This window comes from Motacilla alba, chromosome Z (assembly GCF_015832195.1).
Source record: "Motacilla alba alba isolate MOTALB_02 chromosome Z, Motacilla_alba_V1.0_pri, whole genome shotgun sequence".
In the NCBI taxonomy this organism is placed as follows: domain Eukaryota; kingdom Metazoa; phylum Chordata; class Aves; order Passeriformes; family Motacillidae; genus Motacilla; species Motacilla alba.
Window position 1 is genome coordinate 41,079,988 of NC_052046.1, and position 144,179 is coordinate 41,224,166.

Consider the following 144,179-nt stretch of genomic DNA (forward strand, 5'->3'; position numbering starts at 1 on the left):
AAGAACAATCCTTCCACTTCAATGGTGCAAACAGTTTTTTCTTTCTCATGTTCTGTACAGCAACTATAAGCTGACCATAGATTATCTACTTTGGAAGAAATTGTCCAAAAGCATTATGTAGTCTGGTGCTGAAGGTGAAGTGCTGGCAGTGAAGAGTTTTACTTATCTCAGACAATTTATTCTTTAATTTTGGGTACATGGTCCCATCCTCAAGTCCCTTTTCTTCAGTTCCTGTGGCACAGTCGAACAAATGCTTTTATTCTGCAAGAAAACAGTAGTATTCCTTGACAATACACTTGTGTGAGTTTCTACGTGGGACTAAGAGGAGGATCTGAAGTCCCAAGTCCATGCCCTCTCACAGGAGTGACAACAAGCCTCCGCTAAGCCCCATTTAACCAGTAGATGGCAGAACTTTAATCTTTGTTTTGCTGCTGAAAACGAAGTTCAGTAAACTAACTGCAATTTTCTGAAGACTTATTTAAAGAAAGACAGTTAAGTAAACCAGTGCTAAGATCAGAAGCAAATTATAACATATTTATTAAAATATGCCAACCACAGAATTTCCTTTGGAGGATGCACAATCATCTAATTAAAGAGCAAGATGCAGTAGGCCCTCACTTACTTCAATAACCAGAATCTACTATAATATTTCTGAGAGGTCTTCTGGGAGCTGTCAAAATCTCTATTTTCAGACTTGTACTCCTGTTGCACACTGACAATTTGAACAGCTTAAAACAGTCATGATTAACAATGAAATCTCACCATGAACTCCTGCATGAGCCACCAACCATATTTTCCTGCACTCAGGACAAGCTGTAGGCCATAAACTGCAAGCTACTATCTTACTATCTCTTCAGTTCATTCACAGATGGCTTCCCAGAGTCAGGAACACTTTTACTGAGTGTTGAACTTATTTGAATATATAAATTTATATGTTTTGTAGAACATAGTATGTTAAATGATATACCCTTAGGTTCTTTTTATGGGGACACAGCACTCCAGAGCAAACCTCATCAAGCTTTTTCATTATACTACATCGAGCCAGGAAAAGCAGGACACATGCAGACACTTCTTTTTGCTGACAGCTCCAAAGCTCTGGGTCCTCTAGGCTGCCAGCTCAAGTTTATTGCCTCCCTGTCCGACCTATCCTAGCCCAGTTTGAGACTGATTGCAGCAATCCTGTGATTGCAGCAGTCCTGTGGTTGCTGCAACCTCAGTGATCAGCTGAGCGTGCATGGAAGATTGCTACAACACTGAAGCCTACTGCTGTATGTTAAAGCTATATTGACTGTAACAAGCTGAAAACAATCTCTTGGCAATTCAAAGCATTTTTAATTTCTTGATAGGATCAGAAAGAGTGAAATATGTTGAGAGACACAATAGTCAGTAATTGAACAGATATGATGTGCTCCCTGGACTTCCAGGATGTTAGTGAATAACCTCAAAGAACACTCCAGAAGGAATCTGCTATTAGACCAAGCTTCTTGGAAATGGATTTCAGTAAGACAGAAAGGACAAAGGACTGACACATAGTTCTTCATCTGTTGTGAAATAATTTAATGAAAAACTCTAAAAGCATTCTAGGATGCACATGACTGCAACATGAAAGGCATTGTTATTCCTATTTGCATCAATTTTCACTGCAAGAACAGAAAATAATTTTCTTTAATCCTGATTTAGCACAATGCATGATTGTCCAAGAGAATTATTGGACATCCTTGCAACCTGACCCTAAACCCAAGAACCCATTTCAGTAAACATCTTCCTAAAAACAATAGATCTTATATAGTTCTCACCTCCTAGCAGTCTTGGGAGAAAGACAAACCCACACATTTTTAGTCATGTGCTACATAAGACACATTATTGTAAACTGAGCCTCAGTGAGAAGAATACTCAAATGCTGGAACACCAGCAATAACATTCAGACAGCATTGCCATAAACCCTTGGATGACCACCTGTCTTCCAATCCCATGATAGCCTCTGTGTCCTTACAAAAAAACAGTACAGGCCTAAGCAAATCTGCCTCTCTTTCTGGGACACAGAATCTTTTCTTCTACTGTCAACCTCAGGGGCCTTCCCTCCCCACAGAACAGAAAGTACAAACCCTGCAGATATTCACTGGGAAAAGTTAGAGCTGATGTATGGATTTCCCATTTCTGTTGCTGACCTGCTATTTTCACTAGTCTTTGCTTTTTGTCCAAGAGATTTTAGGTCTATCAGATTTTGCAGCAAGTGCTTTGGTATCTAGGTATGGAGGATTTTATTCATGATTCAAAACTTAGTGATATACATGGGCCTTGGAAGTCTCTTCTGTTAGAAACAGCAACAACCAAATTAAAATTTTAAAATTTTGTTTTTAAAGGAAGTGACCCAGAGAAGCATTACAGGACTTAATCCCAAAAAGAAGAACATAATTGAAATGGCTTTATTACTATTAATTAAACATATACAAAAATAAAAACTTCTATCAAATAATGAAACATCTAAAGCTCTAAGAGGTTTTATAAATTCTCTGGCTTTTTAGACCACCACAGTAATCTACTATTTTGTGGTGTCATGTAGAAACATGGGCTTCCACCTTCAAGAGCCAAAAGCCAAACTACAAACATAATTGTGTTCTGCCAAACTCAGTCTTAGGAACCTCTTTGGCCAAAGGTTTGAAAACAATATTATGAATTAATGTCCAGTTCCATGTTAACCATCTGGTAAAGCAAATTGTATGTTCTAAAAACCAATACAATTATAAAAGAAGAACTTAGTGCAAGTGAATTATTCCATGTGGTATTTATGCTGAACAGAAAGCAGGCCAACATGGAAGCCATTTTGAACAATAACTGAAAAGTAGTGTATGTTGTGTAGTACAGGCTATTTAGAGGCTTCAGCTCAGAGAATAGCAGGTTTAACTACAGACAGTCCCTAGAAGTCTCAAGTGTTCCAGTGAAATCAGTAGCAGGTATGTCAAAGCCAGGATTTCCCTATTAAGTTAAAAAAAATCCTGCTCAGTGTATCTTGTTTGCTAGATCTTGGGGTCCTTCCTAATGATTTCTTCTGGCCTGACAGATCCAGCTGGACATGGTATGTAGGCAGGAGGATCTGGTATGTAGGCAGGAGGATCTGTCAGCACAGGTCAGGGTGCAGGAATCCAGCCCACAAACATCTAGGTGAGACATCATGGGCATTTTCTATGTTTTGTCCTTCTTTACAAGTTGAGCTAAGCACTTCCATTTTCACGTACCTGAGACTTGCTCCTCTGCAGCAAAGCCAGCAAGTAACTCAGTTTGCTCTTAGCCTAAGCTTTCTTCAGGTAAAAGCAAAACATTACGGACCTTGTTTCACTCCAACTGTCAATGGTTAGCATGTCTCCTAGCCAGTGACCTCCAAGACCTTACCAAGACTTGCAGAATATTTACATTCCTTACATGTAACTCTTCTTTACTATGTATATGTATACAATTATTTTCCTGGAATTAGATACTTTTTAGTTTACTTAATTGTTAAGCAAAGTTTCCTGTCTGACCATCCAGGAATCACTCTGGCAGGCACAGTCACACCACGTGAGCTGAAACAGAGGTCACTTCACAATGGGTGGCTCCAGAGAGCTGAGAGGTGCCCTGTTTGACTCCCTACACACCCCACTCTCACCCAGTCAGACCAGGTTTCCTTACTGGCTGGACCCCAGGCTTCCCATGACTGAGTCTCAGACTCCTGGATTCTTACAATGGTTTAATCATGGTTCAGTGACAAAATAACAGCTCAAGCTAGTGTCTCTGAGGAGGGACCCTGAGCAAAGCAAACCCTGGGCTTTTATACCCTCACAGCGTGAGTGTGTGAAAGTCTGGGGTCTTCCAGCTGAACCACTGGCTCCTGCTGTGTCTCTCAGTGTCTGCTCACCTAGCTGGGCCACACCCTTTGTTGGGTCAATGCCAGTTCCTAGCCTCTTACTTCTGGCTCCGGCTATCCAGAGATCAACATGCAGGTCCCACTGCAGTTGTACCGTGACTAGTTGCACTGAATGTATTCCTCAACCCTATTCAGGCCCAAACCGTATACTGTTCTACTGGGAACACACTGCACACTGATAAAGTCTCCATGGCACTCAGCTATGGGGATGATGTAAATTATGTCCTCTAGGATGTTCTCTACTCTGATATTGTTCTTTAATATTGACGTCATGATATTGATTTTGACCAGTAAGTAACAGCCTGTTTCTGCCAACAGCCAGGCCAATCAGCTCTCCTCCTGCCAAGAGAAACAACAGGACGTCTCACTCCTATTGCACTACCACGAGCATGAGGATGCAGTCCTGTGTGTCAGGTCGTGTCCCGAGTGACACCTGTTGGCTTCCGGCCCCAGGTTTCACTGACAGCATCTCTGGACTTCTCCAAAGCCTGAGCAAGCGCTCGGGCTGTGAGCACATGGTGCACTTGCGGCCGGCTCAGGGCACATCACACATCACTTGCGGCCGGCACAAGGCACACACACCCTGCTGTCCATATCACAGTGCCCGTCTTTTCGATAACTCCCACCGCAGCAGATCTGGCCTTGACCTCGGTACCACCCTCCTACCGACCCTTCCACACTCACAGCGCTCCCTCTCCTTCTACATCCAGGGAAAGGGGCTGGCCGAGGAAAACAGCGACTCTCTCCGGGGCCAGGGCTGCGGCCGGCGGGGGTGAACCCGCCAGCCTCTACGCCCGGCTGGCCATCGGCTGGCCATCGGCTGGCCATCCGCTCGCTCGTCCTCCCGCTCGTCCGCCCTCCCCCCCTGCCGCTCGGGCGGCTGGCGGCCATCCCACCGCCGCTCCGGCCTTGAGGCGCGGGGCGGAGCCCGCCGCCACCGCCCCTTCCCTCTGCCTGCGCCCGGCGGCCCCTGACGGCGAGCGGCAGCGGCGGCGGTTTGTGCTCCTCGCTCCCTGGTGAGTGCGGGCCCCCGCCATCCCGCTTCTCTCCCGCCCGGCGCCGCGGCTCGGGTGTCTGGGAGCCGCTTCCCCGGCCACGGCGTGCCCGTTCCCGGCGGCCGCGGGGAAAGGTTGTGGGGCGGAGGGGCGCCCCTCGGGCAGAGCCGGGACGGGTGCGGGCCCGGGCGGAGGGCGGGGAGCGGCGGCTAGCAGGGCCCGTTGGCAGGACGGGGGATCCTGCCGTCTCCCGGCCCCGGCTCCCGCGGTGGGGGCTGGAAAGAGTCGTCGGATGCTGCGGAGGGAAGGCGGCTCCGGCGGAGCAGCCTCTGCGAGGCACCATCTCGTCGCAGCGGCGGGCTGTGCGGCCCCCGCCGCGGCTGCGGGCCCCGGCTGGCGAAATCTCCAACACCCGGCTCGGGGCCGGCTCACAGGGAGTACAGGGAGCGGCTTTTGCAGAGCAGAGAAAGAGGAATAGATTTAACTCGAGAAGAGCTGGAGTGGAAGAGAAGTTGTGCTGCCTTGTCCTCATGTAGGTGAAGCTTTAGCATTGATTTTCCTCATGGAACTGCTCGAGCCTTGTCTATTGGTATTTCAGTAATATGTAAATAGTGGAGGATAGTGTGAAGTATACGCATTAAGCACACAGCAACTCCTCTGTGTTGAAAAAAAACCTCAGTAGATCTGCAACATAAGTGGGACAGGGAAAGGATGAAAGAAAATAATTGGAAGGTGATTCCTATAAAGTGTTTTTAATAATTTTGGGTGACAAAATAATCTGTTTCGTGTTTATGGCACAGACAGCAGGTGCAGGTGTTCTGTAACAGTCCTAGAGGTCATAGCACAGATGCAGGTATTTGCCTTCTGATTTAATTTGTCTTAGGACTGTGGCGGTGGAGATGGCCAGTTTCAGTAACTGGATCAGGTATATGTTTGGATTAGTCCCTGTTTATGTTCAGTATGTTTCCACATTTCATAATATCACCACAGTTCCCATTTATTTTTTAACTGGAGGTTGTACTTTGATACTTAGTTTCCACCTCTAAAGCTAGTAAAGGTGGGGGGAGGGGGATAAAGGGGAGGACGGAGAGATCTGGACTTTAGTATTTTTTAGTATCAGCAGGAAACTTGGTCTAAAACAGCGGATTCTCTCTCCAAACAATTGGAATTGAATTAATATCTCTGAGCACTCAGTGCTGTTGCTATTGTTCAGACTGGCTTTATCAATCCACAAAACCGAAGTAAAGGAAGACCACCCTAGTGAAATATTAACACTGGAATGTTTATTTAGTAATGCTTTGGTTAAAAGCAATTGTGCTTCATCAGAATGTCCTAATAAACTTCTGGGGATTGTTACTTACTGCTTCAAAGAAAGTAAGAGGAGTGTAATGGGCATAGAGTAGGAAGTGCAGCTGAGTCTTGTGCCTTCCAGGATCTGTGGTGTGTGTGAGGATTTATTAGGAAAATTATCAATACTTTACTCTTCTCAGACTTTATAAGATAGAGGAGATTCCTGGAGAAGCTTTCCATATAAAAAGAAAAGTGCTTTACAGAGAACATCATGCAGACTGTTGCTGAATTGAAAAGACTACAGGGCTTTCAAATTGCAGGTTTTTGTTATATCAAATTTGTAATTTAGCACCTTTCTTTCTCTCTGGTTGTCTTTGGCCAGAGGATGATACACTCCAACTTTAATACTATTTGTTTTTATAGTAATAGTGGAAGAGCCAAAACAATAAATGCAGAAAATTAGAGAAGAAATAACATTTGAATAGTAAGAAATGGAACAAATCTCTTTCACCAGCATAGACTCTCACTGCAGCATTGTGAGAGTAAGAGCTGGAAATTTGCTCTCTCCTTGGTGTAACAGTCCACTTAAGCAAAATGGAAAGATGTTAATTGAAGAGTGGTCCCTTTGTGTCTTGAAATATAGAGAAGGTAGAGAGGAGTCTTAATTTTGTGCAAATGGGATAAATTTTTTTCAGGGTTTTTGCCTTCACTGCTGCCTTAGAGATTGATTAATTCAGAAGATTTCCTCTAGGTATTTGGCACTTCCTTGAAAGAATTGGGACAGCTGTAGGGTCAGGATTTCAGATACTTGTGAAAGAGGGTGTTAATTTTGGTTGTTTGGGGTTTTTTTTTGCCTACCCTTTCTGTGTGAAAACTGTTATGAAAAAGGTGATTTAAAAATGTTTAGTGGAACCTTATTTGCCTTCCCAAGCACCTTGGCTAGTAAACTCTGCTAACAGCTAGTTTGAGTTCATGAAATTGTATTAGACACACACTTATTCTCCTTACAGACTGAAGATGTGGGTATTTGAAAGCTGGATTCACCTACACACATAGTTGAATAGCTGCTGAGATTGCTGGTAGAAGTTTTTGGTGTGAGAAAATTATCTTTTTTTCCAGACAACAAATTCAGGATTTGTCTTCAAATGGTGTGGAAAGTTAGGACCCCACAGTGTTAGATCATTTCACAACAGAAGTAATCCTCTCATCAGTTCTTCATCCTGAAAGGATCCTTCCACCTACATATCTTCAGTAGGTCTGAAACAGTTCAGATTTCAAGTTGTGGAGGAGGAGTTTTCAAGGTGCAGAGAGAGCAGTTTATAGAGCTGGTATAATGGTAATGGCATGAATACAGAGCTGATTCACAATACTCTCATTTTGTTTGCCTTTCCCATGCACCTCTCCTGCATTTCTTCACCCTTCACAGGAGTCTTTTGAAACTTACAGACCAATACTGAGATGTCTTTTAATCCTGCCTTTTGACATTGAACCAAAATTTCAGATGAAATCTTTGTACCCACACTCTGTATTCCACACTTCTTGCAGCACTTCCATGTTGGTTTTATGTTTTTTCTAACTAACACTGAAAGCTAGTTCTTTGATAAAACTGGTCCAAACTGCATATTTGTTAATGAACAGTCTAAGAGTACGGTAAAAAAGCAGCAAGTTTGTATAGAGGTAGGAAGTAGGTTAAAGTTCAGAGCTGCTCTCTCAGGAGGTGGGAAAAAGATTTCAACACTTTATTTTTCAGTGTTTGGTAGTCTCCAAATAAGCTTCCTTTTATTCTCAGGTGTAATGCTGCTAATTCCCCTGTAGCAAAAAAGGAAAATTAGTCCCTACTTTTATCTGAGACACTCAGTTGTGAGCGGACTGAGAAAGCATTCTCTTAACACTTACACCTGCTTAATTATGATCTAGATTTTGTTAAGACTAGATTGCATTTCAGAGGCTGTCTGAGAACACATGAGAGTACACTACATATGTGTGCTTGCCTGGATTACCAAAGGCTGGTGAGACCTATACGAGAGAAGTGTTTTGACTGTCCCTCTAAGCTGTGTTGAGGTGAGAGAGGAGGTAGCATTTGGCTTTCTGGAGGGATGATGTGAAGGAGTTTAATATCTATGTTTTAGAACTGGGCACCTGAACTTCCAGCTCACTTGGAGTTGGAGTTTCTTTAAGACGTCAATGTTTGATTTCACAAACTTAATCTCTGACTTAAACTTTCAGTTCTAATATGTGGGATACAACATTGCTAACAAAGTGCCATGGTCAGAATACTCCTGACGGCCTATGGAATACACAGATTATGGGAATATGCAATTAGCAACCTGTTTAGTGTGTTGGAAGTTCAGCACTTTATGGATCTGAATATGTAAGTATTTTAGCATTGCTGTCAAAAGTTTCGGGGAGCAGGAGAAAGCAGGAGCATCTGCAATCCAAAGCTCTGTTTGTCCTAGTACAGTGTTTTTCTTGAGCATTAAAGTTGAAAGGGGTTCCCTGAAACTTTGCCTAGAGATTGTTTAAGAAACCTTCCTTTTTCTATTACTGCATTTTTTCCAGTGTGGAATACTGGTGTAGTTTATAGCTGCGGAATAGTTGCTTGGTCATGAAATTATTAGTGGACTTCTCTTTAAGCATCTATGTGTAATGATGGACCTTTCTGTGTAATGAAGAAACACAAAGAGTCTTTCTGGAGTCTCTTTTACCTCTGAAATTTCCTCAGTCTGTTAGCAGCAATGGAACAGTGTTTATTTGTTACATAGGGGCCTTATCTGCCACAGGTAGAGTGTTAAATAATAAGAGCTTCTCTAAATCAAAAGAAGAAACCTGTGTTTATTGCAACAGTAACTGCACTCATCTGTTCTTTGTACATCCAAGAGTAATTATAACATTTTATATTTTTATAAAACAAGACTCTGCTTGTTCTACTTCTGGTGTTGAAGTCTATCCAAATGGTGGGGGCATGTGTAGGGTTGAGGTATTTTTTGCTTATGGTTTGTTTGGTTGGGGTTTTGCCGTTTTTAGGTGGGTAGGTAGGGTTTTTTGTTGTTGTGTTGTCATGTGTCTGGTCATCTCTATCTGTCTGTCAATTTACCCAGTATAAGAAAAACATTTTTCTTAGTCAATTTGAATATTTAAACTAAAAAAAGTTCCTGCCACATGGATGTATTTATTAGGATTTTTTTCCTAAACTGTCTTGAATTATGGATGGATTTACTTAGTGAAGTTTTACTGCTTTAAACACCTGACTGATTCTGAAGAGGGGTTGCCTTTCCATATCAAAAATAGAGACTTTTGTCAACATGCTTAACATGGGTATTTTCCCTCCTTGGTTTTTGGGTAAGGTAGCACAGAACATGGTGCAGTTCCAATGATGGAAGTTCCTACATGCTTGACCTCCTTAGAGATCTTTATTCACGGCTATGCCATCTATAACTTAGGTAAACTGGAATTAGTCATCAGCTTTTTTCATGGGGGCTCTCTGTTGAGTAGAATGTGAAACCATGAGAAGAGCTGTGAGAAGTTTTAGCGGCTCAGGGGCACTGAGCAATAGCCCTTAATTAAATAAGTGCTGTTCAGCTATATGTAGCTACTAGTAATGTCACAAAGTGCATGCTCAATGTTGTGATGAAGAATTTATAACTCAGTAGCCTGCTGCTCTGCTGCAGCTCCACTTAGATTTTTTTAAGTTGCTTGCTTTTGCTCTTGGGAGGTGCTTGTTGCAAACTAAGTACAGATACATACAGTGGCACTCAATTTGAGTAGACAAAACCAAGAGAAATAACTTGTGGGCATAGGAGTGAAAATTGCAACAGAAGGTGGCAAGATCAGATTCAGCATGGATGAAAAAAGTTGCATTTTTCAAGCAAGTATGTCCTGCCTTATCACCAGGCAAGGACTTTTACCACGGTGGTCCTGCCAGCTTACCTCTTTTTTTCCCCATTTTCGGTTGGAAGTTTCATCAGAGAAACATCATATTTTGTCATGTTTCTTCAGATATTTCCTTCAAGTACCAGCAAGTCTGAGCCTTCCCCTTTTTCTTGATGACTGATAAAAATTGCATCTTTGCTTTGCCTGAATGTAATCTTTTTTAGCATTTCTAGAGTCTGGTAAAATGTTCAAATTAAACTGCTTCTTTGCTGAGTGTGTGCTTCCCAGAGATGGCCAGGAATTCATCCACATTTCAGGAAAAAGAGCATTTAATACTTGAAATCTGTTTTGGTTAAGATACCCGGTGTTTAGTTTTATGACGAGATGTCTAAAATTAACCTCATATCATTAATAACATTGGCACCCTTTCATAATTGGAAAGACAGCAACTAAGAAACTAAAGATGGAATAGATAAAGCAATTGTGGAAATTTGTGTTTCTCCAAGTGAGATCAAATATATGTCTGTATTAAAATGCTGAATAACCTTGGCTGTTCTGTTCCTACTTTATGGCCTGAAGCTTAGACAGAAATTTTCTCATCCAGAGCCTTTTTTCCCTTCTTCAGGTCAAACAATCTGTGTCTTTGGTTTATCGTCAAATACTTCTGTAATAAATGTGGTTATTACTAATCGTAAGTCTTCTGTAAACATTTGTGTTGTGTACTACAGAAAGAGCATGGTTTACTGTCAGCATGTATGTAGGAAACCACTCTGTGTGCTGCAGTTTTCTCTTTTTCTGCGTGGTGAGAGATGAGTGGGATGCTCTGATATCTCTAAAAAACCCCAAAAAAACACGTATTGTTGGTAGTGTGGATTTGTTTACAGTCAACGAGTGTAAGCGCAGCTGTGCTTTTTAAAAAGAATCTCTATTTTTTTTGTGATGTGAGATTGCTGCTTTTGATCTGACTAGCTGTACTCAGTTTCACCTTCAACTCTAAAGAGAGTAGAAAAGTGTTATAATAGTGATGTCTAGAACAGTTTTCAGACTTTTTCTCAGGTATAGCATTTCTCAGGTATAGCTAGAGACTAAATATTTTTTTTTTCCTTCTCTATGATCTTTGTGAGATATTTTATGCAAGTGCAAAATTACGGATATATTATAATATTTTTTCAATTTCAATTATTACAGTAAAATTTATTTGTTGTCATTGTTCCAAGTTATAAAACTGCTTTTAAAAGGGATCTGAAGTAGAGTCAAGGAGTCACTGTCGATCAAGAATGTGGTTTAAACTGAACCAAGTCCTTTTCCAGTTAATGTTGTTGTGATGTGACCAGTATTGTGTTTATGTTAGATATTCAGAAAGGTGCAACAGCTGAAGATTTGAAAGCAGCAGCACATCTTGAAATCTGCTGTGAATGTTTAAAAAAAAAATAAAAATTTTAAGTTACTTACTAAATCCTTTTTTATGGAAATCCCCAGGCGACTTTAATATACTTTGAATGTATCTGATGTAGTTGATTAACGGAATAAGAGAAGACAAGGGAAGAGGGTGGACAGACACCTTTTTCCTGCTGTCCCCTTGGACTTGTGCATGTTTCTTATGTCATGATCATCAAAGGGTGTGTCCTTCAGGACACCACAGAGATAACCACAGACAGTACAGCCAGCAGGCATCTTTGCAATGATCTTTTGGTGGTAGTGAATGTCTGAGGTCTTGTGGTAAAAGCTGAGTTTGCTGGCACACTCAATACGCATGAAGTGAGGAGTGTTGTACTAAGATTTTGTTTATTCAAAAAGCCTTTTTAGAGTATCACAGTGTAAAAGTTGTGTTTCCAGAGAAATTTGAACTGTGTCATACATAGGTATGCAAACAGCAAGAGACAGCTTTTGAGGCCAAGGGTTCATTCTCTACCCTAAAGGGCAAGATGTTTCATTTGCAAAACACAGCTTCCTTTTTTTATATTTGGAAAGTTATGGCCTTATCCAAATAAATTTGCCCCCCCTGGTATTCATGGTTACAATCATTCTGTACTTCTGCTTCTCTGAGGGAGAGGGAAAAAACAGAAATTAGACTTTCTGTGGTGAGCTGATGTGCAATCTGTGTGAATTGAGGTGCATTCTAACAAGAGATTGAGTGTGATGGCACAGTAATAAGCTACTGCATTGATGTAACAAGGTGAGTGGAAAACAATATCGATAGGGAGTTCAGATTAATAGATGATCAGCATTAGTGTGGACCAGATAGTGGGTGTTCTTAGATTTTTAATAGTGGGCAGTAAGGAAGGGCTAAAATCAGGCTCTTTTTTTGTCTGGTACACTTCATACAAGTCATGCAACCCTTTAAGAAGGTTCCAGTATCTTGAGATTACCTCCAGTGGTCAGAGTATGGTGCTAATACTGCCAGGGTTGTGGATTAGAACATCATATGGGCCATTCACTTGGACTTGATGATCCTTGTGTGCCTTCCAACTCATAATATTCTGTGAGTCTGTATCAGTAATGACATGCTCCTTTTTTTATTCCTATTCTGCATTTTCATGTTTGAAGAATCCATGTGGGGTTTTTTTATGTGATCTCCATGTGAACAGTTTTAAGGTTGCTGGGCAGAAGATCAAGTGCTTGTTTTGGTATTTCTGAGCAGGTATTGATGTGGTCACGCGTTGGCCATGGTCAGTGTGTGCGACCCTGCGTGCTGCACCAGTTCCAGGCAGACAGATGTCTGCTTACCCATGTTTGCATATTTACATTTCAGCTCCTGCAAAATATGAATAAATATTCCTTGCTGTAATCACAAGTTAACATGTATCAAGTTAATAAAAAAGTTAACCTGTATCTATCTCAAGGATGACTTCAAAAGTTTTGCTATACTCAGTGTGCAGAGTATTGCTGCAAAATTTATTTTTGGTAAATCCCTAGTTTAGAGTTCTGTGCTGTGGCCACTTGGTTTATGATTTCCTATGTGGAAATAGTGCCTTCTGACTGAGCTTCCCTGTCTCTGTGAAATTTACTACAGTAATGCTGCTAGTTGGTATTTCTTCTAGAGATTTCACCTCTTTTCAGGTATTTCTGAATGGCTTCCAGGTTTGTAACAGTGTTGTTCATATCGGTGTGACCAGGCAGATGAAAAGAATTTGTTATTAGGGCTTGGTCAGCCCACAGTTTGGCTTGTTTGTGTAACTCACTGATGGGAGGAGATTTGTACTGAAGTATCTCATATTGTGAACTAAAAAAACTGTTCATGGAAGAGGGTGATGTCTGATAAAGTAATGTTAGCATGTAGATAATGTGTCATAACATCTTGAATTTCTGCTCTGATTTGCCAAGACATGGACTTGGATGGAAAATGTTCAAGCTGCAATTTATACTTGGATGAGAATATGTGGACTGAGTACAGTCAACTCATGGTCATATCAAATTAATGATCTGCTTATCTGTCAGGGGATATCCGAATATTTTCTATCTACAGCTACTCTTAGACTTTCCCATGAGAAATTGATATGAATAAAATAAAGTTCTCAAAGTGGAATGCAAAAAATTAAATCTTAACGGGAGGGTGGCTGGCAAGAAGAGGAAGGAAGAAATTCATTTTGATCATGCTCAGTTGTAGAAGCACAGAGTTTGCTTAGAGGAATGGCTAGTAGTTCATGCTGATTAAAGATCTTGACACCTAAAACTTTAGGGGCTTGTGTGCAGGGTGAGTATCTGCAAAGCTGGGTAAAGGAATTTCAGAAATAACTTGTCAATGGAAATGTGAGAGGTGATACATTTGAGGTTGTGTGTGTTTGCAGTCTGTTCATTTGCTGACCTTCCAGCTTCCTTGTGCATTCAGCTTTTTATCTAGAAACATCCATTGTTTTCTTTGAAAGAATTCTGGAAATATTTCTTTCTCTACATTATCTTGCTGCTTTACACCCTGGACCTTCTTTTGTTACCATTTCTCCTATTGGTTCTCTTTGGTTGTCTTCTAAATACAAGAATTTTGATTTGGAAAATACTGAAATACTTAAAAAATCCCCCATAAATGTGTTCCACATAGTAGTATTTCCTGAACATTGCATGAAACTAGCAGGTGAGATAAATAAATTAATTATTTGGCATTGCTGTGTCTGTTTTTAACAAATACTGGACTTTGTGTATCCTTTTGCACCATTCTCCAAGGCCTGTCATGTGTATCTCCTGCCTTGTTGTGAGTTTTCTCATTTGAAAAACTGGGGCAAGAGAAGATAATGGTACTTGAATGAAGACAGGAACAGTACTCTGGGAAAACAAGGGACCTGAAAATCAGGCCTGTGGTTATCTCTCTACTAAAAAAATTTTAATCGTGACTGGGAATGTTGCCAGGCACTGCAAGAGAATTGTTCTCAGTGTTAAATTGTTAGCTTGATCCTTGGCATGTGTTGGCCTAAGCCAACGCTTCCAGAAGAGACTTGGGCAGAGTTCAGGTCTTCAATGTGTCCTAGGAAGTGTTCCATTAAGTAGTTTGCATACGGTTAACCTTTTCTGGACATTAAGAGATATTTCTGTAATGAATTTAGGCCCCTTGCTTCTAGTTGGCCTTGCAATGGGGAGTATCTTAGGGTCTTGTAATTTCTGTATGTGAACCTAAAAGTCCTAGGTCCCAGAGGAATGCTTTATTCAGAAGATCATTAAGCCACAAAAACCAGTAAATCAGTAATCAACAACAACAAAAAGAAAATATCTCAAACTAAAATGACATTTACAATAGAGCCTATGTAAATTTTCTTTTTGTGGTGACCCTAACAAATCTTTCTGAAATTAAGAGAGTTCTTTTTTGTCTCTGGTAGCATTTGTAATCTTAATCCGTAACACTTTCTGTCTCAAAATAGTAGTGTTTTCTGGTTTTGTTAAATTGTTTTTAATTTTGAATGTAAATGTCTGTCAGTTTAGCTTTAGATCAATGCTGCTTCTGTTGGTTTTGGCTGGGATACAGGTAATTTTGTCCTAATAGCTAGTATGGGGCCGTGTTCTGAATTTGTACTGGAAACACGTTGGATAACACAGGGATGTTTTAGTTCCTGCTGAGCAGGGCTTACACAGAGCCAAGGCCTTTGCAGCTCCTCACCCACCCCTCCAGCGAGGAGGCTGGGGGTGTGCAGGGAGCTGGAAGGGGGCACAGCTGGGACAGCTGATCTCAACTGACCCTAGGGGTATCACACAGCATGTGGCATCATGCTCAGCATATAGAGCTGTGAGAAGGAAGAGGAAGATATTCAGGGTTATGGTGTTTGTCTTCCTAAATCACCACGAGATGGGGTGAGGCCCTGCTGTCCTGGAAATGGCTGAACTGCTGTGGAAGAGGTGGATGTATTCCTTGTTTTGCTTTGCTTGCAGGTCTAGATTTTGCTTTAGCCATCAAACTGTCTCTATCTCAACCCACAATTTTTTTCATTTTGCTGCTCTGATTCTCTTCCTTTTCTCACCAGAACGGAGTGAAGGAGTGGCTGTGGGTGCTCAGTTGTGCCTGGGGTTAAACCACAACACACTTAAGAAATGGGACAGTGTTCTCATGGTGGTTTGTAAATCACAGAGGCACAAATGGCTGTCTAGAAACAGCATAAAGAAGGGAATAATTAAGACATTGAATTTCCTTTGTGAAATTGTGTCCAGAGGAGGGAAACAAAGATGGAGAAGGGGCCAGAGCACAGGTTGTGTGAGGAGTGGCTGAGGGAGTTGAGATTGTTTAGCCTGGAGAAAAGGAGGCTCAGGGGAGACCTTACCACTCTTTACAGTTCTCTGAAAGGAGGGTGTAGCCAGGTGGGGTCAGTTTGTTCTCCCAGGCAGCCAGTGATAGGATGAAACATATTCTTAAGCTGCACCAGGGGAGGTTAATATTTGATATTAGAAAAATTTATTCCTGACATTGGAATAGGCTGCCCAGGGAAGTGATGGATTCATCATCAAAAGGTGTGTGCGTGTGGCACTTGAGGACATGGTTTAGTGGTGGATGTGGTGGTGCTCAGTTAACAGTTGGACTCGATGGTCTTAGAGGTTGTTTCCAGCTTTTAAGTTTCCATTATTCTAAACCATGTGCTGTATCTGTATTTTTCACAATACTGCTATCTTCTTCAGACCTTTTATCTCTGAGGATATGTTACAAGTGGATTTGTGGTGGAAGGGGAATGACTGAAAGTACCTTTTTCTCTGGCCTTTGTGTGTGGGATAGATACATTGTAGACTGTGGGACATGTACTTCGTATGAAGGACAAATGTCATGAAAATGCCCTTGATTTCCTTTTGTTTTAGGGACACTAACTAGGGTCTTCAACAGCCATGAGCAATCCTTTCATACAGATTGTGGAGCCACTGGACCCAAAACAGCCTCTGAAGAAATTCTTTAATCTGAGCAAATTGGAAGATGTGAGATATGGTACGTTGACAACATAAGAGAAGCATTTTGTTAATACTGATGAGTAGAACCTGAACAGACTTGGCCACATTGGATGATACTTGGTGTCTGGTGAGAACTATGAATTCAAAAGGCCAATCTTGAAAACAAAATTTTAGCAAAATTTAATTCTTGAAATTAGAAGACAGAAATATGGGCAAGATCGCAGTAGTATTTTCTCAGCATACTGTGCACACAGCAGTCTTGTTTTTGCTGAGTGGGTCAGGAGAGCTAGGCAAAACTAAGAACACAAGTTTTCTTATACTGCTAAAGGCTGGAAAGGATCTAACGCTGACATGTATGACTGAACCAATCAGAAAGAATTTTCCGCTTTGAAAACAGTAGTGGGTAGGGAATCCTTTCTGAGGAGGTTTTTTCCTTAGTTCCTCTGACATTTCCCAAATTTTTCAGTGGTACTGCTAAAATTCTTAGTGTCTGTGCCATTGACTGTGACTTAGAAACTTGAGTATCTCTACCCTAGAGTGGTCTGTGGTGGGTGTTTCAAAAGGAAACAGGTGATTAAGGAGAATTCAGGGAACAAGAGGAGGAACATTTTCTCGAATGTCAGCAGCACAGATCCATTACAGGCTCCAATATGTGACCAGTCAATTAATGTCAGTCTTGGTGGGTGAAAAGCAGAGAAGAGTCTTAAAGAATAGACAAATACTCATACGCAAAGAATAGACAAATATGGTGTTACCAGTTGATCCATTCCAGGATTACGAGAGTGATAACCTCCAGATTCTTTAAAGGACAAAGGATGCAATTCTCAATATCCACCATAAAAAGGGAATAGCTCAGCAGGGAAGGGCAGGAGAAGATTCTAAAAAACCCCCAAACAGCAACAGTAACAATAATGCCCAAAACTCCCAAGTAAACAAAATTTCACAAAACAAAACCCCCAACAGCAACCAACCCAAATTGTTCTGAATTACTGTGTCCTGAATAATATCTGTTTGGTTTTTTTACAAAAGCACTAATGAGGTCTCACTGAGATTGTGACTTTTGTGTCTTGAGGCCAGCCCTGTGTAGAAAGTTGGAACAAACTTCTCAAAAGATTTTTAAATGTGACTATTTTGGGAGGCAATCAAACAACTGTTATTAAAGTGGACTAGAGGAGGAAGGACTGAGACATGTTTGGGTTTTTCTTCACACCCATTCCTTGTAGTAGAGCTGTCAGGACTGCTCCAATAGTATTTTGTGTCTTCATCTTTAAATATTTATGATTTGAAGTAAAAGAAGATTGATAGATGCACAGTCTTGAGTTTCATTCAGTCTCATCTACCCTCTCTTGAGATGAAGGGACTGCATGAACCACTAAAGCTGTGCTTTCCAACATGGCAGGTAGAAAACTGCTTTTCCTAGTACATTTATATGTCTGTATTCAGTGACAACAGTGAGAGAAAACTGCAGAAAAACAATTTGAGCACAGCATGTTTTCAGGGTTGCTGTGCTATGGAGGATGGAAAAGTCCCTCAGCAAAGATGTCTACTGTGTCACAGGAGCTGAGATAATAAACCTGCTGAAAGCATCAAATGGAACAGGTCAGTTAGTACTGACCTCCTGGCAAAGCTGGAGGTGGGAAAAGGGATTTGGATAATCGGAATAAAGCCTTGTGAGAATATGGGGACCTGTCTGCCCCTGGCATGGAACTTTGCACTTGCTGACAAACGCCCTAAGGTAAAAACTGAGTTTGTTTCTTACCTCTTACCCATGCAGCTCGCTTGCCATTTTCCATTCGGATCCTCCTGGAAGCAGCAGTCCGTAACTGTGATGAGTTCTTAGTGAAGAAAGGAGATGTTGAGAATATTCTCAACTGGAAAGTGATGCAACACAAGAATGTTGAAGTGCCATTTAAGCCTGCAAGGGTTATTCTGCAAGACTTCACGTGAGTCTGATGCAAGGAAGCCAGGAAGAGGGTCTTTTGAGAGCGCAGCAATGCTCAACCTGGGGTGGAGGGATGAGCTGAGGGGAACAGTAGCAGTGAGATATTTGGAAAACCCTTTTTCAGCTTTCCTGGATGTCATGCTACAGACAACACTCAGAGAGGCAAACACTCAAGAATAAGAGCATTGAAAAAAACCTTTCTGAGACAGAGAAGTAAATATCTCCACAAAACTTCAAAACAGGGGAAGAAAATGGGATTCATAAATTGCATCCAGTTGAGGATATTTGGTGTTTGGAAGTTATTCTTTGAAGGAATGGTATTGTCTATTCTTTCTCTCTCTCTCTTTCTCACATTTTTTGTTTGTTTTTTTTTTAAATTTTTGTTCCCCTGGGGTTTTTGCTTTCAATTTTCTACCTATTTCAGTTTTCATTTATAACCCACATAATTTCTTCCTCTTTTAAATCTGTGTTATTATAAATATATTTTTAAAGACTTCTCTGCTGTTGAAAAAATGAGCGTATTATTTTTTCCAGAAATGCAAATTGAGATTCCTACCTAATGGACTCTAAAAAATGGGCCTTGTTATTGCAGTGAGTCCTCCCTCAGGTGTCAGTAATAATCATATAATAGTCCCTGTTCAATGTGGAAAGTCAATTTTCAGGTGAAACAGTAGCATCTAATTGTTCTAATACAGCATTTGACTTGCAAGTCTACTCACTGTTCTTTGTATCTTTGTCCTCTGTCTTTATAAAATATTTTAGTACATCCATAGTAAGCCCAGTGCAGCTATGCTGCCAGTTGATTTTCTTCCTCAATGGTAGAGTGTCTTAGCTGTCATGACCACTGTTATGCATTTTCACAGATGTTTTCAAAGTGCCAGAGACCCAGTACAGCTCAACTTAAAGACATTAGAAAAAATCGGCATGAAAGAGTCAAATGAAAGAAGTGCTGATTTCCTAGCTATTTTTCATCCACTAGCTGTTGTGAATGTTCTGAAAAACTGGAGCAGAGAGGAAGCTGAACTTTCAAGCAAACATTGTTCCTTCTCTTACTGCTCTTCTTTCTTGCCCCCTACTCCTGCTGAGTTTTAAAAATGTGCCTATAAGTCTGCAAAGCAACTGCATTCCTGGAAAATGAGCTCTTGGACAGGCCTCTGAGGACGTTTTTGAAAAAGGCAGCTTTGGCAACTTCCCAAAAGCCATGCAACAATTACATTCAGGTTGTCCTGGTTTAGAATTATCTAACTTCCTAGTTAGGATTATTCTGTATTTATCTTGAGTTGTTCTAAGACCGTAGAAGGATGTTGTGTCTGTTCCATATTAATTGTATAACATTCATAAGTTGGCAAAATAATTCTTCTGCTGTTTTCCTCCTACCCCCCCTCCCTCAAATTCCCACAGGTAGAATAACACAGAATTTCCTATTTTTCTTACAAAAAGCCTGTCCTGGAATGTCAAACTGCTGAACTATATCAATTAATTGTGTCCAGTTTAGATAATGTGGATCCTTTTTCCTGTTTATTTTTTGGTAATTATTCAGGATTTTCAAGGTAGAATTCAGTAGGAACTAAAAAGTCTTTTACTGCTGTTGTTGCATGGTTTCTGGTATTTTAAAAAATTGTAATAGCTTCCTTATGGTCAGAGTTAAAAACATAAACCCTTACTGCTTTGGGATGCTCTTACAGAAATGTAGTTTTTTCAGTGGGTTGCTCATTGTTGCCAGATCCTTATGAGCACGTCAGACAACTTTTTTTCTTTTAGCAGCCAGCAAAATCAGATAGGTAAGTATATAAGAGGGTTTTCCAAGTTGGTTGAAGATATTATGGTAGAATATACCTCAGTAGAAAACTGAGAATGTGTGTGCAGAGAAGCATCAGAAGCTGTGTTAAAAGAAATATTGAAAAGTGTATGTCTTGTCTTACACAAGTCAAGTGTTGAAATGCCAGAAGTTCTGGTTGCTACACATTATTTGCTTGCATTGAAAATGGAGAAATGCAGTTTGCTTTGTATGTGACAGTAGCTGTCCATTCTGTACCTGAGGATTGATTTTTTTGGTTTTTTTTTCCTCTTTCCCAAATTGTTTCACCATGCCTGTTTTGTTTCTGTTGTAGAGGGGTGCCTGCTGTGGTTGACTTTGCTGCAATGCGTGATGCTGTGAAGAAACTTGGTGGGGACCCTGAAAAAATAAATCCTATCTGTCCTGCTGATCTTGTGATAGACCACTCCATCCAGGTTGATTTTAACAGGCAGTAAGAAAAAAATCACTCTTTACTTCTTAATGGTAGTAAGTCAACTGACTCCAGTTACTGGTCATCAAGGTAGTTCTACTGGTGATACTGTTAGCATTTGTACTACAATATTCCAGACATTCAGAAATTTTAAAGTTAGACTGTTGTATCAGCTGTGGTGAGTTGGGGGGAGAATTTTCTCTGTCTGTGGTGTATCTCTAAGCAGCAGAAGCCTGTACTAAACTCTTGATAGAAACAGACTCACTTCAGGCCTGTGTTTATTGTACTTCTCTTTAATAATGCTGCATTATTATTAATCACTTAGAAATTGCATTTTTTCCCACATGCACTTTTTTGACCCCATAAGGGTTTTTAGAAAGGATGAATGAGAGTATTTCCTTTCTTCCTCACTTCTCTAAGAATACAGGTGATCTGCACTAGGCTCAGTTGTGAGGAACTGCTTTCTGCTTCAGTGCCTCCAAGCAGAAGAGCATGAGACACTGCTTGCTATGCCCCCTATGAGTTCTGGAAAGAAACATAAGGCTATTAAATCCTCACCATGCTGAGGGCAGAGATACAAAGACTCAATAGGAAGGATTCACTAGACCTATAGTGAAATAAAAGACCTCTGTGTATATATATGTAGGTCCTTCTGCCCTCCAAGGTACATAAATATAGGCTGACTGAGCTAATCTTCCAAACAGATCCTGCAATCACATGTTTTCTGGTGGTTTCCTTCCATCTTGAAGTTTTTTGGTATGCAGTTACTAATTATTTTTTGTCACAGCCTTATTTTATTTCTAGTAGGCTTGTTAACATATGCAAGAAAATAGAGGGTTTTCTCTCATATAGAGAACATTGGCCAGATTTATGCTTCAGTTCTTTCAAACTCTGCAGACCTAAGTTAGGCAGCTGATTGAAGTGAAGAGTTTGTTAACACTGTTTTGAAACACAGAGTCTTCAGACAGCATTCTATCATAGTGGCAAGAAATGAAGTTGCAGGACAGTTGCGTTCCAATTTTCTTTACTGCCTTGCTGATTCCTTCTGATTTAGGTGTTAGCAAAGTCACTTTTCGCTAACATGCAATGTTGCTTTTCTCAGGCTACAACATTTAGGCCTGTCAAATGCAGATTAGTATTCACATTTGAAGCAGAGTTCAGGTATTATCTCTTAAGATTTCTTAAATCCTTTTCATTGGTTACCTGTAGTAATATTGAAATGGTGCAATGGATCAGCTTTCACATTAGCTAATAAATCTTCTTTTCTTTCAACCTTTGACTAGATATAAAATTCATGTGGTAATTTTGGTTCTGACAGCTGATTATTTTCATTTGCAGGCCAGACAGCTTGCAAAAAAATCAGGAGCTGGAATTTGAAAGGAACAAAGAAAGATTTGAATTCTTAAAGGTACCGATAAAAATAATCTAATTTGCATGGAGAAAGGTTCAGTGAATGAAAGTTATTCCAGTGCTCATGTTGAAAATATTTTACTCTAATTCCTTTTGTTTCAGTGGGGCTCTCAAGCTTTTAAAAACTTGAGGATTATTCCACCGGGCTCTGGCATCATCCACCAAGTGAACCTGGAGTACTTGGCAAGAGTGGTGATGGATCAGGATGGCTACTACTATCCAGACAGCGTGGTTGGCACTGACTCGCACACCACCATGATAGATGGCTTGGGAGTGCTTGGCTGGGGTATGTACAGCAGTGTATAGTGAGCAGTCTCTTGGCTCAGGGAGCTGTGTTTTGGGCTCTGGTGAGTTGATCCTGGTTGGCAGATCACCCCCACCCAGTCACTTCCTCCCTCCTCCTGCTAGCACAATGGGGGAAGAGAACTATTAGTCCAAATGCAGATTAAAGTAATAGGTAGAGACAAAGACAGTTTAAGTGAAGAGGGGGGAGTGCAGGGAAAGGAAATGAAAGTGATGCAAAGACAGTCAGTCGCCAACTCCAGTCAGCACATCAAAGCCCAGCCAGTCCCTGGGCAGTGGCTGTTTTGGAAAGCCCACCTCCCCGATTGGTGATGAGCCTGATGTTTTATGGCATGGAATGTCTCCTTGTTCAGCTCTCATCAGCTGTCCTGGCTGTATCTCTCACAGTGTTTTTCCCGCCCCAGCTTACTTGCTGAGGGGCAGGGTGAGAAACTAAAAGCATTGATGCTGTGTAAAGACTGCTTAGCAGTAGCTAAAATTCTGGTGTGCTATCAACACCAGTTTGGTCACAAATCTAAAACCTGGCACTGTGTGGGCTGCTGTGAAGAAAAGTGATCTCTCTGCCAGCTAAACACACTTACATAGCCTAACCCCAAATGCAAGTAACCTGATAATGTCTCTTACAGTTATATAAGACTTTGTAACTAAGCTCCCCTTTCTGATAACTTCTTCAAATGATTTCTGCTACACATGTTGTTGGCTTTGTTTGGTTTTTTTATATATTCTTTTCTATTCTGCGTTTAAATGACAAGGAAGTAGATAAGGAAAATTAAAAAAAAAAAGAGAATTGAAGTATCATTGACCATCCAATTTTTCTTGTGTCTCTTGGCTACTTTAAAAGTGTTGGATTATCTAAAAAGTACTGCAAATACAAACCTATTAGGTGGAAGGTGCTGAAAATTAAATCTGAGTGACTTAAATATGGTTAGAGAGGACATTATGCAAAACAGAACTATGATGTTCTAATACCAGTTCTCTGGACAACATTTGTTACAGAATAGATATAAATAATTTATTTTTCCTTGTAGTGGTGAACTGAAATGCTTGAGTTATTGAATAAATAGGTAACTATGGAGTGGAAGTATTTGTAGTCATCCCATACAGTAGCAAAGACTTCAGCTGAGCCTTTATTTTCCTGTGATATGGTGATAGGAGCACTTTTGAAACAGCTGTTGTAAAATATGGAACACACTGTGTTTTTAAAGAATATTTGTTAGCTGTTCATTAATGTGCTTGTAAAGTTCTGAGCACCACATATGGTAGGACTTCCTGATTTTGATAACCCGTCTATAGTACTGCTGCAGTATTGGTTGAGTGAGACTTTCTGAATCAAGGGTGAAAGAGTTCCTGGCTTAGAGTACGAAGGTAAACAAGTTCAGTATATCTAAAGCATGACATCTTTGGGATTAGACACATCTCTCATTCTATATTTGACTGCAGCATATGCATGGAGCCATCATTTAGATGAAGTTGTAGCACTAAAAGCTGCTTGGGAAAGTGTGACTCTTAGCTTCAGTCTTTCTACAGAATATGAAAAATATGGCTGGACACAGTCTATAGTGTATGGCCTCAAAATGCATATACTTGGATCTAATGTTTTTTCCAGAGGCTGGTGATGTTGAACTTGGTTCGTGACTGTCAGTGGTAGTCAGTCAGTTATTTCAACTTACTTGAATGTTTAAAAATTATTCAACACCCAGTGAAAGGAGCCACATGATTGGATCTGTCACAGCATTACCTTTTAAATTAACAGAGATATATAATTTTGAATGAAAGAAATTAGAAATTATTTTTCAGAACCATTCTTAGATTGAGTGGGGAAAAAGGATTGGAGTAGTGATTTGGCATTCATAAGTAGCTATTACAGGCAGTTTTTTCTACCTTAGTATTCATTAAGCTAAACAAAAGATAGAAGGAGATTTCAGAGAAGAAGATAAATATACGAGGGACTTTCTACAGGCAAAAAGTCCTAAAACTGCTTGATGAATTGGCTGCTTAATGCTAAGTTGCTAGATAATAAACATCATGGCTTTGTTAGATTGCATATAACTCTGACATCTTGATATGTAACCTTAATAAATTAGCAATATTAAGTAGTAGCTGGAATTCTGATAGTGAAGGTGTGCTTATGCAACGATTTCCACCTACACATTCCCAAACCGTGTTGAAACATAGTGGACATAAGGGAAGATATTTCTGTCTTAACAAGTACCTTTTATGATAGCATTCTTTAGTAACATTTCTTTCTTTCAAATTTCAAAATAATTTCTGATTTTTTGTTTGGTGGCCAGCAATCATGGTCTGCATATGTTTCACTCACAGCACGTATTCAGTGCCATGTCAGTGGTTCTTAGTTTGTTGCGCTACATGTTTAAGATATTAAATAAAAATTTTACATCTGTTATTGTAAAAGCCAAGCATCCCTAGAGTAAGTTACTGAGATTCACCTAATATCCCATCTAATGGCTTAGGTGCGAGGATGAAAATATGAAACTATATGAAATTAAAAAGCTCAACCTGGCAGGAACAGCAGTGAGATGAGGAATGCCTCTTAGCAGAAGACTCAGACTGCATGCTTTCTCTCCCCTTTCACACCTTAAATAGAGTACTCATCAGTCAATTGACTTCACGAGTTTATCTCTGACATGTTAATATCTTTCTAAATAGTCGCATTTTGTCTTCCTGTTGTGTGCAGGTGTGGGTGGCATTGAAGCAGAAGCAGTGATGTTGGGACAGCCGATCAGCATGGTGCTTCCTGAGGTGGTTGGCTACAAGCTGGTAGGAAACCCTCAGCCCCTGGTAACATCCACTGACATTGTGCTCACCATTACCAAGGTAAATTACCAAGATTTGATATTTTAATATTACTGCTGAGAGATAAACACATTCTGTAGGAGAGAGCCACTGTACAGAATGTGTAAGAACCCTATGTGTGCTTCCAGGTAGTAATTTTGAATTTTTAAAAAGCTTTATCATTGTCTATGGATTGAATTCAGCTCATTAAGGACAATTTTCTAGGCAAATCTGTTTCCCAGAAGCCACACAAAATAGCTGTTGGGATATTTTGGAGTTCAGTAATGTTTTGGAGCAACAGTGCTTTTTCCTCTGCTGCAAAAAAACCCTGATGACTTGTTTTTTGAGGTCACCACTTAAAATAGGGCAATATAAAATCTGGAAACCAGACAGTAAGCATTGCAGTTTTATTTCTTCCATGTGCAGGCATTTGACTCTTGTAATATATTTATAGTATGTTTACTCATTCTATGCATTGTCAGTGAATTAAGAGTATTACTGGGTCAGCATTAGTGTTGTTGGAAGTCAGAAATATGGTACAGAAGTTCATCATGGAATGCTCTCTACAGAGATAGCCTTTTGAAGGTCTACAGACCTTCAAAAGCAGAAAGCCAACATTTTTTCATCATTTAATTCAAATGTTGTGTGTGTTCAGTTTGACTCATTTACATTTGGTTCTCCCTCTTTTTCCATCTTCCTGGGTTTGCTGTGTGAAGACTCCCCACAGTTTTTTTCCTCTTAGAACATCATGTTGGGAGAAATACAATTGTAAGACAGTCTAGTTTAAATGAAAGGAAGAGCAAGTTTTAGAAGAAATATAGTCCTATGTTGTACCTTATTAATGAAACTTTACATCTCTGTGTCCTCATCTTCATGATTTAGTTTAACAAAAGCTTCTTGGTTTCAAATGGCTGTAGAAATCTTCACAAGAGATTTCTCTGAGTCAAAAGCTGGATTTCATAACAGACATACTCATGTCTTTCAACATATAACAATGACGCAGGCACTGTATTTCTATAACAGCATCTTCGCCAAGTTGGAGTCGTGGGTAAATTTGTGGAGTTTTTTGGTCCTGGTGTTGCCCAGCTGTCCATTGCTGACCGAGCCACCATAGCCAATATGTGTCCAGAGTATGGAGCAACAGCTGCCTATTTTCCAGTGGATGATATTAGCATTGGGTACCTAATACAAACTGGTGAGTATAAGAAGAGACCACAAGTTAAGGGGTAATTGAAAGGATGCCAGGTCTGTATGACATTAGCAGTGGGATTGAATCAGGTGAAGCCTTCTGAGCCTCAGTTCATTTTATTGGTATTTACTTATTGAAACTAGTTTTTGCACTTAGGATGCATGTTTAGGAAGAGCTGAGTGTTGGATTTATGGCAGCCTGCCAGAAATCTGAACCTAGATGACAGAAATAGGAAGCTAAGATTTTGTTCTGCAAAAGCCTAAGCACTAAGTCTGTTCAATTGGTTTGTTTTTACTGGATCTCTAATATTTGTCTTGAAAGGGTCTATTGACAGGCATGCCTGTTATGCACTTTTTTTTGTTCTGTTCTGTCAGATGGTGTCTCCTCTGTTTCACTTGCATTTTGGTTTTGCTGTATCTGGCTTTCATTTTAGGCCGTGACAAAGAGAAGGTTATGTGCACAAAAAGGTATCTTGAGGCTGTGGGAATGCTAAGAGATTTCAAGAACTCTTCTCAAGATCCGGACTTCACACAGGTTAGGAACTACTCTGTTTTCTGGCTCCTTGTTTTATGCCCTGTCCTATTTTATTGTGACAATTGTCTGTTTTTCACAGAAAACTAAGAGTAGTCAAGGGATTCCTTGTCCTTTGCTTTGGTCTGCACAGCTGTCTTGTTTTAAGACCCAGTGGAATGAGACAGCTGGCTCTTCAGGTGTGAAAACTTAGACGTAGGTGTAGATTGGCTCTCGGTTGACCTCCAGCTGGTGCAGATTCTTCAGTTTGTTAGATGGAGCTTTGAAAAGTCCTTTCAGATTGAAGGATACTCTGAATTTTAGCTATGGAGATAATGTGGATGTTGTATGTGTAAGCCTTGTTTGCAGGTTTTTTCTGTTCAGTCAGTTATTTTACTGTGTGAATCAGGACCCTTAGAAGCCTTCTGTGGTAACCACAGAGCACACAGATAATTTTTTGTGCAAGAAAATTAAGATCTTACTCTGTGTCCAGGAAAGTCAAGAATATTCCTGATTTTCTCTACTGTAAAATTTTATCTTGTAACTTGTGTTTGGGTCTGCATGATTATTCAAAAACCTTAGTAGATTTGGAAGGATGTTGCACATTATGGAACCAAAGTTGGAAAATGAGTGAGGGGTAGATGAATAGTCTGCTTTGTTTTGTATCAGTTTCAGTATTTCTTCACATCATTTTTTAACCGGCTTCTACCACTTGAAAAGACGAATTTAAAAATAATTTATAATGCTTAGATGCTTTAGTTTCATTGGGTCTTTCAGTAATTTTAGTACTTTTGATAGCCATACGTGTGAGCTGGCAGTGTCTAAAATTAGAAGTGTTCCTTTTCTTCTGCTCTTCCCATTCTTACATTTCTTCAATAATTTCTGAAAATAATGATGTGGAGACTTAGCATTGATTCAACAGCAGAGGTAAGCATACCTGTGGCTTACCTGGCTTCAACTATCCGGCAGTGCCCAACCACTCTCTGTCTTACTTGAACAGGTTGTTGAGTTGGATCTCCATACTGTTGTGCCTTGCTGCAGTGGACCAAAAAGACCTCAGGACAAAGTTGCTGTGTCAGATATGAAGAAGGACTTTGAGACTTGTCTGGGAGCCAAGGTAGGGACTGGGAACATTTGGGCAAACAAACTAATTCATGCTTCTGAAAGCTGTCTGGTGTTCAGGAACTGTGTTTTGGGGTTGCGTGTTGTTTGTTTGCCTACTGAAAAATAAATGAGGATATTTGACTTCAGTTTTGAAGGTGACAGAAGCAACAGGTAGTTTATGATGTTGCTTCTCTTGCATTAGAGTGTTCATGCCCAATTGGAGTAGTATTTCTTTCTGATCTTAGGCCTAACACAATTTTGACATAGACTAGAAATTTCTGAACTCTGCCACAATGGGGGGTTGTTAATAGAGGGGACAAAATGCCTACTGCACTGAGTTCTAAGATAACTACCCAGCTCTTCACCTCTCCAAGTATTCCAAGCAGATTATGCCCCGAATCCACAATGTAATTTTACACTAAGTATTGAATCTGTTCAGCAGAGCAGAACTGCATGTGTCTCTGTGGCTCTTGGATGTTGGTGGTAAAAACAGAAAGCAATGACCACATTCTGCATCATCCAGACAAAAATAGTCACTGAAAAAGGACCTGTATTTATATTTGAATGAACATTCCTGGATACTTAAGTTTTCTAAATCAATTTGAATCTTTACCTAATACAGTAACCACCCTTGTTAAAGCCATTACAGAACTCCAGTGATGTAAAAGAAACGTAAACTACAGCAATTCCCAATAATTCTTGGTTTGTTACATTTTCCAAACTTCATTAGGTGATCTTAAACTTTCAGATCTCTAAATGTAATTTTTTATGGCATGAACAGTGCCTACTTGCTCTTTGGTTTTTTTCCAGCTATCAGACCTTTGCCTCTCAAATCAGCTGCTGGTGTACATTCAAGCTGTTTGATAATCCTGGCTTAAAAATTTTACATGTTATGCTAAAATCTCAGGACTAGATTGTGTGCTAAGACTATATGTGATCAGGAATCTGTAACATCCAGGAGTAAGAAGCATCTGAGAAATCCAAAGAAGGATATATTCATGCAGGAAGAAAATACAAATATGTTTTGCTGCAAAGACTGCCTGTTTTACCTGTAAACAGAGAAGAGGAGAAACTCCAGAAAAAATAATTTTTGTCCATCATTTTGGTTGACCAGAAATGCAACCATCTTCACCATCAGACCTAAAAGCACAGTCATGGATGTGACATGATGCTTTTCATTGGTGAAAAAACAGCCCATACTAATGTTCAGTCAAAATGTTTATGTTGATTTTGGTTCACTCATTTTGATTCTTGCTTTCTTCTCCTACAGCAAGGATTCAAGGGATTCCAAATTGCACCAGACCGACACAACAGCGTAGTGAAATTTAATTTTGAGGGCCATGACTTTGAGCTTGCTCATGGTTCAGTAGTGATTGCTGCCATTACAAGCTGTACAAACACCAGTAATCCCTCAGTTATGTTGGGTGCAGGTAAGCTGATTTGCCTAATGTGCAGTAGCTTCTCTATGGCTCTGATTGTGTGTCCAAAAGACAACAACAACAACACTGATGTAATTCAAGGTGTACAGTGCTGGTTTTCTCATTTGGAGTGTTAAAACTGAGCTTAGTTTCTAAAGGTAGCAAAGGACCTGTGGAAGTGGTAGCTAGAAATGTTAAGTTGACAAAAATTTATTCTTCCTGCACTGTCTTTTCTACAAGCAAGCTGGAACTTAATTAAGCAATACTTTTGACACTTTTCCAAATGCACAGAAGCTGATATATAGAGATAAGAAGAGGCTGTTGAAAGTCAGAGCCAGAACATGGACAGTGGAGAATGGTCTTTTGGGGCAAGTCTGAAGGTGCTCTGATCTGTCAGCAGAGTGAAAAACATACATTTAGCTAGAGGTTGTCCTCTAAAATGTTCACAAGAATCTGGGGGCATGGTAGGTGTGAGCAGAGGAAGCAAATTATATTCTCAGGGATTGCCAGCTTTCAGAGCCTTTTTGTTTACATCTTAACTGCATCCATGAGGAGGCCGGAGGTGAGCTTGGTATGCACCACTACAGAACAGTTAGTCTGACTTGGTTGTATAAAATTTCAGATCAGGAGATTGTTCATTTTTAACACGAGTAGTCCAGGCAGAAAATTTGTCATTCCTAATGTGTGCTTCTGGCAACAAGGGTTCAGTCTGTGCTGGACAAGTTTGGCCCAGTTTCCCAGGTGCTTGGCTACATGTTTACATATTTCTTTCTCTCCTCTGCAAACATACACATGGATGGTATCTGTCACTATATGATAATTGCTGCATAGAGGCTTACTAGTCTGTCAGACTGCTCATGTGATGCAGACTTTATTCCTACAAAGGTCAGAAGGGATGTGCACTGGGCAGTACAAAGGCCCTTCACCAGAGAGGATTACTTCCTGGTTAAAGTAATATAATTTCTGTTTGTTCCTGTGTAGTGCTGGGAAGCTTTCGGTCTGTCAACAGTCACTTTGTGTTTGGCTTTTTGATGTGATATTTATCACTTCTTTTTAGACTAGCATCTATCTTTGCATACTTTACATACCAGCAGTTCACCCCCTCCCAGGACAAAGGTCTTTTAAACTCTAGCAGCTGGTTCGAAGTCCGTCATAAACACATAAAAGATGTGGGGCAAAGGAGAAGCAGAGGAGAGACTTGCTCATTTTTTTACCACTTCTAGAGGAATTGAATTGCGTTCAGAATTGAACAAGGTGTCCCAATCCACTTACCTTTAACAGGACAGCCAGAGCAGCATACCTCTTTCCTCAGGTCCATTCTGCATTATCACAGAAATATATCTGTATTTCTTTCTTCCAAGGATCAAGAAGTAGGTTTTCTCCAGGCAGACTCTGTTTGCCTTGTCTATTCCCTTAATTCTAGGTGGATGTATCCCTCAGTTGTGCCTTTTGAGGATAGCTTCTTGTAGTGTTTGGCTCCCAGGCTAATGACTTGCATTTCTAACCTTCTCTGAAGCAGTAGGGATGCTAAATGCACTTTGAGTGCATTCACTACTAGTATGTAATGCACTGCACCCTCAAGAATGTAGTCTGAAGGACTTTGGTGTATGTGCTCAAATTTAGTGACTATGCTCACCTTTGCTGCCTTCCTGTACAGCAGCATTTATGTTTTGACCTTGACAAGGAAGGAAAAAGTAATTTCTGTCAGTCTCTGATAACTCTTGGTAAACAGCAGTGTTGGGAATACCCACAAGAGATACCCAAAAGAAACACAATAGTTTGACTTTTAGGATGAGGTTTCAAATGAAAGTAAATAAACATACAGTGTTCCCAGTTAAGTGACCAAGCTAAAAAAAATCCAGTATATAAGCATTTTTTTCAAACTACTGCTGTATATCCTGTGCATTATGCAGGGGCTGTGGGGATAGTGGGTATGTGCTGTAGGAACTTTGATAGCGCAATCTGACCTTAAAAAGGTATTGGATTAAGGTTACTCAAAGGAACTGAAGTTCTGGCATTTCCTTTCCAACTTTGAGAGTTTGACTATGCTATCTTTTCAGAACTGGTATAAGCAGCAAGACAGAGGCCAACCCTTTCAAACAGGTTGTCAAACTATCAGTTCCTGGGATGACTATTTGTTCATTGTCTTATTTGCAGAAGTATCCAAGAACTCGAGTTTTGGCAGATTCCTCCAGTAGCTAAGGAACCTCAGCAACTTCAGGAATAGGACAGCTTCTTTAAATTCACATGTGTAAGCCATCTCACACAACACTTAAAAGTGTCATGGTCCAGGTCATGTCTAACAGAGGTGCCAGACAGCTGGCAAAGACAAACCAATTTGATGACATCTTCCTGTTGGAGATCATGTTGGATCAAAGCACAGCTTATGCCTATTTTCTTATCTAAATGAATGTCATATGTGAGGGGGAAAATGCAGCATGGGAATGTGAAGTTTTGCATAGTTTGTCTATCTGCTGCTGCTTTTATGTTCGTCCTGGAAAAGAGCTGGAGAGGACTTGTTCTCTGAACATGCATCTCGGTATGGACAATATATTTCAAAGGAAAGAATTCAGGATAAATGTGTGTCTAGTAAGACCTTCCACTGAAATATCTCTGTGCATAGTAGAAATCCAGGAGTGCTAAAACAGCAATTGTGCAACAAGCTGTGGATTGTGAGATGGCTTGTTTTTGGCCAGCATTGGTGCTCTCATAGCCTTCTGCTTCTGAGGGCAGCAAGTCCTCTGCTGGCAATTGTTTCTTCTCTGAGTTATTACACCATGGTAAGTGGGAACTTAACAGGTCTTCATTGCATTTTTTGTGAGACATTTGTCTTACAAATAGTGCTCTGAATTTTTAATGTCTTCTTGTTGCACCAGTGAGTGCATCTTATTGAATGCAACTTCCATCAGTTTTCTAGTGGAAGAGAAGTTGGAGGCTGGATGTACAGTTCAACAGAGCATTTGTCCTCTAGCTGGTTGTCACGGAATTAGTGCTGTTGACTTGCTGTACCATTTCATTGCTGGTGCCTTTTCTGTTTCCAGTTATTTAATGGTATCTCTCCTAACATGCTTATCCACCAAACTGTCTCACTTCCAGGAAAATCTGCAACTATCCTCTGTATTTTTCAGGATTGCTTGCTAAGAAAGCTGTTGAAGCTGGTTTGACAGTGAAGCCGTACATTAAAACTAGCCTGTCCCCAGGAAGTGGGGTCGTCACTTACTATCTGAGGGAGAGTGGAGTTATGCGTTACCTTTCTCAACTAGGGTAGGAGTGATTTTCTTACCGTTGTCCTATGGCTGCTTAACTAAAAGCATTGTCAACAAGTGTTACTCTTGAGCTAAGAACGACACAAGAACAGACGAGAGACTCAATTGTAAGAGAAAAGAAGCTTTATTACAAAGACTTCTCAAGTTTATATAAACTGATACATTTTACTTGATTAATTAGTTAATACAAAACATCTTTCTCACACACTGTCTTTGAGAAGAACAAGAAAACAAAGTGAAAAAACACCACTTGCAGATCGTTTATACTAACAATCCTACACCTTCCTAAATTTCCTACAGCTCCCTAAAATTCTCACAAACCACTGTGAGAAATGATTGCTGTTTCTCTCTCCCTGATCAAGTTAACATCCACAAACAAGCGATGCAATAGAATAACTATTTCTCTGTACAGCTTAAAAGATACTGGCGGTACCTTAAGGTGTGATTCTGCATGAGTAAACACATTGCTGTTGTGCTGCCTGGCTTTGTACCAGTGATGAAGGCCTGCTGTAACTCCTTGAAGACTTATGTTCTTAAGCAGGAGAATGGGTTATTTTCAAGACTAATTGTTTTGAAACAGTGTAAATGACACTATATTATTGTTCCTCTTGCTAGGTAATTCTGTGTGCATGGACAGTCACTGCAGTGGTAAAAATAGAGCATTTAAAAATCCTGTTCTCAGCAGCATTTAATTTCTTAAAATGGTGTTTCTCTTGAAATTAACAATTGCCATCTGCTGAGTGGTTAAATGTCTTGCTCCAAGGTAGCTTTTTGTTCACCATTATTTTTATACTTTGTATAGGTTTGATGTGGTGGGTTATGGCTGTATGACATGTATTGGCAATAGTGGACCCCTACCAGAGTCTGTTGTTGAGGCCATTACTCAGGTATGCAGTTTTTCCTGTGCAGCTCATTTATGTTATCTGTTCTCTGCTGTGTGCTGTTCTGAGCTGTACTATACTATGTGTTGACTCTTTTCAGCTCTGTACAAAGTGAATTCAGTCTATATTCTTTTCTGTGGGAAGAGAATTCTTTTCTGTGTTTTGGGATTGGTCAGGAGACAGTTCTGTGACTGGTCATTGTTGCAGTGCAGTGAGGCTCTGCAGACTTGCTGTTGTGTGTGGATTCTGCAAGCACCTGATCTATCTTTGTCTCAAACTCCATCTTACAGGGAGACCTTGTGGCCGTGGGCGTGTTGTCTGGCAATAGGAATTTTGAAGGGCGTGTCCATCCCAACACCCGTGCTAACTACCTGGCATCCCCGCCGCTGGTGATAGCCTATGCAATTGCAGGGACCATCCGGATTGACTTTGAGAAAGAGCCTTTAGGTAAGACAGTGTTGGGATGCTTCTTTTCACAGCTTATGAGCGAAACTGTTGGGAATTAAGCGCTTTGGAAACATTTGTCCTAGGGAAGTGCTTTGAAGTAGTAAGTACCTCTGGGAGACAAATTATGCAATTGTTAAGAGTCAGAGCAACAGGCAGTCAGAGATGATAGAGAAAGAATAATGCTCTGGCTTGTCTTCCCTCTAATTTCACTGGGTCATATTTTTGGTTATATCTGGGTGATACTCTTTCAAGAGCCAACCTGAGGTAGTAGATTTTCAAAGACCTTCAAGGATCTTCAAAGATCCTTTCTAGCATAAATGATTCTATAAATTATTCTGGAAGGCCATTGGAAGTCACAAAAGAAGGGTTATGTACAAGTGTTATCAAGTTTGTGACTCAGTGTTCTGTCAGACCTTTGAAGTGAAATAAACGGTGTCTTATGAGTGTTACAAGGAACATATAACTAGAGAACACAGTGGTAAACTTCTCTTTCTTCTTAATGAAAAATATATGCAATGAAATTGACAATACCATGTTACACAGGAATAAATGCTTCGGGGAAGAAGATTTTCCTGAAAGATATCTGGCCAACAAGAAATGAGATTCAGGCTGTTGAGCGTCAGTTTGTTATTCCTGGGATGTTCAAGGAGGTCTACGAAAAAATAGAGGTGAATTAATCCTCTTGGCAGTAGTTTGATTGATGTACTATGCTATTCTGAAGATATTGAGTGATAATGCAATTAACCTTTTTCAAATCTAGGTTTTGCTCTTGTTCTGACAGATATTCAGATGAGGTTGGGTTGTTGTTTTTTTTTTTTTAATCTTCTGGATAATTAATTCATTCTTTCAGACAGTCATGTTTTGAAAATTGCTCCTTATGATATTTTAAATGTAACATGTAGATGATGTGTTTTCAACAGCCACCCCCAGCTGATACCAGAAGATGGAATATTCCAGCTTCACAGATGTTTGATTTTTTTTCAGCTGACATAAAATTCATTTGCATTAACTAGTAGGATTGATATTAGAAAAAAGACTTGATAATGTCTTCCTGCAAATCTTTCTCAAGTTTTGAAACAAAATATTCTTACAGTTTTTATGTTAGGGAAGCTTCTTAAGATTACTTAAAATACAATAGACAATTATCGAGTGTATACCTGTGTACGTAATACAGGTTATTCTCAAAAAACAGGATGAATGTGTCTTTTTTTGCAATGAAATTAGGATTTTCTGAATCTTTTAATAGATAGAATCATCAAAAAACACGCCCAAAAGTAATGCAGATAGTTATGTGCATTTTCCAAAGTGCTCTAAGAAATACATAAGGCTTTTACTAAGTCTAATTTGTAATTTTACCTGGATTCTGATGTAATTATGTTGCTTCTGAAAACTTAGAAATCAATGAGAGGATTTTGTATGTTTTTCAGACAGTAAACAAAGCTTGGAATGCCTTAGATGCTCCTTCAGATAAACTGTATACTTGGAACCCCAAGTCTACTTATATCAAATCTCCTCCTTTCTTTGATGGTCTGGTATGTACGTGCTTTCCCTTTGAAATCAAGCCAAAGTGTGCAGTGATCTTGACTCATATTGAAGGAGAAGGAAAGCCACTTCAAGGGGCCTGAGAGGATTCATAAAAGCCTATTGAGGCCTTGGTTCTTAAATGTTAGAATTGTGCTATTGTGTTCATTTTAATACAAAGACATGAGTGAATCTCGAAATTGTAAGGATTCCCTTTCACTTCAGTGCTCTTGAAAAGTCCCGTTTTCCTTTTAAGTTGAAATACTACTAAATAGTCACAAAGTAAGTGAAGAAAAACAACAGGAAATTAAATGCACTGTTTTGCCTGCTTGCATGTTGCACCAAACAGTTCAGTGTTTGAATTGGTAATTCAGTGCCATTTAAAAGTAAATGGAAACTTTAATGCATGCACATGTCTAGGAATTCTCAATTTTCATTCATGTATCACAGGAAGCCTTGGCTGGTTTTTTTTTTTTGTCTGCTATATTTTCTTCATATTTTCTTCATGCATGAACTTGCTGGCAGACAGCCAGGGCATCATATTTGTTCAAGAACATAATGATTTTTAAAAGTGTTGGGTTTTTTCTTTCTCCTAACCTGTATAAAAAGGGAGACTTTATTTTGCAATTTGCACTTTTTTGAGAAAGGTAAAGGAATTATTTTTAATACATTAATTAGTTTGTTTGTATTTACGATGGCTTAGACTTTGGCTCTTCAGACCCCGAAAACAATAGAAGATGCTTATGTCCTGTTGAGTTTTGGGGATTCTGTGACAACTGACCACATATCTCCGGCTGGGAACATAGCAAGAAATAGTCCTGCAGCCCGTTATTTGACCAGCAGAGGGTAAGCACTGCTTTTTGTTCTTGTCATACATTGGGAAGAGAAAACAAACCACTACTGTTATGCCATGTTACAGGCACACACACCTTCTGTCTGTTCACATACACTTGTACACCTTGACAGCTGCCTGGACAACATATAAATTAAGAAAGAAAAGCATTTTTCTTTCTGCTACTTCAGCAGCTCTCACTAAGTGTAAGAAGTAGAATAGAGTGTGTACATCTGTTATCCCTGTAGAGTTAAATAACTTTTCATGGAAATGGGGGAAGAAAACAAGCCTGCACATTTATTCATAAATAAGGGAATCAAGATTTGTCTTACTATCAAATCAAAATGACTGTTTTCATTAGTGCCAAAAATGGGTTTTATATCAATTTCTTCTAGCATGTACAACTATTTCACATATCTAGGCTCTTAGGCACTACAGGACATCCGGAAGTTTAGGTTTCAGTGCAGCTGCAATAACTGGCAAATCTGTTGTGATTGGAGTCCTGTTAAATGTTCATCTTTTTCTATGGCCAGTCTGTCAGTTTAGTACTTGGGGTTCAACTTAAGGCAAGACTAGGACTTACCAAGTTGACCTATTCAGACTTTACAGGTAACATAATGCTTTTATTCTCTGATTTTAGCACTTCTTACAACTTCATTGGTGTTTTGAGCAACAGCACTGACATAAAAAGTCCTAACTCACTAGACCTAATAATTTTGAAAAGAGAATAGATTAAACCAGTGTGATATGCTGAAAACTAACTGCTCTGGACTCTCTGAACTCCCTGCTATCAGTTACTTGGAAAGCTGAATAGTCTCTTACATGCGTTACAAAACAGATGCTGTATGTCATAGCTGTGGTTTGGATGTAGCCCAGTGCAAACAGTCTAATTTTCTGTCATATTCTAGTGCATTTTTTGTTTGCTGGTTAGGCTGGAGTGTCCACTCATTCTTGCATTTCTGTTTGCAAGTGAAATTTTTCTTCTGTAGTTCTAACTTGCAGCAGAGATTCTTGCTGCCTTTTAGATATTTAGCACAGTGCTCTGCCATTGTTATAGATGCTATAGTAGTATAAACAATGAGGATCTTCGGGCATCAGCTGTTAAGAAAAAAACTGTGTTGCATCTGCTGACTTAATGTGAATTATATCCTTGCATCACTGTTGGATACTATTTCTAGGGCAAGAGTTGAGAATATTATGGAAGCTGCTTTTTCTGACCAAACTGTAGCTATGTGTAAATTACTTTTCTTTTCCTTCAAAACATCTCAAAGGAGAAGTATTAGCTGACTGTGTGCTATTGCCAGCATGGGAACATACATACCTGCCTCAGAAACACCAGTTGATTACTTTCTTTTTTTAGAGAAGAGTACTTTTAGTCTAAAACTAACAGTTTCCTTTCTTCTTTTCCCTTAATAGCTTGACTCCTCGAGAGTTCAATTCTTATGGCTCCCGCAGAGGGAATGATGCTGTCATGGCCAGAGGGACATTTGCAAACATTCGCTTGGTCAACAAGTTTATTGATAAACAAGGACCTCAGACGATCCATTTCCCTTCTGGGGAAATTGTAAGTACACATGTTGCTCTAAACTGTGGCTCATTGACAACAGAGTGGATTAGTGCTGGCTTTCCTTCTTACTGGCTTAGGTAATTTACTTCAGTACCTTTTAAGTAAAGCTGATTGAGGGGGGAGGAGCTGACTCAGGGAAGCAGTCACATGTACCTATGCAATGTGATCCTTTCAGGCATATCAGTGGAGAATGTAACCACTGTAAAAGCACCAATGGAAGGTGCAGGTTTGTGCTGGGAGGGAGATTAGACTAGAAGCCACAAAGTGCTGTATTGTCAATGCCCTTAAAGTGCTGCTTTGTGGAAGTTGTGGGCTTCAATTGTTTATATGGGGACACTTTTTTTTCTTCCTTGGCCTGGAACTTCCTTTCCCTTTTGTGATTCCACTCACAAAAAGTTTATGAAGCATTTGACATTTTTATTCCAGCTGGATGTGTTTGATGCTGCAGAAAGATACAAGCAGGCTGGCCATCCTCTGATTGTGCTGGCTGGGAAGGAGTATGGTGCAGGAAGTTCCAGAGACTGGGCTGCTAAAGGACCATTCCTCTTGGTGAGTGGCTACAGTAAACTAGGAGGACAGTATTAACAGTGCATTTATTTGTCAGTAAGACTACTTTATGACTAAATCCTGGGTAGCTCATTCTCACTTTTGGTAGCAAGAGATATTTTGAAATCTCAGCTGCCTCCAAGAGACACAGTAGAGTTGCAAAAGCTATTTAATATTAATAGATCTTGTTCCAACTGGAAGACTTGACTGATCTTCATCTAGAAGTCCACAAGGCTACACTAGAAGGGCAAATTTCTTTACTTCCACTTTCAGTAGCCCCATAAGCATAGGTCTGCTTTCAGCAGCATCCTTAAGCTCACTTAGCAAGGAAACTAGAAAGCGTAAGAGAAGAGTATCAGTGAAAATTAAATTTAGCATGGCTTCACCATGGGAGCCAAATACAGATCCATATACAGTGAAATACCTGTTTCTTTCTTTGTCTATCCAGTCTTACACTGTTTACAGCAAGAACTCTGATTCAAGCTTTGTTGCATTATTAGAAAAATACACAAGAGACTTTGTATTTAAGTTCATCTAGGTTTTTGGAGTTTTTTCCTGGCAATGAGTTTTTGTGTTAAATATATTAACATGTAAAATTTTCAAAATTAATTAAACTGCACGCTGGTGCTTATAGGAGAGCAATACTGAATTTGGAAGAGTAATGGAAATGACTAGTGGTGCTCTGTATAAGACATGTTAATGTGGATGCAGGATTCCTGAGAAAAAGCCTGACTTTTTTGACCCAGGCTTCTTTCAGAGAGGTGTGAAAGTTAATGTACAATCAAGTCATCCTGGACAGTTTGCTGTTAGACAGAGCTGCTGACTCTACCAGTCGCTGGTAAATGAAATGGAGGGGACCACAATCAAGCCAATTTTCTTCTTGTGAGTATAGAAAGACTCTTCTGAACTATGAAATAACTCAACCTGTCTTTCCCAGGGAGTCAAGGCTGTGCTTGCTGAAAGCTATGAGAGAATTCATCGAAGCAACCTAGTAGGAATGGGAGTGATTCCTCTGCAGTATTTACCTGGAGAGGATGCAGGAACTTTAGGACTCACTGGACGGGAGCATTACACAATTATCATTCCTGAAAAACTAAAACCACAGATGAATGTCCAGATTAAGGTATGAGACACCTAAGAGCTGAATTTTCTGAATCACTGTAATTTTACTCAAAATTTTTCTCTTCAAAACATATGCTGTGTCATATAGCAGTCAAATTTGCTTAAAATAGGGAGAAGTATTGAGATGGTGAAGGAAATTAAAACAGTTATTCTAATAAGGGTTAAACTGAAGGAGGGTAGAATTAGGTTAGATACAAGGAATAATTTGAGATGAGGCACTGGAACTACTGCCCAGAGAAGCTGTGGATTCCTTCTTCCTGGAAGGGTTCAAGGTCAGGTTGGATAAGTCTTTGAGCAACCTTCTCTAGTGGAATGTTCCCTGACAATGGCAGTGGGGGTTCAAACTAGGCGATCCTTCATGTCCCTTCCAGCCCTAACCATTCTGTGATTTACTATGACAGGATATATAATCAGGATGCTCAAACTGTTTTAATTAGCAAAAAGCCATCCTGTATTTTGGACCAGTCACTCAAAGTCCCCTATAAATTTCTCATTTATAAATGAAGCAGCAAATGTAAAGAGACTCCATACTGTGTTTTTTATGGTTTGTTTTAAACCACTTTCCTCTCAAGCAGCTTCCTGTAGTCTTTTGTGGATAGAAGTATTGGTGCCTGTTCACTTTAGCTTTCTATCACAATTTTTTAAGATAACAAAACCATGCTAGTAGCCTTTTTATTTACTGTGATGTCAAGTAACATGTGTAAGGTTCTGCTGCTTGAATGACTTGCTTTGACCCTAACAGCTGGACACCGGAAAAAGCTTTAATGCCATCATGAGATTTGACACTGATGTGGAGCTCACTTACTTCCACAACGGCGGCATTCTGAACTACATGATCCGGAAAATGGCATCCTAATCAAAAACAATTAAGCAAAAAGGTCCAGGTACAAACCTGCTTCTCCTGAGCACAATGAAACTATAGTAATCCTGCATTTCAAAGTGTGAACCATAAAATGAACAATTTTTTTCTGTGGATTGTATTAGAAGGCTTGTTTACAGTGCTGAATTTTTTGGTGTATCAGGAAACTGGACACACCCATATCAAGTAAACAGCATTTATTAACTGTTTTGTATGGCAGTTGGCTTGACTTACCTTAGAATACACTGCAAAAGTCACTAAAATACTGCTGGCATCTGTAGAACCATTGAAGATCACATGCTGATTTCATGTATTTGATCCACTTTGTTTGACTCTGAAGTTCAAAGTTCTATGCTCATATCAGTGATCTAGAAATTAACTGACAGTATAAAAACATTCTTATTCCTTCCTGATTACCTGACACTGACTTGCTTTCTTATTCAGTTAAACAAAATCTGAATCTAATATTAAAATTATTTAGCTGTTTATTCATTTTAAAAAATGTGAACTCTGTTTAAAATCTAAGCCTTTGTGGAAAGGTGGACTTATTGGGGATATTTCTAATAGATAAAATTAAATTTATTTTTAAAAAGTTTGGTGGTTCTGTCATTTTATCCTTAGTGTTGTGATGCAGAGCAAAACTCTGACTTTCACTCTTCTCATTGTCCCTGTAGGAACAGAATCATATGAGTCTTGACTTTCCATTTCTTTTAATTCTAGTTTCTTTGACAAGATTGCATGAGCTAGAATGAATACAAATACTGTCAGATACTGGCAGTCTTCTGTAACCTAACAGAATACTGGTATGATACAATTCCATCTGTTTTGTGCCATCAAGAGGACAATCTCCACACTTTCAAGATCCTCGTCAGCAATTTCTGTCTCGGTTAGCAACCAGTAATTACATTCATGCACTCAATGCAGTCAGTGACTGCCCAGTCAACATTGTCATGTGAATATATTTACAGGGATAACTAACTACTCTTACTCAGAGATAAACAATTCTCATTCTTAACTGTATTTACAGCAGCCACCACAACAATTAACATAGTGGAAAAATTACTTCAAAGTAATTTCCTAACGTGTTTTTAGTGCAGTCAGGTCTAGCTGTTTCTGGATAAAAAACAACTATTAAAAGAACTATGAAAGAAGAGATTTCAGGAGGGCACAAAGACTGCACTGTACCTGAAAAAGGCTATTGCTTGATTGTGGCTCCTCTAGTAAATCCATCAGAGGCCCACCACAATGTTGCAGCGTCTGAAGTGTCTCTCATGAGGAGAAGCTGAGAGCCAGGTCTGTTTAGTTCAGTGATGGGAAGGCTCAGGGATGTCTCTGCTGTTTGTGTACAAATATCTGAATGGAGGGCACAAAAGAATATGCAGCCAGGCTCTTTTCAGTGATGCTTAATGACAGAGCAAGAAGCAGTGGGCTCAAACAGTGTGAAACACAGGATGTTCCCTGTGAACAACAGGAAACACTTCTTCACTCTGAGGGACCAAGCGCCAGAGGGAGGAGATTGCCAAGAGAGGTTGTGGTGTCTCCATCCTTGGAGATGTTCAGATGCTGTTCGGACATTTGGACATTGTCCTGGGTCACAAGATGACCTTTAGGGATCCCTCCCAACCATAGCTGTTCTATGATTCTGGGAACATAGTTAATATGGTAGTAATCTTAGTAAGAAATATGCAACTTCAGCTTCAGGTTTTTTTTTAAAAATAAGATATTCTCAAAGGCCAAAGAGTGCTGGTGTTCTTCCCCACCCTCCCACCTTCACTGAAGCAGTGTGCTGAAGGAAAGGCTTCTTGTATCAAGCTGAATTCTTATTAATATGTTATCCCATCAACCTTTTAGTACTCATTTAGGCTGAATTGCAAAGTTTTAGTCTGAAATCCTTGTGTTTAAAGAATAGGCAAATATCAAAATGTTTCAAGTTCAACTGCCCAGTAGTTACTACTATGAACTAGAATTTTGGACTGATAATGTTTTTTATGCCAAGAGTCCCAAAGCAGATGGTCCTTTCAGAGAGCAACTTGACACTTAAGAACTGTGATTTTTCCATGTACTTTTAATCTGACAGTGCTAAATCAGCCTTTTTCAAAAGTATTTTGTTCCTAGTATTTTTGGAGGGGAGGCATTATCTAAACATAAATCATCTTAATTCATTGTTCTGTGTTTCCTTTTAGGTAAAAACTAAGTACAGAGGAAGTTACTGTAGGACTGAGATTCAGCCTTCCTGTACAGTGCATACAGCTTTCACAGTAAAAGCCTTGGATTGAGGTGGAACATGAAGCAGTGCTTACAAAGTTCTTTTGCTTTTAATGCCACACAACACTTTACAAGAACACCACAAGCCTCACTGAGTAGGATTTAGGCAGTTTAAATTAATTTTTTAACTCATAAATTTAGGTTCATTTTTTTTAACTCTTAAATTATGTTTGGGGTGGGGGGGTTCTGTTTTGGTTTTGGGATTTTTTAATCAGTTCTGGTGTTTTGTAACACAATTCTTGCACATACATATCTTACGACATTGTCAAATACACAAAGTGAACTTAAAATACATTTGTTTTCGGTACCAGAAATACTGAATACCAAGCTCATTCAAGATATGTGGAATCAGCAGGTGCTTTTAAGTGTTCAAGTACAACATTTCGTAACTCTCTAGGAGTTTGTTTTTCCCAGAGAAGTCTGGGATCTGGGTAAAGAGGACAGATTTGAACACACTAATGCCTAGACTTTGTAAGAATGCTAGATCAGCTCTGACAGGAAGCTTACAGTATTTCCAGTGTCTTTAGGTGACAATCCATGAAACAGGGCATCCAGGTAAGTGCTAATCCCCATCAAAACTGAACCTCCTCCCATGATCCAGGGCACTTCGTCCCTATTATGACTTGTTCAGTTGAGCAGCACAGGAGGGTGCCCATTCTGCAACTTGAGCAACAGCAACTTGATCAAGGTGGAGTGATATAAAAAAGTGCTACCATTTTAATCATAAGGATGAATCCCCAAGAGGGCTCTGCCCTACTGCATTTTTTACTGTTGCAGAAGCATTTCCTATTAAAGTTACATTTAAGAGATGCAGTATCTTCCTTACAGAAAATTTACTGGACAATTTTCATTCAATTTTATATATCAACCTCTAGAACATTAAAAGTAAGTTTTTAAAAAGTTTCAAAAGTAGCTACAGTACTGCCTGAAGTGCTAGTAAGCCATGTTGTTCGCAAGGATGTGCAATCCAACAACACATTAGTAGTAACAAAGAAGATGCTGACTCACACCTTAATTCTTGAAGATGTAGCCTGTTACCTGAAGTTGGATGTTTAGTTAGTCATTCAACTTTATCTTATTCTTTTTCAGACCGGGTTGCTCATAGGCATAATTATTTGTATCTAGACACCTAGGCATATATTTGTCCTTCTAGTGAAACTTCTAGTGAAATATTTCATTATATAGCAGATATTGGTTTTAGTGGCTTTACCAGCCTTTTATAATCTAGCCAGATGTGGGTGAGGGGCCTAGCATAAAGAACGAAAGTTTTTATAGAAAATTGATCATTGATCATTCCTGCTATTTCAGCATAGTTCCTAGAACAATATATCCATTAAAATGTTGAGTTCAGCTGGATGTTTCCTCATCAAACTTCTTCAAAGACAAATTAATACTTTTCCATTTCTGAAAATCCATTTGTGTCCCAGTTCCAACATCCTCTAGTACAAAGCTTCTGATTTTGATCACTGGTAGGTTATCAAATATCTTGTACTTCACTATGATCCCCCAGTCATGCTGGCACTCAGTATTTCGGCAATGCATCTTGCTTTTTTTCTCAAAACCATCAAACTGACGAGGTTTCCTGTGGGGCTTTGTTGTATAACGCTCCTTGAATGCGTCACCTAAGACAGTGTGATGAGATTCCTGAAACGCATGCCAGAAACACTTAATATTAGAAACAACATTCCTCATTTTTTCTTGTCATTCCCCTTCCCTTCTCAAATACATATACTCCCTGTTAAGGCACTTGCTGTCATCCAGGAGGCTCACCTTCCATCTTCTTTGGCTCATTGCTCTTTTTTTTTTTCCCCCATTCATGGAATAGCAGGTACTAGAAGGACCCAGGCCTGGGCTTATCAAACCCAAAAAAATTTACTGTGTATCCCCAGTCACCAGCTTACACATATTTGAACTTAGTAAGCTTTTTAAAAACTCTGTTTGCAATATTTGAGCCATGTCCATGAAACCAAGAGAGTAATTCAGACAATGGACAAGTTTGAGAGACTCCAGGTACCCATGAGGGGTCATGCAATCACTTTTCAGGTAGAAAAAATAACCCTAACAAGATGAAGGAGCTACAGTTATTGTTTATAATATACACAATAAAATACTAAAGAAATTAACAGCCTTATTTGAAAATATATTTACAATCTGAGCTTGGGTGTGAAAATGATAGATCCTCCGGAAATATAGTTTGTAGGGATTATTTTAAAAACTGAGGTGTTACTTGCAGAGTACCAAGCAAAACCACTTAACTGAAGAGTTTCTGAACTCTTGGCTCTATTTGCACAGGTATAGGTGATAAGCCAGGAGCACAAAATAGAGTAAAAGTCAAAGGTGGTTTAGATAGCCCTTGGTTTTTTGTCAAAGAAATGCAACCAAGTGTTCGCAAAGCTGAGCTATTCCCAACTCCTTGCAGAGTTGGGAATAGCTCAGCTATAGTGAGCACCATCTACATTCCAAACAGCTGATAAAAACAAACAAAAATTTGGCAAGGGTCTGAAGGCAGACACTGTAATGCTCAGCTGTGGCCTGAGGCCCCTTATCACATTGCAACTGCACTTTTCAGAGCAGCACAAATAGAAGCAGCTTCAAAAGAACAAAAAAGCAGAACTATAAAGGCTCAAAGTGCTCAGAAAAGCCTCTCTTCCATGATCACCACTTTCTGTGTATAAAGATTATTGCCTTCTTTTGTCTACATAGAAATTATTCATGTTCAGAAAGAGTACAATCATAATGCCCCTAGGATATACTTAGAAGCAATGTGAACTACACCTACAGAACTGAAAACGAAATAATACTGAAGAACTGTAGGGCTCTTCTTGTGAAACCATGATTTACCTTGCTTTTCAAAACTCAAACTGACCCATAGGACAAGGAGTTTGTAAGCTGATCCCAGTATTTTGTGTAGATAATTTTCAGTCAACAGAAATTGTGGGAGAAATATCTCAACAACAGAGAGACTTCCATCTGATGTTAATCTGGAAAGTGAATATCCAGCAGTAATTCTAGAAGGTTATGTAGTTGAAGATCAGGGGTTTTTCAACAAAATTCCTCAGAAGGGCTTCAGGAAAACTGAAGTGATTCCTACCGCATCCCATATTTGCACACCTTGGAAAATGTCATATTACATCATATATCATATCATATCATATATCCTATCATACTACTAGAAGTAGTCTCAGCTGTTCCTGTGGTTTACTGATTTACTCAGAATGTCTATTCTCCTCCAGTTTGCACAAAATAGCCCACACTGATAAACTTCCACACTGATAAACAATGCAGTTAGTTCAATAATGCTGACTTCCCTGGTGATCATGGATATAGGTTCCTGTAAAGAAACATACCTTTATAATTCTGATGTCATCTGTACTGCACACATATGCTTTGCATTTTCCACACAAGAGATTTTTTTTCCCTTCCACTATTTCATGTTTTGTTTCATTCTTCCTGGAATCTCGTAGCATCTTTTCCTTCATTTGCAGGCCATATATCTGAAATAAATAAATAAAAATCAAGATTGTTATGAAATGAAGTCCCAATGTCAACCTAAATGTGTCTTCGGGCATGTAACATCTAGGAACCTATTACTTAAAGCACACAAAACAAAACACACTTTGTTCTGTTCAACTCACACCAAGACAGAACAAGGTGTATTTATCAATTTAGAATGCAGGGCTAGAATGAAACTATGTGATGAACATCATTTATGCTGTTTGCTCCTTCTTCCCCTCTAGCCCAAAATAGCCCCTCTGGTCTTAAGGCTGGTATGTCAATGTGAACCCTTAAGTCATGTGAGACCGTGCAGCACAATGCTGCTGCTTTGGGAATCTCACTGTTTGGAAAGAAAGCTACACAGAAACGGCAGGCAGAGAAAGAAGCAACAAGGCACAGCCTGTAGCTGAGAACCAAATGCAGAAATGGAATCCTCCAAGAAGTAGGAGAAACTGCACCAAGCCTTGGAGGTAGGAGAAGAAATATCGTAAGGACCAGGGGGCCTTAGGCACCCTTTACTGCACAGCTCATTCTCTGAAAGCTTGTCTGGAAACACAGGGTGATCTGTGAGTCGAAGGGGGTATGGGAGAACTGTGTACAAAGCTTTTTTGTTAATAGTGCCTGCCACTGGCTTATTCCAGGCTCCCCTGAGCCCTGGGGAACACCACTGACACCAGCCACCAGCTGTATTTAACTCAGTCACTCCCACTCTCTGGGCCCAGCCATTTTTTTACCCAGCAAAGAGTGCTCCTCCAAGCCATGAACAGCCAGTTTCTTCAGGAGAATGCTGTGGGGAATGGTGTCAAGGTCCTTACTGAAGTTCAGACAGACACCAAACACAGCCTTCCCCACATCCACCAAGCATGTCACACTGTCCCAGAAGAAAATCAAGCTGCTCAGGAAGGACCTGCCTTTCATGAACCCATCCCAGATGGGCCTGATCCCTGGTTGTCCTGTACGTGATGGGCAATGGCACTCAAGATGATCTGCTCTCTAACGTTCCCTGGCACCGAGGTCAGGTTGAGGGGCTGTAGTTCCCTGGATCCTCCTGGTCCTTCTTGTAGATGAATGGTCACACTGACCAACCTTCAGTCACCTGGGATCTCCCTGATTATCCAGGACTGGAAAGTGAATCGATGAGCTCTTCCACCAGCTCTCTGACTATCCTTATGTGGACCCCGTCTGCCCCCATAAACTTGTGTGTGTCACAGTGATGTAGCAAGTCACTAACCAGTTCCTTTTGGATTATGGGGCCTTCATCCTGCTCCCCATCTCTGTCTTCCAGCTCAGGGGGCTGGATATCCTGAGAACAACCAGTCTTACAGAGGCAAACAAGGCATTAAGAGCCTCAGTCTTTTCATCTTTGTCACTATGTTTCCCCTCATATCCAATAAAGAATGGAGATTTCTCCTTAGCCCTTGGTGGTGCTGCATATGAATATCTAGTTGGGCTTTGGCCCTCCTGATTCTCAGCTGCAAAACATCACAGTATCTTTGTACACTGTGCCCAAGATGGCCTCAAACTGTTACATCATCCATGAGTCCTTCTCTTTTCATAAGAAACAGGTCATAAATTCTACCTCACACTCTTAAGATTTTTGCAGTTACTGTACAGTTGATATTCACAAACTGGCAGTACACTGTATCCCTTCTCTGCTGACCTAGCCTTTGTCAGAAATCAAGTACAATGAATATTTCCCTCGGGTTATCACTTGGCCCTACATAGAGCCCTAATAGGTGAAGGTTGATACATGATACAGATTATGCCTTTAAAATTTGAGTATGAAAACTGCACAAATCACAAACCTTTCTTGCAAATGTTGTTTCATCCCAGTTCTGTAGCTTTTCAATAGCTGCATTCATCATTTCTTCCTTGTAACTGTTTAGTTTTTCATTCTCAACCACTTCTGTTTTGCTTGTCACAAGGATGCACTTGCTGTCTCTTGCCCTTCCTCGACCTACATAGCAACACATTTATGCTCTTTAATTGCTCTTAACAACATGTACAAAAGTGAAGGGCTGCCATAAGACTATTAAGGGCCTTCTGTATGGCTGCTTTTGTTTGCAGTGTTCAGATTCAGACAATTCTGAAGAGCATTCTTCAATAACAAACCAGAACAAGATGCTCCCTTCCAGGTAGCCTTCCTAGCCTTCCTACTATATTGCCTGCTTCTGTGGCCTCTCTGTGCTGAGTTCAGGCATGCTTTAAAATACAATTTTTGTGTAGCATCTTGCTGTCTTCTTGTCATGTAAAAAAAACGTAAAGGAGAAAAGTTCACTTCAGTCTTTCTCATTAGTTTTCAGCCCTGCTAATTAGTGTCTAAAAAGACCCAAAAATATATCACAAAAATCTAAGGAACTGGAAATATTGTGCTGACAAGAAAACAGACAACAACAGCAAGCACCTTTTCTTCTACCTGACTATGCCTACTGCCTGCCTGTTTATTAAAGCTGTGACACAGGCAAACCCAGAACTTCAGGGATCTCATACCAGTTTAGCAGTATTTCAGTTATAAAAAGTGCTCACACTTTCTTTTGAGCTTTTACTCCACAAAAATCATGATTTTATGTGGTTTGAAACTGACATAACCTCTCTTCTTTGCACCTTTAATGGCTTTTTAATAATAAACACTCTCTTTTCATCCATAAAAGTCAATTCTGGGCCATTAGAAAACACAGATAAGAAGGTCACAACACACAAACCCTGAAAGTAGAGTACAGAGTAAGTACAATGGGAATCACATTAAATTATGATGTTAACTGCTTGGGAAATAGGAAAAAATATTGCAGATGCACCCTTAAAAGAGTAGGCAGTTTTATGCCATTTAGGAATGTGAGGCAGAAATCAGTATTTAGTGTGGCTCTTCATTCCCCTCTACAGGCCATACTGTAAAATCACCAAATTTAAGGCTGAAGTCACAACACACGTCTCTGGACAAGCAGTGAAGACAGACACAGGGTGTCTTTCTTTTGGTCCTAAATATTAGAGATCTGCACAGGCAAAGGCCTCATGTATCTGGGAGTACCTGGGTCGGTAATAAATCACCAGGCTGCGGAAGCCCTTCAGAAGCCAAGGCAATATAAGAAATTCCATTGCAGCAGTCCTTTGTAAATTGTCACGGAATGATTTGTAATATTTCTGACAACAGTTCTAGCCATAGTTCTGCTTATATATAATTGTCAACTTGAGGTATCAGTCCTCAACAGTTCAATAACCTTGTGCAGATGGCTATCTACCTGTTGTCAGTCAGACAGCATTAAGGACTTGGCTCTGTGAACAAATTTATCATATCCCATCATTCATTGGACTTTGCTCTAAAGCACAGAGAAACAACAGCAAGGCATGCACATACTACTACAGTATTTCCAGTGTGCCATTTAGTAGCATTTCATGTCCATTTCTAGGCGAAAACAGGTTTCTACAGTAATAGCTCTGAAATTCCATACCTCTGACTTGGATCATTTTGGTGACATTACCGAAGTATTCATAGAGCACCACAAGGTTGCACTCAGTAATATCAATGCCTTCGTCAGCAACAGATGTAGCAATTAGCAGTCTGATGTCTTTGTCATTTCTGAACGCATCTAGTACACCCTTCTGCATTGGCAGGGTCATACCTACAATACCAAGAAACTGTGTCAGCAAAAAACCACTGAAGAGCTCCTTGAGCTAGATACCGCATTTGCTTTTACTTAAGTGATTAGAAATTAGTACATCCTTTTAATCTAGGAAACTACTTCAAGTTTGATATGCTGCTGGGTGTATATTATACCCACTGACGAGGGATTCCTGTTGATGTGTCACAGGAATTATCAACCTGGGAAACACCATTTTAGACACAACACCCAGATGATCTTTATTGGAGACACCCATGCAGCTTAGTTAGAACCCAACCTAGCTCTGAACTTAAGCCATAGGTAATTAATTTCAGCTGTAGCTTCCATTCTATCTTAAAATGTCTTTCTGCCATCAAACACAAAATAAGAGAGAGATCTATAAAAGTAACAGAGATAATACAAGAATTAATCACAAGAAGCTATGATAGCAAAGTTTCTAAACTTCTAAACAAGCACTGCTGACAGTGTTACTTCTGCTTTAACCAAAGGTTCTGGACAGAAAATGCAAGCATCTCCTTAGGATCTACTCAAGGTCTTCCCAATATGGAAGAATGCAAGTGCAAACCTGCATGACTTTCCTCTGTTTAAGGGCACAGAAGATGAACACAGGAAAAGCAGAACACTTTTAGCCGCATAGCCACCACGGGTTTAGCATATCTAAGTGCAAATCTGCATACCTGTTTTCTGATCTCTTCTTCCCTTACCCATCAACACATCTGGCTTTATGTGGCTAAGAAGAGGGTTTCCTTCTATCCACTTCTTCAAAGCCTGGAGAGCAAATCAGGGAGTTAGATTCCCTATGCAGATGAAATGCTAGTTTGTGATAGGTAGCAACTTAAAAGACTGGCTAGAGAGCAAGCAGCCTTTCACTGCTAAAAATGTTGCATTTTTCTCTTATAAACTAACAGGTCACTGAGTGATACACCTCTAGCTACAACATGCTGCATCAAAGGAAAGTAGTTGCTATTTACAAACCGGGCTTCCACTACACAGTGACAGTAGCACATTCAAACTGCTCTTACAGAAGAACAAAATTTGGCTAAGCTACTGTAGGCTTTTAAATCTAAAATGGAAAGCTGCCAGCAGATGCTTGGTGTTGTTAGTTTGGACTTCAGACTGCTTTTGATTTTTTTCTGGTCTGCAATTCATCCAGCATGTTTGAATGAAAAGGATAAAAAGGGGGACTGGGTCATTCAGCTGATAAATCTGTTTACAGTAGACAGAGCTGATATCTGCCGTAAAAGTTTTAATCTACTCAGGCTAATGATTAGCAGCAAATTAACGTCAAGCATGAACCTTTTCTGGGAGCAAGGTATTGTAAGGGGAAAAAAGCATAATCCAGCCTAGATTCTTGATCACAGTCAAGTATGAAACAGACCACTGATAATAGGAGTACAGAGAACAACTGCTGCACAAAGTTTTTCTTTTTCTTGATCAAAAACAGGTGCTAGAGCACAGACCTTCTTCAGGTCTATGGGAACCCTTTGAGAAATGTATAAATACCTCCTGATGTGCAGTCAGTAACAGAGTAGAGCTGCTGATTCATAACACCACTACCTTAAAGCCAAAACCCTTAAAACACATCTTGTTGTAACTCACTTTAGGCCTAAAATCAAAATCTGATGGCTTAATGATCAGCTACAGCATGTAGTTAGACATCAGGAAGTACACCATAGCTGTATTGTAGTTTTCAGAAAAAGAAAAAAAACCTCACTCATCTTGCCGCAGAGCATCAGGGTTAGGCTGACACAGTAAAATAAATTAAAAAGATAAAATACATGCACATTTTTCTATTTCAGATCAAAATGGTAAGGGTAATATGATGACTCATTTTATTTTCCCACTTCCCATTTTAGGAGTTTTAAAAACAAATGTCATACAGCTACTAAGGCTCTTGTCTTGGCAAAGAGAATAGTGCGAGTCTGTGGGTTATAGTGGTATGCTTCATCCAGGATGCAAGCAAGCTCTTCCAACTTTGGATTCTCATTTGACTCATCTTTTGAAAGGGCAGTCAGCTCTAGTTCTTTCTCTGAAACAAAAAAAAAAAGGTTTCTTGAAAGATTTACCTTTTTTAATGCAGAAAGCAGAATTCCCACATAAACCTACTTTCAAATAGCACACACATTCTCTTTAAAAACAGCTTCTTTTTTTATTTTCTATTCCATTCTTTCAGATGCAAGCAGGGAAATCTGTTGGTTAAATGCAACAAAATTCCCAGAAAAAAACAAATTATGAATATCTCACATTTTGTAGCAAACTGGCAGGAGAACGTCTGTGATATATTGTGTGTCAAAAGACAGCAACAAAACAAACTCAGCTCTTGTGCTATTCTAAGAAAACAACTGAAACTCAAGGCAAAACAGACCAGTGATTTAAAACTGCAGTCAACACAGCAACACACCACACCACAGGGTGGAAAATAGCCCACTGCTAACTAAATCAGGTCAAAGAACAGTGACAACCTCTGACTTTCAATGAGAAAGGTACAAAGGCCACCTGCTTCTCCCCAGAAGACTGGGACTGGCTAGGAGGCTAGGCAGTGCACTGAGCAGTGTACATTGGCTTATCTAATGCAACCAGCACCCATGATTGTAGACCATCCCCCTGCTTATGGGCCACAACCATAAGGGCACTGTCACCTTATCTCTAAGACAGGCATGTAAGAACTTACTACAGCATCCAGCTACAACTATCACTATTTTATTAGCTTCTGCACTAGAAGATTACAGTCCCAGAAATTCAGTCCCCCCCACCTGCCCTAACACTGCACTTGCCTCCATGTAGTCACCATATCTTCTGGAAAGTGCAGTTTCTGGAAAAACAACTGCATCTACTCTGAAGAAAACATCTGGACCATGCTACCATAAGCTCTCGTTTCTCCTGCAACTGTCACAGGTACTGAGGGAAATACCTTGAAATTTCTCCGTCAGCTGCTTCTCTAACTCTGTAAATGGTCCGTTTTTCACATTTGTGAAAAATTCATTTAGGTAGGCTAAAGCATCTTCGATGCGGGCATCTTCACTGATAATGAGAGCATCATTGAATTTCTGCTTGGAAAGAGACACAAGCATTTAGGTGTCATTTTCCACAGGGTGTGATGAACACAAATTTTACAAGCACTGCAAAGTCTCCTCTGCACTTATCTGTCCCTGGTGAGTATCACAAAGACAGCTCTTACATGCCTTATGCTTTAGTCTGTGTCAACTTGCTGCAGTCTTCAACATCCTCACTAAGTGGAGACGCAAGTACAGATCTCTTCACTGTCGTGACCAGTGACAGGACTTGTGGATACAGCCTGAAGCTGAGTCACGGGAGGTTTAGGTTGGGTATCAGGATTTCACCCAGAGGGGTAAAGAGGTTTGGGTACTGGAACAGGCTCCCCAGGGAAGTGGTCACAGCACCAGCCTGACAGAGTTCAAGTAGTGCTTGGATAACGCTCTTGGGGTCATGGTGAGGATATCCTCTGCAGGAACAGGAGCTGGACTCAATGATCCTTGGGGGTCCCTTTCAACTCTGTGTATATTCTACAATTCTAAATAGGACGACTGGCTCAAAGTCTGCTTCTAGATGAATATAACTTCATCAGAAGGAATAGAATGACTCTGCCTCTGTACGGAAGGAAAGAGGATACACACTTACACGCAAGTGTTCAGTACAAATGAAAAGGTCTCTACAAATACTGCTCTCCTTCTCCTTATCTTCCAGTTGCAATAGTCTGCATTTCTTCTGAGTGGAAACTATCCATTGTTCATATCTCTGTGTTCCAAAGTAATTCTTGTTGATATGGGAGATGGTATCTATTAAAAGAGAGAAAAAAAAATTGTTCCTCTTGATTAACAAATAAAAAGCATTAGCTAGAGGATAACACATTTCCCACTAATATTGGCTCTAAAAAGCCTATGCGAAAGAACAATTTTATGATACAATCACAGAACACTGAGGCTGGAAGGCACCTGTGGAGGTCTTTAGTTCAACCCTTTGCTCAAAGCAGATCACCTAGAGCAGTTCACTCAGTTCAAATGGGCTTTGAGTACTTCCAAGGACAGAGTCTACAACTTCTTTGGACAACCTGTTCCAGTGTTTGACCACCTTATAGCAAAAAAGTTCTTCCTGTTGTTTAAATATTTCTGTTTGTGCCCATTGCTGTTTGTGCCCCACCTCTGGGAACCACGTGTGAAGAATCTGACTCTGTCTTCTTCACTCCCTGTGTTTCAATGTATACCCAGACGTTAGCCTAAAATTAACCCAGTACAATTCAACTGGGGATCTGTGTACACGCACACATCTGCAGGGACTTAGCAATAAAATTAGAGCTTACTTATCCTGTAAGAAGCCTATGGTATTCAAAAAACTGCATGTACTGCATTGCTTCTTGAATTACCAGCTACTCAATAGTTTATATTCATTCATTAAATAGTCCAGAAGCATATTGTCCAAGGGGCTGTCCTTGAGGCAGAACTAGGCAGTACCTCTTTGCTGCATACACACTCTGCCTGAGTGCTTCATGGGCTACAGCAACCACAGGGTCCACAGAAGGGAAGCCACTGCCATTCATGCAAGAGGAACTATGATGCTTCAGTGAACTGTGGAAGTGCAAGAGGAACTGTGAAGCTTCAGAAGTGTTTGCTTAATGTAACATGCATTTTGAAAATCTCTTTGTTCTTTGATCAGGCTTCTTGGGTTTGGATTGTTTTGTTGGTTTTTTGGTTTTGTTTTTTTTTTTTTTTTTGGTTGTGTGGGGGTTTTAATTCTCCTTCCTGCCCCAGAATATAGTTCGCTCTCAAATATCTGGGAAGTGGAGGGCAGGGGGTAAATCTAGAACTGAGGTAAACAGGTTTAAGGTACTGCAGTCAATGTGCAAAAACCAGTCTAAACACAGACAACATCCTGTAATCCAGAGCTGGAGAGACCAAGGCTGATCCTGAGCATATCCATTCATGGGTCTTTGCTCCATACCCCCTTCTGCTCTCCAACTTTTTTAAGGCCACTTACTGGACATGACTTAGGAACTCTGAAAAAGCAGAAAAGATCAATATATTTCTGAAGGTTTATAGAATTAATCTCATGATCATGAGACCCATTTTCTTTTCACAATCATGCATCTCCTCTCTGCAAACCTTCCCACCAGAGTAGCTCTTGAAGCTGGAACCCTACTAACAATTGTTTCCTTTCTTGGGCAGCCATATCCTCTTTCCAGTGATGTTTATGTTGCACAGATCCTACTCTGAAACATTACCTCAAAGGCTTCTCAAAGGAAAACAATGGAGACCTGGTAAAAAGTGGAAATAGGAGTACCCAGAAGCATAAAGAGGACAGAATGCTGACCAGAAAAGGTGGCCAGGGCAACCCTAGAAATAACTCCAAGTGCAGCTTGAAGACCAGAGAAAACATAAGAAGTGTCAGAGCAGCAAGTGTGAAAATTAACTTTTGCTGTAAGGGAAAAATTACAATATTCAGAGTAATACCACTGTGACGTTTCTTATTTTTCTAAATGAGACAGATTGGGTATAAAAGATTTGGAGAAATGTTCAAGTTAGAACATACACGTATCACTCATCAATGAAATCCAGCACACTGTATTTTGAATGCAAGCCCTTTTGTTTCAGATTCTTTAAGCTCAGAAGGATTTGACAGTGTCAAAACCACACTGTTTTGTTGCATGTGACAGACTGAAAGTCAAGTAAAAATGTTATGATTGTCAAACTCATCAGGTATAACAGGAAAATATTGATTCTTTTATCAAATCTCTTATTTAGGAAATATTGGTTAAATGTAACTAAAAATTAAGGAGAAAGGAAGTGAAAAAATAGTGTCTGTTCTAGCAGCTCTACGGATTCATACTGATTTAATCAAATACTCAACTGCAATACAGCATCTTACCCACTGAGTAAATCTTCCTCATCAACACCTCTGTCTCAGACATCAGACCTGAGATAATGTCTGCAAAGTGATTCTGAGCTCGCATTTTAACCCATCTGATATCTAGAGAAGAGAAATATAAGTCAGTGTGCTGAGTAAGTAAAACATTTCCTTGGGAAGCACAGAAAAAATTCTTGTCTAGATGAAAGCTACACATGGTGCTCCATGCAATCACAATCAAGTTTACTGTTAATGAGCACTGAAGAAAAAAGCAGCCTCCAGTCCTCACTGGCAGAACTGAATAAAAACTAGAGATAGTGCATCAACAGCAAAAAGAAAATATGCCCAATTGGGCACTGCCTTACTGACAAGAGACTGCAAGCCTAAACTTCTTTCAAGCTATCAGGAAGCAGCTTAGTTTTAAGCTTTTATCTTAATCTAAATAAAGGCAAATTTAGTAACTGCCATAATCATGGTGCTTTGCAACTCACAGGAAAACAAAAAGGAAGTCTGCTTACGTGTTTCTGGCTTGTTTCCAAACCTCTGCAGATCTTGTTTGTTTTCTCTGACAGTGGATATGGCCTGTATGTCAAGGTAGGAGCAGAGGGTACAGATGTGCTCTACAGTTTCATTAGTGCTCTTGGCATTACCAACTCCAACAGAAGCAGTTAAACCTACAATCTAAGCACACACACGAATAGCAGTGGTTGCTCTTTCATCACAAATGGAATAAAACAAGGAGACATTGTTACCAGTCACCAAATTGCCACTATCTTCAAAAACATGGAAACAAAACAGGCAAGAGAAGTATACAAGAAGCAGGCACAAAAACTTAAGGACCAAATCTTGTAGGAGGATGCCTACTTCACCTATGCCTACTCCAAGGCACTCAGACTTAGAGGATTTAAACTTAAAATAAACTATCCAGCCACTTAAATCCATAACAAGCTGTATCTGTCAGTGCTTATCATACAGAGGAAGAGCAAACCCACTCCCAGACCTATCCTTTGATTCATTCAGAGATGGCTTCTCAGCTGGATGAAAACCTCATGCCAGCAGAGGCACTGGCCCCATTTTATTGGGCAGAAAACAGCAACAGAGAGGTAACAATGAGATTACTAGATTACATGCTTTCTGCCTAGTTCAGCTCTTCCATTTGCTCTCAAGTACTCCAGTCTTTGTTATGCCTGATCAGTCTTCCTTGGCAGCTGCAGGGAAGATGTAACACGCGAAAAAAGCCTGGAAGTGTCCAAGAATAAAAAATGTTCCAGACGCTACCATTTCCATTTGCAGCTGTTGTTAAATGGGAGTTTGAACTGGATCAGCACAAAAGGAAAAACTTTGCTGACTGCATTGCAAAACACTTTCCTCTAATGTTTCCACCACTGACGGGCTGGGCCTTACCTGAGGCAGCTGGTTTGCAGAGGAGTCAAATTTTTGATCCAGGTATCTGGTCATCAACACGTTGTAAGGGTGGTTGCCTGTAGTGTTGTGGCACTCATCAAATATCATCAGAGTGAAGATGGAGAGGGAGCTAAGGATCCCTTTCTCCATGCTATTCACAAGAATCTGGGGGGTTAGCACAATGATGTCACTGTCCTGTATAACATTTTCTACAGAGATACTTGCAACTGTTTCACCACAAATTCCTTGAACAGAGTATCTGGAAAGAAGATGCAAGAAACAGTTTAAGTAAAATGGTATCTTGCACGTCATGGAAAGCTAGAAAATTGGGCTTTTCAGCAAGCTTGAAGGGCAGTTATTTAGTTTCAAATGTCAAAGAGTTGGAGCTTGCAGTTTGACCACAGAAGCTGAGAATAAAAAAAAAAAAAAGAGCTGAGGGTAAATAACTGGATTTTCAACTACCACTAATAAAAATATAACATATTTGAGGAGTGATTAACTTGCAAATTTAAGTTGCATTTATCAGTTTACATGTAACATCCCTTTTGTGTACATGTCAAGCATCATGGGACTGTTTCTGCCCAGCAGCCTCCTTTTCCTATAGCTACAAGGATACATATGTGGATGTTGAGTAACCAGTTCCCTAAACATCTGAATATATAGGTTGCTAATGCCCCTCTAAGGAATCTGCAGTCCCATCTGAGAGGTGGACTAACATTATCTGACTAGAAGTTGACAAAACAAAGAAGTTTCTGTCCTTCTGTTTAGAAAAGAGAGACTCTGAGAAAGGCAAGAGGAAGCCCACTGCTACTGCCAAGAACTGCCTCAGCTTTGAAAACAGGTGTGAAAGGAGTCTCAAGAGAAAACACACCCCACTCTTTAAGTACAGAAATACTTTCACCATTTCCATAGATGTGCAACAATGGGTGCTTAAACTCTCCGGAACCAGATTTCAGACTCTCCAAACAAAGTCTGCCATGGCAATGCCATTCTTGCAGCTACCCATCACCGTGATGTTACTGTCAAACACTCTTGTTTCCCAGTAAACACATTATATCTTGCCCTAGCCACAGCTGACCTATAGGCAGTTTATTTTCTGTGGAGGAAGCCACCAGAAAGAATGACACTTACCCACTTCTTTCAAAATGCTGCCTGAATACATTTTTCTGTTGCTCATACACTGGCACTTTGGTTGCAAGGAAGACAACTTTTGCCTTTCGTCCTGAGGGAACGTTTTGCAAATGATATTCACAAATCATAAGTGCCACAAAAGTTTTTCCAGATCCTTCAAACAAAAAAACATGAATGGTAAAGGACTAGTATGAAAAGGTGCATTTGTAAGCAGCAGCTTGTCTTATATGAATGCCTTGTAACAAACAGGAAATGACAATGTTACTCTTTCAGACTTGAACACATTTGCAACAGATTTGAACACATGCATGTTGTTTACTTAGTTGACGAATCATCCCTTTCTCTCTCACAGTCTCAGTCTGTAAAGGCCATTAAGCAGTCACTGGGGATTAAAATCCATTTGCAGTTGTATTTGAATTCTTTGAAATCACCGAGTCTGTTTTTCACTCCTGGCATGTGCTCTCACATCAAGTGAGACTATGTATAGACACGAGGCCCTTTCAGCTTCTATCCTTCTCCAGGCAGCCTTGCTCCTCTCCCACTCATTTTCCTTTGGCCCTCAGGCTCGCTGTGCCTGAGGTCTTCTCTGTCCCTGCCTCTGTTATCCCACTTGCCTCCAGAGCTCAGGGGAAAATCAGGCTGTCTGGATGTTGTAGGCATTGCAATAGAGAAGAGAGGGGAGCCTCAAGCTAAGTGGTCCTATTTTTCCTTCAACTTGCAAGACAAATTTCTTAAATATCAAGATTAGTGACTGGCTTAAATTGAAAAATCGACTCTGAGGAGTGAGAATGCTGAAGTCAGAACATGGAAATGAATGCTGAATGTGCAGAATACAAGCACTGACACACCAACAGACGTCTGTCTTGCCAGCCTCTGTGCTGCCCATCCTCATTAATTGCAGGGTAGATCTGGATCTACTGCAAGGAAGACAGCTTTGAAATAAATGGCTGAAGAACTCTGATTCAACCTTTACCATTCCCTTTTCTTCACAGCCATAAGCACCAAGAGAATTTTCCTAAGAAATGTCTGCCTCCTTACCTGTGGGGGCACAAATCAATGTGTTTTTCCCATCAATAGCAGGCTGTGCAAGCTCAATCTGGTAGCTCCGAGCCTTCTTTGGTTCATAAAGAGATGAAGATTCAGAGATGCTTTCTAGGATAAAACAATTTTTTTTGAAGAGTGTTGCAATAAAACTGCAAAAAATATGTTGTGCAATATAGTTGCAATCTAAAATGATGAAGGTAGAAGAGTCCTTGCAGTCTACACAGAACATGCTCTGACTGACGAGCCTTTTAACAGAACAGATGCACCAAACAAGAATTTTGTGTGAGTTTATTGGCACACTTTTGTTACCCCTCAACTGTGATTCATAAAATCAACTCATTTAAGGTCTTGAATTTGAAGGAGTCGTTCACTTCAACTGGTCTTTTTTCAACTCAGAATGAAAACACAACGGATTATTTTTTCCCCAAATATATGCATAGGATTTATTTTAGCCTTCCGCTCTATAGACTTTTGAAATTATTATTCTTTTAAACTGTGGTCTTGTCAGAGTATTTGGACTTATGGAACAGGAACTAGAAATAACTTGTGGAGCAAAATTTGCCATGACAGTCACTGCATAGATCCTTTGCAGTCACATTCAGTTCTCTAAACTGGTTAATATGAGGTGTGAATTAATCATATACGAGAAGAGGTGCATAAACAACAGGCTGGTGTTTGGGGACTTTTTTTGATAATGTGCTAACAGAACAACTTTTCACTTAGATATGTGATAAATGAGGGGCGAGCCCTAATATTTGCAATGTCCGGCACGAGATCCTTTAAACATTAAAACAGAAGACAGCTAAGCCAAGTCAGAGCTTTGCACAAATTCCTCAGTGCCTTCCACTGTGGTACACTACATCTGTGTCCTTTGGGAATCTAAGGAAACTGAAAACACCAACCACAAACTATTAAGTTCCTAAGATTTACCTGAAACTGAAGAAAGATTTTTGCTCAGATTATCACATTCTGCTTCTTCAGAAAATGTCATCATGGTTTCAAAGTAATTCTCAGAGGCATCTGTCATTTCGCCATCAACATCTTTGCCATTATCTGTATAAATGGAAAAAAAGGCATGTCATGGATCCTTATGATTTTAAAATGTATTTGCTGTGACGACAAGGTGAAGGAGTTGGTTGCTGGAAGAAAAAAACTACATAAAATGATGCTGCACACAGGCTCCTTTTCAAGGAAGATGGACAGCTCTGAGAATCTTGGGTTTAGAAGAACCATGTGCTCAATGCATGTGTAACAACTTCCAAAACACAAAGGAGACAATGGATTGGGAGGAAAGTTTATCCTCTGTGTTTAGTGACAAGAAATCACTGTGTAACATGGATATTACCACAAGTATGAAAAACTCTTAGGAATTCAAAGAAGCTTTGTAAATTCAAGATTCTGCTCTCCCTTACACCCCACCTTCTGAAAGGACCTAGAAATTGTAAGAATATATTCTTTGTATTACACAATGATCAAAAGAGAAATTTTCTTTGGTGTTGCAATTAATACTTTCTCAAAGAACCATCCCTGGGCCCTGCATGAAGAGTCTCTTTGCAAACAGAATATATGATCACAAAGCACTGCTTTCGGAGTGGGAGAAAGAGCACATCTGCACATCAATCCAGCTCCAGAAAGCACACAATATCTGCAATTAATTTCTGGTACTGACTCTTCTTAACTGCCAGCAGTAAAATGTTTGCAATATGGACAATGTTTCTTCAGTAGGCTGACTCTGGCTTTGCTGAGTTGGATGTTAGAGGAAGCTGCCCCAAAAAACAGTGATAACGTCAACTTAAAAAACATAATTGTCAACATATAATATGTATAGCCACCAGCTACACAAAATTATATCTATATACATATAGGTATTACTCTTATGTATTATTTTACCTATATTTTAATTAATTTATTAATTTTAATACAACTTTATGCATATATCGTAATTAATTGTCCAGATAAGAAATAACACCCTTTGATTGCAGTAATAAAAAAATTTCAAAATAAGAAATATAGTTGAAGAAGACACTTAAATATAGCTTATCCCCATTGCTAACTAAAAAAACAATTCAAACAAGCACCTAGGGAGACAACAAATGTAGATATGAAGATATACAGTCCAGTTTATCTAAAATCACTTTTTAGTAGCAAAATAATGTATTCTCTAAATTCTCCTATGCTGCAGGTTATTTATACAAAAATTTTTCAAGGAGGAAAAGGTAAATTCAATGACAAAATTTGATAATAACAAAATAATTTCAATGACAAAAGCAAAATCTAAGAGAGACAATTTTGCACTTTTACAAAATATGAACATAATAACTTGGGAAGGGCTGCTTATCGATTTCTCATAGAAAAAGGTATGTGATCTGCTCTGGGGATCATAGAAATGTATCACTCCCTAGACTATCACATTACTAGCCATATTTTATCAGAAAATATTGCATCTATCACAACTCAAGCAACCAAAAAGATGGCAAAAGTTGAATTAAGAAGAGAAGAAAGAACATAACTATTTGGCTACTTTTGTGCTTTCAGAGCCTGTGCTGCCTGATTCTCTTTACCAAAAAAAAGGTACCATGCCTAACCACTTGGGAGGAAAAATAGTCAAAAACTAATTTCTGCCTGTTTGTAGGATAGTATTTATGTTTAATTTTATATAAAAGAAATTTAAAATAAATTTTAAAAAGTTTTTCTTTTTAGATCACAAAGTAGTCTGACGGTATCCTTCTAAATAAGTCTGATTCTCCTGAAAAAAAAACAAAACCAAAAACTGTCTGGTACAAGAACAGGAAAAGAGCATCATAAAATCAATTCACATTTTACCTTCTCTTATATTCCACAGTTCACTTGCATTGTAATATCCTGCATTATCCAATGCCAGCTGAAGACTTTTGGGCCAGTTTTCCTTATCCGAGCGACAGAGGCATTCAATGAGTTTAGTTATCCCGGCCGCTTTGCTTCTGTACTCACTGATCTGCACACACCACAAAGAGAAGCTGCCATAGGTTCTGAGCAATCAAACTCACTGCTCTTTGCTAAGAAGGTGAATTTGTTATGTTTGATGTTCAGCTGAAAACTGCACTTCCTTCTCAATGAATAAAAGCTTTACAGAAGAATTCAGCCATTTACCCACTACAGCTTCAATTCTGGCAGTGTACTTACACACTAAACTTAGCTGAACTATAACAATAGGTAGGTACTTGAATATTTGTAAATGGTGTGAAACATCACAGAGCTATTCTGTCAATTTCTGTCTGGCAAAGTCTCTCTAATAAATTCTATCTGCCATAAACCCCTGAGGCTTTCCATTTCAGAACAGGAAAAAAAAAAGTTATAAAATTATGGCAGACCTGTGACCAGCCATCCTCGTCACCCAGCCACCTGTCACACAGGCACTGATTCATCCCACAAGTGAGGCAGCCAGCACTTCTCTGAAGCGAAACTAGGCAAGTATCAGGATTTTACCATACCTGCAGGATCTCATCACACTCCCTCTCTATCAGGCATGTGTTTATGTAGGGCATGATTGCTACAGGATCAATTTCTAGCATTGTTGCTTCTATCCGCTTCAACAGCTGCCTGTGCAGCTCCAGTTTTTCCAGTTTACTGAAGTCCCAGTTTTCAATTGCTTCTGCCAGTCCAGTGTAACCTTTAAAAAAAAAGAGACAAATCATTACTGTGAATTCAATCTCTAGCTGGTATAGGTAGGAATATGCTGAAAAAACATTTTCTCAGCCACAGTGGAGAAATTAAAATTATTTTTTCCTGTAAATGATAAAAATCTAGGTGAGCCACATACAATTTTGATCTAATAAGTGACTATTTTCCTTTCTAGCACTTGTATGTCTGACATGAAAAACCCTATCCTAAAAGAGCAGTAGCACCTGCAAAAACAAAGAAGAGCCACACTATGTCACAGGTCATATCACCACATCACCAAGCAACTGTATCCATTTCCGTCTTTCAATTGTACAATCCTTGGAATTCTTGAATTCCATGATACTCTTCCACAGGATTCCCAAAGCAAAGGACACTACACAGAATCACAAGATGCTCTGGTAGTCTTTTATTTATCTGCATTTTATCTTTCACTCTTGTCCTTGGCTCCACTCTCCTTCAAAAACGGTACTGAATTCAAGCAGTCCCTGATTGAAAGCAGTACAGACACCTGCAATCTAGACAGTCATCAAACAACTGAAAATACTGTCCTGGAACAGACAGCGGCAGGGAAGCATATTTTAAGGACCTGTGTGATTTGCTGAGTAGGCTTCTGAAGTGGAAAAATGCACATCAGGGTCCCAGAGGAACTTGTGGGCAATCAGAAGGAATTTGCCTAACCTCTTATTTCCTTTTAGAAGAGCAGGAGAGTGGTGTGGATGATTACCACCATAATGTCTTTAGTCCAAGTATTATTTATCCCTGCATCTGCCAAAAAGAAGAGTACTACGAAATTCTAGTCTCCAGCCCAATTGCAACTACTTTGGATAGCACTTTGAATCAGAGGGCTAACTGTCTCAATTTTTTGCTGAAGATACACCAAACTGAACACTACTAACAGGCTCAGTTCTGAAATTCAGAAATCAGGATTATCACATGGGTCATCAGAATTATCATCAGGATTATTATTATTATTATGGTAAAACATGGCTCTGGACCTAGTACTTGTTTTAAGGGATGAGTGGGCTACATCCAAGTGATAAGAAACTTTGTATTATTTGTTCACTGAGACAATTATCCATAATTAATGGTGAGGAAATGAAAACAAAAGAAGCTTACAGAATGAAATTGTGGGGTTCAACATATCTAATAAATCACCACAAGGATCTACGACACAATATGCATGTATAGAGAAAAGCTGGCAGATGCTGCTAATCTTATACCTTCAAAATCTCTTCTGTTCCATTTCATAAAGGAAACTGGATTAGGAATTTACACATCAAGTAGTTGTAGCTACTGTGGAACAATCACCCTTATAAACTACTAATAGTTGGTTACTTCTTGAAACAAAAGACTTTCAATGCCACTGAGCAATTTCTAATTTTTTTTAAGTCATTTTAGACTCTGTCTAAAACTTGAGTGAAGTTATCCCACGCTACCAGTCAATCCCCACGCACCTCCTGAAATCCATTTGCCTTTCTGCTTCAGAGGATTTAGCCTCCTTTCATTGTATTTGGTAACAACAATGGCTGTCTCGTTTCTTCTCCAAAGGCTCCGAGACAGGCAAGTTTCCTGTCAATGAGGCTTTCTCCATCCTCAGAATTGTTCCAGATGCTTCACTTCCTAACAGGCTTATTTCCAGACTCTGTCAGCTTGCCTTTTCCTACAGCATCCGACCTGGTCTGGCAGGACGGACGGCTGAGCCCCCGGCCGACGGAGCGCCCCTGCCGGTCCCGGGAGCGGCGGGCAAAGCCCGCCCGGGGGTGGCACCCACCTGCTGCAACCAGGGCATCCAGAAAGCCCCGGAGCCAGCCCTCCGCCTCCAGCAGCAGCACGGCATCCAGGAACAGCGCAGCGGCCGCCGTCACGCCCTTCTCCTCCTCCTTTCGGACTCTCTCCTTCACCTCTAGCAAGAAGCCAGCACAGGCAGTGAGGGGACCGGGAAGGGGCAGCGTGGGGGCGGCGGGCGCGGGGGCAGCGCCGCTGCCGGCTCTCACCGTCGGACAGCCATTCCGTCATGTTGCCGAGGACGTACACGGGGTTCAGGCTCCTCTCGATGTAGCGCCTGTAGCACCGCAGGTTCCGCTTCTCCTCCGCCGTCATGGCCACGCCGCCCGCGCACCGCCGCCGGCGGTCCCGATCCCGGTGCCGATCCCGGTGCCGATCCCGGTGCCGATCCCGGTGCCGATCCCGGTGCCGCGGCCTCGGCTGCGTGCGCGGAGCCCGCCCCAGCCTGGTAGGGAGGGCTGTAGTGCGTGGGAGGCGCCCCAGGCAGGGAGAGACGAGAAAAAGAAACTTCAGTGCAGCTGAGGAATGGAAAGTGAAAGCAGTGTGGAAGGGGAGCGCTGGTTTACTCTTGCGTCTGTCTTTCGCAAAAGAAAAAGGGGACTGCCGCCCCCACCCCCACTAATCGTATGCGCATGCATACAGTTGGAAAGGCTGTAACTAACCCGTTTTTGCGGCTACCAGGGTGAGAAAAAGCACAGTGGAAAAAGCTGAACGAGCTTTTATGGGCTGTATCCTGCTTTTTTTGTTTGTTTTGGTTTTTTGTTTGTTTTTTGTTGTTGTTGTTGTTTTTGTTGGGTTTTTTTGTTTTGTTTTGTTTTTTTTTTAAAGATAGAAGCACTTCAAAAAGCGTTTAGAAAATGGATGAGGCAGGTGAACATCAAAGGCGAAGACTTGCCAAGGGGACAGTCCTGTTGCAGGGCAGAAAGTACCCACAGTCATAAGTACTGCTAAACATGACAGCTCCACATGACAGCTTCCTCTCAGCATGTGCTGAGTGGATGTGCCAGACTCAGACAACGGACAGGTACTGGCCAAACACAATATTCCTACTTCCTAAAGCCTGCCAACACAAGACCACTGAGTCATGGTCTTGTACAGGACAGATAGGTAGCAGGGGCAGAAGGAGGGGCATTGAAGAAGACATTGACATTTCATTTTCTACTCTTTTCTAGTCCACTTTTACTCTCAAGTATTTAATATCCTTCCTCCCCTTTCTCTTATGTCATCTGTCTGTTGGAAGAGTGATTGGGCATTGGAATAGGCTGCCCTGGGAAGTGGTGGAATCAACCGTCTCTGGTGACCCACCCCTGAAGGTGTTTAAGAAAAGACTGGGTGTGGCACTTAGTGCCCTGGTGTGGTTGACAAGGTGGTCAGAGGTTGAACTCAATCATCTCAAAGGTCCTTCCCAACCTATTTTGTTCTGTGATTCTGTGGTTTCACAGTAAATCAGGAAAGTACTGTTCTTCTCAAAAGGCTGTAGAGGTCATTAGGGAGCTTTGCAAAAGCCTTTGGTGTGGTTTGTTGTGTAAATCTGATGCCAGACAGCATGAGCCCAAGCAGCATGTGGATTGCTGCAGTAGAGTAGGCAAGGGGCAGTGGGATTTCCATGGGTAATTGCATTTTCATTCTGTAAGCCAAGAGGATACTAATATATCCCAATTTTAAAAAGCAGGCACTTCAGAGACCTTACTTCCATCATTATGCAAGAAAGCTGCTTGTGGATTGATGCCTTTGTTTAAGGACTAGATTGCCTCCAATCTCAGGAGTGGGGCTGCTGAGGGCAAAGGGACCTGGCAGCAGGTAAGGTCCCTGGGAAAAGCAGAGTGCTTGTTTCCCAGGATTGCTCTTTGCGTGCATCCTACCTCACTTGCCAGGGATCCTCCATTCCTCACAATGTCTTTGATTGCAAGGTGCACAGATTCCCGCTTCAGCTTTCCATGCCTAATGCTGAATAATGTAAAATGCACTAGAGCAAGGGTTGCTTTGTCACTGAGACCCAAAGTGGCTCTTTGATGTCCTGAGAGTGTAATATTATATGTATGGTGAGTGGTTAAGACACAGTAACTATGAACACCAATATCAAATTAACTAGATTTGATAAATCCCTTGAGTTTTGTGTGGAAGACTTGGCTGTATACTGGCCTGAGAAATGTGTTGATAAATTATGCTGTATCTTCCTCTGTTGATCAAGACTTGCATCACACTTGACTAAAAGTCAAGAGAATGTCAGCTTTCTGAGCATAGTTTTATTTCTACAGAGGGAATCTAAGGTGACCTTTAAAACTGCCCATTTCTGTAAGTTCCTCAATAATCATCCACCATGCAGAGAATAAAAAATAATAATTAAATGCAGTTATTAAATTGTAATTAGTGTCATGTGAGACCAGATGGTACGTTCTCTTGTGGCAGAAGTGCATAAAGTTTTTGATAGAAAACAGCAGACAAGGAGGGCTGCAATTCCTAATCCTTTCATTACTGCAGAATGCCTTGTTATGCCTCAAACAACATAAAACACTGGATTGGTTTCTTCACTGAAGTATGTACTGCTCCCTTGCAAAATCCTCGCATGTCTGTGGCTCTAAACTGAGGGTCTGAAACACCTTTTGAACAAACACTGCTGTTCTCATTCCTTGGTGACTCCTGCACCTGATCCCATTGAACCTTCCATTGGGTTAACCTGTAAGACCAGCAAGCGTCTTTTCAAAGTGACGTTTAGCATGGCATTTTATGTTTCTTGAGAAAAAAACAGAAGCTCTGTTTAAAATGCTTTTCTCCACCTTAAAATGTTCTTTCTCTTTTCTGAAGACTTTTATATCCCATTCACAAAGGCATGGGAAAACACCCTGCAGAGGTCTTAGAATACGCTAAAATTGTGCTGGAGCTTACTTTTACAGTTTGCAAGCCAAAATACAAGGAATAGAAGAAAAAAAATATTTAAATTGTCTTTGCCTGTTTGTGTCAGGAACTCAGCGCAGCGCATAAGTAGCTTTGAAACAGAGAAATTGTCTTTGTGACACTATTATCTTTGGCTTAAGGAAAATCTTCAAGATACTGTCTTCTTCAAATCTTCAAGATACTACTACATTTCAAATAGGCTTGAATCCCCTGTAATGCTTTGTCTTTCCTTGTGAAATGAACATCAGTTTTTATTCTAGTGTGTTTTGTCTCAAGTACTTTAGGTCGAGGGTTACTTTACAGCAAGACAGAAACGGCACCTGAACTGGAGAGCTGAACTTACAAATAAATAGGAAAGAGCAGAGGCAGCTGACCATGGTTATTGATGTTTTGTGTCTTATGAACAGCAGGGCTGTTCAGTGCTGCTCAGTGCTGCTCAGTGATAAACCTTGCCCATCTGGGAGTTAAATTTATTTTTCACAAGACTTCTAAAGTGTCTTTGTCAACCAACATGTATGATATTTCAGTCCTGGTTTTCAACAGGCATTTGGTACTGCATAGTCGTCTTCTCCAAAATATTGCAGGAGTGTTGGCCCAAGGAAATTTTTTAAATCCTGGAAACTAGTGCAGCAGAATGATAAGAGGCATTTATGACTGACAGAGGCTGAAGATGAAGATCTTCATTATCTCAATTATTTTAATTATTTTAATCTTCAATTATTTTAATTATTTTAATCTTCATTATCTCAATTATTTTAATGTCTAATTTTTTGTTAGAAGGCTCACTAGAAAGTAAATCTCTGAAATGATCTTCATTTCTTTCCCCGTAGTATTCAGCACACTTGTGTCCCATTCCCGAAAAGGAATTCTGTTCCACTGATTAATGTGCATTGAAGTCTTTACAGGCTTGACTGGCCAGAAGGACTCCCTCCTATATGAGGTAATGAATAGGAAATAGTAATAATTATCAGCCAAGTCAAACATCATGCAACTTACTTGTGGCCTTAGCAAAAATGTAAAAAATAAGTGCATAATGCCTGATGTGCAAAGGAGCAATAAAACAAACTTTGTGGGACACACTGGGTGGGATTTTTTGGTAACTTCATCATTATCTGAAGTAGACTTTAGATAGGGAATGCTCTGTTCACTAATTTCTCAAAGTCATGTGTATGCACGAAGAAAAATAAATACCACTTCTGTCAGGTTGCACCTGACAGGATGTTGACAGAAACCATCCATAACATTCCCATGTTATGAAATTGTCTTTTTAATGAGAATTTGAATTAGTGTAAAAACTGTGAAATATTTTCAGTCTAAGGATATGAGCCCATTAAGAGAGATTTATATCTCCTTTTGCAATGCAGACTGACAGACAGATGTGAAGAGGACCAGCCTGAACCCTTTGTCTTGATGGATGCTCAATTTGTTAGGTAAATCTTGATACATGGGGTGACATATTTTTACATCTCAGTCTGGTGTCCCTTTGGCACAGTCTTGCTGACCACGTCGGTGCCTTGAGGCTAAGTTTCTTGCACATCAAGTGTTTCCATGATATTGAAGCCCACCTGTGCCCATGCAAATACCTGGTTCCTCTACACCACAGGTAAAGCAGGTGCTCAACTGATAAACACAGACTTCAGGTGTACTGCAGTGCCACAGCCACTGGAGTCATGTACAGTATGGCTTTGTTTGCACCAAACTGTTGTTCACATGATAATACAGTTGGATTCAGGGGTAAAAGCTGCTGCTGTGGAAATCAGTAGGAGCTCTACAACCCTTCTCAAGCACAGCAGCACTCACACAATAAGACTGTTCATGTGAGTAAGTTTGTGTGCATCAACATAACTGTGCCTGAGTGACCCTCCTTTGGCTTCATCTTTGGGTAAATGAATGAATGAATGAATGAACGAATGAATGAGTGAATGAATGCAAAATACTTAAATTGAGCATGCATACTAGATGTTTACTCAAGCATCAAAGGTTCCAGAAAAATGTCCCAATTTGAACTCCCCTGATGCAGCTTCATTCTCTTTCCTTAGGTCCTATTGCTGGTCACCAGGGAGAGATCAACACTTCCCCCTCGGCTGTCTCCCTTGAGGAAGGTGTAGACTGAGATGGTGTCACCCCTCAGCTTTCTCCTCACCAGGTGAGCAAACGGAGTGACCTCAGCCTCTCCTCCTAAGTCTTTTAATTCCTTAGCCACTGGCCTAAGCACAGGATGTCTCACATGCGTCTCGCAAGTCCTTTAACCCCTGTTTATCCTCTCAGGCTGTTTCCACTAATGCAATGTCACTGACCTCAGTGGATGTATCCCTGACCTGTAATGAAGTAGCAAGTAGAGGAGCAATCCCAAAATCCCTCAGCAGTGACTGGCTCTGTGGTGCTCCACCCTGAAAGCATGCACTGGTATCATCCAATAAAATCTCTCATGTAAGCATGAAGGTTAGTGCTCATTGAATTAACACCACCCAGCAACTTCTCACATTTCCTGAATTCCCCCATGATCCTACTGCCCAGTCACTAAAAGGTGGCTCACTGAAGTGCCACAGAATGAAGGCTAACTACTCAGTTAAAACAATATCACTGTTAAAACAAGGCTTTTTGATTTTGTTGGCATCAATCTGCAATAGCTGGCCCACTTCTGCTTGCTAGTGTATTTCAGAAATAGCTAATCATGTTCTGGACAATGGACAGAAATCTGTGATATGCCATGGATTATGAGCTCAGAAACTAGGAAACCAATTGTGCATACTGGTCTCAGTGGCTTGTATGTAGCTAGTTTTAACATATCTACTAGGCAGGGTCCTCCCCACAGAAAAAAAACCTCAAGAAGTTGACTCTGAGTGTGGAAGATTTGAAAGACCGGTGAGGAAAGAGGAGGCAACAGCTCCCATGTTCCCTGGTCCCATGGTGCAGGCCTGTCTCACCAGGGCTGTGGGCCAGGAGTTCACCTGCAGTGTTTGGCAGACACTCGCTGAGGACATGATTGCCCCCAGGGGCCAGACCTCCTCCGCTGGGAACATGAATCAAGCAACACAATACACTTTTTGTTTAAGGTGTGATGTCATTGATACGGACTCTGCTGAGTGTATATACCATGGCAGTGAAGCAGGGGTCTTTTTCAAATGTAATACTTCTAATCACAAAAAAAACCAAAACAAAACCCAACAAAAATAAAAAACCCAAACCAAAACCAAACCAAAAAAACCCTCAGAGCTCATCATTGCACAGAGCTCTGTATAAGTCTCACAATGATATAATTCTGTACAGGAATGTACTCCTGTATTCTGTAATACTATAATTACAAGAATTACTAATGTGCTGAGTGGACATCATTGATGTTTTAATGGAAAGTGAAATTAAGGAGTCAGTTTGTTATCCTTCTAAGAAAGGAATTCTAAAAAAAAAAACATTGAAATACCGTAAGTCTGACCCTTTTGACTGTTTGTGGCTCTAAATGCTCTTATGAAAAGAATCACAAAGCCTAAAACAATAAGCTAATAATTTTAAGCTTTATCACTACACCAGGTGATGAAGTACTGTGAAGATAAATGGCTTCTGTCAGAGTTAATGCTGAATCAAGTAGCAGTTTATGCATGTTGGTACTACACCAAGCCATTAAAGCATACCTGCTTTAAAAAAGTGCTCAATAATTCAGAGTGGAATTTCATCACAAAGCTCAGTTTCCATGTAACTCCAGGAAAACGGGGGTTTTGAAGTATATTTTTCAAAATAAGCCAAGTGATCAAGTTTTCAAAATAAGCCAAGCACCAAAAAGCCAGATTTGCAAATTAACATAGACCCAGATAGGTCATATGGTGAGGTCTCAAGACAGACTTCTGACACAATGGTCTTAAAATCTCAATCATAGATTTTTAAATTGCTAAGGTTCTCAATTCCCTTGACAGTTTACTGGTATTGTGTTGAGCATTCTTTTTTTTTTTTTGTTGCTGTGGTTAATCTAAAATCATAGAAGTTATTCTATATGAAAAATTATTTCCCAGAATGACAGAATGGCTGTGGCTGGAAGCACCTCTGGAAATTACCTTGTTCAGTTCTCTGCTCAAAATAGGTTGTCCAAGTCTGTTTCCACTTAGTTTTTTTAAATATTTCCTAGAATGAAGACTCTTGTGCTGAATTACCTTCACAGTGCAACAAATAGTAATTGTGTTTAAGTAGAATTTCCTTTATTTTACTTTGTGTGCATTGTCTTTTGCCTTTTCACGGGGCACTGATGTGCAGTGTCTGGCTCTTCATCTACATCTCTGTCTAACCAGCTATACTGTAAATATTTTATTTATTTCCCATAAAGTCACACAGAGCAGCAAAAGGCAAGTTGCGGCACTTTTTACTACGAAATATTGCCATATCCCAGCTGGCTTTTTCCAGTTGACCGTTCAATATAACAATTGCAGAATGCTTGATATTTCTATTTCATTCCTTTCCTTGTTCATCTAACTTTTAGAAATCCAGATGGCAGGGCCTTTTCAGGCCTTTAAACAAGTCACTGCTTTTTGCATGGTTGTACTTAGACATACAGACACTCAGACACACAGACACACACCTCCCCATAGGTCTTTGGTGAATTTTCAGAATATACATCTGTCCTCTGTTGTTAAGATACACGTGGATAATACAAATCTGTGGCAATGGGGACTAAAGAGAGAGAAGATTCCTGTGAATCCTACTTACATGTGCTTCACTCAACAAAATGAGATAATCTCTGACTTTCTGCAGAAATGTACAACTAGGAACATTTCAGTCATTATTTCGATTTGTCCATGGCTCACAATTGTGTCTTTGTGGACCTGTACAGAAGCACCAAGAACATACCAAGAGCTCAAGATAAGAAGTAAAGTTAGTTTCAACTACCAAAGCTTAGAATTGCATTTTTGAAGATTGTCAGGGACATATATAGGGAAATTTTCAGCACAACAGAGAAGATCAGTTTCACAGATGTGCCAGTCATTTCTTGCATCTCCCCATGGTATTCCCTTTCAAAAAAGAAATAGTTCAGTCATTGTGAGCTATTTTAGCCCAAGTCTGACACTGATCGTTGTTCTTAACTAAAAATCGTCCTGAATTAGGGTTACCTCTACTTTTCAGAGTACTTTCTCTCCAAGGCTGTCACCCAGCCCACCACTGCACTGTCAGGGGAGGACACTGCAATTTACGGCACAACTACAGAGAAGCTTGAGAAAATGTGTCGTCTGCTCTGTGTTGCTCATAGCAAGACACTGTCTAGGACCTATCTGTGCTTTAGTCTCTGTCACTCTCTTCCCATCAGTTCCTTCAGGGGTGTGCAAGCAGCAGAGAGTTCCCAGACAAATAAAGCCAGACTAGCTGCAAGATCCAGCTTAGCTGAGGTGATCCAGCCTTGGAGGAAGAGCTTGCAGGGTGCTGCAGGAGGCATTCAGTATGTCTATTCCTCATTTGACCACACTGCAATCTTTGTGTCTTCCTGCAATTTCCACACTCCTTGTTGAAATCCAAAAATACCCCTAGAACACCCAAAGCACTATGAAACAAAGGTGAAAAGCCCTTCATATCTAAGTTTCCAGATTGGATTTTTATCTCACAAATGAAGTTCTGTATGGTTCTCTGAGAGAACAAAGAGTCAAATCTTTAGTGCTTTAGATTCAGCAGAGAGTGTAGAAAACATTTTATTACAGAGATATTTGTGGACGTGCAGGTGTCAGTCTGGCAGAGACACATGCACACAAACACTACATTGGAATTCAAGGTAACTTGGAGTAGGACAGCTGCCCCTTACACAGAAGCATTCACTTGATTGGGACCAGAACCACTAATGTCTGTCCTGTCTTCTGGAATTATCATTAACATCCTCAAATTAACTCTCCTCGGGTTCTGTGTGGGTGTTTGGGGAAAACAGGAAAGAAGAAGCATGCATGTGCTTAAAATAGTTATTACCAGAGACTAACAGAGAAAATAGCTTCACATATCATTAAATAAGCACCTAAATAGCATGAGAGGATTAAAACACAGAGACACATGCACACATAATACACGACATCATATCGCATCATATCCCTCCACTGTTTTCACTGTTTCTGAGATTTCCAAGCTGAGGCTAGGCTGTATGGGTTTTTTGAGAAGTGTAGGGACACCATCTAGCGTTGTCATTTGGAAAAAGCACATTGTGTCCCAGCCTCCTAAAGTTTTACCCCACCACGGTAGTACAGGACAAAGGGTGACTGGAAAAGTTGCCAAAATTGTAGCTACGTCCTTCATCAGGATAAAGTGTAAAGCAAACAAGCTGGATGACAACAAATAAAGCATATCAGAGCCCATCTTTCCAAGAAATGAGGTGCAATGCTGTAACAATTTTAGTGTTCACCTTTCAGCAAATCAGGCAGCTGGGCAGCTTCGCTTTCTTAAGTTTTGCATTACTGTCCGATCTGACCACACTGAAGGGTTTGTATTAAGGATAAGAGTTTTCTAACCACTTCTTTTATCCAAAAGAAGTGAAGTTTGTTTTCATAATTTATGAAATTGGAGGGTTAGAATGACATCTGAATGCATATTTCACAGATAAATCTGACATGAGCAGTATATTTCCTATGTTCAATTTTGGACAGAGCAGTAACCATTAGAGCAAGAGAGAGGTTTTTTCCCCCAGCTTCAGTCCCCCTTACAGCACGTAAGTTTGGCAATATCACTGCTGTCCCCTACAGTGGCCTGAGAGAGTGCCGCCAGAGAGGCAGCTCTGCAGGTCCATTTCTTCATCAACACAGAGTGCTGGGAGTCTAGGTGGGAGTCTCCTCCTCTGTTAGGAAGTGAAACAAAGCAGAGAGCCTTCTGCTCCTGCAGCACTTTTGGATGGAGGCAGCTTATTCCAGCATCTCTCCACAGCCTGGGAACATACTGTGCAGTTAGATTTTTTAGGCATCTCTGTCCCAAGCAGTCCAAGCCCTCAGATTCCCCAGATATATACAATTAGCTCCTGTGTAATTCCACTAATTATTTAGCACAGAGCTGTAATTTTGGGGTTTTTTTTATGTAGAGCTCAGCGGGATCAAACTTAAGAGGAAAATGGTCATAAGGCCCATGATTAACTCCATTAAAATCTCACTTACTTGGCCCATTATTCTCAAAATATGCAAAAGCATAGTTATTTAGTATTTGCTATTTTTATTCCTAAATAAGAGCATTGCTTTTCTGAAATTTCATTCACCATATTTCAACAGACTGCAGTAAATTTCAGCCCTTATGATGACAGACTTTCATCTACCATGAAAGTAGATGAATTTAATTTCAAATTCCTCATGTTTTAAAAAGCTAGGTGTGATTACAGGCACACCTGTGTTAATTAAGGACAAATGGGGGTTTGCACACATGCAGATGGACTGCAACCATCCCTACACTGCTTAAAAACTGAACAATATGATCAGTAGTGTAGGCACACAGGTTTCTTGTCTTTTAACTTGATACCAAAATTTGATGAGATTCATCAAGAAAAACTCCTAGCTTGAAATTAGCAGGGAGTAAAAACACTATATTGCTAGACAGAGATGTGGTTAGTCCTACTCACATCAGACTTTGGTGGGAAATTAACTTCTTTCATCATGATTTCACATTTGTTCTAAACACATAAGCAAATAAGTTTTACAGCTAAAAGGAGTTCCTGTCTACAATGGACTGTAGCGGCACCATTACACACATTAATTTAAATATTTAAATATTTGTTTACCCTTACTCTAATTAATATCTGTCTCAAATACAAATTTCAACAGGTAAATGGAAATTCTGAGCTGTCAAGGGCTGGTTAATGGTATGCAAGGTATGTTCTGTCAAGGTTTGTGTCTGGGTCTTTTTTTACCTAGCACATGTAGTGTCTCTAGGCAGTGACTGAAAGTCAGCATTTTCAACATAGTCGCTGTTGGAAAACAAGGTATCAATCAGCCACTACCTGTTAAAATACCTTCTCTGAGTACCACATTCTTTTCTACTACATTTAAGGGAAGTGTGTGTTGCATTAAAGATAGCACTTACTTAACCAGCTTGGTGAGCTGTAGGAGGCAGGGCCACCACAGTGTATGTGTCTGTGGGAGACCTGTGACTCCTAAAACCCAGAGCAAACCTGGGCTGTTTTCCTGCTGGATTTAAAGAGCAACACAGGCATAAATCCACTCTATAGCCCAATGCCCTGTTTGTTTGAGCAATCTATGTTATAAAACACTTTGTAATTAAACAGGCTGATCACACAGACCGATCTCAAAGACTGCACACAGGCCTGTCTCTAATTCATTTTGCTATAAGATGTCTTCCTAGCTTTGTTGTCTCTCTTCTTCTTTGCTAATAAAATTTAAAAATATATATATATCATTATAAAACTACAGATATACTTTCTTTTGCTCCCTGGTATTCCATGTAGTATGAAAAAGACCCCCAAAACTTTAAGGTATTTTTAATGTTGTTTCAATAAAACAGTTTGTAATATATACTTGTGTTGCTCCCACTTCTAGTGTTTCAGGAATTCTATTTATGGCCACTCACTTCCTTAGACATTTAAGTGAGATGAAGAATCTGGAGACATGAGACAGCATGTAAAACACTTTGATCCTTGTTTTTCTGCAGCAGACCGGGAAATCCCCATGAATAATAAGGAAGGAAATCTAGGGGTTTCCCTGAAGATCAGCAGGCTGCCTGAGCATCTTCTGAAGTACTGTGCAGCAGGAACACTGCTAATTGATCTGGGAATAGCACAATTAAGACTGTTTTCATGGATAGGCTTAAGCTACGCTTTTGGAAATTAATAACAACAGACAGATAGCTCTTCAAGTGAGATGGTTTCTTTTTTTTGCTGTGCACCTCATCCAAGGAACAAAGCACCACAGATAATACTGAAGTGTCTTTCAGTTTTGCATGTGACAAGCAAGTGGCTGGAACAGAGCTGGACAAAACAGTTAAATAATTTATTACTTCGCTGGAAAAAGAAGTAGCACAGGGTGAAAAGCTATTCACAAATCATGCACTAATTAATCAAAACTTGTCTAAGAACAGAGCACAGGAAGATTTTTAAAACTTCACTGCAATTTTATTTTTGGCATGCTTGGGCTTTTTGTTTTGTGGCTTTTTTGGGGGGTTTTTTGGTTTTTATTTTTCGGGGTTTTTTTTGTTTGTTGGGGTTTTTTGGTTTTTTGGGGGTTTTTTTTGTCATTGTTGGTTTGGTTTTGGTTTGGTTTGGTTTGGTTTTTTGTTTGTTTTTAATTTGAAAATGTGACTTAATTTAAGAAGAAGTGGTGAAAAAGAACCATAGTATGCATAGTAGAAATATGCAAAATATTTGGTTTTAGAAAGAACCCAAATAAATCTGAGTTAGGTCTTGGCTTCCTTTGCAGAAAGTAGTTCTGTTTCAGTCAGACTGTATTTAATTTGTCTTCCTTGTTCAGTCAGCAGTTCTTCCCATTCAGTCAGCGTGACAAAAGAGAATTAATCACCCAGTCCTAGCCTGGAATAACTTTTCTGATTATGATTGATTTTTTTTTTGTCACACCCAAACGCAGGGATACATGTTCTGTAGAGGCGGTAACTGATTCTGCTGTGTGTCCCTGACCTCAAGAGCCATGAGTGTGCTGCAGGTTCTGAATGTACTTCAGGTTTCCACTGAAGTGTCACGCAGCCTCCATCACAGAGCTGTGCTTCTGCATTTCAAACAAACTTTGTCTTTTCCCTTGCTGAGCAGGTTAAATGTTGCTGCATAAGGGAGGGAATTTTGTTGCCTCATGTTGCTGCCCAGCAGACAATATCTTGTTAGGTCAGTAAAAAATTATCATATCTATATGTTATAGGCAAGCTGGCATTGAAAGCAAGAACAGATGAGAAAGTAGAGTGTGGTATCAAACAAAAGACTGTTTGTTATATGGCTATTTGAGAATTTGTGCGAGTGAATGCTGCCAACAGCAAAACCAGTGCAATGGGTAAAAAGGAGTGAAATGTGTTTTATCCAGCTTCAACAACACTAGCAAAGATAAAGGCAGAGGAGACAACATTTCAGTCATGAACACAGGAATGTTACAATACCTTATTTTTCTAGTACCTCCACCACTTAAATAAAAATGCTGCCTCAAAAGAGTTCTAGCGGAAAAGAAAGAGTACGTGGCTGGCCCATAGCAATGTCCACATGTGCAACAGCACCTGTTCCAGTGTGGTTTGAGTGCAGCTTCTGAATGAGGATCCCCCAGTAAAGCAGGTAGGCCCCATCTGTGGGCTTAGGTGGAGTGTGAAATGCATGGAAAAGATCCCACTTCTCACTGAGGTTGGTCCTGGGCAGCTCAGAGATGCAAACTCTGGTTGCTAATAACTTTCAGGTTAAAATGTACAAGAAACTTGCAGCCTGGGTTCTAGAGACAGGATATATTATGTAACTGACCTCCAGTTCCCACTTCAGCTACTGAAATAACTCTTCTCAACCTATCACCAACTTCCAACCTCAAAGTCTTACTTCTTTGCCTGGGAGAATTGCTCCCTGGAAATAAGGAGATTATAAGGCAGAATCAATAGCAAAATTTGAGGCCAAGGAGATTCAGAATATAGAAGGTTTAATGTTTACTGAACTTTTAAGTCTGGCTTTCTTGTTAACACTGCAAAACTTAGTGCTTCAGGGCACAACAAAATGGAAAAGTTTTACAATCTTTAGATTAACATGAGAGAAAACAGTCAGTGGTTATTAATCTAGCACACTGCAGGTAGCTTCCCCATATTTCATAATCTCACTTGTTGTACTACCCTCCTAAAATGTCTTTAATGCTCTATTTCTTTTATGTTATTTTCCCTTGAGTGTCTGTGAGTCTGAAGTTATCTTAAGGGAAATCATCTGTATTTTACAAGTCTCTAGGTATTGTGGTCACTAACACCTAAATTAGTGACAAGATTTTAAACCTACTAAAATGTACTCTGTCATCTGTTGCACCAATTAACGCAGCATTAATAGAAATACTGTGTTACTGTGAGTCTTAGAATTTAATGTATACATTATGGAGATTTATGCCCAGTATTTTTGAACTGAGTGACTGATCTCACCAGAATCCTTTTTATACACTTCAAATCCTTCTTGTAGGTACCTTTCATGCTTCTTATTTATGAGAACTGTCTTCCACAAAAATCCACTGTCATGTAGCAAACAGCCCATAATAAGGCACTTCCATAGTTACCGGGCTGTATAATAATTTCTTTGTGACCCATTTAATCTCTCACAAAGCCTTTCAAATCCTGCTTTACAGGGAATTTTCTCCATGATTTCAAGGCTTGTACATCCATATGTGCAGAAATAGCTTGCCTTGGTGCTGTTGTTGGGTTTCCTCAAAGTGGAGGAATTCAGGGCTTGGGGTCTTGTTATCTTACGCTATACACTGGGAATTTACAAACTAACCGCAGCAGACTCTGATTCATCTTTCTATTGCTGAATTTCACATTCCTCTCACAGACACCTGGAAAGAACATTCTTAATCATAAAGCAAACTGATTTCCACTCAGACACCCAGGGTGAAATTGGAAACTTAACTCTTTACTCACCTTCACATTAATTGTATTGCCTTGGTTTTGCTCCTCACACTTTGATTACACTTTGCTGAACAACCTTGCTTCCTTTCTCTGCTTTTACAGAGTGCACTTGGGGCTGTCTCTCCTCATCTTTCTGGACATTGCATATCTTATGCCATTCATAACTGCATGCTCTACCCTTGCTTTGTCCAATGCACAAATGAACAATTTAGAGATGGCCTTTTACTGAGGAAGACCGGTGCTTTGGAAAAGCTGATGAAAAGCCTGGAGGAACAGTTCATTTGGAGGAAAGGAGGGATATGTTCTGCTGTGGAAATTGGTCAGACACCTAGGAAGAAGTGTAGGAAAAGACAAGAAAAGGATTTCATGAACACTTGTGAAAAGAGTTCTAGTAAAAAAAAAAAAGTGAAAAGAAAAGAGATTTGAAGGTTGTGAGGAGGACAAGTGATCCAAATCTAAGTCAGAGATATTCATGGCGCTGGCAGTAGAAAGACTTTCTTTAATTAACAAAAATACAAGGGCCTGGGGTGAGGAGCCTTGAGAGAGAATCTTATAGGACCATGACCAAAGATACATTAAAGAGCACGCTATGAATGAAGTTGAATGGCTGTAAGAAGGATTTCAGCAAAGGCTGAAAAAATTTTTCATTGGAGTTTTGCTTTGGTTATTGACAGGAGCATCAGACACTCTGCTTGTAGCAGGCAACCACACATATAAATACATATGCCTGTAGGAAATCCTCCCTAGCTGGGCTTGTTTCGAAGTTAGTAGGATTTTCATGTTCACACCTGCAGTTAATTTTTGAAAACATAAGAAATTTTGATTTCAGCAAAACTTATCATCTGCAAGGCATGTTGAGAAAAGCACCTTTGGTAGGAATGTAATCTCATATGAAGGAAATCCTCCAAAAGAAATGGGACATAGCATGTTGTACATAAATGTGAGTATACTATAACTACCATAAAACATGGTGTATTGTCCTTCTAAACTTCTAAACACGAGGTATCTCCAGGAGCTCTGCATCAGCTGGCAATTTGTACAGGCTTTCAACTGCTACCAATAAAAACCCTAAATGGTGGGTTGCATCACTTGAGTATCAACAGAAGGCCTGTGTAATCATGCCACTACAAACACTTTTTCCATTTGTTATCTTGCTTGTAAGGAAGGAGAGATTTTGGTGTCAAATCTCATTTGCCTCCTTTCAGCAATACACGTGATGTCTGTAACTTGTGTTCTAAAGTTTTCCACTTTGAGAAAACCTACAGAAGGGAAGTATATCCTTCATGAATATTATTTCTGAGTGGAATAAGGAGTTGTAAAAATGTCAGCCTGGTGGAGGTGTGGAAAAAAGGACCCCTCCAATATATGTGAGCTGTTTGGAGCAGTCCAGAGGTTGAGTAGTTCTCATTAATCTTTGAGACTGTCAACACCAAGGCCAGTTTTGATAAAACATGATGACTTTCTGCAATGTTTATTGAACTTGAATCAAACATATCTGCACACTCATATCAGCATACAAACAGGTTTTCCAATTCTTCTGAGACATTCTGCTAATTAATTTCCTACAATGAAACAAATTCCATGTAGTGGTGAAGGCTTCTCTCCTGACTTCACTCAGTACTGGAAAGAGAATGTAGGAAAATACTTTATGCAAAATAGGAAGGAAGTCTGTTATTTGTGATTTAGAATTAATTGCATAGCAATAAAATATGATGAGATCAGACACTGTTTCTTATACACATATCCATTTAACTTATAATTTGAAATTACTCTAAAATTTACAATACCTTGCAAACCAGTTCATGACAAATTCCTCCCTAGTGTATGTAATGCAGGTGGTACAAGATTTCCAAATGGTCGATAAGATTGCAGAAGTGAGTCTTATATATGTTTGGAAGAACAATAAACAACTAAGCCACTGCAAATGTTTATGTACATTTTGAGTACATCAGTCTCTGTGTGGGAAATTAGGTGTTGAGTTACATGTTCTAATGCTACTGAAGAAGATTAATAGAGCACGTGATTGGTTTTCTGTGTATGTCTTGGGAGTTTTATGGAGAGTCACTATCAAACTTAAGAATTAATCAATATCCTGTAAATAACTGTTCTGTCCTCTGTAGTGGAATCCCTTACACAGGGTCCTGGGTTAAACAGAGTTCATTTGCTTTCTCCTGGGTAATGCTTCATGCAAATTTTTGCCTTTTTCCAGATCACCCATCTTTTAAGTTTTACTTCCCTAAATTGCTGGGTTTGGAATGAAACACTGCCCAAATGAAAATTAAAGAGTAGTGTGTTTTTTTTACCTCATCTGAGAAGAATTCCACCAACTGTACCTAACTTTGTTATTACCAGTATTTTACTGGCTGCAACTCTCTTCTTCATATAATTCTATTTAACCAAAGACTTTGGATGTCACCCAGATTTTCACATAAATTATATTTTACTTTACTTGAGACTGACCTCATTGATGTCCTGTAGCCATAAAAAGGTTTGGCAGTAATTTATAACCCTGAATCTCTAATCACATTTTCTAGAAGTGACGTGGTTTTTTATTGCTATTGATAAAGTGACTGTCAAGATAAAGGTTGTGTGGAGAATAAGCTTCTTCTGAGGCACAGAACACAAAGAAAAGCAGTTATTACATCAAGCGACAACACACTTTACTACACTGGGTAGACTATTGATCTTATTCATACAGTAAGAGGCTCCTACTTAATTAATATGGCACAGTGGCCATTTAAATGCCATGGCCTTGGTTGCTTTTCTCTAAATACCTGTATAGCTTCAGTCCATACTGCTGTAACACCGCTGTGGTCATCAGATCCTTTACCGAGTTTTTGTTGATGCTAGTGAGCCGTGTGCTGTGTGCTGGGGTAGGGGATGAGAGGTGGCATGCACACATGCTCCCGTTAAACAGCAACTCGACTGCTATTCATAAATGACCCTTTTAAATACAGAAAGATGCTAAGGACATAATTTCAAGTTTAGCCTACAGACTCTGTAAATCATTCTTCAAATATTATGTGTGCCTTCCATGTGTTCCAGAGGCTTCCTAGAATTTGGATTTTCTCTAAATTATTATTATTAGAAGGCCCCCTTTGAGATTAAAGATCTTTGGAAAGGTTATGAGACCTTTATTTTTCTAAGTAAACTCACAAACCACAGTTCTCCTACACGTTGTTCAGCTTCACAAGCTTGCTGAACTAGTCACCAATGATTAGTTTTATCGGGTTATTTTATGCCTCTTCTTTTATTCTTCCAGGAAGAGAAGAGTTTCCTCAAGGGTACTCCTGTTGCTTCAATGAGCCCATCAGGCAATTACATCCCAAAAATGTCAGTGAGAGCATTCTCTTAAAGCTCTTTTGTGAAATAATTTTGTAAAAGGTTGGAGATCCCACATGGTGACAACTTCACTCTGGGCATAACAGGAGATTGAAAAATTGAAAACCCAAATTTTTAATTCTTCATCCCATTTGAACATATTGTTAATGTTTTCTGTACAGCAATACAGCACAATGACAGAGCACTGATTTTGGGAAGACATAAAGACAAACAAAATTGCTGAGAAATTGCTTGAGAAAGCATAACAAGAAATCCACATAACTTTGGGGAAACATGTTTGGTTTAGTCTGCTGTGTGTCACTGGGGCACTAACAGAGGTCATAACAATGGACACCTTTCCCCTATTGTAAGATAAGGTACACCTTGACAGCTACTGAAGAGTATCACACAGTGGCACACATCTGCACATCAGTTCAGGAATTAGACCATCATTCAGGAGTGTAGTTTTCTGAATCTTAATTTTTTCAGCTCATAAGCAGAGCCCCTTTCTATCAATCAGTTGCACTTCTGGAAAGTGACACTTGTCTCTGAATCCAAACTAGAGAGGACTGTGTACACTCACAAGATGTCCACACGTGACAGTAAGCCAGTAGGAGAAATTAGGGAAAAAAAGTCATTAGAAGACATTTCCTATGAAATAACGAACTTCCTTATCATTTTATTTCCAAACTGCTGCTTTTTCATTTTTTTTTTGTCAGAGAACTCTTCTCCTCTCAGGATACACAAACCACAGGATTCCGATGACTCACACCGAAAGAGCTTTCAAACACACGGAGGACGGAAGGGCACGCTGTTTCTACATTAAGCTTCCTGCCAAAGCCCCAGACTAAGCATACATGAATATATTTGGACAAAGTTTTAGCAACATTGGTAAGTTCACCTCACTGTAACTGTTCCGGTGAGACAATCATGCCCATTTTATGAACTGTCTGATTGCATCCTGTTTGACGCTTCCTTTCTGACAATCACAGCTAAAGCAAAAACACTTGTGAAACTGTTGTTTGCACAGAAAGGTAAAATACTGATTTTTTTGATGCAAGGGTATAATACCTCTCTTCACTGATGATCAGCAGAAAAGGTGTTTGGGCTGAAATCTTGACAGTTCTTTGGACAGAACCTGTAATGCATTATATCTTTATTTTACTTTTATCTCAATAAGCTCCTTACTGATCAAGCTCTTGATCTAACATCAGCAGGATACTGAAAATTAAAGTGAAGTTCTCTTTGCTTGGAAATGTAAAGGTAAATCCTTCAGCTGAGGCAGCACCTCTCCTCCAAAGGAGAAACACTGAACTCAATCTGCTGTAGAATATGGAAAACTTCAGAGGAAAGGGGTCTGAAAAGGGAGACCAAATATACACAGGTTGAAAGTGCAGTCTGATGCTGCTGCTGTCAGTAAAGCTATTTGGCCTTTCCACAGAGCTTCTCTGGAGACATGCCAAGGCATTCACCTGCTGTTTAACACCTAGCTAACACTGCAGGGGAATAATGAAGCCTGTTCAGCCACATGTTTCTCAGAGCAAGGGCTGAATACCTCTAAATATCCTGCTTAACTGAACTTAGGTAGTTTCTCAGACCATGGCTTGGACTTTGATGGAAAAGAAAATAGAGCAAGTCAGTGTGAATGGTTTGCAAATCAATAAATTACAGATTGTGACGAGCACCAGGGGCCAGTGAAAGACCTGCATTCTCAAATTTATAATCTAGTTGATGAGTGAATATCTGCCTTGAAGAAAAGGTGTGGCTGAGCCATGCAAAACTTTGAGATGCTGAGTTGGTCTCAGAAGTGCAAAGCAAGACCAATGGACTTATAGAGCACCTCTCAAGTTTTGTTACATGAATTTCATCCTCAGCAGCTGAAAGTGCAGAGCTCTCAGTAATTTGAAGTTAATGTATGTATGCTATAGTCCCCAGGTCCCAGGTACCAGCTCCTTACTGGCTGCAGCTCCATTACTGAGGGCAGAGGTAAATGCTAGACCAACAAGATTGCACTCCTCATACTGATAGAACTACACAACAGGAGTAGAGAATTTGGGATCCCAGGTAAGGGGAGGATTGGTGAGTTGTGCAGTAGGATGATTTTGCAGTAGAATATATTTTTGGCAACCTCAGTGGGAATAGAATACAAGCATTGTGAAGGTACAACAAGGACAAGAAGCAGGAGGTCTTACAGTTTAGCAGAATGGTAACCATCTTTATCCACTCAATTCACAGCCCCATTACTCTTGATGTGTGGAAAGCAGATAAAAACAGTTTCCCTAGGGCAATGAGTGCATCCCCCAGTTTATGTTTTTGCTGCTCCCATAGGGAACTACTGTGCTCATTCTCCTCCTTCTATCAGTTGCATTTGCAGCTAATGGCACTGCAACTGATACAAACTGTTATTATTAGTCTCCCAAGATATCAATGTAGAATTCAGGGCATGTGGAATACCATTCATGAAAGATTTAAAGGAGTTTTCCCATTGCAATTCTCACCTTTGCATCTTTCCATCCCGTTCAAAGTTAAAATGGATCACTCTTTCTCCTTTATCCATTTAGGCATATTTAGATAAAATTACTATAGAAGATCTATAGAAGGTCTTAAAGAAAATTATTTTATAAACGCATGGCATTATTACTAGAACACCGTAGGTTTTTATCCTGTTTGTGTTAAGCTCCCATTCAAACTATTCCCTTTATGAGAATTTTCCTAAGAAACCAAAATCATAACCTAGTTTTCATGCAGATTAAGAAAAGCAGTGATTAAAAAGACAGCTGTTACTTTTCTCTTTTCTATGTACCATTCAGTGGTTAAAAGTCTGCATAATTCTAGATGTTTGAAGGTAGCCTAAACTTAATATCAAAGCAAAAGTGGGCATTTGCATGAAATGGGGACATGAGGTCTTGCAAATAAGGAAAATGCATGCTAGGTGTACATTGGTAAGCATTTCAATTTTTTTTTAGAGATAGGGCTTTAAATAAGAATTTTGAAGCATTGTCCTATATGACATTTTTTAAGGCTAATATGTTTTGGATTATAGTGTTCTAGGCTGGTTGCTAAGTATTTTTGGACAGCCCACTTCAAGCAATGTTGACAAAAACATCAAACAGGATGTATGTATCAAGTAAGTTTTCCTTGGGTCTACTCCAGGCAGGTATTCAACGTTCTTGTTAACTACTTGGCTGATGGAAGAGTGATTGTGTTTATTGCACCATCAGTGTTGTATGAGTTGCAAGGTTAGATGCTAGAAAGCAAGGTTAGAGCAGTTTTTGAACATTAAAGAAGAGGTCTGGAAACACTGGGTTTGGTTTTCAGTGGTGAAAAAATGCAAAATTCTAGACAAAAAAAGGCAACCAAATAATGCAAATGCAGGATAAGAAGTGCTGGGCAATTGTAGCTCTGCAGAAGGGCATCTGCAGGGAGGGGTTTTGAAACCAAAGAGGTCCCACTGGCACATGGGATCAGTGGCTAACTTGAAGCCCAGGGAGAAATTGCTTGTGCTCTGCTGATATATCTTCAAATAATTTTTGTGCTCAATTTTAGGCATCTTGTCTTGAGAAGGATGAAATATACTTACATTTCATACATAAATTACATACATTACAACTGGAGATCCATAAAAGAAGAAAGAGAAGGAGGATGATCATAAGGCTACAAAATAAAGCTGATAAATAAAAACTGAGACATATAGAGTCATCTGCTAGGAAAACAATGGGAGTGACAAGTTTAAGGAACCTGCACAAGGTTACTTTCACAAAGGATGTGAAGATCAGACAGGTGTGGATGTCTCAGGTCACCCAGGGAGTCTGAAAAGTGTCTCTAACAAAACATCATTGTAAACATGGCCAACAAATAATCCTCACTAATAACTGTCTTGGGGAAGAAAATTACCACAATTTGAGTCTGAACATTCTAGACATTCCAAAATGTCACGTGGGCACCACACAGTAGAGAAGCAGTATCAAAGTTTTTAGTACTTCTGGAAGGATTGAGGTGATTAAATAAACAAAGAAAAGGTGCAAGGGTGTCTTAATTTGGTCAGTCTTCAAGGCCTTGCATCTAGACCCTCGTCCAAAATTAGGGCCTTGAAAAAACACCAAAGATCAATTTTAGTGAGAAGAGCTTAGTTTTAATGGAAATAAAATTAGAACAGTTAATTTTCGTAATTGGGAAAACTCTCAGCAACTAATTCAGACAGTCTGGAAATAGGAAGGTTGATATGAATTTCTTCCCCAGCCCACTGCCTCTCTGCAGGCTGATCCTCATTTCCATGGTTGGTTGTAGCCAACTCATTAACTTTTTAAACAGCAGTATATTTTTTCCCAACAGTCTTTAGGAAATTTGCCCTTCTTCTCCAATCCTCTGGTGCTTGGTCTGATCTCTCCCTAGGCAAGAGCAGCCTAAATTCCTTTTCTTTCTGGAGGATTGAATCCAACCTCTTCACTTTTTAACGGAACACAGTATATCACTCTAAGCACTCAAGCAACACCAACAGTATCCATCACACCTTCTTGATGGAAAGAATGCCATTAAGATGATAGTGAACAAGGGCTAATCATTTCTAGAGTAAGGCCAAAAAGAGATCACTCCTGATGTCTGGATAGCCTCTTCAATAATATAGATCAACAAATTTCTCTGAAGTATTTTTTATCTGACAAAAGTGTTTTTCTTGCTCTTTTAAATACCTAAATTCCAAATTAAAACTTGCAACTGAAAAACCCATCCCATTTTTTTAAAACATTGTTTCAATGGTTGGTAAGACTTGCTGCCAAAAATCTGTGATTTATCTCTAATTTTCACTTGTCATTCTCTGGTTGCTGTGATATTTTCATCTGCCAGGCTTAAGAAACATAGTCAAAGGCTTGCTCACTCTATTCGTGCTGCCCCTTGGGGACCAGTTCATCTCCTAACTTCCTCTTTGGTAAACCAACAATTTTGTGTTTCCTAGTGTGGGACATGTTTTTGAAGTCATTACTCATCCCTGTGGCTCTACCATGAACCCTGTGTATTTTACCAACATCTTTAATAACGCTGCAGAAATAATTTCATGGGTGGCAAATATAAAATAAGGGGAGGAAAAAAAGCTTCATTTCAACTTAATACTTCCCAATACATTTCTTAGTCTATTTTAGTACTGGCATTACAGGGGGGACTTGCTTACATACAACCCAGAAATATCTTGTCACTGGTTCCTATTTAATCTCCCTGAGCTACATATGCTATTGCCCTTACCTAAATATTTAGATTTGATTGCAAAATCCACTATGCAATCTCTTTGCAGGTCAGCAACTCTCCAGTATTTGTCTTATGAAGAATTTAGATTCTAGCCATCTTTTTTTTTTTTTTTTCTTAAGTAACTGGCCAAGTGTCAAATGTATTAGATTTAAGCTTAATGGAATGAAAGTGGGAAAAGCATTCCAATACTTGCTTCAAGATGTATAAAATTATAATAACTTTCAATTTACATGTTTGTGTTTCTGAATTTTCATCTTTTGTTTCTGGCAAGGTTTTGTGTTTGTCAATCTCTGCATGTATGCAGCTGAATACAAGGAGATGGCCCAGAAATATTTTGATCGATCCTTTTGACAGAAACAATAGGTTTTTTGTTGGGTGTGTTGTATTTGATCAAAATCACCTTCAAAACAGGGTCCATAGTGGTAGAATTTTGTAAGTGTTGTGTTTTGGTAGTGTCAAAACTTGCTAGTGACATTTTAATAAAGGCAACTGATTTTTCAGTTCAAGCAATTTCAGTGTTTATTTAGGATAATTTTAGAAACCTTAAAACAACTTAAAGCAGAAAAAATATTTTAATATAAAAAAGGCCTAAAGATTTATTAAAAAGCCAGTCAACCAAAGGACCTTTCAAAATGTTTATTCCTGTGGAGTATTTAAGAAACTTTTTTAATTTAATTCTTCTTTGAAACATTCTGTAATTGTCCGATTTCCTCGGACACAAAAAATATTGTGCCCAGCCAACTCTTAGATTTGAACCTCAGGCAGATTTCAAAGTGCTGTGGGCAGGTCAGAAGGACAACAAACCCCCATATACTGCAAAACAGGAAGGAACTGTAAAACATGGCAGCAAAACAATGACTCATGCGGATGGCAAGCCTTTGGGATCGTGTGATTCACACCCTTATCACACCCGCCTGCAGGACAGCACCGTGGCACCAGGGTGGAGGGGCTCGGCCAGCTGAACACTTCCAGCTGCAAACAGGACACGTCTGCTTGCAGCAGCTGCCAGTAACTCTTGGAGAAGAAATGCTCCATTGGATGTGCAGTGCTTAGCCCTGTGAAATCTGCACCTCCACTCCCACCCTGCCTCCCTGGGGAGCCTTTCTAGCACAGTGTGGAGACACCACGCCACAGGTCATTTCTGCTCTCTCAACACCAGGTGCTGTGAAGACCCCACTGAATCCTTTTCCTCTTTCTTGCTCTAAGGCTGCCTGTGTAACCCTTACCTAGCTCATATCAACCAAAGTAAACTTGACTGATATTTGTTTAATGCCCCAGGACCATCAACCCTTCCCTTTCACATCTGCAGACAGCATTTTGCATGGGTTAGCGAGAAAGCCAAGGGGCACAGTCTAGATGGAAAAATCCAAACTGCTCCCATAATTGTGCGTACTATCTGTTATCCCCACAATAACTGAAGGGACTTTTTTTGTTGTTGTTGTTGTTGTTTTCACCTTTCCTATTTCAAGCCCCCTTTTCCACCCCACAGAGAAACCGCAATCATCTCTAAATCTTCCCACGTAATCTCCCTTTCAGCAAAACAGGAGATCTGGGCTCCTTCCTGTTTCTCCTTGAGTTTTTCAGGACAGACATCACAACTCCCCAGCAAAGACAATCACTGCCAAGGAGCAGTGAGGCAGAGGGCGTTTGGTAAGACAGTTCCTGGAGCAGAGCACATCTTCACAGGTTTTGCAGAGCTCAGTGCCAGGTGTGGAGTACATGCTGTTACCAGCAAGGGGCAGGGAAAACAGTGGTATTTTACAGAACGTGTTATCAAGTTCAGTGCTGATGAGGAAGTGTGTGGGTGTTGAGGAATAGCAAAATTTCCTCTTTTCACAGTTGGCCAATCCCACTACCCTCATGAGACACAGCTGCCCCATTGATTTCATATTTACCTCAGAGGACTTACTTGGTGCAATACTGCTCAGTGCCCACATTTCTTCTTGAAAGTTCTTCTCATCAGACCCCAAAGGCTTTATCTGAAAGTTTTAAGTCCACAACACACATAGGCAGCAAAATCTGCATTGTTGTTGTTGTTGTTGTTGTTGTTGTTGTTGTTGTTGTTGTTGTTGTTGTTGTTGTTGTTGTTGTTGTTGTGAATGGCAATATGATTTCTTGTGTTTTCCACTGCCTTCAGACTCTGTTTTCTTCTTCTTCTTTCAGTGTTCCTGTGTCTGCAGAAATCTGTGAGAATGTGTCACATTAGTATTCTCACCTGCTGGAAGTAATTTGAAAAAATTACCCAACTGGCACCTTCATGAACTATTACACTAGATACAAAGAACAGGTCTAGAGACCCTCCCTGTGTATCGTTGCAAACTATTTGTCTTCTGATGCATGCTTTTTCAGCTCAAAGGGAAAAGTAATCCTGAAGTAAATAAATGAAGCTCATTGTTAGAGTATACACATCTCTACACATGCAAATAATTGCTAAAATTAACAATATTTGCTAAGTCACAAAAGAGCTGTCTTTCATGTAATTATCTTACAAACATCTTCAGAGACTCTGTCTTATTTTTTTCCTCTAAATGCATTGCATTAATTCAAATATTTGGATGTTGGCAATGAATGAAACTTCCCCAAACTTAAAGGGTATTTTTTAGGAAGACAAAATTACTGATTCAGATGAATTTTGGAAAAATAGGTAAGCTCAAGACTCAGACAACACTTGCACAACTGACTTTCCAAATATTCTGGTAGAACAAGAAAATAAAAGATATTAAAATTAGACTAGCCAAATATCCATAATAACAATGTGTTTCCATCACTTGAAATTTGGCTGATCACCTGACTGTATGCCTCTGACTGACAAACTTCCTAATTAGTTACAAGTGTTCTCAGAATAAGTGCTGACATGCAGCTTCCTTTTCCATGCATAGATGGGCCCATGGGCAATATTAAGTGATCACTTACAAGGAAATAGTCCGTGCATTTCAGAACACAGGTAGTTTCAGAAGCATTACAGATTAATTTGAGGTCTACTCTTGTCCCTCACTCTAAGACTCAGAGAATGACAGTATAATTCAGGCACAAAGGAAACCAAGGACAATGCCAAAACATATTCTGCTAATTCACATAGTTTATACTTAGAGATGGTCTAGCTTCTTGTGTTTTGTTGTGGGTTTTTTTTTATTATTTTATAAATACACCTCAGAGCAATAGACATAGAAATATGCTGGACGTTTTGACAGCAAAACAAAACCAAAAGTTGGCAAAATTTATTAAAAGGCATTATCTCTGAGATGAAAACAAACATCTGTCTTTCTTGGCAATTTGTGCTGAGACTTATTCTCATTGCAGAAGTCTACTCAAATGTTAACTATTTATAACCACTGTGTTCCCTCTAGAAAATGCAGGTTTAAGAAACTCTTGGGGATTAATAGGTGCTTTGATTAGCCCAAAACCAAAACAACAGCATCAGGAGCTCTGCTAATCTGTATCAGATTCCATTCTGGACTGCACAGTGCTTTACACTATCTCACTCACTCTTGTGATATAGCTTGTAATCAGACAAGGTGATATCTTCAAGGAATATTTTTAAACCTGACCATTTCCAGGATGCAGCATGGCAGCCTCGGACTCAAACTGTGCCTTTTCCTTACAAAATCAAGATTTACTAATAATTGAGGATGAATGGGCTCACTAAGAAAGGAGTTTATTTATTCAAAAAGCAAACATAAAGAATCCCACAGTCTGGTAATTGGCTCATCGTACTCAGCACCAGGCTTTCCACATTCCCTATCCCTCTGATTAGACATTATTTCTCCCTCAGTATTTGCACCTTGTATTTAAAGCTGCCTCACCTTCTTCTAACCAATTTCCTCATCAATCTCCATCACTCCTTTGAAAATATGGTGTCTCATGCCAGCATGGAGAGGGGCAGGAGATGGAGATGTGGTGGGAGTTGTTCATCCAGGTGTAGTTTCCAATGTCTATGTGCCTGTTGCTGGTACAGTGATGGGTGTGCTGCCTTGTGGCCAAGAGTCACAGACATTCCCGCTTAGCATCCAATTCACAGTGCACCCAAGATTTTTAAATTGAGCTTTGTTGAATTTGTAAGGGTATCCTGCTTGAAATCAACTCCCAGAAATTGGTCTTCTGTCTAAGAGTCTGGTGTAAATGACAGTCATTATAATTAGCAGCCCAAATAACCACTTCCCTCACTAACCATCCACTGAAAAGCATATTTATGAAACACCTGCCTGTTTCTAGCTACTGAAATATATGCAGTGTTCTTCCCACCACTGTGGATTCTCAGAAGGGTTGTTCATTGGTACTACTACACAAAGGGTGTGTCTTCTCAAATATTTGTGTTTGTGTTTGTGGGGGGAAAAAAAAGCATATGTTGAGCTGAGTTCAGCTCTCTGCTGGCAACTGGCTTTTCTGGGTGAAACTCAGAGCTGAATATAGACCTGGACAGATGCAAAGACAGTCAAGAACAAGTCAAGACATGACAGAAATACACAAAATTTCTGTGACTGGGACGCTTGTGTGAACAGACAAGTACAGCAGGAAGGAAAGTCAAGAAAGCATTAGCTAGCTAGCTCTCACGCTCAATAGAAAGCATAACATGGCCTATTCAAATTTAATTCATTCAGACAAATGCATTGTTGCACTCAGTGTATCTCATGTGTGTAATTTCTATTGCTTTAGGAAGCAATATTGTTCATGCTTTCTTCCTCTTCCTATGTTTTGGATTTACAGCCTATTTTGGATTTAAAGAGGGTCCTGGGATTTTTCTTCCTGTTACTCACCATAACTAAATAGTGTTTATGTACTTCTGAGATGAAAGCTTTCCAAATGATTTTTTCTTTTCATTATTAATCATTAGTTATTTTGCTTTTTTTCTTTCATGACTCAGTCCTTTCTTTTCAGACATCTTGTTGCTCCTTCCTAACTTGCATGATAGGCTAAACTTTCACAACAAAACCTTTGGCACTTGCTCTTTATAGCTTGTTTTGTTTTATCCTCCCTGTGCCAATGCCTTCTCCTTGGCCCATAAAATCAGTTTTGTCAGCCTGTAGATTCTACCCATAAGCACCTCTGATCTCTGACTTAGTCTCTGTTCCAGACAGAAATTTTGTTTTCTTTTTCACCTTCTGAAATGTCTGACATATTTCTCAACTGCTGTTAGTATCATTACCCTCTCCCATATTATGTATTACAGCTCTGAATTTTTTTTTTCAGCTCTGAATACATAAGCAATTGCTTCCTTTTTTCTCTTTTCATTTATTCCATTGACCTCCATCCCGTCTCAGTTTTTGGGGCCAGGAGTCTTAATTTGAGTACTGTTAATAAAGAGTAAATACTCTTAGAATAACTCAGATTACTTAACTCTTGAACTCAAGCCTGCCTGCATTTTGCTTAGGTGTCATTACATCCTATTAATTTTGAAAAAGGCTCATGTGATAAAACTTGTAGATGACCTCACCAGTAAAATGTTTTTGGGTCAGTCATTTGGTCATTAAATATTTAGATTTCCAGATTTGTAGTGTCTTTTTCATTCTCGTGTGTTAAAAACACAATGTAAGACTGGGAATCATGATCCATGAATTCTTCTTGCTTATATTTACTGACCAACAGGAAAACATTGCTGAGTTACTAGGAAAGGGAAAACACTTCATCTGAAGAGCAAAAATTATTTGTCTGTTTGTGTCCATGAAAAGTATGATGTCAGAACAGAAACTTCAGTCTTTCCTAAAAGATCATTCATCCAGACACAGAATGAAGAAAACCCTGATCAGGCAATGAAAAGCCTTCTGAAGTCAGAGGTAGACAAAAACTCTTTGTATATAATAAAGAAAAATGTATAACAAAATTTTTAAAAAAATGTTTTATAAGCAAAATCACAGGATACACTAAAAATCCCCAACTATTCTCATTTCCCTTTTTATTGTCTATTTGTAGGATCATTCCTTTCCAATTTTTGAGGGCTTAGCAGATCTTTTGAATGTATTGAATTTCCTCTTTCTTCCTGACTCTTTTTTCCCACTGAAACCTCTGGATACTTGTCTCTCAATAATGATACAAACGGATGTAGCCACCCACAGCCTTGCGGTCAGTCCTTCAGAGTAATTCTTTTCTTTCATAAAAGCCTACATGTTATGACCCCTTTCCAATCCCATTTTCTAGTTGACTGCAATGCCTGATTAGAGGGGCAGTGCTGATATCAGCCAAGGAGAAATCATGAACACGCAAGCAGGAAAAAAACCGCAGTTGATACTAAAAATAAGAAGTTGCAATTTTAATAGCTGAAGTGCTAGCAGGAGAAAAAAGTTTTGCCTATGGATTTTCTGAAAGCAAATGTTTGTCTTGTTTGGCATTACACATCTCAGCTTTGCATTGCTCAGGAGTTCGTTTATGCTGTGTCACCTACCAGTGGAAGATTTCATTAGTTCGTCTAGTGAATGAGAATCCAGTCTATTAATTAATGATTAAAAATGTACTCAATCCCATCAACACACATGGGAGCAGCAAGCTAAACTTTTAGTGCCTTTGAAAGAGAGGACCATCCACTTGAAACTAGTAAGTTCATGAAGCTTGATAAATGAATTCTGATTAATTTTGTACTTACTCCATTAATTGAAGACCATAAGGAGCTAGAAGTGGCTGGGGGAAATGCACAGAGGCTATGTTCCCAAACCCAATAGTCTTTGATCAAGGCTGAGTGTGGGCAGGCTGTGGTAACACGTGCTGATGTGATACCAGTGCGCTGCATAAATGCTGCTGCCAGCACTGGGGTGGGACCTTAAAAAGCAGAGGTGAGAGTGCCATGTACTGTTTGCTGCCTGAGTGAGCCATCAGTCACTCTTCATCTCAACATTATCTTGACCTAGGCTTGTGACACCACAACAGCAGAGTGCACATTCTCCCCACCAGAAGTTTTTCTTGGAAATTCCCAAATCTCTGCAAAAGAAAGGTCTCAGTTCCAGAGATTAAAGCTGAAAGCCTTGTGCATATAGACAAAACAAGAGCGTTGAGTCAGAAAGTTTCTTACTGTACAATGTTCACCTCAAATACTTAAAGATGCGAAGTTCCCCTTCGATCAGATGGTAAATCCTTCTCTTGAACAAACAGGCTCTGCTTCAGCCCCTTGAGCCTCTGCCAGGTGAAACACAGCAGAAGGAAGACAAAAATGTCCTGCACTTCCCAGTTCACCAAGGTCTGAACAAACTGGGTGCTTTGTGAGACGTTCATACCTTTCATAATTCAGAATGTGTACAAAGACAGCTATTATGGAAATTCCCCTATTTCTCGCCAGGAATAACTGTGATCACACCACAGGCATTGCAAATCTAGAGGATGAAATGTGTGCTCAGGTAATGTGGAAAATCATTGCCCTCCTACCCAAAGGCAGTATGATATTTAGCTGGTGCAGGAAAGGGTCACGGCTGTGGGTGAGGGCTTGGTGTCTTGGCAGAAGCAGCAGCAGTAGGTATCTCTGCAGCATCCTCAAAAGACTGTTCTAGAGAAACAGACTCTGCTGCAGTGAGGATAGTGTTCTCAATGCTGAGAAAGCTGAGGAACAGGTTATGTGTGGTTGATGGGAAGTCATAAAAGCAAGTGGGAGAGTATTTGAACAGGCCCTCGCTTACAAAGGCACAGCTGAAACAGAGCCAGCAGGAATTCAGGTTGTGCATGGCTGGGGCATAACCCCTGAGTGCAGAGTGATCATATTATTTGTGTTACAAAACCATGTAGCAGTCATGGTTGGCATTAACTTATCTTTGCTCTGGGTGTTACTACATATTGTCCGTATATTACAAAAGGAGATGATAGTACTGTTAATATATTCTTGTTGGATGAGAAGTAGCTGATCAAACACTTGCAAAAACCAAAGGAACACAAGAAGTGTTTATTCAAATAGGCTGCATATTTCACATGTGTGCCAGTCCTAGTGTCAGTAAGTTTCTATTTGAAACACTCAGAGGAGGAATTTCCTTTTTCTGTGTGAGAGTACCAAAGCCAAAATAAAGGTCTGCAGGTGCATTATGAATTCAGATATAGATGGCTTGCATCTATATTTTATGTATAATCTATTCCAGCAGAATGTCTGTATATGCCTAGGACATTCCAAAGTATTGTAAATAGTGTAATTTTAATGTTAATTATTCATTGCTTGTAAATAATTAATACAGTATTAATCTGACACAGCTTTCTGTGTATTTTATTACATGCTATGTAATGTACTAGTGCTGAAATCAGAGAAGACTGGGGTGGAATAGATACATAGCATTCTATTTATAAATTCTTTTTGACATGCCATGATTTGCTTAAGTTTTCTGAATGTCCTACTTCTGCATCCCCTTCATCAGTGTTAATGTGCCACTAGAATTCTGTGTGAGTGGCTGTGTCCTTAACTTCTGTTATTTTACTTTGATTTTATAAAAAGAAGGGGGATAGCCAACTTAAAGACTTGGTTGTACTTGGTTGTACAGGTCCATAGAACACTGATGTTTACCAGTCATCAATTTTGTACCTTTTCTCAGACCTGAAACACCTGAGGTGGTAAAGACTCAACATGCTCCAAAAAGCTAAGATGGGGTGTCCTGTTGTGCAAGAATGAGTACTACTTTTGTTTTGAACCTTTCTAATTTATTCCTCATATCTTTAAAAATTATCTTTTCACTTTGGCACTGTGAAATCCAACAATCTGTTTCTAGTAAAAAACCTTGAAATTCCAGCCTATTCACACATGTTGCAGCTTAGCTTCTTGATAATTTCAAATCACCTCAACAATTGATTCCTCCAAGTATTACAGATGAATTCCTACTTTCAGGAAAAGAACTCTTACTTCTGAAAGTTTTCTTGATTTATTTTTTTCCAAGTTTAAAGATACATCTACAGATAATAGGGTGCTCATTTTGCAATGTGTTATCTTCTGATTCCCCGCTGGCAGGCAGGGGTTTAACCACAGTTACTCATCCTATGCCTCTCCCCACTCTGGCTGGGAAACAATTGCTGCAAACATGCTCCAGCATGCCTTCCAACAGACCAAATTATCAACCTGAGCCGGTGTGGGAATATCACACCTCCTCCAGGAGCCGCCTCCCTTTCCCACGCACTCTGCACACAAGTCCTACCCTAGCACAGAGAAAGTCTTAGCTCTGGAGAGGCCACTGTATTCCACAGCTCCCTTGTGCTTCAGGAGGTGACAGCTGGGATTTCTCCCAGTCAGAGAATGCTGCCACTGCTCTTGGGGAAACCATAATGATGCCAAAGGTACACCTTGTTTCCATGGGCAGTCAACAGTGGCTTAAAATTCCCTGGTCATTTGGAAAGAGTTGGCCTTTCCAAGAATGAATTTTCATGGTTCTCCTGAACAGCTTTTAATGTATGTAAAAGAGGGCAAATATCCAGAAGAAAAGGACTGAGGTCTTGGAATAAACTCAGGATCTGCAAGATGCTTTCAGTCCCCTTTCCAATTGCTTACTCCTGCTCTGTGTTTGTATCCACTTACCACTCTTTTTTAAACTGGAAATCTCAAGAGGGAAATAGCTCCTGCCTCCAAGTCAAGTTTTCAACATGGAATACAAAGTCCCAAACCTAGTTAGGACAAAAGGTCCTAAAAGTAAGAAAAACATTTAAAAGCAAAAAGTTTTGAAAATCCAAATGTCCTAATGAATTTTGGTTTAATTTTGACCATAGACTTACTCTTAATAATAATAAATTGATTATTATTATATATATGGTCAAATGATTGACCATAGACTTAATTATAAATGATCTTTGAATTAAAATACTTTCAGAAATCAAAAGTACAATTTTTTTAAATTGTCAATGAAAAAGAAAATTAAATAGTATTGACAGGAAAAAATTTCATATAAGTCATTTTTCCATATGGAAAGCTTTGATTAGAATATAGCTTTTTTCAAAGGATTATTCTCCTCAAAAAACATCAATTTACCAATCAAATTAGACTTGAGGAAAGGCACAGTATAGACTTTCACACTTCACATTTCACACTTCTTGTAGCTTGAGACACCTTCTGACACAAATCTTTACTCTTGATGAAGAACTGGAACTTTTTCTTTATAGTGACTCAAAATAACATCCTCTGCTGTGGTCAAATAGGAGAACAGGATCAACTGTTTTGTTCTCAATATTGGTGTCGCTTACTCCAGAGTATTGTAAAAATCCCTTTGTGAAGGAGGGGTGAGGAGAGAGATAGAAATGCTAGCTGTGCAAGTTCTCAGGATGAAAGTCTGAAGAATTTCTTTGGGGTTTTGTTGTGGGAAAATATATCAGAGCAGCACACTGTCAGTGGAATATATATATAGACCTGTGTTCCGGGACATGTCTGTCTTTAGCATTGTTTTATATAAAACCAGGGATATACCCTTTAAAACTCTTATCTGCTTGTTTCTTAGTTATAGTTATACATCCCTCTGTCACTGAGGACATATCACACTATTCACAATGAATTAGATGGAGAAAGATTAGGTAAACATTTCTATTTTTTACAATAGCCTTGAATTGTACTGAACTTTACGACAGATTAAATAATAAAAGGTACTCACCTTTGTCCTCTAACTCATCAAATTAGAAACTACTTTTAAACCTACAACCAGTGTTCCCTGGACAAAATTCTTTTACCTCTACACACCAGCTTGGATGCCAAGCACTGGCTACTGGACCTTGGCACTGTTCTTCCAGCAGCACTGGTGCCTGGCACAAATGCACACTCTGGATAGGCAGTAGGGAGCTGTCTGGAGCTGGCTTTTTCAACCCCACTGCTGAGGACAAGCCAGAGCACTTGGGGATAAATCTGCTGGATCAGGGCACACAAGGGAGTTTCAGTGAGAGAAGGGAAATTCCCAGTGTCAGGTCATTTGGCACCCATCGCTGGCCCTGTCCCAGGGCATTGCTGCCCTGTGGGCTGTTTGCTCACACCACAAGCAGGCTGCTGGGAGCAGGCAGCTCACAGTGTGCAGGCAGGGTGGGGACAGCTGCTGCTACACAGCACACAGGGGCTCAGAGGGCTATGGAGTCAGCTGGCCGTCTAATATGGGATGATGACATGTTAGGGTTTTTTACAGAAGCCAGAGAGCTTTTCTACTTTTGTCATGTGCCACAAAGTGGTAGAGGGCAAGGACACTGGGAACTTTGCTGTTTATTTTGAAGGTGGGTACTAAGTTTTCTACAGCTGAGAGACAAGCAGCTTAGTTTCTGGGGCCCCTTAGTTCTTGGGCTTCTGAATTTGAATAAGTAGGAGAGAAGAGAGGAAATCTAGGAATCATTCTTCCCTTCAGCTCTTTGATTATTAAAACTTCAATTCCTGCTCTTCAAAGAGAGAATTGGTCAGGTCAAGAAGAAGCACACTGCCATCCACCCACACAGACTTCTTTTGGTAGTTTTGTTTGGGGTTTTTTTGGTTTTTTTTTCATGCAGAGCAGTAACTGTCCTTCTAACCAGAGGAAAGAAAAGAGCCAAACAAACAGGCTGAGTAAAAGTTTCTAAAAAAGTGTCAAATGACTTCTAAAGATTCAAATCCCAAAAATTCCACTCCCTTATCATTGAGATTCAACAATTCATGTGAGTTACAGTAGCTCTTCTTTTACCATTAAAATTAAGCAGTACAATCAACACCAATATACACATTAAGAGTCCTCTGCTTGATAACTATAGAAGCACTGAAACTCCTGATAAACAAGTATCTGTTTTCGATGAGTCTCGAGTTCAGCCTCACTAGGAAGTAAAATTTCCTCTAACACAGGATGAAATAAGGAAATCATCAGTTACCTTAGCAACCCTTTAAAAAAAACCACAGGCACCTATCCAAAGGGCAACTAATCTAAATATAAATTATTGTAAAGGTCACATGAATGGCAGTAGCAAGAGGAAGCCATGATTCACTATTTTAGTCTATGGGAAACAGTATTGCCATTGTGCTCTGCACAGGGTGTTCTACTGCTGTGCTCTACAGACCATCTGCCAAGGGCTCCTACTTAACTCACAGGAGTGACCAAAATACATCTAGAGTAAAATCTGCCCTAGGCTCACTGGCAGTCCAACTCTTTACTTCTCTTGGCTGGCAAATTTCTCACACCAGGGAGACTGGAGCGAGTCCCAAAGCGAGTATTTTCTTGTTCAATTTTGTGGCACAAAATTTTCAAGAATGCTCAAACATTGTTCAGCACTGCCTGCCTGCAAAATCACCATCTGCCTTTTAAACATCCACACAGTAGATGGGCAGTGATATGTGTTAATACCATAGCTATTTAATAGCACTTAATTTACAGGGTGGTCCTAGCTAGCACTTTGTGACAGGTTGGGAGTGTCAAACCAAGGAAGGTGTCCTGCCCACCAGCACTTTTCTGAAAACGCCGCACACACACCCTGAACAATTTTACCCTCAATACACCCCAAAGGCAGTGTGTGTACTTTGGAAGTTGTGTCTCCTGGAGCAAAAGAGGTCTCATCACAAACTCCAGCTTTCATCTTTGCTGCATGTTTTACCAGGAAGATGAAGGCTTCACAAATGCCAGTGTCTGAGTGGCAGAGAGCAGACATGGTGAAACACTGGGGTTAATAGCAAAGGGTGAGAATGCCAGGTTTCATGGATTAATTCTCTGGCACAAAAAGTGATCTGTACTCTTTGACAGGAACACAGTTTAAAAAAGGTGAATCAGAACTTCAGTTTCATTGTTTTTAAACATGATCTTTGCTTAGGAGGAAGAAACACAGGAACTTTCAGGTTACATCTTTCTTAAACTGCTTCCTGTCCTCATACATTAATGAAAAAAAAAAATCCTTCCCTTGCCAGATTGTTTAAACCAGCTAAAAGCCACTGTGAAATAAGCTGGACATTTTCACTCAGATTTTTCAGCCTGACATTCCTAAAAATTCATGAACACAAACTGTGACCCTAATAGGGGGTTCATGGACTTGAATGATGGCTTAGGTTTTATTTATAATGGCATGACCTTCTGTTTTTCTGGGATGGCATGGGTTCTGTGAACCACGCTTAATTTCCAAGGTGCTGAGAGAGCCTGACATTTCCTAAATCAAAGAGCTGTGCCCATCCCTCAGCCTTAGCACCTCCACAGGGACCTCCATGCTGCTGAGCAGGAGGCACATCCCAGCCACATCCCAGTGGGATGCAGAATGTATTCACCAGCCTCTACACACCCTGCTGTTCTCTAGAAGGAAATCCCAGAGGCTATGAGAGGCAATGCCTTTCCCATGTTTAAATGCCTCCAGCTGTGTGCTGCCTGTGGGTTTCCTATTTTGAGTGTCATTTGAAACCTGCCCTTGAATCGTTTTTGGCATAAATACCACAGGTTGCCAGACTTGCTTCAGGAGATTCTGTTTGGGCTCAGGCTGGGAAAAAATTTTCTGGGAAATCCCTGGAATCCCACCAGGTGTTCTGTATTGCATAAGTACAGACATGTGTGGTGTTTGGTTAGAAGCCGTGGGAACATAGGTTGAGATGGAGAAGCTGAGAGAATGCCTTTCGATTTCCTTCCCCTGGAAGTGAAATGTTTTCACCTGAGCAAAATGAAAACTCATGTGATAAGGTAAAGTTTTGTGCTGATGTAGTAGAATTTTGCGGTATTTCCACAGGTGCTCATGGACAGCAAGACATCATCCCTTAAAATGCAGTTCAGAGGAATGAAACTAAATAAGGCATAAAGGTAGTATGTTTCTCTGCCTCCAAAAAAAGGCAGAAGGGTGTGTCGGTAAGAGCCTAAAAATGAAACCTGGCTTGTGAAGGATCCGGTAAGTTTCGGTAGCCTGGGGACTATTTCTTTCATTCACTACCCATTCCTGCAAGGCAATTTTGACACCTCCTCCCAATATTGGATTTCTGTAGCACCCCAAAGAGCCAGGAAGACCACATTTCTCCAAAAGAAGCCTCCCAAATGTCACTGAAAAAGAGAGTGATAAACTCCTTGTGTAGCACAGGCAAGGATCTTCCTGCCATTAGTCCTGATCTCATTAAGATATTAAAGGAAACTCTAGACTTCTCTGGCACCACGTGAATAAAGAGTTGCAAATAGTTTCTGTGAGGAAAGTATCAGCCTTGCTTCACCAAGACATTTATTATGCAACATAAAAAATGGGAAACGGAGGTACAGGGGAGTTGCAAGGTCACACAGGAAACGTGCAACCCAGCTGGAAATAAAAACACGGGTCTCCTGACTTTGGTGACCAACAAACCCTTTCCTTTCTGCAACAACAAAGGCAAATGTTTTTTGTTTCTCTGACAGCACAAGAGCATTTTGTATGCAGAAACTTAAATGCTTTATCATTGTTCTCATGATCACTATTCTGTTCTTTTAAGAAAGCTGTTGAGAAAGTGCTCAAAAATGGAAAATTTTAGTTCTAGATCATTTTCTCTCTGCCTTAATCAGATAAGTTGTTGCAGGTATTTTTCAGTATTTCTCAATTGTACTTTAAACAGCCAGATATCTACTCCCTTCAATTTATTTTAATCCTGTGCTGTGATGTCTCAGTGTTAGCAGTAATTTAACTGATCGCCAGCAGGAGGAGAAACAGACCAATGTGTGATCCTCCACATACAAAACACAGATAAAATGGTTTATGTGGAAAGATGGTGTTAAGGGGAGCTTGAGGTGGAATCACTCCTTCCAGCAGTTTTGCACCACAGTGCTGTCTGAGCTTCAGTGGACTGCTGGTGTGTCCACCACTCCTTCAAAGCACGGCGTGACCTGGTCTACTCTCTGTGGCCATCAGACCTGTAAGGCTGCACACACATCCTCCACCTGACCCCTCTGGGTTTGCAAAGTGCACATCAGGGAGAAAACTTGTATAAAAGAGTCATCACACCTCGTCACACAAGTTTTATCTTGTTCTTCTTTAAACCCACTTGTTGGTGCTGCCATGCCTCAGGTAGCATGCCATAACTCCTGATCCCCCTCTGCCCAAGTAGGTTGAGAAAAAAGGACCTGGGGGAGGAAAGCTGCAGGAAACTGTGCATGTTTTCAAGCACACAGGAGTCCCTTAGAGCTGAAAGACGTGAGACTTTCACTGAGATTGGCACTCTTGGTTTTGCGTAGGTCGCTGTGACGCAACCGTCAATGCCAGTGGTTGTACAATGTAGCATATGCAGCAAATTCCTTTAAAAGGGTGCGGTCGGTTGGGATGGAGGTGGCTTGTTTGTCTTGTCAGGCCTGCAGCATCTAGGGCCAGGTAAAACCCTGCAGAGGCACAGAAAGCCCTCACCTCTTCCAGCATCTGCCAAGCATGGTTGGGATGGCAAAACCTGACAGGCTATGAGGTGAGGGTGAGAGACACCATACAGAGGGAGCTGGCAGTGGGTCAACAATACCACAGCTCTATTCAAGATCCTTCCAAAATCTCAAATGGGCACGATGCAGTGTATTCTTTAGCAGAACAGGACCTTTTTAATCCTGTCAGCATGGTCTTAAAAATAGGTGTTTCTTATAGACTTACCAGTTTCCTTCAATACAGGGTTGGAGGGGGTTTTTTCAGTTGTTTCACACTAAGTTAGCTTTCTGTGGCAAGAAAAAAAATTAATAGGACAAGGAGATGTATCACAGTAAAATCAGTCTGGAGAGTCCAGCACAGGCCATAGAAATACACCTTGAAACTGATACATAAAATCAAAGTAAGAACATGCACTGGGATGATAAGTCAGGCATTCACATGTGAACCTAGCAGATGAAACATTTATTTAGATTTAATAAAGAAGATAGGATGCTAAGATGTGAAAGTAAATCTGTAAATTGGTGTTCCCAATGTCTTGTCTCACTCACTGACATTCTCTTCAAACAAGAGTATTTGCTGCAGAAGTGTATTTCTACTAAAATAATACTGAGTGTGATGTGACTTTCACACTATGCAGTAATACACAGCATTATGCCAATAAATGACTTTTAAATACAAGTATAATAGAGCAGTGTCATGTGAAAGGAAATGAGAAAAAGCATACGCCCTGATCCACATCCTAAGGCTTTTCAGAAAGACAGACTTAGACTTGCACGTTTACCAGTATGCTTCTCACATCTCAGGTTCTGGTTCAGTGCGCAGCGGTGCTGCTGAGCCACTGCTGTGCATCTCAGTGACTATATGACAAAGTGCCAGTCCTTAAACTACAGTCCCCTTGATATAAGCACCCTAGAAGTCTCAACTCTTGCTGTATCACATGTATTCATAGCAGAAAATATGGCCTGCAGCCATTATGACTCAAAAACAATGACAAAATGATAAACCAGTGTAACTTTTAATATACACCACTGGTGACAGCTGTTACACAGGCAGATGTAACTTCAGGTTTATCTTCAGAAGACAGTCAACCATCTATTCCTTTTGCCACGAGAAGGGATAAAGCACAGCTGATCCCTGCTTCATTGCCAGTGACACCCGGAGTGACAGAGCCACAGAAGACTTCTCTCTGTGGACTGTTGCAATGACAATTTTTGACTTACTTACTTTTCCTTTGTCCTACTCTCAGCATCATAACCACTTAAACATTTTTCTTTCCCCTTGCAAGAAAAGCTGGGATAATGCTAGTCTTTCTTAGCTGTGGGCATTTTCCCAAAGCCTATTCCCTTATCTAGTCCTCTCTGCTCCCCCTTGAGTGCAAAGCAGAATGAAGCTTCCTCAGCCTCAGTTATATTACTTTGCTGCCTTAGATGTCTAAAAGAGAATGGTGCAGTCTTCTTATGAAGATGAATTTCAGACAGTCTCTAAACATTGATATTGATAAACAGTGAACATTGAATTGTTCACTGTTCCTTCTTCTGTAGCTGGAGTATATTCAGTGTGTGGTTTGAAACTCTTATCGGAGAAATGTTGATGGAACTCTCACAAATTATTGTTTTCTTCTTACAAAGTCAGTCTGGCATTTTCCATTTGTCTAGGCCGGTGAATCTGCTTTTCTTAACATGTATAATTTATGTTAAAAGCAAAAGTCCAACATCATTATAAGCCGATAAAATATGTGCCTTCATCTGTCTACCTAGCTGCATTCTAAAAGGGTATTTTGATTCTCTGGATGTCAGTGAGGCACAGACCCTAGGACAACACTGCTGTTAGATGAAGAGAAAAACACCCTTCTAGCAAAAGGCATTATTCCAACAACAAAGCTAATTTTTGTAACTGTAAGTTTAATCAAATTCATTTGGCTTGCTATATTTAAAATAGTTCTGGCAAAACATTTTTATTCTTATCAACAAATGTGTTCTTATCAGTTAGAACTTACACAAAAGAATTTGTTTTCCTTTAAATTTGTTTTGCAAAGAAGTTGAGTTGTTTTAGCTGAAGTAATTCACCATTAAAAAGTAATCACAGGATAATTTAGATTGGAAGATTTTATAGGCAGTCTGCTCCAACTCCCAGTTTGAAACAGCTCCTTTTAGATTAGGTTGTGCCAGGACTTTTTGTTAATTTAAGGACTACCCTGAACTTTGTTCCAAAGTTGTTAACATCACCATGTTGTAGAAGTTTTTCCTCATACCTAGTGGGGCTTTCCTACATTCCAGTGTATGCCTGTTGCCTCTAAACCTATTGCTGTGCATCCTTGAGCAGAATTTGTACCTTCCCACCAGGCAGTAACCACAGCCTGGTCTCCCCTTTCCCTTCTCTTCACAAGACTGAACTAGCTCACTGAACTCCACTTCCTACATATGCCCTGTGTTCCAGCCATCACAAGGGACCTTCCACTGGACTCCTTCCTGTATGTCAGCATTTGCTCTCTGCTGTGAGCCCAGGATAGCACACCAGGAGTGGTCTTACTGCTGCTGAGAACCTGTGGAGGACCCCTTCCTCTTGCTGCTGCAATGTTTTCCCGCATGGGTGCACTTCTGCCTCCTGGACAAATTGCATCCTGCCAGGATCCCTGGGAATTTTCTGCAGAGCTGTTGCCAGCTGGTTGGCACCAGCCTGTCCTAATGCAGGGCTTTGTCCATTCCAGAGGACCACATTTACGACGGTGTTTGTTCAACAAACCTGTTCTGCTTGAACAGCAGCCCTATCTTTCACCACATTTTGGCACAAACTCACATTTGACGTCATCTGCAAACACACCAAGAGTGCTGCCGCTCAACCCATCATCCAGGTCATTAATGAAGGCAATGAACTTTACTGGTCCCACTGCTAGTCTTTGAAAAATACTACTTCTAACTGGGCCTCATATTGCCATCACCACCTTTTGAACATGGCAGTCCAACCAGTTTTCCATGTAAATACCCTCTATCTCACTGGTTTGGCTACAAGAAGTCTATGGAAGACCATGCCAAAGGCCTTACTTAAATGTAGAACTTCCTTCCCTTACATCACTGTAGAAAGCAATCAAGTTGGTTGAGCACCATTTGTCCCTGGTACATCTGTCTGACTGGACTATTTCCAATCACCTTCTTGTCCTTTCCATCGCTGGAAGTGGCTTCCAGGAGGAATTTTTCTATCACTTTTCAAGGAAGTGAGCTGTGGCTGACCAGCATGGGATCCCTGCATCCTGTCTTGCCTGTCCTGAAAATCCACTTAACACTTGTCTTTCTGTCGTCATCATCAGAAATCTAAGTAATCTAGGAGGGAAGAGATGAAGTTGGTAGAGATGGAGGAGAACACACTTATAATGACACTGGCCAGCTCCTTCCATCCTTGGGTGCATCCCAGCTGGTCACATGGACCTGTGTGATTTCAATTGTTTCATGCTCCACTCACATGAGTTGGGTTAATGCACTCAGGGGCTGCCGGGCCTGACAACAAAATTTTCAAGTGAAAAGTGATCCTAATCCTCATGGGGGGATTACCCAGGATGGATGATTCATTCTGAAATAGTTATTGTTTGGCCAAGTAACTGATTAACAAGCTCCTCTAATGGGAGCTTAATTACTGAGTAGGTTAAGCACCCACGTCTTTTTTTTTTCTTTTGGAGACTGTTCAAACTTGAGAGTTGCAGGAATTTAATTAATGTAAGGCATTTTGAAGTCAATATGTTTGTAGCAATGTCATCTGTGTATGCACTATTGGGTTTATCACTTCTTTTAGCAAATTCCTGTGAAAGAAATTATGAGCTTGGCTTGTGAAACCTTTTTTTTCTTTTCTTTAACAAGTCTGTAAGAAGGCATCTTACTTAGCCTAGAAATGATAATTACATTCTCCATAATGGGATGCAATCCTTTTCTGCTGGGATGTCTTCGATTTTAGAGCCCTGAAATTTGAAAGAATAGCAGTGGCAAAATCTTAATGTATTGGCACATGTTGTTCCCAAATACTTGTGCTGGGAGCAAATGAGACCTACAAGCACACATGCCTACATGCAAAGAACAACAGATCAATTAAAAGACATATGAGTCATGCCTAAATAATTGTATGCCCTTTACATCAGGTAAAGCCCATCTCAAGTTGAACACTAAAAATTCATGTGGTTTTCTGCCTTCTATAATGTTATCAAGATTAACTTCTATGCTACAGGAAGGAGGCTAACTTTAAAATGAATGTGAACACTAAATGTCTATGACAAAGCAAGACTCAATCTATGTTTTAAAACACCTTCCTGTACATAAACCTATCTGAATTTAACCATTTTCTCACAGATCAGAGACAAATCATTGGTAAACTCAGTGCAGAGCTAATAGCCAAAAACTCATGAACTATTGACTCACTCTGCCCTACCTCCCTCCTTCTTTATCAAACAGTTTTATTGTCCTATCCAAAGCTCATTTAAGTCAAGATGAAATCTTAATTATTGCCCTGTACTCTTAAGTATAAAGCCTGTGGTAGGACTTAGATCATCCCAGTGGGCCGCTTCCAAATCAAATTATTCTATGACCTCTAGACAACACAGTTGTTTTCACTCAGGCATCCTGCAGATCAAACCTACATACAGCTTCTCTATCTCCTCTGAGAGCTGACAAAATCCAGTTTTGCAGAACAAGAGTGGGTGCTTACCAGCCACCTTCACTGTGTCACTCTTGAAATCAGTCATGAGCTCCCTTTGATCAGAGTGGGCTAGAATGGCACCATAGGAAAAATCTCCTAAATTTTTAGGACATAAATTTACATTGTCTTCTTGTACTCAGCTGTTTACTGTCCTCAGAGGTGCACACTTTGCAAAACAAACTTTTAGACAGCTTGATTTATAGCAGCTGGAGTCTAACATATCTCTGCGTATAGGTGAAAGAATCTACCTTGACTAACCCATCTCCTCATTCAGTTTTACAGGAATTAACCTTAAAAATATTTTACTTCCCATAAGCCAAGTTTAGTCTGTAAAGTAATTGCCAAACAGTAAGTATTGGGGTACATAGTAGATCCTTATCTAAACAGTAAGTTTAGATATGAAAATGAACTTCAGGATCTGAGTAAAATGTTAAGGAATTACTGCCTATCTCATTTTTATACGTGCTGCACTTTCTGTGGAATTATTTAATCCTATCATGTCTTCTATGCTAACAAAGTGTAATGAAACATTTACGTGGTTTTAATAATGGAACTTAGCAAGAATGTGTAAGAATTCAGAAGACCTGAGACATTAATGATTTTTTAAAGGAGGCATACAAAAAATTGTGGGTTACATCTTAAAATAGGATGAAACAAAAAATTTTGTTTCAAATTTTCAAAGCTGGTCTTAAACCAGAAGACATTTTCCTGATCCAGAACTGGGGGAATAGGAGAGGATGGAAGGGAGGAAGAGATAAGCTTAGGTCATTCAAAACAAAGCTGCTAAGTACTGTATTAGAAAGAGAAAGACAGATATGCTATTTCATGCTACATTCTTTCTTTTGGGATGTCAGTCCTACAGAAAACTTAAATCTTTATTAGATTCTAAAGCAATGGGATGCACACACCAGTGCTGCCATGACACTGATTAGGAATATCAATGCTACTTGCAGTACGTTTTTTTCTAGACTTGGAGTTATTGCTATGGTGGGAAAAAAATTTATTCTTTTAAAACTTTAAGGGGTGACTCTGCAGCTTTTTAATACTGCATTCAGGAAATAAAAGAGAAGAAACTTACTTAAACATTAAGTATGTAAAGTGTACTGCCAAAATGGCTTATTAATCTTGACGAAATTCTCTCATAGCTTGGCTACAGTGCTCAGGTTTTCATGAGATTCTAATTCTCTACTCTGAGTCACTTCACTTTTTTCTTGGGCTATGGGATAATTATGTTATTATATATTAATCCAAATGGTTAAAAAAGGTGTCACCTTCTCAAGAATTTTCATAACAGGCTTGGCTATTGAAATTTCTGATACTCAGGTGTTCCTATTCTGCTTCCACACATCAGGCATATTTTAACTAGAATATCAGGTGTTATGAGAATAACTTTTACACATTTAAGTCCAGTACATGCTGTCTTCCTGAAGGTAGTCATCACACAGTCTAAAAGGGAGGACAAACAAACTTTTGCCTCTGCAACTGTCCCTGAGTTGTCAATATGGAACATGCAGTGAGGCATTGCCTTCTCTTTCATATGTCACTGGGCTACTGTCTTGCAGGCAGAATACCACTGCCCTCCCTCCTCATGTCCACACACACACACATTTTGACCACATCTAGTTCAGTTTTCAGCTGTCTACCCCTTTTGTCATTTTACCTAATCCTTAGCATCTTAATGTATTTCCGCAGATGCTCCTTGACTGTGGGAAAGGCTTATTCTTCTATCTGTCCACATGAAGAAAATCTGAAGAAAATAATTTATCTTTTATTCCATCTGATACCTGGATAAAGGTGAAAAAACATTACCACTTAAGTGACATTATTTCTGTCAAACACCCTGACTTCACTACTGAGTGTTAAGCCACAAGGTATTTTAGACAGCAGAAGTATATGCACCCATCTTCAGAGGACCAGTGAGAGAAATTCAGACTTCATCACTGACAAATATATAGTAATCTCCTGTCTGAGGTTAGGGAGAGCGTGTAACTGAGGAACAAGTGCAGTCCCAAGCTGCACATTGCTCCCCATGCTCTTACCAGCTGCAGCCAGCTATAGGTGTTGAGGTTAAGCAGCTCTCATGCTGGTAAGAGCTACACTCTTACTGCTCCTTGTTGAGTCAGCTGTCAAATAGCTCAGCTTTGGAGAAGGTAATCATTGGACCCTGAGTCTCAGAGCCTGTGTGTTTGTTAGGAAGGAAAACAGCCTCACACAATGAGGTAACATATGGACATAGTTCTGTCCTGAGAGGCTTCCGGAGAGTCACAGCCTTGGCTCTTCCTGCTTCCAGCCGTGTATGAGACACCATTGGATACCAATGTGGCTCTGATGAAGGGAGGCTGTGGGACAGACATGTCTTTGCTGCAAGTGGATGAGGAAGTGGCTCTGAACAGCTGAGCTGTGCTGCTCTTCCTTATGTTGGTGATATAGTCTCTGCTATTTCTTACATTACATACAGCAGAAAATTAAATATATACTGCCATTTATTACTGTAATCTACCAGACTGTTCATGACAGTAAACTGCCAGTAGGCTGAGTAGAACTTACCTGTTTATACCAGGGTTCTCATTTGATCAGCCAGGCTGCTATCTGGTTTCTGGCCTAATGGCTAACTTTTTGATTGTCTATTAAAAATCATTAACTAAGCGATTGTCTTCCTCCCACCTTGTAACCAAATGTCACACTTTTATACTAACCTCAGCTGTTCATGAGTCACAAATCAAAATAACTCTAAGGTGGTTAACTTTAGAAGCTTAACTGCAGCCTTCAGGTACTGCCTTTCTTTAGCTGATGATCACTGCTCCTTGAAATCAGCTGCTTCGTGTCAAGTTATTTCCCTTTGAAACTCTGCCTTTAGACATTGATGAATCAACTTCTGTTCTAAAGTCCTTCTATCTGCCAAAACACTGGTGAGACCTTTGAGAATTCTCTGTTAACAGCCACCATGACCTACATGAGGACAAGCTCATCTTTGCTATTCCAACAAAGCACAACCATAACCCTCTACCTCCAAAATGAATCTGAGCCAATGACATTTGCTCAGATTATAGGATTACAGCTTTTCCTTCATCCCTATGGAAATTAGGTGTGAGGACCTTTCAAACTGCATACTGTTGTAGTCTAGTACCTATAAATTATTTTTCTTAAATAAGTTTAGACTTCAAGTCTTTATATTTTAAAATTTATTGTTCTAGTGTTGTACAAATTAGTCTGTCTTACAGCTTTACTGCAGACAGTGAGGAAGCCATCTGCCCCGTTAAGACATAACAAGGCAGGTTCCCCAACATTTTCTGGTAGAACATGCCCAGAAATATTTCAGGAAATTCCGAAAGGAGGTGTGCAGTCCGTGTGTGGGTGAGAGACTGAAATTTCTCATTAGGTATGGAATATACCCAACATGTGATGCCTGAATAAATTTAGAGCAACTAAAGACTTGTGAAAAAGGAAAATACGACAGGTGCAATGTCATCTCCCAGTCATCTCTTTCTTTTTTTTTCCTTTATTTTTGAAATATACAGACTTGTAACGCCATTACATATGCTGGAAATAAAATTATGAGCCATAATGTGCTAAATGTGTGATTTAGAGACAAACTACTTCACTTTCCTGATATTCTTCTCTTTTTAAATTTTGTGAGGTTGGAAGAACATGGCATCTTTTTCTTTTCCATTTCCTGAGAAGTTACCCTCCAGACTGTATGCATGTGTGAAATACTGGTATGTATTTTTTTTCTGATTTTACTGTCTCATTAAATCCATCAACATCAGTTTAGGAAAAATTCAGCAAGCTAGAATCAGTAAACAATTACTTCGGCTTTCTTTTTCATTATGTAAATTAAGAAAAAGACATGTAGGCATTTTCCCCCTTCCAAATAAATTCTGCATCTTTGGAGAAACTTAATTGGAGACAGTAACACTGAGCAGGGAGAAGGCACCTGTTAAGGTGAATGCAGCCTGTTCAAGTGGTCTGATTTCCATAAAGTATTTCTGAACAGGTTGCCCACATAGGCTTCTCCATTTCAGGTCATTTTGTGCTGTCATTCACCACTGTGAATCAAATGGAAAATAACCCCAGGAATGCCATTAACAGTATGTGTGCAGGCAGGGCAGTGCTGAAGAAGGGTTGATGCTGAAACTATGTCAATTTTGCCAGTACTGAATGACTCAAAAAAACCACCAACATTATGGTGTGCTCACTATGATAATCTTTTTAGACCTGGTACTAATGACCAGAACATTGGTATGGTCCCAAGGCTAAATATAACAGATTTTATCACAAGCCTGTTTCATTGTATGATAAAAATTTTGCCTTTCAAAGATTAAACAACCTCCAGTTAGTTCTGCAATATGTGTGCTTCTTCAAAGGTTGTGACTGTGATTGACTACAGAGGCTGAAGGGAACAAATCAGATCAATGTGCGCCAAGAGTTTGCAAGTCAAGGTAACATTTATGCTGCCTCACATTTTTGCTTGGAAATAGGTTTGCTTTCAACTTTCCACCTACATATATGTATGCAGTTACTTCACTTCCATAGACACACAGTTTTGCCATCTTTTTTGTGGCCAGCTGCTGACTTCCACTTTTAAGCAAATTTCTAAATGCATGGCTGATAACATCCTGGGAGAGTGTCGGAGTCTCCCCCTGGTCAGGGTGACCCCGGAAGGTGGAAAAGTCTCTGCTCCAACCCGTGCCTTCAAAGACTCAGTAGTCTTCTGTTGTCCGGTCTCAAGGCTGTTTATTGTATGTTATCCTAAGATTTTCTTCTGGGCTGCTGCAGCCTGCTAGGCAGGTCAGCCAGAGGCACACTCTGCACACTCTCTGCACACTCTTTCTGCCCGCCCCTGAGGCTGCTGCTATCTTTTATACTAAAAACTACATGTACTATATTTACAATTCCGTTCCAATAGCTATCACCTATGTTAGACAGTCAGCTTCTATTCTAAACCAATCTAAAAGTGCCAACATCACCTAAATCATGGAGACTAAGAAGAAGAAGGAAGAAAGACAAGACATGCCCTGATTCCTCCATCTTAGAGCCTCAGACCCCCATGTACAAAATCCAAACCCCACTGTACAGAGGTCAAAACCCCCATGTACGATACCTGAAAATTTCTCCCTTCACTTTGTGACTATATCTACTATACTACTTAAACTTGTGTGACTTGTAATTCTTCATACAGAGTTGGTAATTTGCTCCATGGGCTATGATCAAAACCCCACATGTCTTTGGCTGCATGCCAGGGTCTCAGAGCTCCCTGCCAGTGGCTTGGGCCATCCAGGGCACCCAGAGGGGTGTCCTGGGTTCGACAGGAGAGGGGGCCCAACTACTAAAACCATTAGAGGTCATTGATACCATTGGGGTAGGATTTGTAATTGGACAGCCAGAGATAACACATAAAATTCTTTTAATTATACTTCAAATGAACTATGGACTGCTTTAAGGCAAACAAAATGTTAGGTAGAATGTCTACATAGCAGTATTTTTACTTGTTCTAATAGGAGTAATGGTAAATACACTTGTGTGCTGGTTTTGGCTGGGCTAGAGTTAACTTTTTCACAGTGTCAGTTATGGGGCTGCGTTTTGTATCTAGGCTGAACACAGCGTTGACAATATATAGACAATTTTGTTATTACTGAGCAGGGCTTACACAGAGCCAAAACCTTTTCTGCCTTTTGTACTGCCAAATTGGGGAGGAAGTTGGGCGTGCATGGGAAGCTGGGAGGACACAGAGCCTGGCCAGGTGACTCAGACCGGCCAAAGGGACGTTCCAGACCATTTGACACCCTCAGTATTTAAAGCTAGGGGCAAGAAGGAGGAATGGGGAACATTCAGAGTGATGGCATTTGTCCTCCCAAGCCACTGTGAGGCTTGAGGGGGCCCTGCTGTCCTGCAGATGCAAAACACCTGCCCACCCATGGGAAGCAGGGAATGACTTCTTTGTTTTTCTTTGCTTGTGTGCAGCTTTTGCATTCCCTATGCAAATGAATTGATCTCAACCCATTATTTTTCCAGCTTTTATCCTTACAGCTCTCTCCCTGATCCTGCTGGTAGGGCAGGTAGTGGGTGGCTGTGTCTGGTGCTTGGTTGCCGGTTGGGGTGAAACCATGACAACTTGTAAATCCTTGTCTTCTGGTCCCACCTTCCACTTTTAAACCCTTTCACCACTTGTTACATAGTTAGTAGTAGATTGGGAGTTTTCAGGCAACTGGAGAAAGCCAGGTCTCAGGAACTGCCAGCTGAAAATCATATATCACTTTTTCCTTCAGGCAAGGGACAAGAACAATGCATCCCAATTAGCAGGAAATCAGACAAAGGAGGCAAGAAACCACTGCGGATGAATAAAGAACTGCTGTCATTCCTCAACTGTAAACAGGAAATACACAGACGAAAGAAGCAGGGTCAGGCCTCTTGGAATGAACACAGAGAGGTTGTCAGAGTAAGCAGAAATAAGGTGAGGAAGGCCAAGGCCTTGTATCTGGCCAAGGCTGTCAAGGAGAACAAGAAGGGCTTCTTCAAATACATCAGTAAGAAAAGGAAAACTAGGGATAATGTGAGCTTGTTACTGTATGGAAGAGGGACCCTGGTAACAGAGGACGCAGAGAAGGCAGAGTTACTGAATACCCTCTCTGCACTGGTCTTCACTATGACCAGGCATCAGGAATCTCTGATCCAGGACACGGCGTAAGGGAATGTTGACTTTCCCTTGGTCGAGGTGGATTGGGTAAGAGAACACGTAGGCAAACTTGACATCCACAGGTCCATGGGCCCTAATGGAATGCACCTCAAATCCTTAGGGAGCTAGTGCCCTATTCTATAGGTCAGCTCTATCCACATGGATGACAAGAAGATGATCAGGAGTAACCAGCATGGATTCAATAAAGGTAAATCATGCTTTACCAATCCAATTTTCTTTTACAATGAGACAACTACCTGGATGGATGAGGGGAGAGCGGTGGATGTTGTGTGTGTTGACTTCAGCAAGGCTTTTGACACTGTCTCTCGCAGCATCCTCATAGGCAAACTCAGGAGGACTGAACGAGGGGACCATGAGAGCTGGCTGAATAAGAATCAGTGAAACAGGGTCAAGTTGGAGATCTGTCACTAATATTCCATACTGGGCTCAGCCTGGTTTGCTCTATCCATCAATGATTTGGGTGGAGGGCAGATGCCTCCTCAGCAAGTTCACTGATGACCCAAAGCTGGTGGGAGTGACCAGTAGCCCAGAGAGCTCTGCAGCTCTTCAGAAGGAATTTGACAGGTTGGAGAGTTGGGCAGAGAAAAGCTGTCTGAAATTCAACAAAGGCACATACAGTGAGTATTGTTCCTCCTCTGGGGAGGAACAACCCCAGGCACCAGCGCAGGCTGGGGTGACCTGCTGTAAAGCAGCTCTGCAGAGAAGGACCTCGGGTGTCCTGGTGGACAATGAGCTGTCCATGAGACAGCACTGTGCCCTGGGATACATTGAGAAGAGCATCACCAGCAGGTCAAGGGAGGTGTTCCTGCCCCTCTGCTCAGCCCTGGCAGGGCTGCATTTAGAGTTTTGTGTCCCGTTTTGGGCTCCCTGGTTCAAGACAGACAAGGACACACTGGAGCAGGTCCATTGGAGGGCCACAAAGATGATTAAGGGACTGGAGCATCTTTCTTATGAGGAAAGGCTGGGCAAGCTGGGTCTGCTCAGACTCAAGAAGAGACAATTGCGGGAGGACCTTATCAATGTCTATAAGTATATGAAGGGATAGTGTCAAGAGGATGGAGCCAGGCAGCAAGCAAGGACAAGACGCAATGGGCAGAAACTGATGCACAGAAGTTCATCATGAACATGAGGAAGAATTTCTTCACTGTGTAGGTGACTGGGCACTGGAACAGATTGTACAAAGAGAGTGTGGAGTTTCCCTTGTTGAGATTTTCAAGAACCATCTGGATGCAATCCAGTGCCAAATGCTCTGGAATGACCCAGCTTGAGCAGAGGTTAGACTAGATGACCCACTGTAGACCCTTCCAATTTTATTCCTTTTGTGATTCTGCGATTCTGCAAAGATGAGCCACTCCTTCAGGTCTAAATTGCTTCTCCACAAAAAAAACCTGGAATATCTGGGGGAGGGGAAATGAAATTGCAAAATTCTGACACAGGATAAAAAAGTCTTTCCTCAAGAGGCCTAATCAGAGTTTGCCTGCCTTGTAACTTAACTTTGAAGTTACAGTATTGAAGTTATCTAGGCTTCCCTTACCTGACAGTCTTGGAAGAAATTACATGTCTAAACAGACAACAAATAGCATTGTGACTGAAGAAAACAAAGAAAAATCTCATTTGCAGCACCTTGTATTAAACACACTTTCATCAGAATAAGTTTATGTGATGAATTTGTACCACTTGATGCTTTCAGTTCAGAGGAGTCCTAACATGTAGCTTTTCATACAGCTTTACCCTCAGACAGCACTAATGACAAGAGTCTGACACCCCTCTGAGTCACTCGGGTGCTTATTTGCACCATGAAGGCACATCTTTAATATGTGCTCTCTGTTGGTTCATGCCCAGAGGATGGGCATGCAAGACACCTGCACAGCTCTGGAAGAAACCAGACTTCCAGCTGCACGTACAAAGCCCAACTTTGCATTCGCCGAAGCCATTTCCTTGAGAGATCTCCACTGGTAAAGAAGTGCTACTGCTGCTTCCTGTTCCCATTAGCCAGTTTGTATATTCTTGGATCAGAAGGAATTCTCTTTCCAGAAGAACCCACTCAGTGTTACCACTTACATAGAGTTGACAAAGTCTGTTTTCACTGGGAGCAAGATTCTAAGAGCAGGCCCATCAAGAACACAGTATCACAGTGAGCAGAAGACCCCACCCCTCCATGGAGTGATTAATGTTCTGGTCAGAAATCATGTCCTTCTGCCTGTTATCCACGTTTAATTAATTCCTCTTTGTGGGATGAGAATCCTCTCAGAGTAATGCCTCTTGAAAACTGCCTGATATAATGGACCAGAATTCTAGACACCTAAATTCTAGACACTTCCCACAAATTTCAAGTTCATAGAATTGAGTAGATGATTAGGGTTTTGTTAAAGACCGCTACCAACTTGGAGGACTGTAACTGATTATTGAACTTGGTGGAACAGGTATGTAAAATGACTGAAAGTCCCTTTCTGATTGCATGCAATAGGAATTTTCCATCAGGTACTGAGCAACCCTATAAGGAAAAGAAGTATTATAGACAGCTAGAACAGCTGCCTCTTTGGTTAATCCTTTTTTTCCATGTCCCTTTCAGGAATGAGCAGGAAGTAAATATGCACTGTGTTCAGACTTATCATTTATTAGAGATTAAAGATAAAATAATATTGTCTTCCATTAATATCAAGCATGATTAAAAATGGTGCTTTTGAACACCCCAGGGACAACAGACCAGGACACACGTTTACCATGTAAGGGTCATTCTTTTAGGAACAGGCTTCATAATTCAGGGAAAAAGACAAAATGGTGCCTCACTCAGTGCATCCTATTCTTTTCAGCGGAATGTTTTCCCTCCCAGCCATTCCGCCCTTAAGGCAGTGAGCTGACTCATACTGTCTGCCAGACAGGGACACATTGCTATCAAGCAGTGGGTGGTGAGCAGAGAATTAAAATCCATGTGTTTTAACGGATGTTTCTCAGTATTGGTATTGTACCTGATTCAAGGAAAAATATCTAGTAACAAACTTAACTAATAGCTTATCTGGACCAAATGCAACTCTCAGACATTGACTTCCAATGCCAAGGGATAGAATTGTAAATCTGGACTCCATTCAAATACATAAAATATCTCCTTCCTAGTGGCTAAGCAAACAACCCTTTATACATCCACAAACACAGACAGCTGGAAGTGAATGACCTGACCTGTGGTACACAAAATCCACAGCTGAATTTTGTAACCAAGACCCTTCCTATTCTGTAATGGAAAAACTCTGGATTTGAGCTCCATCAGAGATCTTGCACTCTGTGCTGAAAGCAGCTCTTTAGTTCAGCTAGCTTATCACGGAAAAGCTAGCCATAAAACTGTACCCAGCACAATTAGAATGGAATTTACCAGAAATCACATGTACATACACGAGGCTATAAGCAAACACAAAATGAATGTTTGTCCTTTACGTAATATTTGTCCAGGTTGTTCTTTCTCCTTCAGCATTTTGCAGAATTCTTATATATTTTGTCTGGAGTAGCTTCGTTGCTAATAACATCTTCTAAGATGAATACTAATAAATATCTTTGTATATAAAAATAATGAGAAAATGTTTTTTAAAAACTAAAACCACTTTTTTTTTACATTTGTCTGAAATTTAAGGGAAAAAAAAAGCTAGAGATAAACAACAGAACAAATTTTCAAGGAACAAAGATGCATGGACACCATTGCACATCAATCACACATGCCTTAGGTGTCCTCTAACAATTAGTTCATCTCTGTTCTAAGTGGAGTTATAGCATCTAAGATACGATATGGCAGCTAATGCAAAAGAAATGTCTGCAAGGTGTAACTCCATCAACAAATATGAGAGCTCCACCCACATGGTCACTACTCATGGACAAATACAGAAGTTAATGCGATAGCAGCCCTTTGTTTCATTTATAGCTACTACTCTGTCATTTGTGAACATCGGCACTAAGGATGAGGGAGGTGGGAGTACTTTTTATTTATGTATGCCTCCCATCTGGTAAATACAGTTGTGTTAAGTTGCCTTAGATGCTATATGGAATGTGCAACTTGTAAAAATTATGGGAATTATCTGCCGTGGCCACACACACAACCACAACACCAAATACACTCTAGCCTTTTAGCTGTTATTTCCCTTTTCTGTAAGTGTGACTCCTACAGACAATCAGGTTAACAAGATTAAAGTTGTTTAGTCATCCATGGAAAATATTCTCTAGCCCACATACACCAAACACCGAGTCTTTGGGATATTTAAACCATTTTAGATATTCAATACTTCACCAGGAGTTGAAGTATTGAATCCCAAGATTTGTAAAAGAAACAAACCACCATCTTTCAGAATGCAAGCCTTGACTTTTAAGAGAATGGTATGGGGGGAGTATGGGGGTGGGAGAGGGACAGAGGAAGAAAGAATACTTGAAATATTCTTACTTAGCTTCAAAATGACCCAGTTAGGAGTACAAGAGCTATACTTTGTTTTCTGCTCACACATTTCCTCCCCTAACAGCCCTTATGAAGCAAGTGACATGTAAAAGTGCCTCTTGAAAGACACTGCAGTTCACAATCAAGCATGCTCTTGCTGGGTAATGAAGGAAAGATTTCAAGAGAAGATCAGCTTGGTTTGTTAAGTGTTTTGGCAAGTTCTCTGCATCTGTTTTTCATCAGAGCCTTGCCACTGAGCTGTAAGAAAAAATATAAATCATGCATTGACTCTCTTTTGCTCTGTGACATTGGGAGTCTAGTTACAGAAAGAAGGAGAACCAGTTTTTTGGAAAGCTGAATCACTTCACCTGTATGAGTTGGGTAAGGCTAAAGTACAAGGCAATCTCAGGCTGCACACAAAATGTGTGCACAATAAACCTTGGAAGTCACTATGTGTGTCTTCTAGGTGAATGGAAATTAAAAGGCAATGGGCAAAGATGCTTTAAAGTGAGTGACAGGCAGCAGTGGTCAGGCTTAGGTAAGGGCATTTACTGTAAAGCCCCCATGACTTCCCTCATTTTTGAGAAAATATGGAAGAAAGTACATTGAGAAAAAACTGTTGAAGACAATGAAAAAGTCAAAGGCTAGATAATGCCTAGCTGTGGTTATTTTTGAATTACCATAGTAGTGCTTCTTCCACTACTTTGCACTCTACTATTGTTTTTTATGACATAATAAGCCTATATAATCTGAAAATTTTCATAATTGCTTTCTGATCTCCCTTACTCAAGAAGTATTTCCTACAGTTTGCATCACTTCTCCCTCATGCTTGTTTGTCCCAAACTTCAGTCAAACAAACAAAACCAAACCAAACCAAACCAAACCAAAACAAAACCCTTGAAAACCTTCAAGAATGTAAGTACATTTGTTCTATTGAGCTCAGAATCTCCCTGTGGTATAGACTGTCTTTTTGGACCTGAATTGTGCAGCACCTTGCATTGTCACATTCTAATACATGGCTAATGGTCCTAAAAATGATAATTAAAATGTAATTAGTGCATGATAACTTATATGGAAAATTTTCACTGCATTTAATAACACATAATGATAACAGTGTACAAAGTACAATAATAATAATGTCCCACCAATTTCTTTTATATATATGCATAATTAAGAAAACTTGCAAAAATGGGATAGTAGTAACATTTGGACGTTTAAAAGCACATTTAAAAACCCGTTCAATTTTGTGTACTGAACAAATGGGCAGTGAATGATTTATTTTTAAAATGTAGCTATTTTTAATTCCAAATTATTTTCATAAAATCATAGAATAGTCAGGGTTGGAAGGGACCTCTGGAATTAATTTATGTCACTGCTTGAAGCAGGTCCAGTTAGATCAGGCTGCTCAGAGATTTGTCAAGTCAAATTTTAGTTTCTCCAGGGTCAGTGACTTCACACACTCTCTTGGCTCTGTTTCAATGCCTGATCTCTCACATGGTTTTTCCTAATATATAATGGGATTTCTCATGTTCCAGGTCATGTTCAGTGCATGTCAACCTGTTGGTATTCACCACTGGGGAGTGTTTGGGTCCATTTTCTCTGTTCACCAGAGAAAATGGTTCTCACACCAGGCATTTGTAGACAGGGAAAGGTTCTCTCCATCCCCTCCTCTTTCCCAGGCTGAACTAGCCCAGTGACCCTCACCTGCCCTTGAATGCCCTGTGCTCCATACCTGATCCTCACAGTGACCCTTCTCTGGACTTATCCAGGAAGAAATTCTTCACTGTGAGGGTGATGAAGCACTGGACCAGATTGCCCAGATAAGCTGTGGATGCTCCATGTCTGGAAGTGTTCAAGACCAGGCTGGCTGGAGCTCTGAGGTACCTGGTCTAGAGGGAAATCCCTGCTCATGTCAGGGGCTTGGAACCAAATGACCTTTAAGACCCTTCCAACCCAAGCCATTCTATGATTCAGGTGTGTCTGCACAGCAGTCCTTGCACACTGACTGCCCCAGCCAGTCTGGTATTATTGCCATATTTCCAAGACTGCCATTCATCTCATCATCTGCATTGCCAAGAGACACATTGATCAATGCCGTGACACTTCCTCCTTGCCTGTATCCCAGATATTTGTTAAGTTGTTGCAAGCCTGGGAATGAATAGAGTCTGTCTGCTGCTGACACAGAGCACAAGGTTTCAGCCACTCCCATCCCAATGCTCTCTGAGATACTTTATGCTCCTCCATGTCCTCACTTCTCCCTTTAATCTGTGGCTTGGGCTTTTGCCCTCTGCAGGATATCGAAAAAAGCCTCATGGAGATCCTGTTCCTCCTTCCTAATGCTACAGCTGCTCATCTACTCTGACACTCTTGAAATGACATTTTCAAGCATGGAATCCATGACTGAGATTCAGAAAAGACACCTCTTCCTTATCGTCTTTACCATATGAACCTGAGTCAGTGGACTCAAGAAAATGTTAGTACCATTTGGCAGTTTGACCTTTTCCAGGTATGAGCATTTTAATACCTCCACATGGCCTCAGAAACCCATGTGTGACACACAATCCTGTGAGTGCCTTCTAGAGACAACTCTCTCCGAATCTACAGCAAGAGCCATGTGCCACAGTAAGCATTTCAAATAAAGATTAATGTTCACATCACAAATATTTCTAAAACACTTCTGCTTTCATGTTCATATGGAGAAAACAGTATTTTGCTCTCTACAAGATGCCTGAGATGCTTTTATCTTGCTCTCAAGAGATGCTTCAATACTATTAAGTGTTGTGGTGTGTGGTTTCATTTGTATAAGTTCGAGGTTGGTATGTTCTGTTCCTCCCCAGTTTGGTGGTTCTGCCCTGGTTCCTCCTCCTTGATACTACATTGTCAATCTTCCCGCCCTCTCCTCGATTGTCCTATGGTTAAGGAGTCATTGTTATAACCCCTCCCCTGGGTTCCTATCCATCACTTGGCGGCTCCACCTTTTGTGCTAGAAGCTTCTGTCGGATCCGTCAAGCGATTGGCTCGAGAGCCAAGATCCCGCCTTTTAACTACTCCCATTTGATGACTGAGCAATCCATCATTGTGTTCCCCCGCCCCCCTGCTCCCTCATTGGATATTGGTTTGTCTCCGCCTCTGTTCCCACCCCCAGTCCATATACCCCTGTCGATTAGTTTTCGGGGTCTTTGTTCAGGTGGCCCCCTTGGAGCTTCAAAAAATGGGATTTGCCACTGGACAGAGTCCCTCTTTTCTTTTCACCTTTGCCATTGCTGCCTCGCAAGGAGATTCCAGCTAATTGACCTCCAGACGCCCCAGGCGATCTAGGAGAGTGCTCTCCTCGTGCTGCTAGCTGCGTGTCGGGCTAGCCGAAGCCGAGTCTCCTCCCCGGTCTGGGGAGTAGAGAAAGCACGAAGCAGCAATTAAGTTTCTCACCTTAGACAAAAAAGCAATAAATGATATGTGAAATAACCCATCATAGGCATAAACCAAATTACTTTTTTAATGCCCTTCTGAAATGCAAACATCTCCTTGCTGTTACTTACTGTTTGGCTCTTCATAATCAGAATGTGTTTGCCTGACTCAGAAGAACTCAAATAAAAGGGCTGTTTCTATACACCCTGGCAGACTTACTGGCAGAATTACCTGCTGTGGCTCTGTGGGTGAGCCTCAGCCATTCAGACAGTTGAGTAAGGGCTACTCCTAAAAGTCATGCCTGCATGCAGAAATTATCCCTGCCCAATCTGTAGCTTAGGGGCAGGGGAAAAGCTTCAAACAATCAACAAGAGATTATTCGATGCAATAAAACCAGAGCTCACAGTTCAGTCTCCTTCCTGTGCTCATTGTCTCCTCAGCCTGCTGTCAGCTGACACAGAGAAAGGAACTGTAATTCAGTTTATGGAATCAAGAAATGTTTTATCAGCTAATAACCCAGAAAGGCATTTTAATTCCAGTGCTTATCTTTATGAGGAGTATACTGACTGACTGTAATGAATTTTAAATATTTAGATGAGGGAAGGTCCTAATAGTCACTGCTATATGGAAGACCATGCTCTTCAGAACCTGAAAACCTGAAGGTCTGGCTATATCTCCCCAAAATTCAAACACGATATTTTTAAAGAATAATCCTTGTCCCTTCAGTTTTATTCAGAGTGAAGCAGAAAAGGAAAATTTGTTCATCTGCTGTCACTGAGTACCAGATTTCAGAACCATTGTTCACTGAGAGTTTGCAGGTCCGGGCACAGTCTCCTCCCATCCATCTCTGGGGACAAAGCAAACTTCCCCATGCCTCAAGAGAAGGCTGTAAACAGTGGCTGATCATCTGTATTATCTCCTGCCAAATTACACAGAAAAGCAGAGACCCATAGTCCTGAAAGCAGGTATGCCAAAAGACTTAACATTTATTCTTCTGCCCCATAACAAGTAACCAAGGCAAATACCTAATCTGAACATTTCCCAATCTAGCCATCAGATGATCTTCTTTGCACAGCCATTTTCACTCTGGATCTCTGTGCCTGTAAAGATCTAAAGATCTCTTCCTTGAATAAAGAACAGCTGACTGAGATGACAGCTACAATCAGGTCTGTGATGAATGAAACAAAGATCCTGCAGGCCTGGGCTGGAAGCAGACCCTGGGGAAGGGTGACCTGAAACGATCACGGATTTACGCAGAGAGCAATGTACTTGACTTTGCAGAACCTGTTCACATGCTGACTACTGACAGGACACTGAGTGAAGATGTTCAAAGGCCAGTTCAGGATACAGTTACCTTCACAGTCATTGGGTCAGGGATTATCACCTTCCCTATTCAGAAGGGTTGTATGGCATTCTTTTTGTTTTTCCCCCTTTTGCAATAATATTAAAAGTCAGGGTGATAAATTGTGTGGTTTCTGTAGGCTATGTTATGAAGGGCAAGAGTTAAAATTAATGGGCTTGAGGAGGTGATTTGAAAATGCCATGTGAACAACCTGTTAGATTTTCTTTTTTCACTCCCCACCCATAGTCACCTGCTTTTACAAACAAGCTGCCAGTGGTAGCAGGCTGCTTCATGTTTCAAAAGGGTATGTCATCAAAAACAACAAGAAAATCCTTCCTTGGTTATTTAAGAGCAAGTTTCATTATTCAGTTTTTTCACTGCCAGAACGATGTAATGATTCATCTCCTATGTCAAGAGCCAACAACCTACTACAGGGCTGAATTTATCCAAGCACTGACACAGGGAAAATTTGGGTTAAATTCAGTTAATCTCTTCCAGAAACATGGTTAAGAACATGTTTTTAAGATTTTTACCCTTGTCCTTGACACAAAAGGGATATTGTCACTTCCCCAAATTTGCAGGGCCAATGAAAAATAGAACTTCTCTGAAGGGGAGAGTAGGAGAAGAGGTAAAAATATTTTCTAATAACTTCAAGTATAGTAAGTCAGCTTCAGGTTGCCCTGGGTAGACTTCTTAGTGAGGTAATTTTCTGCTCAAAAAAATGGTCTGTGCATACATTTCTGAGCAACGATTTCTATGTTCATTTTCCCAATACTAGGTCCCATGTAAAAAGTTTGTCCAATGACAGTGAAACTGAGATTTCAATATTAGGCCAAAACCATGGCCCATTTTCATTAAATTTAGCAATTTCCAGCCCCTGGTATCAGGATGTGAGAGGATGGAAGAGATAGAGTTAAAAGGCTACCTTACCTATCCTAACAAATCTGTTCAGAGCTAAATAAATAGCTATATTTTATGTGCTCAATCAAGCACTTTATGAAGTGTATGAATATCAAGTGCTATACGAATATGAAACAGAAGACATAATTTTGTTTTTATGAAAGTTTGAAAAATACTAAACAAACAAGTTGAAGACAACAGGAAAATGACATTAAAAATAAATCAGTATTTCAAGAGAACCCCCAAAATAACTGAAGCAAATTTCTGCCTTACTGTAAAGAATTCCTTTGTTCTCACAAGAAGCTGAACTGTGACTGTGCCTCTAATTTTTGGGAGTCTGAACTATGCTGCAGATTTGCTTCATATTGTCTTCTGCCATCTTCCTGTAGATATCCTACCTCATGGGAAAAGGCAAGGGGCAAGCAGAGGCTGTCAGGTTTTTTCAGGCGCTTGCTGATGAGTTAGATGTAGGTCTCTTTTCATCTTTCATTCAATATTGGTGAAAAACTAAGTGAAAATTCTGTGTGAAGGAGTTTGCTCTTATCCCATGCTTGCAAAAACCATTCTGAACATGGGAGATTTTGGCTCAGTAACTTCAGACATGCAACTCAAGGCTGGATAATTAAAACCTAACCTCAAGTCAGACGCTCCAATGTCTCGTCCTTAGAGCGAAATCCAAAAAGTCAGCAACAGTAAAATGTCCCTGCATGTTGAAGCAGAGGGGTAAAAATACTCAAGGAAGGAGGTACAACAAAAATAGCTGCCTTGCAGGAAACCACCTGTAGCTTGGCAAACACAGTAGAGAAAAGTGTGACTGCAAGCTCACTCCTTTCTCAAAAGCAGCCTTCGGGTTCCCAGCAGCAACTAGGCGTCCTTGAGACGCAGAGCCCTACAGTTGAGTACTGGTCTTCAAAAATAACTGACCCAAGCAGAAGTTGTCTCTGCAGCAAGCCTTCAGGTAAGGTGCTCTAGGACTGATCCAGCTTTCCTCATGCCATGCAAACCATTTTTGGCAAAGGTTTGTGGTAAAGCTAAGGCTTTACCTGCAGTATTCAGCCCTCCTCTCCCTTTCAACATGACACTGACACAGCTGCCTGCAGAAATTAACTGAAATATCCCAAAGCTATGCATTAAACAGCAGCAATTGATAGGAGATTTTTGTCTCCAGTCTCCTGCCTTGACCACTGAAACCCATTGGTTTTGTAGTAGAAATTAGGTTAAAGGTAAACTGGTGCTCCAGCAGTTCAGACTAATGTTGCAGCAGTATTTCCCTGAGCTTCCTGCACTTGGAGGAAGTTCTTCCCATCCTCAACAGAAACTCAGTATTTAACAAGGGGGATAGTGTAGTTCCAAAAATAGAGGTGAACATTCATATTTAGGAGCAGCAGGACTTCCCCAGACACCATTTCCAGGCCACAGAAGTAAGCATGTGATTTGTATGCAGGCAGAATTGTTAGGCGGGATGGCAACTACTTATGATGCTACACTCAGAAAATTACAGGATATGAACCTTTTGCTATGTTGTTTTTTGGTTTTGGTTTTTGTTTTTGTTTTTAAGTAGGTTTCTAGTATTTTTTTCCACCAACTCCTGGAAACAGCAGCTTACCCTTCTTTGCCATGCTCAAATTTTTTAGACCTGATAAAGCTGCAAAATTCTGAAAAAAGTTTTTGTTTAGTCTTTGTTTTTCTAAACACTTGCCTACTTAATACACCCACATATTGTATTTATTACTATCTACTTTTTTGTGCTACCCACACTTAATAGGATAGAGTAGGATTTTGCCAGTAATAGCAAACTTTACATGTTTTGCCCAGCATTTCTGTCAAATGTGGATAGAAGTCGGTCTGATAGATGTCTAACGAATGTTGGTGGTCTATAACCACAATTTCTCAAACAATATGAAAATAAATCTATTCTGGAATATCTTTGATATGGTATCAAATAAAGTATTTATTCACTGGGATGAAATAATAGTCATTCTTCAAGCCATTAACACAAACTTTCTGAAGAGTAAACAAAGATATCTGCTACTCTGTGCAGCAGGACCACATGCGTATCCAAAAATCTGATAATGCCTTCTAAGTCTAGTCTGCAATGGTACCTCTATTTTTGTCTCTGTGATGAAATGAATATGTTGTATACAGGAGAAGGATTCCTATGCTTATGCAGCTGGCACTGTGGATATCCCCAGCTTCCTGATGCTGCAGGCAACACAGGCTGGAAGTACTCCTGCCTTTGCAGGTGAGTTTTCAGGTGTTTCACGCTGCAGTGGTAGGGACGAGTGGGCTATGTCTGTGTTCCACACATCCTGCCTGCTCAAGTGACCTTCCTGGCTATTCTCTGACAGCACAAGCTTCACCAGGAAGCTGCCAACAGCAGCAAGGGTAGGGTTTTCTTTCACTAAATTCATAGCTCTTTTTGAAAACAGCCTGCTTTGGGTTTGTTTGGAAGTTTTTTTGCCTATGCCACCTTCTTTGTAAATAAAGCTTTTAATACCATTTCTAAATCTGAAAAGCAAACATGCATTTTTCACACATGATTTGATCATAACTGCTTCTCTCATGTTGAGGTTCAACAGTCTTGTAGAGAAAAGTCCCAAAAAATAAAATCTTTACTGTATGCTTCGAAACAACTCCTTCTCCACCTTTCAAATTCTGGTGGGGTTTTTTTAGTGCAGAACAGTTTTACAAAATTCAGTGGGTATGAACACTAGCCAGCTTTCATTACAACTCACCTTAAGCTCCTTTAGGGACAGAAATGTGTTAAGCAGCCTGTATGTGGTACTGTGAAGAAAGCAAGATACAGAGGCAAATTTCCAGAGATTTCCGCATCCCTAATCCTTTTCTGAGACCCACTTAGCTGCCTGGGACACACCTGTGCGTGTCTTTGCCCTGGAGCAGTAACCGTCCTGGAGAGCTGCAGGGATGCACCTCTGCCAAGTCATTCTGCCTGTTCAGACTTATCTGGAGAATGACTGGGCAGAAGCCCTCAGACCTTGTGAAAGTTCAAGGCTGTGTGAAAGTCTGAGAGAGCTGAGTGAGCGAGGAGGCTATATGCAGAATGGAAAAAGAGGTGTCTTTTTAAAACAGCCATTGAGGAGATAACAGCTTTTCCTTCCTGTTCAGCTGAAGTGGTCCTCCCAGCATGCTATTAGGATGCAAGTGAAATAAAAATAGCCTGTTCCCTGAAATTCTGTGGACAGCCTTCAGCTGGGCAGTGTTGGTTTTTTAGGTGGTTTTTTGTTTGTTTGTTTTGTGGATTTTGGTTTTGTTTTTTTTTCAGGAAAAGGGGAGGCAAACAGTGAGAGAGGAATTTTTCTGAGAAATCCATTAGCACGTCTTGCCACCTCAGGAAAAAGCAGCTGCCTCAGCATCTAAAGTCCAGGTGCTCCATGCTCACAGCCTTCAAGCTTTGCCAGGCCCTGAAAGAATCTCAGTTTCTCATGCTTGAACACCAGTCCCTGACAGCAAGCCACCAGAGAAACAACACCATTACATGTAAAGATATAATCCTATTCAAATCACAGAACAGAGACCAGTAAAATTATTTGAGCAGTTTTTCACCTTTAGCCATCTGAAAATCAGGAAATAAGGCTGTGATAGATGTTTTGGGTTCCTCTGCATTCAGACACAGTCACTTTCAGGAAGTAACTCTTCCTATTTGTCTTGAACACTCATTTGAGGGTGATTCTAATTTTTTATTAAGACTAGAATAATGTACTTCTCAGTAACTGTCAATTCCCATGTGTAAGTCCGACTTAATTTAAAATAGCTATGTAAGCACTTGCTAGGAACTAGATGCATAACTCTCATAAAGCTATAATCACACAAAAAGGGGGGTGTCAATTCAAATATATGTGAAATATATTTTTATTTCAGAATATTAACATGTAGGCTGTAGAACCTAGATCTCACAAGAAGTTTGTCAGACCTGTTAGCATGAGATGGAGCTCTTTGTTGCTTCTGCAGCTATTACACCAGTTGCAGACTGACTTTAGAAATCTCTGTCCAGTCCTGACATCTATGCTTCAGAGCACATTCTGGCAAAAGAAAAAAAAAAAAAAAAGCCACAATGACACTCCCTAATCACAAAAATTTTCCTTTCAGTAAGAGATAAACCAGAAATCTCACCAACTATCACAACAAAAGCCTAAAGAGTGATTTGGTCACAGCCTGTGAGTACTTACATTTGGGGCACATTTCCGATACTACCTGCTTCTTTCAATCAAACAAGTAAAGAGACATGCCATTTAATGGCTGGAAGTTAAAACTGAACAGAATGAAACCTACAATAATGATGTATGGTTTTCAAAATGAGGATGACTGGGTACTAAGATGAGGATTGGTTGTCTGGCAGTGAAAATTTTCTGATAAATAAAACTGATTTTTCCACAGACATACTGAAGGACAACTGTGGGGTTAATACAGAAGTTACTAAGCAAGTTTGGTAGTCCATGTTTTTTGGAGATGGTGGTAGTTACCCACTTTTCTCCCCAGATGCACAACAGTCTCTTTGTCTTCATCTTAATCTCTCTCTGCAGGAGTTCTTCATGCATTTCAGAATAGGGAAGGTAAGAGAAAGGAACCTGGGGGAGGTATTACAGAATATGTGAGACACTGATAACTAAAATGAATGAGTAATTCTCTAATTGGTTTGCAGCAGAAAACAACAGGGTGCTTGAAGCAAACCACAACAAAGAGATGCTGTTTGATGTGACCCTGTTTGATATTTGCAATCATTATGATATGGCAGTATCTAATTTTTTTCCCTACTAGTAAAATCTGTAGTGAATAAGAGAACAGATGCTCAGAAACAACAACAAAAATTTAGTTGGCACCTCAAGAGCAATGGCAGACAGCACTAAAAGATAAGCAAGAAACCTTTCTCAACTTCAAACCACAGGGGAGATACAAAAATTTACTTTTTACCCATTTTTTCTGAATGTCTGGTTTTACTATCAGCTAAGGAGTTGTGAACTAGATCCAGACTGTCCAAAAGAGGAGCATGCCAGGTGCATTATTCCCACCACTACACTTCAAACTGAAAGAGGGCTGTGATGCTTCAGGCGTGAACACAACCACATGGATCATCACTCAAAAAAAAAAATATTCCTGCCCCAATCCAGTGAGAGCACACCTGGTAAAGGCTCATCAAGCAACACACATTTATTTGGATTAGAAAATCTGGAAGTGGCAGTAATCAAGGTTAGGGTCAGTGGCAGTAACCAAGGTTACAGCCAAGAAAAACAGGTGGAAGTTTATTAGTGGACTCTTTGCAGAGTTTTCAAAATTCCCTGATAAAGGGAGAGGCTTAGTTATAATGAGTCTGCTGGCAAGAACAGCACATATTTCGTCCATTCAAGTGATTGGAGGATCAGGCTCGCATGATCTCTCGTGTGCTGACTCACCAGAGGGCAGCAGTTTTCCAGATGTTACATTAGCCCATAAAAATGCAAGCCGTTCCTCTTGCCGTCCCAGTCGGACCACCCCTCTTTGTACTGTACTCTGACGTCAACAAATCCTTTTTTGCATGCTTCACTGGAAAGCTAAACATCACATCATTTCAGGGTAATGGCAGGTCGGGTAATGTACCTGATGCCTGGTTAATCCACAGTTTTGAAAACAGTAGCTCAAAATCAATATCATGCAGTTAATTCGCACTAGGATGATCTGCTGCTTCATATGGACAGACTTAAAGGTTACTCCATGGAAAATTGAAAACATTTTTTTGAGAGATTTTCTACTTTAGCAGTTAGATATATTGCCAGCAGGACACAGTTCTTCTTCATAGTTTGCTACTCTAAACTAAAGAATGGAGAAAATTACATTTATCCCCTCTTAAGACAGGCAAAAACTTTATCTTTCAGGACCATCTCCTGGCAAGGAGAAAGTCTGCAGGACTGCAAGGATTGTGTCTGCAGCTACCCTTCATTATTAGCTTCACTCTGCTTACAAAACCCTCATTTCCCCAGTCAAAATCCTGTTTCTCTCGCGGTGGGGAGGTTAGAAGAGTTTCTGGGAAGCACCGTGTTACATGTGCCATATGGCAGCACAAAGCACAAGAAGCAGGAAAGCCTCGCAGCATTTGTATTTCTGTCGTTGCTGTCTAACTTCTGGGTGGCCTGATGTAATTCCAATGGCTCAGAACTTCCAGCACAGGCTTAGTACTGTAATTTATTAATAAGCTGGAGATAAGTTAACTGCCGGCGTTGAAGAGTACATTTCCATCTCAGCTCAGTGGAAATGGCACCACACCAGGGTCTACAACTTTCCACCAGCTATGCAGAGAAAATGTTTTTAACATCCATTTCAAGGGGAGTTCACTGAGGGAGTGCACAGGGCATACATCCCCAGGGTGTCCATCAAATTTTTTCAGAAATGTGAGATGCAACATAGAGAAAAACAAAACACAGTGGTAGTTGTTTTAAATACCTCTGTCTAGTCCAGTACTGCTGGGAAGGTGAGAGGAATTGAACAAACATTATGGGAATGCAAACTGTTATAAAAAAATCCCTGATAAGAGACTTTGAGAATTTGTCAAGTACTAGGGAAGCATGCCATACATGCACAGGAGCAAAATAGTTTCATATTGACATGTCCAAAGCATAAACTGCTCTCCATGTACCCTTTGCACTTGAGACTTAACTTCTCAAGCATCTTCTTCTCAGTGCTTCCACACCAAACACCTAAGTGTTTGGTGTGAAAGCACTGACTCAGAACAGAAATTGTGATTGCTGTATAACAGAGGGGACTTCCTCCGTACACAAACAGATTTAGAGTTCAATTACTTGGCTCTTAAACATGTATTTTGGGCACTACTGGAGCTGGAGCAACAATCCCAGATAAGATCATAAGTAGACACTGTACACATGCACACTGTCAAGACAGGCCATGACCTAAGCCATTCATTTTCTAAGGAGGCTGGAGGAAGGACAGGAAAGGAGGGGCAGGTAGAGGTGAAAATACTTAACCAAGTTTCTACTGCAGCAGATACAAAGCAGGTTACAGCATCCCCATGTCAATCTTGTATCTCTGCCGTTATTTTTGTGGTTGTTGCTCACCAGCTTTTCCCTCCCTACAGATTCAGTGCCCAGAGCTTTGGAGGTTTTTGCTGGAGCAACATGAAAGGTGACGGTACAGAGAGAGAAACACTGATGAGCAAGGGATGGAGTTCCTCCAGCGTGTCTGGGACCACACCAGAGGGGAAAGGGTTCCTTCTTACCCATGACCCCTCTCCATCTGGTTCACAGGTGGAAATTAAGCCTTCAAGAGCAAGGGCTAGAGTTGTACTTATCTTACAGAAATACTGGTATCCAGTGAACCATGCAAGGGCCTTGTACAGTTCATCAGGGCAGATACATGTTTCTTTAGTTGCTATATCAAATCACCTCTCAGGCTTTTGGGGTTTTTTTCTCTTCAGCTAAGAGAAGAGAATCATTTGGTTCAAGTCTTTCTAAAACATCTTAATTAAATTAGACTAATAATTTCCTCTCTCTGTTTTTCTAAGTTTATGCGCAAGCAGAGGATTTTTAAATTTCAGGACGTGGGGATAATAAGGATAGCAAAGATTATTTCTTTGGATTTATGAGAAGAGGACACATCTAACATATATCTGATTGCATGAAAACACATTTTTGCCTAAAGAGTTGATTTTTTCCCAAGATCCTTGACAAAGTATTAATAGTCATGTAGTCAAAAAATCATTTAACAACCCTAAACTGTGCTGATTTTCTGGCAGCTGTAACAAAGTTCATCCTCCCAGCAGTCCCTGTCAAGCATTACAATATTGCTGACCCTCAGAAAGGCTGGCATGGATGATTTAACAAAATTTAGATACAAGGCTGAGAGGGAGAAAACAGGAAGTAGGCATCTGAATTACTCATACAAGCTGCAGCCCTGCAAATTAATTCTTAGTGCAAGAGAAAGATGCTCCTGCAGGGCTTACAGCAACCAGAGGGCACCCTGCAGCACCAGCAGGACCATAGCCAGAGGAGGGGGCAGGTAAAAGGTAGAACATGGAAACAAAGAACAGCTGCTGCAAGCTGCTACCACTCGTTTGGAGCACTTCACTTTCCCCGACTCTTATTTTGGAATGTGATTCCTCTCTGTGGTGGGGTAACAGCACTGCAGGCTTTCACTTTGTAGAGCATCAAACAGCCCCACTCCACAAGCTCACCCCAATGATGATTTCTTTGCTTCCTGCTGTGGCTGCTGGGTTACTTTGAGGAAGGCGTATCCTCGCTGAACATGTCTGGCCTTCTGAGAAATAAGAATTTTGAAACTCACATGACCCTACAACCACAGTTCCTTTAAAAGATTGTAGTCTTATCAGCAATTACTAAAATCGAGCACTTGCAAGCCTGCAGATGTGTTTTTGTTACCCGGCTTAAAACTGCAGTCCTTGGAGCCACCAGGCATTCAGGTCCAGTGGTGCCCCCCCAGGTTTCCTCAGAGACCCTCCTCCTTCTCCCAGGACACCTCCAGGACCCCCATTTTTGCTCACCCTCCCCCTCCCACTGCAGCAGCACCCCACATCTCTGCAAGTTGAGAACAGCATGTGCTCCCCAGTGGCTTTCTTGCCACTGGCACCCTTCTCATGTCAGATATGTCATAGCACTGGCCCTTCCACTTTCCAGTTCCTGACATAAGACTGATAAAGAATGTAAGCAGCCATGGAAATCATCAGAGGGAACTTACTTAGCCAATTTTTGCTATCATTTGCATGGCAGCTCTTTATTAAAGCGTGGAAAGAAATATGTTTTGCTTCTTAGCAAAAAAATATTTTCACAACCACATTAATAAAAAAAATTATATAACAAGAAAATCTGAGCTTCAAGGAGCCCTTTTGCAGAAGTAACTTTCACTATGTAGAGTTAGGTTTGTATAACTAATATTATTATTATTATAGAGACTTGATAGCTTCCTAAGGGAAAAAAAATGTAATTCAGACCATGTAGCATAAAAGTAGTTAGCAGCTGCTGGTGATGAACAAAATATAGCTGCAAGTGTTTACTTTTTAATAAATAAGCAAGAACCTTGTGTCTTCCTGGACCCCAACTGGAACTCAGATATTGTTTGACTTTTTCTCTCCTACAACATACATTTGAGCTTGTAATGCTTTTGAAATCTAGAGAAAATAAAATACTGCAAGTTAAAAATTACATGATTCAAATGTACCATGACTCCAAAAGAATGGCTCAAATTTAGATCTGTAATAAAATCTTTCAATGAGGAATTAAGAGTAAATGGTGTTTACCACAGCTCATTTTCCTAATAGATACCTGCCATCTCTATGAAGTTTTCTGAAGATAAGACCACTCCTATCCATTCCTGCACCTTCTTTTTGCTGACCCTGGTGGGTGATTGGGTTTTGCTGACCCTGGTGGGTGATTGGGGTTTTCCCCAGTGGAGAAGCCCAGAGCCTTTGACATCTGTTCATTATTTACCCAGTGCAATGCACTTGGCAAGCACAGCCAGTTCTGCTCATTTAATCACGAGAGTAAACCAAAGCACATCGAGCCAGAGCCTCACCGCCAGTGCTAATGGCTTACATGGCACCATGACAATTTACACCAGGTAATGACTTATCCAAGGTTGTTAGACTGCTTGCCAGGGCTATGAAATAAGCCAGGGCAGAGTTGATAGTAGAGGGGGACATTGGAGATTTGGTCACCTCTGCTGATAGCACAGCATCTGCAGATTGGACCACTGACTGTCCTGGAAAAAAATTATGAAGGAAGGAAGTTTATTGTCAGGAGTCATGAGGCTTTTTCTCATGTGAAAATGTAAAAAAAAAAAAACCACTGGTCCACATAAACATGTGTTTGAGACATATTTAATAAAAATATATTAAAAATTCAAATACAAAAATGCAATATTTATTTTCAAAGTTATAATCACTCATGCCCTCTAAATTGAGTTTTCTGTGAGCAATCAAGAAACTATGACACTTGAGTTCAAGGACTTCAGCTTTCAAAATTTTTAATACCTTAATATAGATGACTGATCACAGACCTCATTAAAAAAATGCCAAAAATTATCGGTTACCTCATTGGAGTAAACATTTCACCCAAAATAATATAAGAATTCCTGCAAGCAACAGTTGAGGACAAGCATCCTAAAAATGCACTTTTGTCTGTTTTTTTTAGCTTGTGGGTGAGAAGCAGCTACTTTTAAAGATGAACATATCCTACAAAGTGCTATTTTTGATCTCTATAGCTTTGGCACTGTCACACTAGGACAGTCTGACAAAGGTCTTTGTTAAAAAAAAAAGTCCAGTCCAGCTTATATTAAAATTTGGTCTAAGCATGTGTTTAGAAACAACAGTATTGATGACACAAGTAGCCTGAAATAATACCTATTTAAAAGAATCTTTGGTTATTTTATTTCACATAGATTGATGTTACCACATCTTCTCTACTCTTCTATGTTTGGGAGTGTATGTTTTCTATTTCAACATTATTCTTCCCTCTCAGTCCTCAGAAATATATTTTAAGATAGTGTGCATGAATTCCGCAATGACAAATCGTTTTCCTGGCTCAAAATTTTATTTTAATTTCCATATCAAATCTAGTGCAATTATCCTTACTTAAGATTTTTTTTTCAAAACTTTAGCAAGGCACAGCAACTTTATTTATTTAAAACTTTCTTGAGTGTTCCTAATTGTAATGGGTAACTGCCAAAAAGAAAAGGACATGACAAACAGTAGTTTTCAGGATTTTATCTTTTAGTTACAGAGCTCTGAATCAATTCTAGTAAGAACTGATGTAGTTTTATGAAAACTAGTCTTAAGAGAACAGTATGTCTACCTGTGAAAGCAGTGAAAAGATGCTGTAATGTTCTTTAGTATGGCTTACTCCAGAAATTGTCAGGTTTAACTGCCTTTTTTCTTGAGCAAACGAGTACTTTCAGTTACATTGATTCAGACCCCACAAGCTTTGAGACTCCGTGGTCCACCAAAATATGCTTTGTTTATTTTAACAGATAAACAAATGCAAGCTCCACCCAGGTCACGGAGGCAACTGAGAGTGGGTGTAAGTCAATGGATTTGCATTCCTTGTGGAAAAGATATTTCTGAGTAATTTAGACTTCATATTTATTTCAGAATACCCATACTACTTCTGCTGCAGTGAAACATAATTAATTAAGTTTGTAAGACTGTAAAGCTTCTGCATGTCTTGTTTTCCTCCCCCTCACTTAAAAATTGTAGGGAGAAGACTATTGGAAAGGTAAATTTTTTATAATAAAAAGCTGGATCCCTAATACAGGCAAGTTCTGTGGCTTATGAGAGAGCAAAGGCTCTCACTTCTGCAAATGCTTTCCTGGGGAGGTTTGCCTCAATTACACACAGGTAGAGGGAGCTTAACTGGCTTTAACTCAGCCACCTAAACTAATATTACAAAAAAATAGCACTAACCATTTAGAAACCTGGAGTAGAATAGCTATGGGTTTAGGGTTATTTCTTTTTTAAAAATCAAGGACGCCAGTAAGTGTAAAAATAATTTCTTTCCTGGCATTAACAGAACCTAGATCTCTCCTGGGTTTTAGAGACCCCTTCTTTGGGAGACTTGGTGCCTACTGAGCAGTTCTTCATAAAGGCTTTTCAACTTAAATCATTAAAACAGGACATTTTTAATTTTTACACTCTAATGAAACTGGACGTGGCAAGAATGAAAGGAAAGCCTAAATCCCCAAGAGGAAACTTTGGCCTCAAAAGCCTTCAGCTAAAACTATTTTACTTAATCTGTGCCCTTCTGTCTGGATTCTTCCTTGGCTAGACAGAGGTCTTCACAGCCACCAAAATTTTCATGCCATGTTAAGCTGTTGGTACATGCTGTGAATGGCCTCTCTTTCCCAAAATCAGAAGTAGGTGGGACTGGGGCAAGTGAAAGAAGGTGCTGTTTCAAGGACTGCCACAACAAGCTGTTTTGTCCCTCCATGTGAAGACTGTGTTTTGGGGAGCATGCACTTCAGGTTTTGGTTTCTTTCTTTGTCGGTTTTGGTATGTCTTGGTTTTTGGTGAGGAGGGAAGAACCCAGCCATGGAAGTGATTTTCTGGGACGAGCTGCTAAAAGCTTTCTCTGTGCCTGGCAAAACCAATCGCTGGCTGGCTCTGAGAACAAGCACACTGCTAAGTCAATTAGAAAAGCTGGTAACGCCTCTATGATAACATATTAAAGAAAGGGAAAAACTGTGGAAAACTCTCTTTTTTTCCGTGCCTCTGAGGAGCGGGGAGGGGACTGTTGAGCACCTCTCATCAGGGCCAGGGCCCCTTTCCAGTGGGGCAGCCAGGCCCCTTCACAGCATGGCTGGGGCCCTTTCTGGTGCGGCTGCTGAGGTCATGCTGTGGGGAGGCCATCCTGGCACCGCGAGCAACAATGTGGACCTTGCTGGCTGGCCACCATGGCGCTGGCTCCATTTAGCACCTCTCTTCCTGCAAGGTGCCAAAAAGGAGAAGTTGTTGCCACCCTTCTGCCCTTTTGTTTGCATGTGGCAGGCCAGAAGCGGGCATGTGGCTGCTGCCATCTTCTAGCCTGCTGCACTGCAAGCAGAAGGGGAGAAGCAGCAGCAGCAGCTTCTGCTTTTAGGCACCCTGCACAAAGAGAGGTGCTAAATGGAGCCGGCACCATGGTGGCTGGCTAGATCGCTTCTGGGTTTTACAGACCCCTTCTTTGGGAGACTCAGTGCCTACTGAGCTGTTCTTCATAATGACCTTTCAACTTAAAATTAAATTATTAAAACATGATTAAAACATCCCCCCACCACATGCTGCTGGTGGGGACCACATGATCAGCAGCAAGTGGCATGGCAAGTAATTCCCTGATGCAGAGCCTAGACAAAATCAATCTTTCAGCACTGCATAACTCTTTAACAACTTTTCAATTGATAGAACTTGAAAAAACACCTACAAACACCAATTCTCTGACTCATGAGTCAGAGAAAAGGGAAAAAATGAAGACATGTCAGGAGAACAAGACAGCAACACTAAGGTCAGTGAAAAGAAGGGAGGGGGAGGAGGTGCTCCAGATGTCAGAGCTGAGATTCTTCTGCAAGCCGTGGTGAGGACTATAATAGAACAAACTGTTTCCCTGTAATTCATTAAGTGCATGGAAGGGATGCACAATTCACCCGCAGCCTGTGAGAAAAAGGCCCTCACGCTGGAGCGTGTGGATGCTGAAAAGCTGTGATCTGGTGACAGGCTTGAACAGAGAGAGAGAACCCTTACTTAGAGAGGTAGAGGAAGAGGAATCTTGCTTCCAAACTATTACAGCTCATCCTCAAAAGACTATACTCCATGAACTAGGTGATGAGGGAGCTGGCAGACAAGTTTGCAAAGCCACTCTCCATCATTTACCAACAGTCCTGGCTCACTGGTGAGGTTCCAAATAACTGGAAGCTGGCCATTGTGATGCCCAAACACAAAAAGGGTGGGAGGGAGGATCCTGGTAATTATAGGCCAGTTAGCCTGACCTCAGTACCCAGCAAGGTAATGGAACAGTTTATACTGAGTGTCATCATACAGCACTTACAGGATGGTGTAAGACTCTGCCCAAGATTGCTTTCTCATCTGCCTCATGATGGTCGTGAAAAGAAAACTGAGACCACTGAAAGAGGATCCTACATCCTGGTTTGGTGGGGGCTTGCCAAGTTCCCAGGACTGGAACTTGAGTTATTGTTCACAGGTGTGTTTGTCCACCTCATGCTACACTGTTCCCAGTGAAAAGGACAAGGAGCACCTTGACCTTCCTTCGCCTGCATCGCTCTGTGACAATGGCCTGGAGTTTTCCACCCCCAAGCCTGGCTGGACTCTCTTCTGGAATTACCCTTTGGTGGTCTTCACAGAAGACCCTTCATGGACTGAGATGGGAGAAACCACTCCCTCTAAGACTGAGACATAAAACCCCTATATGGTCTCCTCAAGGACTGAAACCTGTAACCTGGGGGGAGGAGGGCAGTGTGTGTGGGGGAGAACAGCTATCTGCAGGCAGTGAACCAGGAAAACAATGGCTCTCCCCACTGCTGAGATCATAAGACCATTGTATCCTTTCCCCCTCCTTCCCAACTTTCAATAGAAAACTCTAATAAAAACCCCTCGAGTCAGCTAGTTAACTCGAGATCTCCCCAACGTAAAGGCGACTCCTCAACTGGACATCGACTGGACCTCGAAGAATTGCATCACCTCTATGTTGGCAGGTACCTATCCTGCTCTTTCTTTCCTTTCCTTTCCTGCAGGGTTTCTCTCTCTCTCTCTCTCTTTCTCTCTCTGTCTCTTCCCCAATCCCCTCCAATGCATTTTGCTGTGATCATTCAATAAAGTACACTGATTTTGATTGTTACTGCAAACCCCTTGCTGTGTTGGTGTTTTGTACCCTGAGATCAGATAACGAATCATCACAATCTTGTCTGTGAGGGCGGATTGTGACAGATGGCCAGGGTATGAGACCCAGCCAGCACGAGTTTAGGAGGGACAGGTCCCACCTGACTAACCTGATCTCCTTTTATAATCAGGTGGGTGCAGGAAAGGCTGTGGATGTTGTCTATTTGAACTTCAGCAAGGCCTTTGACACTGTCTCCCACAGCATACTCCTGGAGAAGCTGGCAGCCCACGGCTTGGACAGGAGCGCTCTTTGCTGCGTTCAGAACTGGCTGGATGGCCAGGCCCAGAGAGTGGTGGAGAATGTTGCTGCATCCAGCTGGTGGCTGCTCACCAGTGGTGTCCCTCAGGGGCCAGTTCTGTTCAATACTTTTATTGATGACATGGATGCGGGTATTGAGTCTTTCACTAGTAAATTTGCAGATGACACTAAGCTGGGAGTGTGTGTCGATATGTTGGAAGGTGGGAGGGCTCTCCAGTGAGACCTGAAACAGTTGGATGGATGGGCAGAGTCCAATAAGAAGTTTAATTGAAGTTTAATAAGTCCAAGTGCTGAGTCCTGCATTTTGGCCACAATAACCCCCTGCAGTGTTATAGGCTGGGGATGGTGTGGCTGGAAAGTGCTCAGGCAGAAAGGGACCTGGGGATACTGGTCCACAGCCGGCTGAACATGAGCCAGCAGTGTGCCTTGGTGGCCAAGAAGGCCAATGGCATCCTGGCCTGTATTGGGAATAGTGTGGCCAGCAGGCCCAGAGAGGTCATCCTTCGCCTCTACTCAGCACTGGTGAAACCACACCTTGAGTGCTGTGTCCAGTTCTGGCCCCTCAGTTTGGGAAGGACGTTGAGACACTTGAGCACATCCAGAGGAGGGCAACGAGGCTGGTAAGGGGCTTGGAACACAAGCCCCATGAGGAATGACTGAGGGAGCTGGGGTTGTTCAGTCTGGAGAAAAGGAGACTCAGAGGTGACCTTATCACTCTCTAACTCCCTGGAAGGTGGTTGTATTCAGGTGGAGGTTGGTCTCTTTGTCCAGGCAGCACTGACAGAACCAGAGGACACAGTCTCAAGCTGTGCCAAGGGAAATATAGGTTGGATATTAGAAAAAGTTTTTTACGGAAAGAGTGATAAAGTACTGGAATGGTCTGCCCAGGGAGGTGGTGGAGTCACCATCCCTGGATGTGTTTAAAAGAAGATTGGATGTAGCACTCAGTGCCATGCTTCATTGAGGTGTTAGAACATGGGTTGGACTTGATGATCTTGAAGGTCTCTTCCAGCCTAGTGATTCTGTGATTCTTTAAAAGAGCCTGAGAGCTGAAGTGCAGAAAGGTGGAAATTGCCTTCTCTACAGAAGGCTGGCTATGGGTCAACCGTCACCTGATCAACCTCATCAACATGTTTCGGCTCCATGCAGTAACAGCCCGAGACTTCCTTCAGGTGATCCACCACCATCTCCCCCTCAAGCCTGTTTTTACCCACGCTCATACTCTTCATCCCAGCATGTTCCAGTAGCAGCTTATATTCCTTACTCCTCTCCCCCTCCTCTTCCCCCCTTCCTCCCAGGTGTATTTTTCCAATTGGTTTACATTCCTGAGTACACTTCACTTTGTTCCTGTGCACAGAAGCAACCAAGCCAAAAGAAAGTTTCTTCGAGAAGCTCTCTTTTTAAGAAGTCTTTTAAATGCTCACTTGCTATCTAAAATAAAACTGAAAGTCGGGGTTCCTGGGTGCAGTAACGTTCTTATTTTGTTTCTGCTTTTGTGGCAGCAAGTAAGCTTTGGAATTTTGCAACTTACACAGTCCTAGGTTATAACTGACAAAATGGGCAAGTCTACTCTTGGCTGCTTGGCATAATATATTATGTTAGAGGCTACATACAAGTGATACACAGATTACATGTTGTACATGTATACATTTCTCCAAAGCCAGCCTGGAGAACATTACAATAGAAATTATTTTATCAATGCTGCCAGGTTTGGAATACTTTCATATATGAGCACCTTGCTCTCAACTCTTACAGTTAAAGGCATTACCAGTTGTCTTGGAAGACAGCCAGCATTTTGCACTCCTCATCTGAGAAATGCAAAACTTGTGTTTGCATCTAAAAATACCAAATATTGCCAAGATTAACACCTGAAGCCAAGCAGACACCATCATGGAGTGAAATAGGGAGAATTTTTGGGGGAAAAAAAAGAAGAAAATATTCCCAATTGCAGGGAGAAATACAGAAATGTCAAAAATCAAAGTATTTTAAATGAAAGAAGTACTTGAAACATAGATATTAGAGACGGAGAAAATTACATTGTTTCCCCATGGAAATATCTTTTTATTATTGCTTCTAAGATCATCTCAAAGCAGTAATTTTTTTTGTCTGGAAAAGGAAATGAGAAAAAATTAAAACTCCATCATTCTTTTGCAAGTCTTGTTTTTAAGGCTCCCTGCACTGTCAGGCCTAAACACATTCAGTTTCAATGGCATGACATTATGAAAAAGCTTAAGACTTTTAAAAACTAAAATCCAAAATCTTCTGAACAGAACGTTAGTTTTTTCACAGGAAGACCAGATTAAACCAAGAAACTAATATAAACCTAAGGAAATAGTTTTCTCCACTGAAGCTGGCAAGTCTGAAATCTGGCAGTACCACTCTGAAACTTTGCATCTAAGTACTATTCCCAGCAGTGTCCCAGCACTCTTTTATGCTACTTGAGACATCTTTACTTCCATATATGTCAGTACTGCAAATGCAAAAGGTATAAAATAGCTTTTTGCTATTCCTCATATAATTCATACATGTATGCAGGTCCATTTTTGCTCCAGATGGAAGCATTTTTCCCATACTCACTTGCAAAAACTGTAGAGATTTGCTGAAATCTCCTCTACTAGCTTTAGTATTGAACAGACATCCTTCAGTATTAAATTTTAAATAAAGAAATTTACAATGCAATACACCTTGAAATCATCAGCTCAGTAGAAATAATAATAATGAGAAGAAAGCACCTCTCCATCAGTAAAGGGCAATTCCTTGAAGCTTGAGGCAGTTAATTTAAAATACTGCCAGTTACACCTCTTGCCTTACCAGGAGTCCTACGATTCCCCTAGGCTGCCACTGTGCTCCCCCATGGCAGACTGTCTCTTTCAGAAAATCTAGGTTTGACTCATAAAAATCAAGACTTCTCCAAAGTCTGAAACTGCTTTTTCCCTGTTGTGGTAGATGAGACCAATGTGTGTGTGTGTGTGTGTGTGTGTGTGTGTGTGTGTGTGTGTGTGTGTGTTCGTGCAATTCAACTACCTAGTCTTTGGACTTAGATATTTAAATAGAAACTTCTGGTGGTTTGCATTTCCAGCCACCATATATATAAGAAAAAAGGCCAGTTCTCACACCAAGAGACAGGTAATCAGAGGAGACAAAGGAATCCACTTCAGAAGGAAAAGAAATTTCTCCAACAAATATTAAATGAATGGAGTCCTTCTAACAGAAGAGGAAGCTCTTCCTTTAAGCCATACCCTTACTGGTTCATAGAAACCTCTCCAAGAATCAATTTTACACAGTTGATGTTTTAGTCTCTTAGATTAACACACTATTTTCCTTCCCATTCCCTGACATTTCATCTCACAGCAATCTTCAAGAGATACTGTCCCTGGTCACCAACTGGGAAAGAGCCAGGAGCTGTCATAATCCTGGATATGCATCTAGCTGTGGCCACAGACAGGCAAACATCTTCCAGTTTTTCGTGCTGCCAACTAGAAATAATATCTGCAACATATAAGTGATATAAGGCTTATCTGAGCCACTGAGCTCCACATCTTGTGTTGAAGATTGCAGACACTTCACATGGTGCTCTTCACAGTGCAGTCTCACAGCTATCTTTCCATTTCAGACTGCTATATTCCTGCTCTGAAAGAGCATTACTAGTCTGTCAGTATCCCATTCTGTCATTATGTTGAAAACTGTTTTGTTTAAGTTGGATCATGCCAAGGGCTTTCTGAGAAAACCCAACAGCTTTTGCATTTAAATTATCTACTTTTTAATGTTCAGGCTTCTTCTATTCTGTTTCCTTTGTTTGTGTTCAAATATTCTTCTAGTACTTTGTTTTTCAAATGGACCCAGTACGAAGAATTTAAGAGAGGCAGATGGAAATACCTTCACAAAATTACCAAGAAATGTAGTAATACTGTGAATGAGTTCCAGGAATTACTGAAAGTAATACTTGGTATTAATTGCTTAGTAATACAGTGCTTGAGGTTTCCTGTCACTAGTTCAGTATGCCAAATCTTAAAAAAATTAATTTCAGTTTCACATGCTTGCAAAAGCCTGTTTCTACCTGATCGTTTTGCAAAAAAGAACTGACCTAGTATTCAAGAAGATTGGAGGGCTTTCCTTAATTCACTTGGTGACCAAACTTTGTAAGAATCAACCATGAGAGTAAGAACAACAAGGATAACACAGAATTAAAATGCAATAGGCATCATCCTTCCATGATATCAGACAAATAATTCTATTGCTATTGCCCAATAACTCAAGCATAGCATTTCATGTTCATTTCAACTTGCAGCCGCTAGTTCATGTTGGATAGACAGCTCCTCAACCCCGTAAGATGTGTTTCTCCACATCCCCCCTAACTCTGAGGCCTTCTGCTGAAACCACAGTATGGCTTTCAGGAGAATAGGGAATGTGCTGCCTTCCTCAGCAGGAACACACACTCCTGTTCCTGATGGAAGCACAGCAGAGCATCTGAAGACACCCTGCCTACATGACTGAGAACCAGACTCATGCAGTCCACCAGGAACTTGGGAAGACTCCAGCTAACCCCTGTCCTGAACAGACTCAGCCATGGGGTCAGACTAGGTATCTCAGGGCTTTTTATACTATTGGGCTGACAAAACTCCACGGATGGTGATGGCACTGCCTCTCTTGGCCCCTCCTGCATTGTTGGGCTGTCTTCATGGGGAAAAGTATTTTCCTTCTCATCAGACTGAGCATCTCCTATTGCACTTTATGGCCATTGCCTTTCACTCTCCTGCTCTATGTTGCTCTGAGGAGCAGCTTCTCAGTAACTTCCTCACTGATATTGTCAGAAAGGCACAGTAAGAACGGGGCTGCTCCATGGTGCACACAGTGTGCCCCCAACACTGGCAGTGCCCACAGTGGTGTCAGGCTTTTGACCGGGACCAGTAACACCTGTGCTGACAACAAGATGAAGTAACAAGTCATTTCTGGGCTCCTTGAACGGAGCTGCAAATCACAGGAGATGGAACTGAGTGCACATGGTGTAGCTCAAGCCAGAACAGCACCTTGGACTTTTTGGTTGGACCAGAGACCTCCAAAGTTCCTTCCAACTGCCACAATTTATTACAGATTATTTCAGACCACATGATAGAGAAGTACTGAAAAGTAAATCATTTATACACTGGATGATTGTAGCTTGGGGGGCAGAGAATGAACTCTGAAGCTTATTTTATAAGAGAAGGTGCACAGTGAACAGAATCAAAAGAGCAGACTGTGTGTGATTAGTTCCCTTGTGAAGTTTCTAATGTAGTCTACTTGCAGACCCAAACTCTGTGACACGGGATTTCTTAGTAGGTTCCTCAAATGTTTTCAGAA

At 40.4% G+C, this 144,179-nt stretch overlaps 2 protein-coding genes and 1 long non-coding RNA gene across 10 annotated transcripts; 2 read left to right on the forward strand and 1 right to left on the reverse strand.

Moving 5' to 3' along the window:
• The first annotated feature begins 4,762 nt into the window (after nt 1–4,762).
• ACO1 (aconitase 1) lies at nt 4,763–40,357 on the forward strand. Its single transcript, XM_038123648.1, has 21 exons — nt 4,763–4,917; nt 16,321–16,444; nt 18,182–18,350; nt 20,461–20,598; nt 21,916–21,985; nt 22,090–22,273; nt 24,986–25,125; nt 26,107–26,278; nt 26,706–26,806; nt 27,783–27,899; nt 29,157–29,316; nt 32,433–32,568; nt 33,373–33,457; nt 33,742–33,898; nt 34,442–34,566; nt 35,326–35,430; nt 36,123–36,265; nt 37,668–37,815; nt 38,245–38,367; nt 39,302–39,487; nt 40,229–40,357. Exons 2-21 carry the CDS (start codon nt 16,348–16,350, stop codon nt 40,340–40,342), a joined length of 2,670 nt encoding a protein of 889 aa, XP_037979576.1. The 5' UTR covers nt 4,763–4,917; nt 16,321–16,347; the 3' UTR covers nt 40,343–40,357.
• Nucleotides 40,358–40,376: 19 nt separating this feature from the next.
• DDX58 (DExD/H-box helicase 58) lies at nt 40,377–65,017 on the reverse strand. 3 transcript variants are annotated; one of them, XM_038123646.1, is made up of 18 exons: nt 64,815–65,015; nt 64,592–64,723; nt 62,631–62,809; nt 61,984–62,134; nt 60,091–60,213; nt 59,155–59,268; nt 58,117–58,270; nt 56,986–57,244; nt 56,100–56,262; nt 55,603–55,704; nt 53,362–53,519; nt 52,634–52,769; nt 51,603–51,751; nt 50,400–50,490; nt 49,552–49,722; nt 47,911–48,062; nt 45,958–46,104; nt 40,377–44,254 (listed from the first exon to the last, which is right to left on the reverse strand). In XM_038123646.1, the coding sequence occupies exons 1-18, from the start codon at nt 64,918–64,920 to the stop codon at nt 43,958–43,960; spliced, it is 2,784 nt and encodes a 927-aa protein (XP_037979574.1). In that variant the 5' UTR covers nt 64,921–65,015; the 3' UTR covers nt 40,377–43,957. The 3 variants fall into 3 exon arrangements, 2 of the variants coding, with proteins under 2 accessions (XP_037979574.1, XP_037979575.1); XM_038123647.1 differs by lacking the exons at nt 64,592–64,723; nt 64,815–65,015 and adding an exon at nt 64,275–64,565; XR_005255175.1 differs by lacking the exon at nt 47,911–48,062 and having other exon boundaries at nt 44,166–44,254; nt 64,815–65,017.
• A 186-nt stretch (nt 65,018–65,203) lies between these two features.
• On the forward strand, nt 65,204–92,716 carry LOC119695346. 6 transcript variants are annotated; one of them, XR_005255179.1, is made up of 6 exons: nt 65,204–66,405; nt 68,331–68,440; nt 68,865–68,930; nt 69,540–69,646; nt 83,064–83,235; nt 89,746–92,716. It is a non-coding gene; the product is annotated as an uncharacterized LOC119695346 (long non-coding RNA). The 6 variants fall into 6 exon arrangements; XR_005255180.1 differs by lacking the exon at nt 89,746–92,716 and having other exon boundaries at nt 83,064–83,472; XR_005255177.1 differs by lacking the exons at nt 83,064–83,235; nt 89,746–92,716 and adding an exon at nt 69,769–70,637.
• The last annotated feature ends 51,463 nt before the right edge of the window (nt 92,717–144,179 follow it).

Bases quoted from the DNA above. Each gene is read 5' to 3' on its own strand.
- DDX58 (XM_038123646.1), bottom strand. From the start codon at position 64,920: ATGACGGCGGAGGAGAAGCGGAACCTGCGGTGCTACAGGCGCTACATC. The intron at 62,135-62,630 runs GTATGGTAAAAT...TGGTGTGTGCAG, and splicing joins AGTGTGATGAGATCCTGCAG to ATCAGTGAGTACAGAAGCAA. The intron at 52,770-53,361 runs GTAAGTGTGTAT...CTTTCCAAGCAG, and splicing joins TTTGTACTGAACACTTGCGT to AAATTCAATGATGCTCTCAT.
- ACO1 (XM_038123648.1), top strand. From the start codon at position 16,348: ATGAGCAATCCTTTCATACAGATTGTGGAGCCACTGGACCCAAAACAG. The intron at 18,351-20,460 runs GTGAGTCTGATG...TTTCTGTTGTAG, and splicing joins GTTATTCTGCAAGACTTCAC to AGGGGTGCCTGCTGTGGTTG. The intron at 20,599-21,915 runs GTAAGAAAAAAA...TTTCATTTGCAG, and splicing joins CAGGTTGATTTTAACAGGCA to GCCAGACAGCTTGCAAAAAA.